The 144,179-nt window shown below is 41.7% G+C and overlaps 2 protein-coding genes and 2 non-coding genes across 6 annotated transcripts; 1 reads left to right on the top strand and 3 right to left on the bottom strand.

Moving 5' to 3' along the window:
• Window positions 1-9,795: 9,795 nt before the first annotated feature.
• Window positions 9,796-38,476, bottom strand: LCA5L (lebercilin LCA5 like). 2 transcript variants are annotated; one of them, XM_040232370.1, is made up of 8 exons: window positions 38,204-38,476; window positions 32,289-32,614; window positions 24,363-24,877; window positions 20,979-21,116; window positions 17,741-17,825; window positions 15,304-15,410; window positions 15,020-15,137; window positions 9,796-11,264 (listed from the first exon to the last, which is right to left on the bottom strand). In XM_040232370.1, exons 2-8 carry the CDS (start codon window positions 32,602-32,604, stop codon window positions 10,534-10,536), a joined length of 2,010 nt encoding a protein of 669 aa, XP_040088304.1. In that variant the 5' UTR covers window positions 32,605-32,614; window positions 38,204-38,476; the 3' UTR covers window positions 9,796-10,533. The 2 variants fall into 2 exon arrangements, with proteins under 2 accessions (XP_040088304.1, XP_040088313.1); XM_040232379.1 differs by having other exon boundaries at window positions 11,177-11,264; window positions 15,020-15,060.
• Window positions 27,726-27,795, bottom strand: LOC120859967. The gene has a single exon (XR_005720208.1). It is a non-coding gene; the product is annotated as a small nucleolar RNA U2-30 (small nucleolar RNA).
• LOC120859975 lies at window positions 27,925-28,004 on the bottom strand. Its single transcript, XR_005720210.1, has one exon. It is a non-coding gene; the product is annotated as a small nucleolar RNA U2-19 (small nucleolar RNA).
• A 28,464-nt stretch (window positions 38,477-66,940) lies between the features above and the next one.
• Window positions 66,941-139,247, top strand: LOC120856901 (SH3 domain-binding glutamic acid-rich protein-like). 2 transcript variants are annotated; one of them, XM_040232388.1, is made up of 8 exons: window positions 66,941-67,226; window positions 75,629-75,814; window positions 87,767-87,847; window positions 114,890-114,964; window positions 115,641-115,733; window positions 129,997-130,026; window positions 134,761-134,907; window positions 138,824-139,247. In XM_040232388.1, exons 1-7 carry the CDS (start codon window positions 67,182-67,184, stop codon window positions 134,872-134,874), a joined length of 624 nt encoding a protein of 207 aa, XP_040088322.1. In that variant the 5' UTR covers window positions 66,941-67,181; the 3' UTR covers window positions 134,875-134,907; window positions 138,824-139,247. The 2 variants fall into 2 exon arrangements, with proteins under 2 accessions (XP_040088322.1, XP_040088329.1); XM_040232395.1 differs by lacking the exon at window positions 87,767-87,847 and having other exon boundaries at window positions 67,015-67,226.
• The last annotated feature ends 4,932 nt before the right edge of the window (window positions 139,248-144,179 follow it).

The following is a 144,179-nucleotide window of genomic DNA, read 5'->3' as shown; positions in this document are numbered from 1 at the left end:
TCTGAATTTTAGAATCAGCTTTTCAGCTTCTTCAGTGACGTTAGCTGGGGTTGTGTTGCCATCTTGACGTTATCTTTCAGTCCTTGTGCACAGGGTGTCTTTCCAGTTATTTTGATCTTTAATTTCCCTCAACAATGTTCTGTAGTTTTCAAATGATAGACATGGCATATCTTTTGTTAAATTTATGCATTAGTATTTTATTCTTTTAATGCCATTATAAATGGAATTGTTTTAAAATTTCAGTTCAGATTTTTTGTTTCAGGTATATAGAAATAGATTTTTGCACATTGATCTTGTTTTATTGCTCCTCCCCTTGCCTCTTTAGAGCAATTCTCTCAGGGCTACTTGAGGTGCTGCCTCCTGGTCTTAAAGTCCTAAAAATTCTCAACGAATAAGACATAACTCTCAACTTTTATGCTGTGAATAATTTTTTAAGTTCACACCCCATAACAAGCAACTCTCTGGGACACCAACTTGGTGTCCAGCAAGTTCACTCAGTTCTGACAACCTTTACCTGGAGCTGGTGTCAGATGCCACGGGTGAAGGTCTCAGTACCCTAACACTGCCCACTCCCCTTTCCCCACTTTAGATGCCAATCCCAAGTTAGGTTGTCACAGGGCTTCTGACTGACCAGTTTAATATCAGAGGTTCCCACAGCCCTCTCCTCAGCAGTTGCAATTTGATTAATTTGCTAGAGCTGCTCATAGAACTCAGGAAAACCACGTACTTAACTGTTTTGCTGTTCAGTTGCTAAGTCATGTCTGACTCTTTGTGACCCCATGGATTGCAGCACACCAGGCTTCCCTGTCCTTCACCATCTCCCAGAGCGTGCTCAAACTCATGTCCATTGAGTCGGTGATGCCATCCAACCATCTCATCCTCTGTCCTCCCCTTCTCCCACCTATCTTTGCAGGGACTTTTCCAGTGAGTCAGCTCTTGGCATCAAGTGGCCAAAGTGCTGGAGCTTCAGCTTCAGCTTCAGCATCAGTCCTTCTAATGAGTATTCAGGGTTGATTTCCTTTAGGATCAACTGCTTAGATCTCCTTGCAGTCCAAGGGACTCTCAAGAGTCTTCTCCAGCACCACAGTTTGAAGGCATCAACTTTTCAGCACTCTGCCTTCTTTATGGTCCAGCTCTGACATCCGTACATGACTACTGGAAAATCTATAACTTTGACTATACAGACCTTTATCTGCAAAATGATGTGCATTTACTAGTTTTATTATAAAGGATGGGATAAAGAACCCCAATGAACATCAAGAGGAAGGAATTCGTAGGGCAGGGGCTTTGTGCCTTCTCCGGGCATGCCAGTCTCCCCAAATCTCCATGGGGTCACCAACCCAGAAGCTCCCCAGCCCTGTACTGTTGGGATTTTATGGAGGCTTCATCATGTAGGCATGATTGTCATTAACTCCATTTCAGCCCCTCCCCACTCAGGACAGTGGAATGCATGGTTGACAGGTCCAAGCTTCCAACTATGGCTTGGTCTTCGTGGCGACCAGCCCCCACCCAGGAGCCATTTAGGAGCCACCCAGAGTCAATTCATAGAACCAAAGACCCTCCCATCACCCAGGAAATGGCAGGGGCTTTTGGAATTCAGTGCCAGGAGCTGGAGTCAAGGACCAAATAACAGAACAAAATATGCCCCTGGTGGTCTCATTATTGGAATCGCCAGGGTTTCAGGAGCCTTGTGCCCAGAACCAGGGGCAGAGATCATTACATGTTCTCTGTTATCTCACGATTACCTTTTGTTTTTCACATCTGTCTCTCCCATATGTTTTGAAGTTGATTTTTGCTTTAGTGCTTACACTAGAAAATTTATCAGTGCTTAAAAGTTAATATTTTACTCTCCTCATCAGCAGTGTAAGACTCACAACACTTTAACTCTAGTCCTTTGCTCCCAGTGTGAATGTTATGCTTGTCTGCCGGGAGCCAGCGTGAGGAATCCCGCCCTGACAAGGTCATGAGGAAGAAAGCCTGACAAAACGCAAGGACGTGATCAGGTTTCAGGGGCTCCCCTTGGTATTTCCCAAGCATGTACCCCCCAAAAGACGAAAATCTGCCAGCTTTTGTACTCTGCTCTTCTGATATTCTCTGGAAAAAGTCAAATCAGGGCTTTAGTCTTCTGCATTTGAAAGGGATGTTTCAGTTAAACCCCTCTGATAGCTCTCTAGCTTGTCTAACAGGTTCCTCGGACCTCTTAGAGCTTGTGAATTGCTTACAGCCCCCCAGCTGCGAGAGGCACAAAGCTTAAAAGCATCTTAAAGATACAGAGCCTTTTCTAAAGAGCTAAAAATCATATTGGTGATGGGTTTTCACTGTTGACTCAATGATTGCCACCAGGCCTCCATATTCTTTATCTTTTAGGCACCTGGGAGGATGTTAATCAATGTAATCAGAATGTAGAAAAAGATATATAGTAGTTTTGATGTTAGCAACACTAGACTTTTGAGTTAATTACTTTTCTTTTGTTATAAATCACTGTACTCCTTTTACTTGTTATAAATTGCTGTATCTTTGCTATGTAAGAATGTAACTTTATTTAGTGCTTTCTGAGAGTGGCACCGGACTTTGGGAAGATCAACACAAATAAGTCTTCTAGTTAACAAACCCTTATCAGAAAAAAGGCTGTAAAATGTTAATTGGCCCTTTTTGGCCAGAAGATGATGTAAATCACCTAAGACTTGTGTATACAATTAGGTATGCAGAGAGAAAAGCCTGGTTTTGATAAAAGTCTGGACTGCTAACGCTACATAACTTTGTGTTACCCATTGATCTCCATGTATCATCAAAAGTATAAAAAGCCTTCTGAACAATAAAGGATGGACCAGTTTCTCGGACTAGTCTCTCGGCCTAGTTTCTTGGGAATCTGGCTCCCCTCGTGTCTCTCTCTCTCTCTTTTTCTCCCTCTCCCTCCCTTTCCTCTCTACTCTAGTTTCAGGCTGAATTCCCATCTGGAGCGGGGTGGCTCACCAAGTCTACTTACTTGTCCTGGCTTTTAAGACCTGCGCAAAAGGTAGCCTAAGGCTGGACACCCTTTGATATTCAAGTGGGCGCCGGTGGCCCAACGTAGATGGTGCAAGCTCCTTGTCTGGAAGTTTATTGGCCTTCCCCGTAAGCCAAGTTATTCAGCCTTCTTTCTCCACTTAATTTTCCTACTACACTATTTCTACCTAATCTAATCTTACATTAATAAACAAGTTTTCCTCGCCTACGCTGTCCACGCTTCGAATTTCCCTGGATCCACCAGGGCTGGACCCCGGCACTTGTCATAAACTTATGTGATACAGGATACTTCAGCTGTATCTTACTTTTTTGCAAGACCATGAGGGATCAAAAACTAAATTCCTTAACTTGTTCATCCTACTGTATAGCACAGGGAACTCTGCTCAGTGTTATGTGGTAACCTGGATGGAGGGGAGTTTGGGGGAGAATGGATATATGTACGGCTGTGTCCCTTTGTGGCCCACCTGAAACTGTCACAACATAGTTAACTGGGTATATCTCAATACAAAATAAAAAGTTAAATATAAAACAGTAATGTCGGGACTTCCCTGGAGGCTTGGTAGTAAAGAATCCATCTACAAATGCAAGAGACTCTGGGAAGAACCCACGTGCTGCAGAGCAACTAAAGCTGTGCCATAACCACTGAGCCTGTGCTCTGGAGCCCGGGAACTGCAACTACTGGGCCCACAGGCCCTGGAACCTGTGCTCAGCAGCAAAAGAAGCCACTGAAGTGAGAAACCCATGAGCCGCAGCTGGAGAGTAGTCCCCGCTCGACGCAACTAGAGAAAGGCCTGTTCAGCAGTGAAGACCCAGCACAGCTGAAAATACAAAATTTTTAAAAGCAGTAAGTCACTTAAAATTACACATTTACTACTCTTGCATATGAGACCTTTTAAACATCTCAAGTCACTTTTCTCCTGCCTGAAGTTTATCAGTTAGGGCAAGGTTCACAAAACACTGTTTGCAAAATCCGGCAGCAGCTGGACTTGGCCTATAGGCTGTGTGTGTTTACTTTATTGGAACGCAGCCATGCCCTGAGATGTCTGGGCTTACTGAAATAATTCCTTTGATATACATGTTTACTCTCCAGGGCCTGTATCCCTGTTTTTCTCTATCCTGAATTTCCCTCTGCCATCAGGGGCAGCTGCAGTGGCTAATGGTTTTCTGGCCCCAGCATCCTTTGTTTACTGAAATGGCAGATGAGATTCTTTGTACACAGTGGTAATAACACTAACATGTTAATAACTTGCAGAGCTGACCCCGGTATCTATTGTTCCTGTTGTGTCTTTCTCTTACCTCTCTTGGGAATTTCTTGAGGCCTGGATCAAAGCTAGCTTCTTCCAGAGAGGGTTTGCATCTCTACTGCCCTGGGGGTACCATTTGCCTCGATCACTTTAAACTTTAGATTATAAATACTGGGTAACCATGTAGTTAAGGCTATGGTCTTTCTGTTAGCCGTGTATGGATGTGACAGTTGAACAATAAAGAAGGCAGAGTGCTGAAGAATTGATGCTTTTGAACTGTGGTGCTGGAGAAGACTCTCGAGAGTCCCTTGGACTGCAAGGAGATCAAACCAGTCAATATTGAAATCAACCCTGAATACCCTTAGGCAGGGCTGATGCTGAAGCTGAAGCGCCAGTACTTTGGCCACCTGGTGGGAAAAGCTGACTCATCAGAAAAGACCCTGATGCTGGGAAAGATTGAAGGCAGAAGGAGAAAAGGGCAACAGGCAATGAGATGGTTGGATGGCATCACCGATTCATTGGACATGAACCTGGGCAAACTCCGGGAGATGGTGAGGGACAGAGAAGCCTGCATGCTCTAGTCCATGGGGTTGCAAAGATTAGGACAGACTTGGTGACTGAACAACAACCATCCAATTCAGGCTCTCCTGAGGATGAATGCTGATTACAGTTACAGAGTTTCAGAGTTTAAGACAATTTGGGAGCTCATGGAGGCTGGATGTCCCCTTATGTGGGAGGGAACTCCTCTGAGGCTCCTACTTGGGCTGGTTTTGTCCTCTGGGTTTTATCCTGGAGGCTTTTTGGATACTCATCAAATGCCCGGTGAACTAGAAATGTCCCAGCCATATCCATTAACAGAGGATGCTGCAGCCGCGGTGTTGCAGCCATGGTGTTGCAGCCTCCCCAAGGTGAGCGCCAGTGGAACAGGATGCCCGCCATCTAGTGGTCAACTGCTGCAGCTGCCCTGACAGTGCACCCTGAGGAGACTCAACATGTGAAAAAACAGGATCCTGGCCTGAGAACAAGTGGGCATCAGAGGAATGATTTCAGTGGGCCCAGACTCTTGCATCTTCCCATATGTAGGTGCACTAAATTCCTTAACTTGAAATGCCTGGTTTTCTCTGTCATCTTTTGATGCTCTGACTACCTGGTCTTTGTTGTGAAAACTATATATCCTGGCTTCCCGCCTTGCTTGCCTCTTCAGAACAATCCCTCAGAGTGACCTGAGATGATGAGTCCCAGGCTTAGGTCCTCAGTTTTATCTGTGGAATAAAGCATAACTCTCAACTTTTATGTTGTGCTTTTTTTTTCAATCGACAACCTGTTAGGCGGAAGCTGACTTCAGAGCCCTCCTTCCAGCCTCCCTGGTGCCCACTTTCCTGAGTGTTTACCCACTCAACAACTGGTCAAGAAACATCTTTATATACTTACTATGGCATTTTTAGCCTTTTTATTGCAGGAGATCCAGAGGACCTTGTATACCAGACTACATGAAATGGCACTCTTGTTTTTATTTTGAAACCTTTTTTCTTCCTGTTTACAAAACTGTGTTCGTTATAGAAAGTCACAGAAAAAAAAAAAAAAAAGCCAAAGAATAAATTTAAAAATTGGCCACAATCTCATTCCTCAGAAATAAAAATTTAGCATTTTATTACTTTAACTTCCTACACCTATAATTTTTAAAATAAGATGACCAGAAGATAACCATCTTAGTTTATATTAGATTATATTTTTAAAATATTCCTACAGAAGCTCTTTTAGATTGCTCTGATTTAATGTTACGATTTGTGCTTCTATTGTGGGCATAAGAAAAGATCCCCCCAAATTCTCCATCTGCTATAAAGCAGGAGTAGGTGTTGGAATATTGTAATATTACTCTGTACACCATTTCATCCAATCCTGTATATTCATTGGAAGGACTGATGCTGAAGCTGAAGCTTGAATACTTTGGCCACTGATTCAGAGAGCTGACTCACTGGAAAAGACCCTGATGCTGGGAAAGATCGAAGGCATGAGGAGAAGGGAATGATAGAGGACGAGTTGGTTGGATGGCATTATCAACTCAATGGACATGAGTTTGAGCAAACTTTGGGAGATGGTGAAGGACAGGGAAGCCTGGTGCTGCAGTCCATTGGGTTGTAGAAAGTTGGATACAACTTAGCGAATGAACACCACCACCACGACCATTTCTAAGAATCCTTTTGGTACATTTCTCCAGAATGTAGAGATGAGCAGTTGTATAATGCCATGTGCATTCGTGTGTCTCCCCCTCTAGAAGCCTCTGAGAATTCTAACTCCTCCCTCCCTCTCTCCCCTTATCTTTTTTTATCCCCCCTATATTTTCATAAAGATCAAAGCTTATGCCAATTCTAGTGTTTATCTCATCTTTGGTTTTAAATATAGTTCTTTTCCAACCATGACTTCTGTTTCCTTTAGAAAATTTATTTGGCTATTCCCAGTTTTCAAAAGGATGCTGCTATTAATGAAAGAAAACTCTTATTTTATGGTGAGACTTTAAACATAAACATTTCCTCTGCCCAATTGGGCCTTCTCTCTCCCCTTTGGTGTCTGCTGTGCGTCTGCATTAACCAGACCCCCTTAGGAGATAACATTCCTTCTTAGTCTCAGGAAGGATCACCACTGCTCAGGAAGATAACCTCCCTTCTTGATGTTACAAGGTCATGGTGATTCACTGTTTGTATGTGTAGATCTGGACTGTGTAAACTAGCAACAGTAGATAATCTTTTGTTAGATAACCCTTTGTCTTAAAAACTTACATAACTTACATAACTGCACAAAACTTACGTAACTGCACTTTGACCTTTAGTGGGCGGAACAGTGCTAGAGCTTTCTGAAACGTTGTCTCCAGGTTTTAATCTTCAGCTTGGCTTAAATGAAGTTTAACATTTCTTAGATCGACTACAGTCTTAGATCAACAATATTACATACCAACCCTTAAACATATTTGAAAACAATATGGTCTAAATTATAAATCAGTTCAGTTCAATTGCTCAGTCGTGTCCCACTCTTTGTGACCCCATGAATCGCAGCACGCCAGGCCTCCCTGTCCATCACCAACTCCCAGAGTTTACCCAAACTCATGTCCATCGAGTCGGTGATGCCATCCAGCCATCTCATCCTCTGTCATCCCCTTTTCCTCCTGCCCCAATCCCTCCCAGCATCAGGGTCTTTTCCAATGAGTCAACTCTTTGCATGAGGTGGCCAAAGTACTGGAGTTTCAGCTTCAGCATCAGTCCTTCCAAAGAATACCCAGGACTAATATCCTTTAGGATGGACTGGTTGGATCTCCTTGCAGTCCAAGGGACACTCAAGAGTCTTCTCCAACACCACAGTTCAGAAGCATCAATTCTTCGGTGCTCAGCTGTCTTCATAGTCCAACTCTCACATCCATACATGACTACTGGAAAAACCATAGCCTTGACTAGACGGACCTTTGTTGGCAAAGTAATGTCTCTGCTTTTGAATATGCTATCTAGGTTGGTCATAAATTTCCTTCCAAGGAGTAAGCATCTTTTAATTTTATGGCTGCAGTCACCATCTGCAGTGATTTTGGAGCCCCAAAAATAAAGTCTGACACTGTTTCCACTGTTTCCCCATCTATTTCTCATGGAGTGATGGGACCAGATGCCATGATCTTAGTTTTCTGAATGTTGAGCTTTAAGCCATCTTTTTCCCTCTCCTCTTTCACTTTCATCAAGAGGCTTTTTAGTTCCTCTTCACTTTCTGCCATAAAGGCAAAAAATAAGTTACCCTTATACATACATTACTTTGCCAACAAAGGTCCTAGGTCTAGTCAAGGTTATGGTGCTGGGAGCCAGTATGGGGAATCCCACCCATGGCAAAAGTCATGAGAAAGGGGGCCTGACAAAACGCAAAGGCGGGGCCTCAGGGCCCCTCCCCCCCAGATTTTCTTGAGTATCTACCCCCAGAACCAAAATCTGTCTGCTTTACTATATTATGCCTTTCACCAACTCCTCTGACATTAACAGGGGGCTATCCCCCACCACCTTTTTCTGGAAAAAGTCAACTTAGAACTCCAGCTAACAGTCTCCTGCATATAAAAGGAGTGTCTCAGATCAAACCCCTCTGGTAGCTTTCTAACTTGCCTGACAGGTCTGTCCAGACCTTTTACGACTGTGCATGTGATTGCTCACAGCCTCCCGAACCGAGAGGCACAGGAAGCTTAAAAAATCCTAGGAATGTAGGGGCTTCTGAGGAGTCAAAATCATTAGAATAGGACAGATTAAGGGTTTCATTGTTGAGCCAAAACTTGCTGCCAAATTTTCATATCTTTTATTTGTTGATATAGTTGGTATATAGAAAAAACAAGTAGCAACATAGATCTTTGAGTTAAGTACCTTCTTTGTTATAACCCACTGCACCTTTGTTCTACAGGGATGTAACTTTATTTGGTGCTTTAAGGGTGATGCAGATTAAAGAAAAACACTTCAGAGGAAATGAGATTAACACTCATTAAGGAAGAGAGCCATAAAATGTTAACAGGCCTCTTGGCCAGAAGATAATGTAAATCACCTGAGACCTTTTGTATTCGGAAAGATATGCAGAAAGAAAGCCTGGTATCCATAAGGGTCAGGACTGCTGCCCCTGCATGACTCTGTATCTTCCATTATGTAAAACTTAGGATGTATAAGCACCTTTTGAAAATAAAGTTATGGGGTTTTTGCACAAGCTTGGCCTCCCCTGTGTTGACTCTCTGTCTCTTTCTCCCTCTCCCTCCTTCTCTTTTTCAGGCTGATCCCTTGGAACACAGAGGCTCTCCATGTCTACTTATTTGCCTGGGCTTCTAAGACCCACGCGAGAGGGAGCCCAAGGCGGGGCACCCTCTGCTATTCAAGCGGGCGCCTGTGGCCTAATGTAGACGGTGCAAGTTTCTTGTCTTGAGACTTTATTAGCTTTCCGTGTAAACCAAGGAATATCAGCCTCTTTTTTCCACTAATTTTCCTACTACACTATTCTTTCCTAATCTCTCCGTATATCTTTAATTAAACAATTAATTCCTCAGATGCCGACGCCTTCCCCTTCAAATTCCCTGGATCCACCGGGGCTGGACCCCGGCACTATGGTTTTTCCAGTAGTCATGTATGGATGTGAGAGTTGGATTATAAAGAAAGCTGCGTGCCAAAGAACTGATGCTTTTGAACTGTGGTGTTGGAGAAGACTCTTGAGAGTCTCTTGGACTGCAAGGAAATCCAACCAGTCCATCCTAAAGGAAATCAGTCCTGACTATTCATTGGAAGGACTGATGTTGAAGCTAAAACTCCAATCCGTTGGACACCTGATGCAAAGAACTGACTCATTGGAAAAGACCCTGATGCTGGGAAAGATTGAAGGCAGAAGGAGAAGGAGATAACAGAGAATGAGATGGTTGGATGGCATCACTGACTCAATGGACATGAGTTTGAGTAAATTCCAGGAGTTGGTGATGGACAGGGAGGCTGGCATGCTGCAGTCCATGGGGTCACAAAGAGTCGAACACGATTGAGCGACTGAATTGAACTGAACTGATACATGAGTGAAGGTAAGTTAATTAACATTGGGAGTACAGTCTCCTCTGTACAGTCCTAATATAAAATATTCTAAGTATAATGAATATATTCATTAGGACTGAGCAGCTAACCCAGTGGACACTAATTATAACAATATACTGTTTTAAACAAGATTGATAGAAAAAGGGTTACGTTACAGGTATTCAACACATGCAAATAAAAAATATGGGTGTACTTGAGGAAAGTGTTAACAACCAGGGCAGGATATTGGATACCCAGTTTACCTGAATAAGAGATGCTCAAAAATAATTTTCGTAAAACCAAGCTTGGTAATCAATATGCTTTTTTTAAAAAAAGAAAAGAGAGACTTCTTATATTCTCTTTCAGAGCTGCTTCCATGTTTTTAAGTTACAATGTAGTCTGATTCCTGATAAGGTTCTGACAGGTATGAGATGTGTATGTTTTGAGTTGACTAACTTAGACTTATTAGCTATGGAGCCCCATGGAATATTGAAATAATACAATGAATTAGTCTTCCAAAAGATAGTGGACATGTTTCAGTTGTAGGAAAAAAAGGTGTAATTTTGTATTTGAAATGTTGTCATTGGCTAATATACAATGGACTTTTAAAATTAGATTAGAAATAAAACAAAACCTTAATTTAAAAAAATCAGTTTAAGTATTGAAAACACACACATTAAAGTTACAAGACTAAAGGCCCATAAAGCCAGAGCGGGTTAGGATACTGATTATATTTAAATAATTATCTTTCTCTTTCCTTCTGTGGGTGAAGATGACTTAATAGAATTTACTACAGTTACTCCTGAATCTCCAAAAGCATTGCTGGTGGACGCCTGGCTAGGGGCTAGATGATATATCTTCGTACTCTGCAAAGTCTCCTCAGGCTCTTTCATAACAGTAGTACTTGTTTGGTTGTTTTTTAAGACAGAGCCTGATCCAAAGAGTTCCTCCACTAGATTGCTTTTCTTCTCTCTGAAAGTTGTGTCTTTTGCCTTTGTTCTGGAAGGTTTAGCGAAGGAGGGTTCGTGGGCGATGGCAGGATGCTCCAGCTTCATTTCTTCCGCGTGACTGTGGTGCTTGCCTGTGCTATGAGCGTGCCTCGTGCTGCCTGCACTGGCCAGCCCACCTGAGGCGGGAAGCCCGTGATGCAGGTTTTCGATCGCTTCTGTGAATGAATAATGCTTTCTTTGTCTGAAGGGTATTTTGAAATTTGGAGCAGCATTTTTATCTGGCATATCACCCATGTCCCTGATTTCTGGACTTCTTTTAAACTTGTCTTTTTCTGTATTGTCTTCCTGACCACCTTCCCCTTCGGGATGGATTACTTCAATTCTTTTTGGTGGTAGTTCCTGTTCTTCTTTCACCAAAGTGGTCTTCTTTTCTTGATTTTCTGTTCTGTCTCTCTGTTGTCCAGTATTCTTCAGAGATGGTTGTGCTTCCAAATATTGTTCTTCCTTGGATAAATCTGTAGTAGAAAAATAGTCAATTTATTGATCTTTAAAATTAATAGATTTCTGTTTCAAGATGGCATGTTGAGCACACTTATTTACACCTCCTGACAAGCACATTAAAATGACAAAAAGGAAATAAAAGTAATGCGTACAACCCTAGAATACAGGGAAAGGTGCTATTAGCAAGTCTGATATGTTATACTTTTGTAGAACATACCAGATAAGTGAAAATCATGAAGCCAAAAGAAAATGATGTTCATAAACTTTGCCAATATATTATTAACAGATGTTCAACATCACCAGCTAGGTTGTGCCAATTAAAAAACAATGAGAGTATTTTTCACTCATCCAATTGGCAAGTAATTTTCAGAACTGGTGAGAATATGGGGAAATGGAAACTTTTGTTCCCCACTGGTGGGTGAGTAAGATGGTAGGTAGTCTGGATGGTGATTTGGAAGTATCTATCAAAATTTTAGGTGAGCATGCCCTTAGACCCAACAATTTCCCTTTTAGAACCAAACTCTACCAAAATATACAAAAGTGTGTCTAAGGATGTTCACTGTAGCCTGATTTAGTAAGAGTGAAACATCCTGAATATCCCTGGAAGGAGTCCTGGTTGAATCAGTTAGAGCAAGTGCATGCATGCTAAGTCTCTTCAGTCATGTCTAACTCTTTAGGACCCAAGAACTGTAGACCCCCAGGCTCCTCCATCCATGGGATTTTCCAGGCAAGAATGCTGAAATGGGTTGCCATTTCCTACTCCAGGTGATGTTCCCGACCCAGAGACCAAACCCAGTCTCTTATGTTTCCTGCATAGACATTGGCAGACAGGTTCTTTACCATTAGTGTCAGCTGGGAAGCCCCCAAGAACGCATGGGGCTGTGCAATCTGGGCAGTAATTATAGAGAATGAGAAGGTAGTGTGTGCTGACAGAAGACACAATCGCAGAACACCACCAGGTGCAGAGATGCTCTTTCCTCTGCTGCTTCTTGCACGGGCACCCAGGAAACCCTGTGTGCAGCCCTCTGCTCGTCCCAGGACCAGTCCTGCGTGGGTTCTGAGGAACAGCATCACTCCCTGCCAGCCACTCAGTGAGGCCATCGTTTGTGAGGGAGAATGGGGACACAGTTGGGTATGCAGAGAGTTGAAACGTTTTCTTATGTGAATAAACTCTTGAATAAAATAATTTACCTACACTCTAGGAAAATGAAAAAAAAATACTAGGAGGAGAAAGTAGTAGGTTTCAGGAATTAATGGTGAGCCTAGAAGCTAGTCAAACATACTAAATAACTGTTAATATTATGCCTTATAACACCTGATGAGAATGTTAACATTTGAGACCATGGGGGGAACGTGTTTGTTTTCCCCTGCCTCCCCTGCCCCTGCCTGGCCTCCCTGGCCCCCGAAGTGGGTCTGCTCCCTCCTCTGCTCCAGCTGGTTCCAGCTCCTGGGGATCTTCCTGGAGGCCACAGCCCTTGTACGACTCCTCCTCTGGCCCTGGCGTCCCTAGGACATTCTGTGCCAGGAGTAGGTCATGTCCTTACTGGTCTCTCCTGAGCTGTCTGGACTCAACCTTGTCCTTCTCTTCACCCCTCCTCCCCACCCACTCCTTAGTCTGGACCCTCTTTTTCATACCCATTGCCCTCCATCACTGCTGATCTCCCCAAGGGCATAGGATCCTGAGGGCATGGCATTTTCCCCCAGTATTTGGAGCAGTCCCAGACACACAGTATATGCTCAGAAAATATTTGTCAAGCAAATGAAGAAACTTTCTAGGACAATATGTGTGAGTGTTAGTTGTTCAGTGGAGTCTGACTCTTTGTAACCCCATGGACTGTAGCCCACCAGGCTCCTCTGTCCATGGGATTCTCCAGGCAAGAATACTGAAGTGGGTTACCATTTCCATCTACAGGGGATCTTCCCAACCCAGAGATTGAACTCAGGTCTCCTGCATTACAGGCGGATACTTCATCTTCTGAGCCATTACCAAAATGGACTAAAAAACAGGTGGAAAACGTAAACAGAACCAGTATTTACTGCATTGGAGCAGTGGTTTTCCAGGTGGTGCAACCTGACCTGGGGTTTGTTTAAACTTCATTCTAAGGCCATTTGGGGACTTCCCTGGTGGTCCAGTGGCTAAAACTTTGCACTCCCAATGCAGGGGGCCTGGGTTTGATTCCTGGTCAGGAAACTAGATCCTACACGTCACAACTAAGACCTGGCCCAGCCAAATAAATAAACATTACAAAAAGAAAATAAAGCTTTCCTGGTGGCTCAGAATATGCTTGCAAAGCAGGAGACTGAGGTTCGATCCTTGGGTCAGAAAGATCCCCTTGAGAAGGAAATGGCAACCCACTGCAGTATTCTTGCTTGGAGAATCAGGCAAGAATCAGGAAAGTATCCTGGGCTACAGTCCATTGGGGTCACAAAGAGTTGGATATACTGCAACTAAGACCTGGCATGGCCAACTAAATAAACATTACAAAAAGAAAGTAAAGCCACTTGGGCCCCACAGCTAAGATGTGGCCTCTCCAGGCCCACTGCCCGAGGCCCCGAGGGCCCCCTGGGAGGTCTTTCCCGTGGCTGCTCTTTCCAGGGGGTTGCCCAGCTGGGTGGAGGGTCACCCAGATGCCCCTATATCAATAATTTAACATGGAAACAATGGGGGAGTGTCTTCAACATTCTGAGGGAAAATGATATTCATACTAGAATTTTCTTTCCAGTCCATTACTAACCAAGTCTAGGGTAGAACCATGACATCCCCAGGGAAAGGTGCACAGAGTTGCCTAATGTGCACCTGTTTCTCAAGAAGCCAGTACAGGTTTTGCTCCTTGTCCAAGATGGCATTCATTACAGGAGGACACAGGAAGAAGGGGGGCAGGAATCAGCAGGAAGGGTGATGGGAGCCCCTGGACCACAGAGGCAAAGGGCACCAGGCCTGAGGCAAAGGGCACCAGGCCTGAGGCCAAGGGCTTAAACCTTAAGGGCTGGCATCACCAAGACTCTGCTAGCTAACCCCCCAGCCTCTAGCGTCCTTGGTCCATCCTGACCAGCCCGTAGCCTGGTGGAGGCATCCCTCCCCCTGTGATGTCTGCAGCCTGGGTGGGCTGAGAATGCTCCAGAGCCCAGTGCACGGGGCCTCTCCCTGCACCAGCAGAGCAACCCTGCCACATGTCTGGCTCTTATGGGTCCCCATCCCCCAGGACTGTGAGTGACCTTGACCCTGGCCAGGCCCTGTGCCCTCAGGGAAGCTGCAGCCAGTTTGTATCCAGCCTGCCTGCTCTGGAATCTTCTTCAGGGGCGGTGCTTCCCTTAATTCAGCTGGGTTTGGGTTTGAGACTCAGTTTTTCAAAAGTGAATATGTTGTTTAGGATACACACAGGTTTGGGAGCTGTGGCAGAAAATGGAATGTCGAGGTTGCTTTTGGTGGTGGTGATGGGGCGGGGGGGGCAAGAGCGTTATGGTTATGAAGGGCCCACAGGGTGTCCCAGGGGATGCTCTTGTTCTGTTTCTTAAACAAGGTAGTGGCTATGCAGGTGTTTATTTTATAACAGTTCTCTCAGCTGAACACATCTGTTTTATGTATACTTTTAAACACACATATAGTGAGTAATTCACAACTTAAAAAAACAGCAGGTGTTTATTTTATAACAGTTCTCTCAACTGAACACATCTGTTTTATGTATATTTTTAAACACACACATAGTGAGTAATTCACAACTTAAAAAAACAAAGTGTGAAGGAGACTTTTACTAGTTGTTAAAATTACCTTCATATTTTCTCTTGGAATCCTCTTGGTTTGGTAGTTTGCTGATACAGGGAGGAATTGCATGGATTATTTCAATAGACTTCTCTTTATGACCATTGTTTCCTGTTGTCTTTTTGCTCTATAATTTAGAAAAGTGGCAAAAAATATTTTTTGGTGGTAGAGATAATTTTAAATTGTGCTTTATTTAATGACTACAACAACTTTTTGTATAGAACAAGTGTGTAAAGCCTATGTTTGCAAAAGTATGTTTAATTAGACACTTCAAGAATTCAAATTTGCTGTACCTTAGTTGTCCAAGATGGAACATCTTCCGATTTTTGGGTTTCCTGGTGTCGCATACTCGTAAATGGAAAACTTTTCTTGTCTGCTTGTACTGACTTTGTTGAAGAAACTACAGAACAGTTACATTCAATATATGTAAGAAGCATAACTTGCATTTGGAAGCAATGTTGATTTTAAATAGAAAATAACAACTGAAGTTGGTAACGTAATCATGAAACAAGGTATACTAGACATTTTCTAAAGATGTTCAGTAAATATGAAACATTTGCCAGTTTCACTTTCTCCTCTACCACGTTAGCACTTTTGTCCTGTTTTGGGCCGCAGAGGTTATGGGTGCCCATACAAGCAGGCATGACGATGGGTGGGCATTGCTCTGGGAGGACACAGCGGCCCCTGCTGGCAGGAGGGGTTCAGAAGCATAGTTCTGCAGTTGCGAGAGGGGTGCCACCATGTCTCCTGCGTCAGAGCTCTTGGTTATCAATGGTTAGATTGCCCATGCTAAAGTTCACGACTTCTAAATCTGGTAGCCACTTTCTTCGGAGGTTTTATCCTATTTAAATAACCCCATGTTTGATTTTATCATCTCTGCTGGCTGTTATTCTGGATTATAAACCAAAAGCAAAGAGATTGTTGCCTTGAAAAGTAAACACATAGTTACTTCTTCTAGCAAAATAAGAGGTAAGTGTTTCTGTTGTTCCTCTTCTTAGCAGAATCTTGCTGGAAGGTCTTGTCTGTTGGGGGTGCGGTGGGGAGTGAGTAAGTACATCCTGTCTTGAAGGAAAAGGTACTACTGATCCCCTGGAGAAAGGAATGGCAACCCACTGCAGTATTCTTGCCTGGGAAATCTCATGGACAGAGGAGCCTGGTGGGCTACATACAGTCCATGGGGTCACAAAGGGTCGGACATGACTGAACGACAAACACAGACACAACACAGCAGTAAAAAGGTACAAACTAATGATAGCACAGCATCGATGAGTCTCAAACACACTATGCTGAACAAGAGAAGACAGATACAAAAGAGGACCTGCTGTATAATCCCACTTGTGAATCTGTAGAACAGGCAAACAGAGCAACTGTGACTGAAGGGAGGTCAGAGGTGGCTTTGGGCTGGGGCTGGAGGATCCCTGACCTGACTGCCAGGGACAAGGGCACCTCCTGAGGAGATGGCCATATTCCACATCTAGACCGAGGTAATGGTTACATGGGTATAAGCACATGTCAAAACCCACTGGGCCGCACACTTAAAATGGGTGCACTGCACTGAGATTTATGCATACTCAGTTGTGTCTGATTCTTAGCGACCCCATGGACTGTAGCTTGCCAGGCTCCTCTGTCCATGGGATTTCCCAGGCAAGAATACTGCAGTGGGTTTGCCATTTCCTCCTCCAGGGAATCTTCCTGACCCAGGGATCGAACCTGCCTCTCCTTTGTCTCCTGCACTGGCAGGTGGGTTTACCACTGAGCAACCCAGGAAAGCCACTGTATTGAGGTGAGAGTGTTAGTTGCTCAGTCATGTCCGACTCTTTGCATCCCAAAGGCTATACTTGCCAGGCTCCTCGGTCCATGAAATTCTCCAGGCAAGAATACTGGAGTGGGTTGCCATTCCCAACCCAGGGATTGAATTCTGGTCTCCTGCATTGCAGGCGGATTCTTTACCATCTGAGCCAAAGGTACCTAAATAAAGGTAACCTTAACAATCTACACAGGGTCCTCTTTGGTGGTCCAGTGAGTGGTTAGGACCTGGTGCTTCTACTGCAGGGGGTGTGAATTCCATTCCTAGGTCTGGGAACTAGGATCTCGCATGCCATGAGGCTCTGCCAAAACAAACAAACAAACAAACCAAACCCAAACAGAAAACAAAACAAAAAATCCACACACTGGATGACAGATCTACCTAGAAAGTTCAGTATTTGGCAGACATGTTGCATCAAACTGAAAGTTATCCCCTCATTCACGTGAGTGAGGACATAAAGGACCGAGCTGACGATGAGGAGAAGGACTGCATCTCTGTTTTCTTCTAGCTGTTTCAACCATGGGGTGGTTTCATTATTCTCTATTATGTTACAGTGCCTAACAAAATGATATTTTTAAAAATAGACTTTTGGACTCTGTGGGAGAAGGCGAGGGTGGGATGATTTATAGATCACCAGTCCAGGTTCGATGCAGGAGACAGGGTGCTCAGGGCTGGTGCACTGGGACGACCCTGAGGGATGGGATGGGGGGGGAGGTGGGAGGGGGGTTCAGGATAGGGAACACATGTACACCCATGGCTGAGTCATGTGAATGTATGGCAAAAACCACTACAATAAGGTAATTAGCCTCCAATTAAAATAAATGTTAATTTTAAAAAATGTCCATTATCTTGATGATATTAGGAAAATTTGACTACATACTTTAAAACAGATTTCAAGCAAAAACAATTGAAACACGCTTTACCTTTTGGATAATCTTCTTTGTCATGTAAATTTCTGAGTATCCGGTTAGTATAGATGTTTCTAATTTCGAGCTCTCGATCCTTCTCCTATAAAGAACCACAATACCAATATTTCTATAAGTGTCTACTTTTATCAACCTTCATTTTCTGTAAAAAACTATTTAATGTGAGGAGCTTGGTAAGCTCTAGCAGGAACAGAAATTGGCCATATCATGGTATATCATTCCTAACATAAAAAAATTAGTTCTTTTTTAAAAAAATATTTATTTATTTTGGCCACGGTGGGTCTTAGTTGTGGCATGTGGGATCTTGTTCCCTGACTGGGGATTGAACCTGGGTCCCTTGCTTTGGGGAGTCTTAGCTGCTGGACCACCAGGGATGTCCCAAAAAAGCACTAGCTTTTAAACAGAGTGATAAACCATTGTGACTCAGACAATATTTTGAAGAGTTTGCAAGCCAAATTCTTTCACAGTGTTTTTTTTTCTGTTCCCTGGGTCTGCGCCAAGAAGTTTACTGTTCTTTGTGGTGCAATTCAGTGGCCACTAATCATGTTGTTCCTTGGATTAAGTAGAATTAAAAATATTTAGTTCTGAGTCACATGACCCGTATTGTAGATGCTCAGTCCTGCATGTGAGTGGTGACCACAGGGTTGGACAGTGAGAGAGAACACTGTCCTCATCACAGAAAGTTTTGTCTGTACAGCCAGTGCAGGGTGGATGGGACCTGGAACAAAAATACTGCTCTTTAGCTTGAGATTTCAGTGCTGACTTTTTAAGTCTTGGCAAAACAAAAGGTTTGACATGCTGGTTTTCTGAGAAAAATTGAAGTATGGTTGATGTATAGTATTATATAAGTTACAGGTATAGTGCAGTGATCACAAGTTTTAAAGGTTATACTCCTTATTGTAAAATATTGGCTGCTGCTACTGCTGCTAAGTCACTTCAGTCATGTCTGACTCTGTGCGACCCCATAGACGGCAACCCACCAGGCTTCCCCGTCCCTGGGATTCTCCAGGCAAGAATACTGGAGTAGGTTGCCATTTCCTTCTCCAATGCATGAAAGTGAAAAGTGAAAGTGAAGTTGCTCAGTCGTGTCCAATTCTTAGTGACCTCATGGACTACAGCCCACCAGGCTCCTCCGTCCATGGGCTTTTCTAGGCAAGAGTACTGGAGTGGGGTGCCATTGCCTTCTCCAGGAAAATATTGGCTATATTCCCTGCATTGTACTGTGTTTCCCTGTAGCTTAGTTTATACCTAATAGTTTGAACCTTTTACTTTCCTACCCCTATAGTACCCCTCCCCCCTCTCCCTCCCCATTGTTAACCACAAGTTTGTTCTGTATACTCATGAGTCTGCTTCTTTTTTGTTATATTCACTAGGTCATTGTATTTTTTAGACTCCACATTTAAGTGATATCATACAGTATTTGTCTTTGTTTAACACATTTCACTTGACACTATTTTGAACTGTGGTGGTGAAGACTCTTGAGAGTCCCTTGGACTGCAAGGAGATCCAACCAGTCCATTCTAAAGGAGATCAGTCCTGGGTGTACTTTGGAAGGACTGATGCTGAAGCTGAAACTCCAATACTTTGGCCACCTCATGTGAAGAGTTGACTCATTGGAAAAGACTGATGCTGGGAGGGATTGGGGGCAGGAGGAGAAGGGGACGACAGAGGATGAGATGGCTGGATGGCATCACTGACTCGACGGACGTTGAGTTTGAGTGAACTCCGGGAGTTGGTGATGGACAGGGAGGCCTGGTGTGCTGCAATTCATGGGGTCGCAAAGAGTCGGACACGACTGAGTGACTGAACTGAACTGAAAATTATTCTAACAATTTTAATGTTATAAGTTAATTCTTTAATCCAAAAATTTATTCTCGGTTCCACTAAAGTGTTGAGAAATGCTGGGCTGGAAGAAGCACAAGCTGGAATCAAGATAGCCAGGAGAAATATCAATAACCCCAGATATGCAGATGACACCACCCTTATGGCAGAAAGTGAAGAGGAACTAAAAAGCCTCTTGATGAAAGTGAAAGAGGAGAGGGAAAAGTTGGCTTAAAGCTCAACATTCAGAAAACGAAGATCATGGCATCTGGTCCCATCACTTCATGGGAAATAGATGGGGAAACAGTGTCAGACTTTATTTTTGGGGGCTCCAAAATCACTGCAGATGGTGATTGCAGCCATGAAATTAAAAGAGGCTTATTCCTTGGAAGGAAAGTTATGACCAACCTAGATAGTATATTCAAAAGCAGAGACATTACTTTGCCAACAAAGGTCCATCTAGTCAAGGCTATGGGTTTTCCAGTAGTCATGTATGGACTGTGAAGACAGCTGAGCACCGAAGAATTGATGCTTTTGAACTGTGGTGTTGGAGTAGACTCTTGAGAGTCCCTTGGACTGCAAGGAGATCCAACCAGTCCATTCTGAAGGAGATCAGCCCTGGGATTTCTTTGGAAGGAATGATGCTAAAGCTGAAACTCCAGTGCTTTGGCCACCTCATGTGAAGAGTTGACTCATTGGAAAAGACTCTGATGCTGGGAGGGATTGTGGGCAGGAGGAGAAAGGGACGATAGAGAATGAGATGGCTGGATGGCATCACCGACTAGATAGACATGAGTTTGAATGAACTCTGGGAGGTGGTGATGGACAGGGAGGCCTGGCATGCTGCAGTCCACAGGGTCACAGAATCAGAGATAACTGAGCGACTGAATTGAACTGAATTTTCCGTATAGTCAAAGCTATGGTTTTTCTGGTAGTCATGTACAGATGGGAGAGTTGTATCATAAAGAAGCCTGAGCACAAAAGAAATGATGCTTTCAAATTGTTGTGTTGGAGAAAACTCTTGAGAATCCCTTGGAGTGCAAGATCAAAGCTGTCAATATTAAAGGAAATCAGTTCTGAATATTCATTGAAAACACTGATGCTGAAGCTGAAACTCCAATACTTTGGCCACCTGATAGGAAGAGCCGCCTCATTGGAAAAGACCCTGATGCTGGAAAGGATGAGGGCAAGAAAAAAATGGGGCAACAGAGGATGAGACTGTGGGTTGGCATCATTGAACCAATGGACATGAGTTTGAGCAAGCTCTGGGAGATAGTGAAGGACAAGGAAGCCCGGTGTGCTGCAGTCCATGGGGGTCACAAAGAGTCGGACATGACTGAACAACAACAGCTCTGATATTTTTGGAAGCTGAATTTCACAAGTTTTGGTACATTTTGCTTAAAAAAAAAAGTACCTTAAGTTTTTGTTGAAGGTGTTTTATTTCCATCTGCAGAGTCTTTGTGGCAGCCTGAGCTGCTAAGGTCTTCTGGTTCTCAAAGGTCAGCTGCCGAGTAAAGGCTTTATTGTTCAGCCTCAATTGTTTCTCCAAGCCCTGAAAACAGTACATATTTCAGCTCTTTGTGACCAGTGTAGTATTATACAAAACTTCAACTGTAATGAAACTAATTACACTTAGGAAAAGTTCAAGATTTTAATATAATTTTAGTGGGGAGAACACATATTAGAACTAAAAATTATCATACATGTACAGAGAGGCACAAAGCCCCAAAATCTCAGATCCCAATGCTAGAGAATAAATACCATGTTTACAGTCTGATGTTTTTTACACTCTGGAATTTGATAAAAAAGAAATTTTTGGGGGGAGAACAGAGCCTGAAAATCAGTAAGTATAATCAGTGTTACACTTTCGGAGAAGGCAATGGCAACCCATTCCAGTGTTATTGCCTGGAGAATCCCAGGGACGGGGGAGCCTGGTGGGCTGCCGTCTCTGGGGTCGCACAGAGTCGGACACGACTGAAGCGACTTAGCAGCAGCAGCAGCAGCAGCAGTATTACAATTTCAAACTAAACCTAAGCAATTGTATTGAAATGAAGTATTATGCTAACTTGGCATAGTGCACTCTGTGAAAATCTTTCAAGCATCTCTTGCTGAAAGCTTTACCAGCATCAGTGCAGATCATGATTCTGTGGGACTGTGATTCTCAGATAACCAAGATGGAAATTATGCTGGGGCCTCGCGGAGCCACACCGTGTGAATGGGTTATATGTGAGACAGTGAAATGACTGACTTATTAGCACAATGGAGTGGAGTGGAGTGGAGTTGCTCAGTCGTGTCTGACTCAGCGACTCTGACTCCCCACGGACTGTAGCTTACCAGGCTCCTCTGTCCATGGGATTTTCGAGGCAATAGTAGTGGAGTGGGTTGCCATTTCCTTCTCCAATAACCTTCTATAAAAATGCAGGATTTACTATTGCATATTCACCTTTCTGGAATGAGACGTGTTTTACTGGAGAAGCTGAATTGGAAGCTGAATTTCACAAGTTTTGGTACATTTTGCTTAAAAAAAAAGAGTAGTACTTTAACAGGAGGTTGGCCTAAAGACTTTTTCTTTCCTTTTTTTACCATAAAGTTTCCCTTTATGGATTCCCTCATTATAACATTAACACTTTCTCATTAAAGTGTAAAAGATGATAAACTAATGGGATTGAAATGAAATAATCTTTAAAATCACACTTTCTAAAATATTAACATTAAAAAAATACCTACATGTTTTGTCCCACAAATGCCCCCCCCCCCAACAAATGCCCTAAAATCAAATGAAATCTTCTATATGACCAAGTGCTCCTGATAAGAAAATAGCTAAGTAGTTCTTGAATTCTTTTTGGTTTTGGTTGTAGTATAGAGACATGAACTACTTAAACATATCTGTAAAAATATGTAGATGAGATACAAATACATGTACTTTCACATGACAGACAGATGCTAAGATGGATTCAGTGCTACCTGAAAGCCAGACATTAGAAACTTGGTACACTATTTACATCAGTAAAAAAGGACGTTCCTCATTATGTCCTGTAGCTCACATATCCATTTTATGTGAGAAAATTCTCTTTGGAAATAGAGGAGGATTTTTACCAAAAAAGAAAGAAATAACTGAGAAATGGCTGAAATGAACTTAATGTCTTATTATTTCAAGTAAATACTTGTCTACTTCATGAATGATTTCTATTTCATAGAAAATACTTGTCTCTCACCATTAAGGAATGAAAGAATAAGTTAATTCCATTTGTGTCCATTCCATTTTGTGTTCATGGAGACCAAAACCACCTAATGTAGACTAGGCAGAATTCTCAGTGTAATCAGTGTTCTCCCAAATCACCCCTTGTAAACCCAAGCTTTTAACCACCATGCACCCTTGAGGAATACCAACCTATTCATTCCTTCAGTGATTTACATTCCTTTCCCCTACCTGTCTCCAGGAATATTACTAGAAAACTTTTCTGTTTCCAGGACATGGGTCTTTGTGGTGAAGACTGGACAGATGGATGAGGGAGAGAACAAGGAAGGGGGTGAGGAGATGCACTTACAGTTTAGAGAAGTGATCTTTTCAGAAGCAGTTTGGAGCAGAGGTTCACTTTCTAAGAAAGGTTTCCCACAACATAGCACAGCACGACACAGCACGACACACCGCCCTCCAGCATGTGAACAGACTCCCCTAACCCTGGCAGCCAGACCGTCTCAGAGGATGGTCATTTCCAGATAAATGAGCCCAACTGTCACCGAGTAGGACACTATGGGGCCTTTTCTGTAACAGGGACCCCTTCCCACCACATGTCCTCCGTCTGCCTCCTGTCTTTAGAAAAACTTTAGCCTCCTATAACTTGCCTGAGTTCCAAAGAGCAATTTTAATCAGAGAAGTGAGAAGATGCAGACAGAAATGAAAATAGTAAAGTAAGACAATTTGTTTCCCTGGTGGCTCAGATGGTAAAGAAGCTGCCTGAAATGCAGGAGACCCAGGTTTGATCCCTAGGTCAGGAAGATACCTTGGAGAAAGGAATGGCTACCCACTCCAGTATTCTTGCCTGGAAAATTCCAAAGACAGAGGAGCCTGGTGGGCTATAGTCCATGGGGTAGCAAAGAGTTAGACATGACTGAGTGACTAAACACAGCACAAGACAAAATAATAATAGTTTAGCTATTAAAGTTAAGAACTTTTAGTTCCTCCTCAAGGGCTATAGGTAATATTCTGAGCCATTTCCTGTGAGCTGTTTTGCAGATACTGAACCCCCACCAGGTAGAAGAAATTTAACTGCATGCTGCCCACAAGCACATAGACCCCAGACTGGCTGGAACCAGAAGGTTGATGATGCTGACTCCTGAATACCTCACCACCAACCAGTCAGAGGAATGTCCATGAACTGATCACATAACACACCACCCCAAACCTTGTCTTTAAAATTTTTTCCTGAAAGCCACTGGGGGAGTTCAGGCATTTTGATCACTAACTACCTGGACTCCTTGCTTGGCATTTGCAATAAATGCTGCGCTTTCCTTTAGCACTTCAGCGCAGTGTCAGTAGACTGGCTTTGCTGCTCGTGGATGAGTGGACCTGAGTTAGGTTGTGTGACACAAACACAGAAGGAGCCCTGGCTCAGTCCACAACAAGAGGGGCTGTTTCTGTTTCTCCTGCGCACCTCCCCTTCCCTGCCCCCACCCCATCCCACCATCCGTGTGCTCAGCCCAGTAGTGCTTCATTCCTCAGGCTAGTATGATGAATGCACACCCTCTCCAGATTGCTTTTGGAACCTTAACGTTTCTAGGCCTCTGAAGTACACACCTGTATCTTTTTGTCGTTTGCCTCCATCTTTGCTGTAAGAATGGACAACCTCTGAGTGAGCTCTTCTCTCTCTGAAAGACTCTTGTCTTCAGAAATCCTCTGCAGTGCCTGCAAGGCATCTTTTGTCCTCAGCAGCTCACTGTCCGTCTCTCTCAGCTTCCTCGACACAGCTCTTTCTTTTCCCTGGGATTTCCTGAGGAGCTGCCTTAAATTTTTCACTTCATTCTGATGTTTGGCCATAATTTGAGGTAGATTATTTTGTGAATTCTCATATTTTCCTATAGCTTTCAAGTGCTTAAGCTGGAGTTGTTTCAGAAATTGGTTTTCTATGACTGTGGCCTCCGCTTTGTGGTGCAGATCAGCTAACTCATTCTTCAGTTCTTTGATCTTATGAAGCCTCGCTGACAGGATGCGGTGGGCCATGGCATCACGTCGCTGGGCAGCCACACGGATCTGAGAGTTGAGAAATGGTACATTCCAGCTGTGCTTTTTTCTAACCGAGATTTCCTTCTGGCCTGTGTAAGAAGATAATCCAGTTTGTTACTATAGCCATATGTATGTGCTTAGTTGCTCAGTCATGTCTGACTCTTTGTGATCCTATGGACTGTAGCCCACCAGGCTCCTCTATCCATGGGGATTCTCCAGGCAAGAAAATTGGAGTGGGTGGCCTATCCCTTCTCCAGAGGCTCTTCCTGACCCAGGAATCAAACCAGGGTCTCCTGCATTGCAGGTGGAGTCTTTACAAGCTGAGTTACCAGGGAAGTCCAGTCATATGCATATATGTAAGTATGTAGGTATCTGTAATACCCATGCCCCCCCTTCCCCCCCACTACCACACACATATACACATACACACACAAGGTAGAAGGGGAAGGAACTAACACTGAATGAATGTCATGCTTTATGCTGGGTACGAGCGATCTCATTTAATGCAATGCTTTTAAGGTCAGTAGTAAAAGTCCATTTTATAGCTAGAGATTATAAGTCATTTGTCCATGGTTCAGTTCAGTTCAGTTCAGTTGCTCAGTCGTGTCCGACTCTTTGCAACCCCATGAATCGCAGCACGCCAGGCCTCCCTGTCCATCACCAACTCCCGGAGTTCACTCAGACTTGTGTCCATCGAGTCAGTGATGCCATCCAGCCATCTCATCCTCTGTTGTCCCCTTCTTCTCCTGCCCCCAATCCCTCCCAGCATCAAAGTCTTTTCCAATGAGTCAACTCTTCGCATGAGGTTACATAACCACAAAGCGACATAAAAGGAATGGAAATCAGGTCTTCTCTGACTCTAAAACCCTCACTTACTTATATTATAAAAGGTAAACTAAAAACCATAAGAATAAATAACATTTACCAAGCATTTCCTATATGTGAAGCATTGAATTAAATGCTTTATGTAATAGATTATCTGATGTAATTCTGCCAACAAAATGTTATGAGGCAATTAGAGGGTAACATTGGAGCCAAGAGTTATATATGAAGGTCTCAGAGATTTAAAAAGACGTTTAAAGAGCCATTAAATTGCTTAGAGAATTCATATATGTATTCTGTCTCTCAATATATCTAACATAGGCAGTTTTTCCTTTGTTGCTTTTGGCTGGGCACTCAATTAACCAGTTAGATAGTTTGTGCTCAGGAAACTATTTTGATCAAAAAGCATCTAAACGATATTACACCAAGCTCATATAACTGAATTTGCATATGTCAACCGTATGTGTAACATCACTGTGTTATTTTCCCATTTTATTTTTTAAATTAATTTTCATTGGAGTATAGTTGTTTAACACTGTTGTGTTAGTTTTTGCTGTACAGCAAAGTGAATCAGCTATATGTGTACATACATCCCTTCTTCCTTGGATTTCCTTATTTAGGTCACCACAGAGCACTGAGTAGAATTCCCTATATATTATGTTCTCATTAGTTATCTATTTTATATATGGTATCAGTAGTGTCTATTATCCCATTTTAATGATGATGCTTATCAATGGGCACACAGCTAGTAAGTGGTGAAACAGACTCAGGTCTGTGTACCTTTGCCACTTCTCCACAGGTATGTGCATTTATATGACATTCATATGTGCATCTGTGTATGTACACATGTATGTGCCTGTATATATATCAGTATACCTATATTCTGAGAAAGAGTGGTTGGAATTGGATTCTAGAATTTAAAAATGTATGACCCTCATCCTGCAGAGAAAGGCTCTTAGTGGCCAGGGTCACTGGGGTCTTAGCCCTGAGCTATTGGCCCAAATGAGGACACATTGTTTGAGACACGGCTCAGTGTGTTTGGTCTAGTGGTGGGAAAGGCAATTCTGCCTGTGATGAAAACAATGAGCCAGCAGAGATAGAGGACACTTTCTGGGGATAAAGCATCTGCATCTTGGGGGTGACAGACCACACAGATTTCAGTGACCACACTATCTGTTTCCCAGGTGGTTCAGTGGTAAAGAATCTGCCTGCCAATGCAAGAGATGCAAGAGACGTGGGTTTGATCACAAGTTTGGGAAGATCCCCTGGAGAAGGAAATGGCAACTCTCTCCAGTATACTTGCCTGGAGAATCCTCATGGACAGAGGAGCCTGGCAGGCTATAGTTCATGGAGCCACAAAGAATCAAACACGACTGAGCGATTAGCACTTTCCTTTTATTTTTTTTAAAAGCTGAATGGTTAAACTACTCTTAAGATACCTAGTTGTTAAACCACTAAGCTAAAACACTTAAATTAATTCACCAAAAACATGCACATCTAGGTCCATAGTCAAAAAGGGACTCTTGTTACTCAAGACTAGTCATGCCTTCCCAGTACAGTGAAATAAGCTCTTTGAACAGACCTAAGCCCAAGCCCCGCTTCACTGGCTCCAACTTTCCTCAGCCGTTTCCCCAGGTGCACCCTCACTCCCACCCTCCTTTTCAAAGCACCTCTGTCCTCCTGTCACACTGCTGTGCCCATCCTCCCAGCCCCGTCTTGGTCCTGTCTCAACGTCCTCTTCCTCTTGTGTCTCAGTCCCATTCTGTTCCTGCTGTCTGTGCCCTCAGTCTGGTTCAGGTCCTCATCCTGAGCCAGGTCCCTGCTGGTGCTGGCGCCACCCTCTGCTGGGTCCTCTCTCTCTTCCAGGTCACCTTAAAGGAGGTGGCCCCTTCTTCCAAAGACCAGGGTAGGAAGAGGTTCAAAGGCAGGCCTTTCCCCTTCCTGTTCTCCACAGCTCCAGCATCAGTTGCAAAGCATACCTGCTCAACCCCACCTTAGGGCTTCCACCCACCTCTGCCCAAAGACAATAGGGCAAAAGGTGTCCTAAGCAAATGAACGCAGTAAAATAACTTTTCTTTTTTTGGTATACCATTTTTTCCCCCTTTTTAAAAATTCTGAGCTCAGAGCAAGCGTAGAAACATTCATAGTTATAAAGGTCCACAGTAAAATCTTTTCATCATTGCTCAGAAATGATCAGTCTTTCATACACATACATCCACAGCCAGCTCTCACTCACCCACCAATAAGTCCTCAGTTATCCACTGTCACCTTTACAAAAACACACACACACCTTATTTTAAATTATTTTCTTGGTTCTCAGAACTACAGAGATCATGCATCAGGTAGACTGGGAGATCTTCTGAGGCTCAGATTTGGCTATTTTCATCATTGATCCACTTCAGTGAGAGTGGATCTCAGAGAAGGTATACCAGTTTTTTGAATGACTATCACAAAACATCTTGGTGGGCTTCCCAGGTGGTACTAGTGGTAAAGAACCTATCTGCCAGTGCAGGAGACATAAGGAATCACAGGTTTGATCCCTGGGTCAGGAAGATCCCCTGGAGTAGGGCATGACAACCCCATCCAGTATTCCACTAATGAACCTTGCCTGGAGAATCCCATGGACAGAGGAACCCGGCAGGCTACAGTCCATGGGGTCACAAAGAGTCAGACATGACTGAGCGACTTAGCATGCACCCACGTGCACACCTGTTTTGGCATTGTATTGACAAATCACAGTAAGGAAGGGTATAATTGAAGGAGTTCTGAAAGTAAATTTTTCTACAAAAGAAAGAACCACATTTTGAAAATCAAATTATAGAAATATTTTGCTTGCTATTTACAGTAATCTAAAGAAAGGCAATGGCAAAGAATGCTCAAACTACCGCAAATTGCACTCATCTCACACGCTAATAAAGTGATGCTTAAAATTCTCAAAGCCAGGCTTCAGCAATACATGAACTGTAAACTTCCAGATGTTCAAGCTGGTTTTAGAAGAGGCAGAGGAACCAGAGATCAAATTGCCAACATTCCCTGGATCATCGAAAAAGCAAGAGAGTTCCAGAAAAACATCTATTTCTGCTTTATTGACTATGCCAAAGCCTGTGACTGTGTGGATCACAATAAATTGTGGAAGATTCTGCAAGAGTTGGGAATACCAGACCACTTGACCTGCCTCTTGAGAAATCTGTATGCAGGTCAGGAAGCAACAGTTCGAACTGGACATGGAACAACAGACTAGTTCCAAATAGCAAAAGGAGTATGTCAAGGCTGTATACTGTCACCCTGCTTACTTAACTTATATGCAGAGTATATCATGAGAAAAGCTGGGCTGGAAGAAGCACAAGCTGGAATCTAGATTGCCAGGAGAAATATCAATAACCTCAGATATGCAGATGACACCACCCTTATGGCAGAAAATGAAGAAGAACTAAAGAGCTTCTTGATGAAAGTGAAAGAGGAGAGTGAAAAAGTTGGCTTAAAGCTCAACATTCAGAAAATGAAGATCATGGCATCTGGTCCCATCACTTCATGGGAAATAGATGGGGAAACAGTGGAAACAGTGGCAGACTTTATTTTGGGGGGCTCCAAAATCACTGTAGATGGTGATTGCAGCCATGAAATTAAAAGACGCTTACTCCTTGGAAGAAAAGTTATGAGCAACCTAGATAGTATATTTAAAAGCAGAGACATTACTTTGCCAACAAAGGTCTGTCTAGTCAAGGCTATGGCTTTTCCAGTAGTCATGTATGGATGTGAGAGTTGGAGTATAAAGAAAGCTGAGCACCAAAAAATTGATGCTTTTGAACTGTGGTGTTGGAGAAGACTCTTGAGAGTCCCTTGGACTGCAAGGAGATCCAACCAGTCCATCCTAAAGGAGATCAGTCCTGGGTGTTCATTGGAAGGACTGATGTTGAAGCTGAAACTCCAATACTTTGGCCACCTGATGCGAAGAGTTGACTCAACTGAAAAGACCTTGATGCTGGGAAAGATTGAGGGCAGGAGGAGAAGGGGACGACAGAGGATGAGATGGTTGGACGGCATCACCGACTCAATGGACATGGGTTTGGGTGGACTCCGGGAGTTGGTGATGGACAGGGAGGCCTGGCGTGCTGGGATTCATGGGGTCGCAAAGAGTCGGACATGACTAAGCGACTGAACTGAACTGAACTGAAGTATATAAATCTCTAGTATCTAACCAGAGCAAAAATCCTATCAAATTGAAGTTCTCATTTTATCCTTATAATTTTTCTCTATGAGATGTTCTTCTGCTATAAAATGTGCTTTTCTAAGATGAGAATTGAAAATAATCTCTGATGCTATTATCTTTGAGTGAATTCTGGGTCTCTATTGGTGGTTCCTGACTCAGTGTTACCAGCTCCTGAGGGTCAGAGGTCTCCTTTTATATATCAGAAAGCTGAACAGAAATTGAACCTTCACTCAAGAAGGGACTGCATTGGCTAGTCATTATGCCTTATTGGTTGAGGTTAGTTACATTTTTGTGTGCCTACTTAGTTGCTAAGTTTTGTCCCACTCTTTGTGACTCTATGGACTGCAGCCTGCCAGGCTCCTCTGTCCATGGAATTCTGCAGGCAAGAATCCTGGAGTGGGTTGCCATTTCCTTCTCCAGGGTATCTTCCTGATCCAGGATTGAACCCCCATCTCCTGCACTGGCAGGCAGATTCTTTACCACAAAGCCACCAGGGAACCCAAGGAATTACATTACCCAAGCATTGATTCTTTAATTACTTGCTGATTGAATTGTTTTGGCAAACACTTACACGACATGGGCTGTGAAGGAAGAAAAGAATAAAAGGATACACCAAGAATATTTTTTTTTATCATTCTGTGACAAAGCTTGATGTTATAAGTGTTTGAAGGTCATTACACATTGGGGTACAGGGATCTTCAGGGGCATAAAATTTGGGTTAAAGAAGCAGCCAAGATTTACTTAAAATAATTCGAGAGTATTCACACACAAAAGAGTACCCAAGGGAGAACAAGTCCTCACTAATAGACTCACTAGTCCTCACTAGGATCATGGAATTTAGGTTCTGCGTGCTCAGTCACTTCAGCAGGGTCCAACTCTTTGTGACCCCATGAACTGTAGCCCTCCAGGCTCCTCTGTGCATTGGATTCTCCAGGCAAGAACACTGGAGTGGGGTGCCATGCCCTCCTCCAGGGGATCTTCCATACCCAAGGATTGAAGTCTTCTGCATTGGCAGCAGATTCTTTGCCACTGTGTCACCTGGGAAACCCTCACTGGGATCATGGAATTTAGGTTCTAGTCCACTGTGAAGTGATAGTTCATTTGGGCTGCTGCCAATTTATGAATAAGTACCTTGCATAAAGGATACAATAAACATTTGTGGAATAAATAAATGAGGAATCAGTTTTTTAAATTTGTATTGTAAGGCTCTTAGAACTCAACATGCAATTTGTTTCTTGTAGAAATAATTTTATAAACACTAACTGCCTTCTTACACAGTTCTGTGAAATTCTAGACTCAGTGTAAGATGTAGTATATTGTTTGATGATTTCTTGTCATAAACGCACAGGGGCCAGACTACTTCTGAATTTGGGGGGTTTATTCTTTGGGATGGGCTTTCCTGGTGGCTCAGCCTTTTCCTGGCAGGGTCTTCTGCCCTGGCCTTGCCAGTGGGTACAGGACTCCCACCTCTCCAGAGAAAGGGCTATGAAACCTTTCTAGAACCTGGAAGAAAACTATGGGTCCTTCTCCCTAGAAAGTTCACAAACACAAATAGACGCACACAGATAGACACTCACACAAAATGCAAAGGATTCCCTAAGGCTCCCAGAGTCAGGTCTTGGATGAAGACTCCCTGCTCTGAGGCTGGGAAGAAGGGCAACTGAAGACTCCAGCTCTTCACAGGGTCCCAGGCAGGCTGGCTGTGGGAGGCAGGCACTGGGTGAATGTGGCGCTGGACGTGCTCCACATTCAACAGGCCCTTAATTGTTTTTCGGCCACTTACTGACACCAGTTCTGATGGTCCCAGCCGGAAAAGAGTGGCAGCGGTTTCTACACAGGGAATATTTATAAGCCCGGCATTGCATGCCTGGGAATAACCACAGTCTAGGCAAGGGGGCAGGAAGTGAGGAGGTCGAGGATGGTGCAGAGCTACTTTCACTTTGGACAGTTAGAAGCTGATGTTTTTGCTACTCTTAAAATCCACAAGGAAATGACATTAACAGCCTTTTGACCAGCCCTGTCCCTAAAGAGCATCTTTGCCAATATGCCTCACCGGACTTGAAGACCATCTTCCTGGGGTGCTGAGACAGATAGTTACATTTCACTGGAGACTGAAACCTTGCCCCTTCAGCTGAGATGAAAGGCAAGAAGCCCGTGAAATCCAAGTACTGTGGTGCGCTGTAACAGGGCCACCTGTTAACTAAAAACGGAACTAACCTCACTCATGGGTTCCAGGAGGGTAAGCTGGGCAAGAGGGCTTTCTGTCATTTTGTGATTATTCTTAATTTCTCTATTTCCTATTCCTTCTATAAAAAAATTCACTTGTAATACTTATAATTTTATAAGTACTGGTACAATCTGGAAAAGCAATAAAACTGAATATGGGCCACTCCAGGTTACCAGTGCATTAAATAATAATGTTATTATAACCCGAAATTTGGTCTTGGTTGGGAGATTTTGCTTCTTACCTTTAGGTTGGGAGATTTTAGAAACATTATACTTCGTCTTCTTTTTTTCTTTTACTGTAGGCTTCTCTAAGTAGTTGTTTCTAGCTGTGGTTTCTGAGCACACAGACAGAAAGTCTTCTGAATAATCGCAGTGGGAGCTTGGGCTTCTGCAGGAACACCGAGATCTGCTGTAATCAACACTCTCGGCAGAGGCGTCGCTCTTCCTGCGAAAACCTGGGCTGCTGCGCTCCCTTTTTGAGGAACTCCCGCCATTTTCGAAGGCTGTGTTGGGGAAATGTCCACCCAGATTTGTTTCTGTTGGACCAGCCAATGACATAGTAAACAACCTAATAGAAGAAAAGTATTTTTAGATTTAGAGCTACAGCCCTTAAAACGAACCTATGCTTTATTACGTGTGCGTGTTCAGTTCTGGCCGACTCTTTGTACCATGGACTGTATCCTGCCAGGCTCCTCTGTCCATGGGATTCTCCAGGCAAGAGTACTGGAGTGGGTTGCCATTTCCTCCTCCAGGGGATCTTCCTGATCCAGGGACTGGACCAGTGCCTCTTACGTCTCCTGCATTGGCAGGTGGGTTCTTTACCACTTGATCCACCTGGGAAGCCCATGCTTTATTATAGTTAACTAACTATAAATGCACAATTAGGGATGCAAAATAACACATTATTTTTGAAGTATGTTCCAGAAAAAAATTTCAATTTGATTTTTATATTTTCTTCTACCTAAAATATAAGACTCCTGAGACTGGACTTTGGGGAGACTATATTGACAGGAATTATAAAGTTCACATCAGATTACAACAACAGGGACAATTTATAAGTTAGTGAATTACATTCTCATTCTCTAAGGCTGGTTGTTTGTTGGGATTTTAAAAAATTGGAATATACTTGATTTACAATCGTGTTAATTTCAGGTGTAAAGCAAAGTGATTGAGTTATACATATACATACATATATATATATATATATATATATATATATATATGTATACACACTAGAACACAGAATGCTTTAAATTCCCAAACCAGTTCTATTTCTGAATCTTTCTCTAAGAACTACTTTGAGCTTCCTTAGACTCAGTCTGAACTGTGTTTGGTTTTGGGAAATGGTGATCAGGCGCTGTCTGGAAGATTACAAGGCCTTCCTGCTGATTATCAAGAGGGATAAATGGCACCTCACTGTTGTCTACTGGATGGTGAGGATCACCTAGCTACATTCATTCATTCACCTGGGAAAACAACCAGGTGATTCCTCCATGTGTAGTCACTGTTCTTCCCCAGAGACTGATCAAGAGGAGAACCACATTTACCCTTCAGACGTTGACTTTGGAATGCACACAGGTGGTGGGCAGTATCTGAGATGGCCTGCACCAATTCCCACTTTCTGGTGTAATCCCCTTAACTTCGGTGTGACTCAGAGGTGGCTTCTAAGGTGAGGTAACTAAAGGACTCTGACTTCCCTCTTTTTTTAAAAAAAGTATTTATCTATCTATTTATTTTTTAATACATTTATTATTTGTAATAAATAAATTAATATTATTTGTTTATAATAAATGCTCTTCCCTGGTGGCTCAGATAGTAAAGAATTTGCTTGCAATGTGGGAGACCTGGGTTCAATCCCTGGGTCAGGAAGATCCCATTCCAGTATTCTTGCCTGGAGAATCCCATGGACAGAGGAGCCTGGTGAGCTACAGTCCGTGGGGTTGCAAAGAGTTAGACATGACTGAGTGACTAACACTTTCACTTGCACTTATAATAAATATATTGTATTTACATTATTTATATAATATTTATATATAATAAATAATTAATGTTATCTATAATAATATATTAATATAATTAATTGCTGGGGTCCAGCCCCGGTGGATCCAGGGTGATTCGAAGGTGGGGACGGAGTCGGCGTCCTTGGAAAAATACATATTTAATTACAGATATAGAGAGAGATTAGAAACGGATAGTGTAGTAGGAAAATTAGTGGAGAAAAAGAGGCTGAATAACTTGGTTTATGTGGAATAGCATCCATGCTCCAGATGGGAATTCAGCCAGAAAAACGAGGAGCAAGAAAGAAACGACATGGGGGAATCAGTCTTTCCGGAAACTGATCCGATTTCTTTATTTTTGGGTTTGCTTATATACCTTTTGTTATACATAGGGATGAATACAGAGTCACTCGGGGGTCAGCAGTCCTGACCTTTATCAAAATCAGGTGCTTCACACAAAAAGGTCTTAGGGGTTTTACATCATCTTCTGGCCATGAGTGAGACCTGCTGACATTTTATGACCCTTTCTTTCTGATAACCAAAAAACTTATTTTTTTCCAAGGGTGTTTTTTCTTAAACCAGGCACCACCCTCCAAATAAAGTTACATTCCTATAGGGTGAGGGTGTAGTGAGTTACAATCAAGAAAGGAATTTATTTAACTCAAGGTTAACATGATTAATCTTAAAGGTTAACACTTATTTCTCCTATATGCTTAAAGGTTAATACTTATTTCTCCTATATGCTAGTTATATTCATTATAAGGGCAAGGAACATGGAGATTTAGCAGCAAACAGCAACCCAACAAATGAAAATCCTTTCACCAATGTTCCCCTTAAGATCTATTTAGTCTTAAGATAGTGATAAAGTTACATTTTTACATAGCAAGGACACAGTGATTTATAACAAAGTACAGTGATCTATTACAAAAGAGAAAATTCATTAACTCAAAAAGTCTAGTATTGCTAATCTTAAAAACTACTATATTTCCTTTTCTATATTCCAAATACATTGATTAATATATTCCCAGGTGCCTAAGGATATGGAGGCCTGCGGCAATCATTGACTCAACAATGAGAAAAGCCCTATGCTAATTAAGACTTTCAAAATACTCCAAAACTCTCTGTGCTGTTTATGGTTGAGAGGTAGTAAACAATCATGTGCTAGTGGCAGGAGTGTGGATAATCCTGTCACACAAGCTAGTCTGTCAGCAGAAAGGTTTGACCTGAGACACCCTTGTCACACCCAGGTCAGGGAATTAGCAGCAATTATTGGCACAACAAATGAAAAAACCCTTCACCAATATAATTCCTAACCAACCAACTATACTGACAATTTCCCAAAAGAATTTGCCTTTAGTAAGTCTAAAACATCTCATGCCTCTCAGGTTGGGAGGCTGTAAACAATCACATGTGGCCGGACGAACCTATACAGGCAGGCTAGATAACCTTCAGAGGAGTCCGTAAGCTGAAACACTCTTGTCATGCCCAGGAATTTTTATTGACTTGGAGCTGCACGTTAACTGTTTCTCCGAGAGAAATGGTGATGGAGGAGAGCCCCCCATAAAGTCAGAGGTGTAGGTGAGAGCATAAAGCAGACTCTGGTTTTGGGGGTAGATGCTCCGGAACAGGGGGTTTCCTGAGGCTTGATCATGCCTTTGCGTATGCCAAGCCTCCTTCCTCATGACCTTTGCCATGGGCGGAGTTCCTCACGCTGGCCCCCGGCAATTAATATAATTTATATTAATGTACATAATATTATATATACACACACAGGTCTCCGTTACTGCCTGTGGGCTTTCTCTGGTTGCAGCCAGCAGGGTCTACTCTCTAGTTCTGGAGTGCGGGCTTCTCATCATAGTAACTTCTGTTGTTGCAGACCATGGGCTCCAGGGGGCAAGGGTTCAGTGGTTGTGACACATGGTCCCATGGCAAGTGTGATCTTCTTGGACCAGCAATTGAACCCATGTTCCCTGCATTGGAACACAGATTCTTAACCTCTGGACCATGGGGAACATACAGCGTGCTAAGTCTTGATATATCCAATCTATGATAGTGTACAGTTCAGATTTTCAGTAGCATTTACATTTTGAACAATCAGTGTTTACAGTATAACGATGCCCGTTTTATTGCACCTGAAGCATGATTTTACTATGTTTTTATTATTATAGAGTTTATAGTATTAGTAGTCTCTTTGCTGTTACGTATGACTCAGGAATTGCAGGTCAAGAAGAAACAGAACCTGACATAAAACAGCTGACTGGTTCAGATTTGGGAAAGGAGAGTGACAAGGCTGTATATTGTCACCCTGCTTATTTAACTTATATGCAGAGTACATCATGTGAAATGCCAGGCTGGATGAAGCACAAGCTGGAATCAAGATTGCTGGGAGAAATATCAATAACCTCAGATATGCAGATGACACCACCCTTATGGCAGAAAATGAAGAGGAACTAAAGAGCCTCTTGATGCAAGTGAAATAGGAGAGTGAAAAAGTTGGCTTAAAACTCAACATTATAAAAACAAAAATCATGGCATCAGGTCCCATCACTTCATGGCAAATAGAAGGGGAAAAAGTGGAAGCAGTGACAGACTTTCTCTTCTTGGTCTCCAAAGTCACTACAAATGGTGACTATAGTCATGAAATTAGAAAACACTTACTTCTTAGAAGGAAGGCTATGACATATGGCGATCTGAGCGTTTTAAAAAGCAAAGACATCAGTTTACCAACAAAGGTCCGTATAGTCAAAGCTATGGTCTTTCCAGTAGTCATGTATGGATGAGAGAGTTGGACCATAAAGAAGGCTGAACACCAAAGAATTGATGCTTTCAAATTGTGGTGCTGGAGAAGACTCTTGAGAGTCCCTTGGAATGCAAGATCAAACCAGCTAATCCTAAGGGAATCAACTCTGAGTACTTATTGGAAATCAACCCTGAATCCTTGTTGGAAGGACTGATGCTGAAACTGAAGTTCCAGTACTTTGGCCACCTGATGTGAAGAGCTGACTCATTGGAAAAGACCCCGATGCTGGGAAAGACTGATGACAAAAGGAGAAGAGAGTGCAGAGGATGAGATGGTTGGATGGCATCATCAATTCAATGGACATGAACTTGGACAAACTCTGGGAGATGGGGAGGGACAGGGAGGCTTCACATGCTGTAGTCCATGGGGTCTCAAAGAGTTGGACACAACTTAGCAATGAGATCCAGCCAGTCCATTCTGAAGATCAGCCCTGGGATTTCTTTTGAAGGAATGATGCTAAAGCTGATACTCCAGGACTTTGGCCACCTCATGCAAAGAGTTGATTCATTGGAAAAGACTCTATCTGATGCTGGGAGGGATTGGGGGCAGGAGGAGAAGGGGACGACAGAGGATGAGATGGTTGGATGGCATCACTGACTCGATGGATGTGAATCTGAGTGAACTCTGGGAGTTGGTGATGGACAGGGAGGCCTGCCATGCTGCGATTCATGGGGTCGCAAAGAGTCGGACACGACTGAGCAACTGAACTGAACTAGCAAGTGAACAACAACATCAATGACTCAGGAGTATAACCCACAATTAAAAAGACTAATGGAAAATTGTGAATCTTTTGATGATATGATTTTTCTGGAATGCACTGTGGTGAAAAGAGGTATCTGCTTATATATACAATAAATTTGTAAATCACATTCATTTAATTATAGAATGAGAAATAAGATTGCTGAAGAGCAAGATTCATATCTGAATAATTCTACAGTGTTGTATAGTTGCTCAATTCTGCTTTTACAACAAGGCCAACCAAAAAATAAACACAAGCAAAAATGTTTTAAAATGAATAAATGTGGACTTCCTTGTGGTGCAGTGGATAAGAATCCGTCTGCCAATGCAGGAGACATGGGTTCAGTCTTTGGTCTGGGAAGATTCCACATGCTGAAGGGCAACTAAGCCCCTGAGTCACAACTACTGAGCCCACGTGTTGCAACTACTGAAGCGCATGCGCCTAGAGCCTCTGCTCCACAAGAGAAGCCGCTCCAGTGAGAAGTCTGTGCAGTGCAACAGAGGATAGCCCCAACTCGCAGCAACTAGAGAAACCCTGCACACAGCAATGTAGACCCAGTGCAGCCAAAAAAAATAAAAATAAATAAAATTTAAAATAAAGATAAAATGAATTGATGCATACCTGGTGTTCTTTACCAGATGTTCCTAAGACGTATGAAAAATCAACTTTCTGTCCTGAGCGGAGGGGTCTTCACACTGTAGTATTTATGAAGTTTTCAGGATAGTGTTTTTTTGACATGTTTTGATTTCTTTTTAAGAAAATAATGTATTTCAAAAAACCTAGAATGATATTACAGAAGGAAAATGTTAAGAGCCCATAAACAAACATTTATAAAGGAAGTTAACCTAGATGTCCATCAGCAGATGGATGGATAAGAAAGCTGTGATACATATACACAATGGAGTATTACTCAGCCATTAAAAAGAATACATTTGAATCAGTTCTAATGAGGTGGATGAAACTGGAGCCTATTATATAGAGTGAAGTAAGCCAGAAAGAAAAACACCAATACAGTATACTAACTCATATATATGGAATTTAGAAAGAAGGTAACAATAACCCTGTATGCAAGACAGCAAAAGAGACACAGATGTATTGAACAGTCTTTTGGACTCTGTGGCAGAGGGTGAGGGCGGGATGTTATGGGAGAATGGCATTGAAACATGTGAAATATATGTGAAACGAATTGCCAGTCCAGGTTTGCTGCATGATACAGGGTGCTTGGGAATGGTGTACCGGGATGACCCAGAGGGATGGGATGGGGAGGGAGTTGGGAGGGGGGTTCAGGATGGGGAACACATATACACTCATGGCGGATTCAACTCAACGTATGACAAAACCAATACAATATTGTAAAGTAAAATAAATAAATTAATTAAATTTAAAGAAGTTTTGAACTAGTATTAATATCATTCATTTGCATATGAATTGCTTTATACTTCACATACTATAAGGCTTTTTCTCTATCAAAGTGATTTGTAAATTATAAGTTTCATGATGTTAGTATTTTTGATGGTTTTGTCTATGCTGTATCCTCTGTGCCTAGAAGAGTTCCTTGGAAATAATGTGTTCGATAAATATTGATTAAATAAATTAATTTCAGGGTGCCTGTATGCTTAATTCCTGTCTCCATATCCATTACTCCTGACAAACTTCTCACTACTGTGACCCGACTCAATGCCCTAAATAAATGCTTCCCAATATAATAAAGAAATACATATCTAAAACTAAAAGCTAACCTCATGCTTAACAGTGAAACATTAATTTACATTGTTGTAAAAATTAAGATAAAGGTGCCAATGATCACTTCTGTTGATTAATAATTGCTTTGTAGGCACTAGCCACTGAAATTGGATATGAGAAAAAAGAGCAGGTATAAATGTTGGGGAAAAAAGGCAAATTATTTATTTGTGTAGATAATATAATTTTAAACTTAGAAAACCTCATAAAACATTATAAAATAATGAGAATTCAATAGAGCTATAGGTTATTAAATGCATATAAAAGCAATGTTTTCTATATGTTAATTAAAATGACTTAGAAAACAGATGAAAAGACCCCACTTACTATATCAGCTAAAAAATCAAAAATATCTGATACAAGTATAATACAAATAATATGAAGAAAATTTTAAAACTACTGAAATAAAAGATTTATGTATGTGGAAACACATACTGTGTCCTTATATAGGAAGGACCTTGGTGATAAAGATGTAAATTCTCCCTGATTTAATTTACATAATCAAAGTACTCCTAGTAAAAATGTTGAGTAATTTTTTAGAAATTTGACAAAATGATACTAAATTCACATAGTTATAAATATGAACAATGAGAACAAAAAGGATTTTGGAAAAAATGATGAGAAAGGACCACATCTATCAGATATTAAGATATAAAACTACAGTTAGTAAAAGAGTTTGATTCTTGTGCTTGAATAGACAGAGCAATATAATGCAATAAAGTCTTCAGAAACAGAAACATATGGAACCTTGGTATAAAATAAAGGTGGAGAAGAGTAGACATTCAAGAAATGATGGGGTGGGGGCAACAGACTAGACTTCCATCTGGAAATCAGACAAAAGTGAATTCTTATTACCTTTCTTACACTGCAATAAACACTAGGTGAATTGAAAATGTAAATGTTAAAAACAAATGTTAAAACATGGAGGGTGGCAAGAAATAAAGCCCACAAACCACAAAGGAAACAATTAGAACAACTGACTGCACAAAAGTTTTAAAAGTTTTTTTATTGAGGTAAAGTTGATCTATAATATTATATCATTCAGGGGTACAACAAAGTGATTCTCACAATTTTAAAATATTATACTCCATTTATAGTTATTATAAAATTCTGGCTATATTCCTTGTGCTGTGCAATATTTCCTTGTAGCTTATTTATTATATACATAATAATTTATACTTCTTAATCCCTTACCCCATCTTGCCCTTTCCCTACTCCCTCTCCTCACTGATAACAATGAGTTTCTTCTCTATACCTGTGAGTCTCTTTTTCTTTTTTGTTATATTCACTAGTTTGTTTTATTTTTCCTTCCTCTGCAATTTTTTGGAATCATTTGAGAAGGACAGATGTTAACTCTCCTCAAAATATTTCGTAGAATTCACCTGTGAAGCCATCTTGTCCTGAACTTTTGTTAGTTGAGAGTTTTTTTTAAATTATTGATTCAATTTAATTACTAGTAATTGGCCTGCTCATTATTTTCTATTTTTTCCTGATTCAGTCTTGGGGGATTTTACATTTCTGATAATTTGTCCGTTTCATCTAGGTTTTACATTTTATTGGCTGTAGTCATCCCATGATCCTTTGTGTTTCTGTGGTATTCATTGTAACTTCTTTTCATTTCTAATTTTATTGATTTGGACCCTCTCTTTTTCTCTTGGTGAGTCTGGTAAAGATTTAACAACTTTGTGTGTCTTTTCACAGAACCAGCTCTTAGTTTAACTGATCTTTTCTATTCTTTAAAAAAAAAAAAATTTTTTTTTTTTTTTAGTCTCTATTTCATTTCTGCTCTGATCTTTTTGATTTCTTTCCTTCTACCAACTTTGGGTTTCCTCTGTTCTTTTCCTTGTTCTTTGGTTGTAGTTAAGGTTTTTTATTTGAGAATTTTGTTGTTTGTTTCCTGAGGTAAGCTTGTACCACGATAAGCTTCCCTCTTACAGCTGCTTTTGCTGCTTTTGGACCCTTGTGTTTTCAATTTCATTTGTCTCCGGGTACTTTTTTATATCCTGATTTCTTTGGTTAGTTAGTAGCAGATAGCCTCCATGTGTTTGTGTTTTTGCCTTTTCTTTTCCTTGTAGGTATTTCTAGTCTCATAGCATTGTGGTCAGAAAAAATGCTTGATACATTTCAATCTTAAATTTACTGAGACTTGTTTCGTAGACTAGCGCTTGATCTATCCTGAAGAGTATTCCATGTTTACTTGAAAAGAACGTGTATTCTGCTGCTTTAGGATCAAATGTTATATAGATATATAAAGTCTATCTGTTCTAAGGGCTTCCTGAAACTCTAGTGATCAAGAGTCTGCTTGCCAGTGCAGGGGACACAGGTTTGATTCCTGGTCTGGGAAGATTCTGCATGCTGCAGAGCAACTAAACCCGTGCACTACAACTACTGAGCCAGTGCTCTAGAGCCTACGAGCTGCAACTACTAAGCCCATGAGCCTAGAGTCCATGCTTCACAGCAAGAGAAGCCACCCATACACTGCAGCTAGAGATTAGCCCCCACTCACTGCAACTAGAGAAAGCAATGAAGACCCAGGACAGCCATAAGTAAATAAATAAATCTTTAAAAAAACAAAAGTCTATCTGTTTTAATGTGTCACTTAAAGCCAGAATTTCTTTATTGATTTCTGCCTTGATGATCTGTCCACTGATGTTCAGTTCAGTTCAGTTCAGTTCAGTCGCTTAGTCTTGTCTGACTCTTTGCTACCCCATGGACTGCAGCACGCCAGGCCTCCCTGTCCATCACCAACTCCTGGAGTTTACTCAGACTCATGTCCATTGAGTCGGTGATGCCATCCAGCCATCTCCTCCTCTGTTAACATCCACCGATGTTAGTGGGGTGTTAAAATCCTCTATTGTTATTGTGTTGCTGTCACCTTCTCCCTTTATGTCTATTAGGTATTTAGGTGGTTCTATGTTGGGTGCATATATAAAAAATTTAAAACTTCTCTATAACAAAAAAAAAAAATCATAAACTTAAAAGGCACATCAGAAACTGGGAAGACGCCTGCCAATGCAGGGGACACAGGTTTGATACCTGGCCCAGGAAGATTCCACAGGCCCCAGAGCAATTGAGCCTGTGTGCACAGCTATGGAAGCTAGTGTGCCTGCAGATTGTGCTCCTCAATACGAGAAGCCACTGCAATGAGCAGTCTGTGCACTGCTGTGATATCCCCATTCATTTTTATGCTGGCTTTGAAGATGGAGGAAGGGGTCATAGGCCAAATACAGTCTTTTCTAGAAACTGTAAGAGGTAAGGGAATGGATTCTTCCCTGAAACCCTGGAAGGAACCAGCCCTGCTATCTTAATTTTTAGCCTCATGAGACACATTTCAGACTGCCGACCTCCAGAACAGATTTGTATTGTTTTAAGTCACTGGGCTTGTGGTATTTGTTAGAGCAATGACAGGAAACTAATAGAGATTGTCTTGAAAATCATTATGAATCAAAATGAGACTAAAATAGGCTATTAAATGTAAAATAAAAAAATAAATTATTATACAGTTTAAAGTCAAAGAAGAGGGTAACTTCAAGTGCTTTGGGGAAGTAACCTAATGTTCTCAAAAGTAGCTTTCTATACCTTGTCCAGACTACATCTAGAAAAAAGATCACCAACGCTGGAGAGCTGGTGGGATTGTTTGCTTTGGAAGAACTAGCTAGAGAAACTAGCCAGCTCTCTCATCAAACACTCTGGTGCAAAGGCATTGGTGGAGTGGTGGCATGGCTGGAGGCTGAGAAAGCTGGGTAGGGAGGAGATGATGTGTGTGTGTGTGTGTGTGTGTGTGCAGGTGGCGGGTGACAAAAGGTGACAACAAGATCAGGAGATTATCTACACAGAGCAAATAAGATCACTGAGGAAATCAAGTTGCTTTCTGCCTGAGAGTTTTACTTACACAGAGAGGGGGAAGGCTCAAAATAACCCCGAAGTGTTAGGTTATATATATATGTACACATTTTATACACACAGGGACAGATATAGAAATACAGATGTGTGTGTGTGTGTGTGTGTGTGTGTGTGTGTATTTTTCCTAACTATGTTGAGGGCCTAGAAGCAATGACACCCCTGTAACAATGAGCACACCGAGCTCCATTCTTCACTAAATACCATTCTTTACAAAAGGAAATCAATCCTGAATATTCATTGGAAGGACTGATGCGGAAGCTAAAGCTCTAATACTTTGGCCACCTGATGCAAAGAGCTGACTCACTGGAAAAGATCCTGATGCTGGGAAGGATTGAGGGCAGGAGAAGGGGGTGACAGAGGATGAGATGGTTGGGTGGCATCACTGACTCAATGAACATGAGTTTGAGCAAACTCCGGGAGATGGTGAAGGACAAGGAAGCCTGGTGTGCTGCAGTCCACAGGGTCACAAAGAATTGGACACCTCAGCGACTGAACAACAACTACTAACTCGAATCAGAATTCCTTGGAGAAACGGATAATTCCAGGCATGGATCAGGTAAAGTTCAAGATAAAGCTAATATGTGTTTAAAGGACACGGAAGCCAACTTGAAGTATTCTCCCATCAAATCTAGGACAATTTGAATATCAAAATAAATAAGGATGAAATAAGATGACAACCTATTAAATAAGATAGGAACCTATGAGTCCATACTAATACAAAGAATAAAGAAATAAATAAACAGAGAAAGGAAGAGAAAGCTCTTCCTTATGGCACAATGACAGCTAATAAATGTAGAAGGAACAGAGGAAAGAAACAATGACTGATTCCTATCAGAGAGTTAGTTGAAACAGGCAGGACCTGCCATTGAACGCTAAGTGCCAGTGAGTGTAAGTCTGGTAAGGAACAGGATTCTGCATAATACTAACCAAAAACATGGAAAGAGGGCGGCTTTGTGCAGAAACCTGGCAGACGCCTTGATCGTCATCTGGTCAGCAAGGCCTGAACCACCAGAGGGACAGGTGGATCTCATATGCCCCCTGGAGACTGCTGAGGGGAAAGGGTCATTCCTGAAGTCTCCCTGCCAGGAACTGGCCTGAGTCAGGTCATGGGGAGACACCAGCTGGACCCAGGTTGAGGGCCTTCCTACAGGAGGAAAAGCCTGAACTCTTTGACACAAAGTTCAGCAGAATGTAAAATGAATACAGAAGCTCTTCCTTTAGCTTACAAAACCAGTGTTACGTACGTAAGATGATCACGTATTTTAGGGTTTTGAACACTGTATCCACCTTTAAGATGATGTGTCCCCAGTAGGGGAAGGAGAGGGCGGGACAAATTGGCAGAGTAGCATTGAATATGCATTGCCATGGGTAAAACAGTCAGCGGGAAGTTGCTGTATAACCCAGGGAGTTCAACCCAGTGGTCTGCAATGACATGGAGGGGTGGGATGGGGTGGCAGGTGGGAGGGAGGTTCAAGAGGGAGGGGATGTATGTATACATATGTCTGATTCATGTTGCTGTATGACAGAAACCAGAACTTCCAGGTGGCTCAGTGGTGAAGAATCTGCCTGCTAATGCAGGAGACCTGGTTCCATCTCTGGGTCAAGAAGATCCCCTGGAGCAGGAAATGGCAACCCACTCCAGTATTCTTGGAAAATCCTATGGAGAGAGGAGCCCGGTGGGCTACAGTCTATGGGGTTGCAAGAGTCAGACATGACTTAGTGACTGAACAACAGTAATGGCAGAAACCAACACAATATTGTAAAGCAATTATCCTCCAATTAAAAATAAATAAATAAGACGATGTGTCCCAACTTTTGGCTTCAGAAATGTGATCTCCCTAATAGTGAAGAAAAGCAGTTTAAGAATGAACACAGGGTTGAGAAGAAAGAGAGCATGCTATAGAAGGGAAAAAGGCGTGTGTGGCATGGCATCTGAGTTGCAACATCAGCTCTTGCCAGTATATCTAGCTCTCTAGTCTCAGTGACTTAATGTATGAAAATTTCTGCTTTCAATGATGTCTAAGGTTTAGTCCAGCACAAAAATCCATACATTAAATATATCTATATACATCAGAAGTTGTAAGCTTTCTTGCATAACATGGAATTGTGCCATGTTCAAGGTTTGGCTGGTTATAGACGAGTTATGTAGGTTTTGGGTATTTAACAATTTTATGTATTTTATTTATTTTTGACAAAAAGTTCAAATCCATTACCAGATCGGGCCTCCCAAAGAAATACCTTCAGGGTTAGAAGCTCTACTCCCACCAAGCAGTGGCAAATGCAACTACTGCCCTTGTCTGTGCTCACTCTTGCTCAGTCACGTGGGACTCTTTTCCACCCCATGGACTGTAGCCCACCAAGCTCCTCTGTCCATGGGATTCTCCAGGCAAGTATACTGGAGTGGGTAGCCATTTCCTTCTGGAGGGGATTTTCCTGACCCTGGGTCTACTGCATTGTAGGCAGGTTCTTTACTGTCTGAGGCAGGAGGGAAGCCCAACTGCTGCACAGGCTACAGAAAAATTCAACATTCTAGGGCTAAATTTATAGATGTGTAAACTTTTAGCTCTTCTTCCCAGCCACTGCCACATATCTTTATAATTTCCAGTGTTGACCTGACTCTTTTTCATTATAATGTTTATTTTAATAAAATTCCATGAAAATATCCCAAATTTGATCTTACACATTTGGTTGTTCATTCATTCACTCTTTCAACACACAGTTGAGTGCTTATCATGTGCCAGGAGCTGTGTGAGGTGTGGAGGGTATAGTGAACACAGAAATGTGTCTGTTTTTGTGGAGCTAGTATGTCAGTAATAAAATAATCACAGTAGTGACTGTTCTATGTGTTTTAAAGCAAAGAGCTACAAGTCTGTGAGGACACACGACAAAAAAACCTGATCCAGACAGTGACCTGGGAAGCTTCTCTAGAGCAGTGGCAGCTGACAGAGATACAGGGGGTCAGTGGGAACTGCCTGGGCAGAGAGGAATGTGGGGTAGGAGGGAAGAACGGTGTGGACAGAGGAGGCAGCACCAGGGCCAGTCGGTGGAGGAGGGCCCCATGTTTGGGGCCCAGTGAGAAACTCCAGTGGGTGCAGATGGGTCTCCAGAGGCCCAAGAGGTGAGCAAGCTGCAGGGTCATCAGAAGGCACATTTATGATATGGCTCATTCATCCAAGAGGAACAGACAGCTAGCAGTAAGAAGAGAGAGGCTGGGGAACGGGGATATGATGAGCGCTGCCTTCTGAACAGGTGACTCTGGCTGCATTCTCCATCCCTCCGCAGGATGGAAAACAGAAGAGGGAAATGTCCGAGAGTAGCGGATGCAGAAGGCGGGACTAAGGAAGGCAGGAGCTTGGACCGAGGTGCCTGCGATGATCTGAAGGATCATGCATGGGGCATGGAGGCCCACTGGATGCCGGCGGGAGGGAAAGTGTCAAGGAGGAATCCTGGTTTCCAGTGCAGGGGTCCCAGTGGGGTGGGTGGGGGAGACTGTCAGGGCTTGTGTGTGCTAAGTTGCAGGGGTCTGAGAGGTATTAAGTTGTGTTGCCACCCAACAGCTGGACCTATGGGTTGAATTCAGAAGATGCCAAGTGGAGAGATCAAGTTGGGGGGCCAAGAGCATAGAGATGGTGGGCGTGGATTTGTGCCTAGTGTTGGAATCTGGGAGCCTGAGGGGAGGACACTGCGCTCTGAGGAACTGCAGTGCTAAGGAGCCAGGAGAGGACAACAGCTGGGATGGGAGCAGGAAGTGTGGAGGCTGAGGGCACAGGGGCCGAGGGAAGGCAGCCCTTTGCTGCGGTGTCAGACTTAAATGCTGCTGGGAGACTGAGCAAGACTGAGTGGCCAGAGATGTCTGATTAGCAGTTCTTGTTTTAGTGCAGAGGTGAGAGGGGAGGGCAGACTGGAGAGGGCTGAGGAATGAGAGGTGAGGAATGGATACACTGAATACCGCGATTTTTTACCAAAGTTTGCCTGTCGAAGGGGATGAGAAATCGGGCATGTCAACTACAAACTGGCACTTGCCAAGAGTATTTGGCAGCAACTGAACAACAACAGGCGGTGCTAGTGGTGGAGAATCTGCCTGCCAATGCAGGAGATGTAAGAGATGTGAGTTCAAGTCCTAGGTCGGGAAGATCCCTTGGAGGAGGGAATGGCAACCCACTCCAGTATTCTTGCCTGAGAATCCCATGAACAGAGGAGCCTGGTGGGCTACAGTCCATGGGGCTGCAAAGAGTTGGACATGACTGAAGTGATTTAGCACACACACATGAAACAACAAGAACAAGAAGGATATTTGCCATCTGCCTGTGCTGCTGCAGCTGCTGACTTTCAACACTCCCTGAAGGGAATATGGGGTGGAGAGTGAGGCACTCTGTGCTCCAAGAAAACGTGGGACAAGTCTTTAGATAGATATTTTCAGTAACTGACTGCATGATCTCAATCTTTGCATCTCCTCATATCTAGAAAAGCACTAAATCCCTTCAAAGTGACATCAGCTCCTCACGACTAGCAGAAAACCTTTTTAAAGTTAGTACTTCATTGCTTTGGCTCCCTCTTCACCAAAATCTTATATATTGATCTTCTCCTACTGCCTCTTCGGGCTTCCCTGGTGGCTCAGGTGGTAAAGAATCCACCTGTGATGCAGGAGACCTGGATTCTATCCCTGAGTCAGGAAACTCCCCTGGAGAAGGGAATGGCTACCAACTCCAGCATTCTTGCCTGGGAAATTTCCTGGCCAGAGGAGCCTGACGAGCTGCAATCCACATGGTCACAAAGAGTTGGACACGACTGGGTGACTAAGCACAGCACTGCCTCTTTAGAGCAGTCTCTCGGAGCTATCTGAGGTTCTGCCTTCCCTGGCTGCAGTCCTCATTTTGCCCCACATAAAACTTAACTTGCAGCTCTCACGTTGAGCATGTTTTTTTTTAGTCGACAGTTAGTAACTAGAAAATGAAGAGGAGCGCGGGTCAGGGAGCTTGTTTCTCTTTCTTTTCTAATGGAGGTCTTCAGTTCAGTTCAGTTCAGTCGCTCAGTCGTGCCCGACTCTTTGCGACCCCATGAATCGCAGCACGCCATGCCTCCCTGTCCATCACCAACTCCCGGAGTTCACTCAAACTCATGTCCATCGAGTCGGTGATGCCATCTAGCCATCTCATCCTCTGTCGTCCCCTTCTCCTCTTGCCCCTAATCCCTCCCAGCATCAGAGTCTTTTCCAATGAGTCAACTCTTCGCATGAGGTGGCCAAAGTACTGGAGTTTCAGCTTTAGCATCAGTCCTTCCAAAGAACACCCAGGACTGATCTCCTTGCAGTCCAAGGGACTCTCAAGAGTCTTCTCCAACACCACAGTTCAAAAGCACCAATTCTTTGGCACTCAGCTTTCTTCACAGTCCAACTCTCACATCCATACATAACCACTGGAAAAACCATAGCCTTGACTAGACGGACCTTTGTTGGCAAAGTAATGTCTCTGCTTTTCAATATGCTATCTAGGTTGGTCATAACTTTCCTTCCAAGGAGCAAGCGTCTTTTAATTTCATGGCTGCAATCACCATCTACAGTGATTTTGGAGCCCCCCAAAATAAAGTCTGCCACTGTTTCCACTGTTTCCCCATCTATTTCCCATGAAGTGATGGGACCAGATGCCATGATCTTCATTTTCTGAATGTTGAGCTTTAAGCCAACTTTTTCACTCTCCTCTTTCGCTTGCATCAAGAGGCTTTTTAGTTCCTCTTCACTTTCTGCCATAAGGGTGGTGTCATCTGCATATCTGAGGTTATTGATATTTCTCCCGGCAATCTTGATTCCAGCTTGTGTTTCTTCCAACCCATCGTTTCTCATGATGTACTCTGCATATAAGTTAAAGAAGCAGGGTGACAGTATACAGCCTTGATGTACTCCTTTTCCTATTTGGGACCAGTCTGTTGTTCCATGACCAGTTCTCACTGTTGTTTCCTGACCTGCATACAGATTTCTCAAGAGGCAGGTCAGGTGGTCTGGTATTCCCATCTCTTTCAGAATGTTCCACAGTTTATTGTGATCCACACAGTCAAAGGCTTTGGCATAGTCAATAAAGCAGAAATAGATGTTTTTCTGGAACTCTCTTGCTTTTTCGATGATCCAGGGGATGTTGGTAATTTGATCTCTGGTTCCTCTGCCTTTCCTAAAACCAGCTTGAACATCTGGAAGTTCACTGTTCACGTATTGCTGAAGCCTGGCTTGGAGAATTTTGAGCATTACTTTACTAGCGTGTGAGATAAGTGTAATTGTGTGGTAGTTTGAGCATTCTTTGGCATTGCCTTTCTTTGGGATTGGAATGGGAGATCTTAAGCATGTTTAAAAGCCAAGGGAAAGAGCCAGCAGAGATGGGGGGAGGTTATGATACGGGTGAAAGAATGGGCAGCCAAGAGTAACAGCAAGCAGGAGGGGGTAAGGCCCAACGCGCAGGGGAGCTTGCTGTGGTGGTGGCTGGAGCTAGAGGAGAGTCCCCTAGTGTGGCTTTAAGAGGCTCTGGGAAGTGAAAGCACGGGGGATGATGAAGAGGAGCCGCGGGAGACTGGAACATCCCACAAACTCTCTGCAAATCTTAATTGTTCTATTGTTCCTTTCCTCAGTCAGGGTTTCACGGGATGTAAAAAAAAGAAAACGGAGGCCGGCGTTTGCGATTGGCCACGGGACAGGTGGGCGGGGCCATCCTCTCCCAGAGAGGCGCGGACCAGTCTTGTCAATCGTTGCATCACTCTGTGACTGACAGGACTATCAGCACCCAGGTACTTGCTATCAAAGGGATCAGCACAGGAATGCTCCTGTGTCCCCATTTCAATTTACCTCTCTTGGTGCTTCTCTAAAACACCAAACAAGAAAGACTACTCAACAGATAAACTGTAAATTCCTCCACGACTTCTTTTTCTCACTGGGAAGAAGTCTACAGATTCTTTCATTCTTCCCTAAAGTCAGTTAGTTTTAATGTTCTTGCCATAGCTCTATCCAGAGACACTGTCCTATACCTCAAAAAGCTAAAGGGCATCTTTTGATTTTTAGCTTAATAGTAAGGCACTTATGGAGCTTTGTCTACTTGGTTTAAAGGTCACAATTCTCAAAATACATACTAAAAATGTTGTATTGTTATCTATAAACTATAAAATTAAAATCCTTAAAAAAATAACTCCAGCTAACTCACAGGAAAGAACAGAGAAAGGGAAAATAGCATAAGACTGTCTCTACTCAATGCAGAGAGACCAATTAGGAGGCTTCTGACATAATCCAGGACTGGACCAGGGTGGTGACAGTGGGGGATGGGAGAAATGGTAGGACTGTACATCTATTCTGGGTACATTCTGAAGGATGTGTTGACAGACTGAAGGTGCAGATGCAGGAAGAAAGGGAGTCCATGAGAACCCCCAAGGCCCAGACAACTGACAATGGCTTCTAGTCACTGGGATAGGTAAAAGCTGGGGAGGAGCAGGTTTGGGAGAAACGTTCTGGACTTGCTGTGTAGGAGATGGTTAGTCATCTATGGAGAGATGTGGGCAGAAGACACGAGTCTGTAGCTCAGAAGAGGCTCAGGACAGGAGAAACGCAGTTGGGGTTCATCGGCATTGAGATCGGTTTTGAGCCTATGACACTGGATGAATTCATTAAGAAAGTGAGTGTAGATTAAAAAAAAAAAAAAAGATTCAAGGTCATGTTCCGCAGTGAAAATCTGGTCTGAAAAAAGTTACTGTTGGCACAAGTGTGGCAAGGAAATGTTAAAGCGCCACCGGGAAACTGCGGACAGAGAGCTCCGAGCCTGAGTTCAGCGGGGGAGGGGCAAACATACAGATGCTGTTGCAAAGAGTTCAGACTTCCAAGGGATGGGGATTAAGGGGCCGTCAGCGCTGAGATTAGAAAACAAAGCAAAGCAAAAGTAAGCAGGTAGATGCATAAATGAAGGTGTCAGATTTCAAAGGGAAATAGTGAAAGCGAGTCAATTGGGGAAGGGGTGAAATTTGCCCCAGCGTGATGGGGCAGGAGGGTGGGGGTGGGGTGATTGGGGCCGGCCGTCCCCTGCCCGTCAGCCTCTGGCGGCCAGTCCACGTGCGGGCGGGTCCGCGGCCCGTCACCTCCCCCGGGACAGCGTGGGCTTGTGAGTGCGCTGTGTGGGCTCAGTCAGAGTGTCTGAACCAGGAAAGAGGACGCCGAGGGCCGCTCCTCACCAGACCGCGTTTGCCGAAGGAAGCGGCCTGACCACCCGGCTACGTTACCAATTCCAGAGCCAGGCAGCGAAGCCCGAATTGGGCAGGGGCAGGACTGAGTGATCGGGAGACACCAGAGGGCTCAGAAAGGTTAGCAGGAGGCTCGGCTGGGGCGCGGCGGCGGCTGGGCCGTTATCTGCTCAGCGCTACTCGCGCGGCAACGCCTACCGCGCGGCAGCGCCAACCCCGCGGCCTCCGGCTCGGACGCGTCGCCCTGGAAACCGGCGCGCGGAGCCTCCTGGGACTGACCCGCCAACCGGAAGGGGCTAGGGAACGGCCCGCGAGGCCTGCGCGCACGCGCACTCGAGAGCGCGTCCGTGTGGCCTGGGCGGGGACATGAGTTCCGTCCCACTTGACTGTGAGGGTGAAGTCAGCTGGCTGCGAGGACGTTCGCAAACAAGCCTCCCACCGCTCCTCCTCGGCGCCTAGGACCACGCCTGCGTCCTGGCACGCCCGTGGCGAGGGAGACGGCCCCTCGGCGTCCCTGTGGGCGCGGAATTCCCGCGGATCCTTCCCGCGTCGGGTCCCTCGCGTCCGCGCGCTGGTTGTGTTGAATACAAGTCCGATGTGTATGTCCGCTCCCCAGCCTGGTAGGGCCGTGGACATGGAGCAGAGCACCCGTGTTAAACTCTATAAAGATGGATTTCTCGGTAGCAGAAAATCTGATCCCAAAGCAATGCTTGTTTAGTGAAGACAAGTTACCATGTAGAGAAAATAACAAGGAAAAGTTAAAAAAAAAAAAATGAGTGATTGATTAGGAGTTTTTAGTGATACAATAGAGCTTCCCTGGTGGGTGATACAATAAATGTCTCCAAACCTTAATCCACATTGAGGGTAATCGTATTTCTTTAAAAAAAAGTATGCCCAAGTTATTGTCGCAAAGTGACACCTTGGAACTTCTCTGGTGGTCCAGTGATTAAGATTATACTCCCAGTGCAGGGCCCTGGGTTTGATCTCTAGTTTGGGAACCAGAATGAAAGAATGCAAACCACAATCACAGAAAACTAATCAAACTGAAAGAAAGTGAAGAAGAACTAAAGAACCACTTGATGAAAGTGAGAGGATAGTGAAATAGTTGGCTTAAAGCTCAACATTCAGAAAACTAAGATCATGGCATCCGGTCCCATCACTTCATGGCAAATAGATTGGGAAACAGTGGAAACAGTGGCAGACTTTATTTTGGGGGGCTCCAAATTCACTGCAGATGGTGATTGCAGCCATGAAATTAAAAGAAGCTAACTTCTTGGAAGGAAAGTTATGACCAACCTAGACAGCATATTGAAAAGCAGACACATTATTTTGTCAACAAAGGTCCATCTAGTCAAGGCTATGATTTTTCCAGTAGTCATGTATGGATGTGAGAGTTGGATTGTGAAGAAAGCTGAGCACTGAAGAATTGATGCTTTTGAACTGTCGTGTTGGAGAAGACTCCTGAGAGACTCTTGGACTGCAAGGAGATCCAACCAATCCATCCTAAAGGATATCAGTCCTGGGTGTTCTTTGCAAGGACTGATGTTGAAGCTGAAACTCCAGTACTTTGGCCACTTAATGTGAAAAGCTGACTCATTTGAAAAGACTTCCCTGGTGGCTCAGAGGTTAAAGCATCTGCCTCCAATCCAGGAGACCCAGGTTCGATCCCTGGCTCAGGAAGATCCCTTGGAGAAGGAAATGGTAACCCATTCCAGTATTCTTGCCTGGAGAATCCCATGGATGGAGAAACCTGGTAGGCTATAGTCCACGGGGTCACAAAGAGTCGGACACGACTGAGCGACTTCACTATACTATACACTATAATGCTGGGAAAGATTGAGGGCAGGAAAAGAAGGGAACAACAGAGGATGAGATGGTTGGATGGCATCACTGACTCAAAGGGCATGAGTTTGAGTAAACTCCAGGAGTTGGTGATGGACAGGGAGGCCTGGCATACTGTGGTTCATGGGGTTGCAAAGAGTCAGACATGATTGAGCGAACTGAATGAATCAACATGAACTGAACTGAACTGAATCAAACTAATCACATGGACCACAGCCTTGTCTAACTCAGTGAAACTATGAGCCATACCGTGCAGGGCCACCCAAGACTGATGGTCATGGTAGAGAGTTCTGACAAAACATGCTCCGCTGGAGAAGGGAATGTCAAACCGCTTCAGTATTCTTGCCTTGAGAACCCCATGAACAGTATGAAGAGGCAAAAAGATAGGACACTGAAAGATGAACTCCCCAGGTCGGTAGGTGCCCAATATGCTACTGGAGAACAGTGGAGAAATAACTCCAGAAAGAATGAAGAGATGGAGCCAAAGCAAAAACAACATGCAGTTGTGGTTGTAACTGGTGATGGAAGTAAAGTCCGATGCTGTAAAGAACAATATTTCATAGGAACCTGGAATGGTCCATGAATCAAGGTAAATTGAAAGTGGTCAAATAGGAGATGGCAAGAGTGAATATCCACATTTTAGGAATCAGTGAATTAAAATGGACCGGAATGGGTGAATTTAACTCAGATGACCATTATATCTACTACTGTGGGCAGGAATCCCTCAGAAGAAATGGGGTAGCCCTCCTAGTCAACAAAAGAGTCCAAAATGCAGTACTTGGATGCATTCTCAAAATGACAGAATGATCTCTGTTTCCAAGGCAAACGCATTCAATATCACAGTATTCCAAGTCTATGCCCCAACCAGTAATGCTGAAGAAGCTGAAGTTGAATGGTTCTATGAAGATCTATAAGACTTTCTAGAACTAACACCCCCAAGACATGTCCTTTTCATTATAGGGAACTGGAATGTAAAAGCAGGAAGTCAAGAGATACTTGGAGTAACAGGCAAATTTGGCCTTGGAGTACAAAATGAAGCAGGGCAAAGGCTAGCAGAATTTTGCCAAGAGAATGCACTGGTCATAGCAAACACCCTCTTCCAACAACACAAGAGAAGATTCTACGCGTGGACATCACCAGATGGTCAATACCAAAAGCAGATTGATTACATTCTTTGCAGCCAAAGATGGAGAAGCTCTATACAGTCAGCAAAAACAAGACTGGGAGCTGATGGCTCAGATCATGAACCTCTTATTGCCAAATTCAGACTTAAATTGAAGAAATTAGGGAAAACCATGGGACTATTCGGCCAAAGTACTGAAAATTCAGCTTCAGCACCAGTCCTTCCAATATTGAGGGTTGATATCCTTATAAACCAGTAAATATTAGGGCTGTTTTTCCAGTTGGCAAAAGCAAGACTGGGAGCTGACTGAGGCTCAGATCATGAACTCCTTATTGCCAATTCAGACTTAAATTGAAGAAATTAGGGAAAACCATTGGACTATTTGGATGTGCTCTAAATCAAATCCCTTATGATTATACAGTGGAAATGACAAATAGATTCAAGGGATTAGATCTGATGGACAGAGTGCCTGAAGAACTATAGATGGAGGTTTGTGACATTGGTCAGGAGGCAGTGGTCAAGACCATCCCAAAGAAAAAGAAATGCAAAAGTGCAAAATATTTGTCTGAGGAGGCCTTACAAATAGCCTAGAAAAGAAGAGAAGTGAAAGGTAAAGGAGAAAAGGAAAGATATACCCATTTGAAGGCAGAGTTCCAAAGAATAGCAAGGTGAGATAAGGAAGCCTTCCTCAGTGACCATTGAGTAGGTGATGACATCCAACCATCTCATCCTCTGTCCTCCCCTTCTCTTCCTGCCTTCAGTTTTTCCCAGCATCAGGGTCTTTTCCAATGAGTCAGTTCTTCACATCAGGTGGCCAAAGTATTAGAGTTTCAGCTTCAACATCAGTCCTTCCAATGAATATTCTGGACTGATTTCCTTTAGGATGGATTGATTGGATCTCCTTGCAATCCAAGGGACTCTCAAGAGTCTTCTCCAACACCACAGTTCAAAAGCATCAATTCTTTGGCGCTCAGCTTTCTTTATAGTCCAACTCTCACATCCATACATGACTACTGGAAAAACCATCGCCTTGACTAGATGGACCTTTGTTGACAAAGTAATGTCTCTGCTTTTTAATATGCTGTCTAGGTTGGTCATAAATTTTCTTCCAAGGAGTAAGCGTCTTTTAATTTCATGTCTCCAATCACCATCTGCAGTGATTTTGGAGCACCCCCAAAATAAATCTGCCACTGTTTCCACTGTTTCCCCATCTATTTGCCATGAAGTGATGGGACCAGATGCTACAATTTTAGTTCTGAATGTTGAGCTTTAAGCCAACTTTGTCACTCTCCTCTTTCACTTTCATCAAGAGGCTCTTTTGTTCTTCTTTGCTTTCTGCCATAAGGGTGGTATCATCTGTATATCTGAGGTTATTGATGTTTCTCCTGGCAATCTTGATTCCAGCTTGTGCTTCATCCAACCCAGCATTTCTCATGATGTACTCTGCATATAAGTTAAATAAGCAGGGTGACAATATACAGCCTATACAGTCAGCAAAAATGAGACTGGGAGCTGACTGTGGCACAAATCCTGAACTCCTTATTGCAAAATTCAGACTTAAATTGAAGAAAGTAGGGAAAACCACTAGACCATTCAAGTATGACCTAAATCAAATATCTTACAATTATACAGTGGGAGTGACAGATTCAAGGGTTTAGATCTGATAGACAGAGTGCCTGAAGAACTATGGATGGAGGTTCATGATATTGTACAGGCAGCAGTGATCAAGACCTTCCCCAAGAATAAGAAATGCAAGAAGGCAAAATGGTTGTCTTAGGAGGCCTTAAAAATAGCTGAGAAAGGAAGAGAAGCGAAAGGTAAAGGGGAAAAGAGAAGATATACCCATCTGAATGCAGAGTTTCAAAGAATAACGAGACATGAGAAAGCCTTCCTCAGTGATCAATGCAAAGAAACAGAGGAAAACAACAGAATGGGAAAGACTAGATCTCTTCAAGAAAATTGGAGATACGACGGGAACATTTCATGCAAAGATAGAGACAATAAAGGACAGTAATGATATGGACCTAACAGAAGCAGAAGATATTCAGAAGAGGTGGCAAGAATACACAGAAAAACTATAGAGATACCAAGGGAACATTTCATGCAAAGATGGGCACAAAAAGCACAGAAATGGTATGGACTTAACAGAATCTGGAGATATTAAGAAGAGGTGGCAAGAATACACAGAAGAACTATACAAAAAAGATCTTCATGACCCAGATAACCACAATGGTGTGATCACTCACCTAGAGCCAGACATTCTGGAATGCGAAGTCAAGTGGGCCTTAGGAAGCATCACTATGAAGAAAGCTAGTGGAGGTGATGGAATTCCAGTTGAACTATTTCAAATCCTGAAAGATGATGCTGTGAAATTGCTGCACTCAAAATGCCAGCAAATTTAGAAAACTCAGCAGTGGCCACAGGACTGGTAAAGGTCAATTTTCATGCCAATCCTGAAGAAAGGCAATGCCAAGGAATGTTCAAACTACCACACAATTGCATTCATTCACACACTGGCAAAGTAATGCTCAAAATTCTCCAAGCCAGGCTTCAATGGTATGTGAATCATGAACTTCCAGATGTTCAAGCTGGATTTAGAAAAAGCAGAGGAACCAGAGATCAAATTGCCAACAGCTGTTGGATCATTGAAAAAGCAAGAGAGTTCCACAAAAACATCTACTTCTGCTTTATTGACTGCCAAAGCCTTTGACTGTGTGGATCACAACAAACTGGAAAATTCTTAAAGAGATGCAAATACCAGACTACCTGACTTGCCTCCTGAGAAATCTGTATATGGGTCAAGAAGCAACAGTTAGAACTGGACATGGAACAACAGATTGGTTCCAAATTGTTGAAAGGAGTCCATCAAGGCTGAATATTTTCACCCTGCTTATTTAACTTATATACAGAGTACATCATGTGAAATGCCAGGCTGGATGAAGCACAGGCTAGAATCAAGATTGCCTGGAGAAATATCAACAACCTCAGATATGCAGATGAGGAACTAAAGAGCCTCCTGATGAAAGTGAAAGAGGATAGTGTAAAGTTGGCTTAAAATTCAATATTCATAAAACTAAGATCATGGCATCTGGTCCCATCACTTCATGACAGATAGATGGGGAAACAATGGAAACAGTGAAAGACTTTTTTTTTTTGTACTCCAGAATTACTGCAGCTGGTGACAGCAGCCGTGAAATGAAAAGACACTTGCTCCTTGGAAGAAAAGCTATGACCAACGTAGACAGTATATTAGAAAGCAGAGACCTTACTTTGCCAACAACGGTCCATCCAGTCAAAGCTATGGTTTTTCTAGTAGTCATGCATGGATGTGAGAGTTGGACTATAAAGAAAGCTGAGCACTGAAGAATTGATGCTTTTGAGCAGTGGTGTTCGAGAAGACTCTTGAGATTCCCTTGGATGGCAAGGAGATCAAACCAGTCAATCCTAAAGGAAATCAGTCTGGAATATTCACTGGAAGGACTGATGTTGAAGCTCAAACTCCAATCCTTTGACCACCTGATATGAAGAACTGACTCATTGGAATAGAGCCTATGCTGGAAAGGATTGAAGACAGGAGGAAAAGGAGTCGACAAGAGTATGAGATGGTTGGATGGCATCACTGACTCAGTGGACATGAGTTTGAGTAAGCGCTGGGAGTTGGTGATGGACAGGGAGGCCTGCCATGCTGCAGTCCATGGGGTCTCGAAAGTCAAACACGATAGAGCAACTGAACTGGGAACTAGATCCACAGAGCAAGCAGTACACAGAACGGTCAAATAAATAAAAATAAACAACAACTACATATATATATATATATATATTAAAGTGACACTTTACTTTGATTTTATTCACAACTTTGGTTACTAGGAAGGATAGGCATTTTTGCTGTATTTTTAGTGACTATTGTACTTATTTTGTGATTTGCCTTTTTCTTCCTTTTGCCAACTTTTTCACTTGGTGTTAATCTTTGTAAAAATAGATTTGTTAGAACTTTTGATTATAGTATATGTTGCAAATATCTCCTTTAATTTGTCAGTAACCTTTTAATTTTGTTTACGGTGTATTTTGTGTTTGTGTAGTTTAGTTCAGTTCGGTTGATATTTGTGTTCTATTCAATTATTTTCTGTTCAGTTCAGTTGATATATGACATATTGATTTTTTTTCATCTGAGGTTATTGATATTGTGTACTTTAAATCTATCCATTTCCCTTTTGTTTTTTTTTTTTGGTGTTTGGTTTTGTATAATAGGGGCAGTGGTCATTTCCAAGCAGACTCTTTTTTTTAATTTTAATTTTATTCTTGTTGTTACTGTTCAGTTGCTAAGTCGTGTCTGACTCTTTGTGACATCATGGACTGCAGTACGGCCAGGATTCTCTGTCCTTCATTATGTCCTGGAGCTTGATCAGACTCATGTCCATTGAGTCAGTGATGCTATCCAACCATCTTGTCCTCTGTTGCCCCTTTCTCCTCCTGCCCTCAGTCTTTCCCAGCATCAGGGTCTTTTCTAATGAGTCAGCTCTTCACATCAGGTGCTGGAGTTTCAGCTTCAATAGTTTTATTGAAATATAGTTGATGGTTTGATGGAATAACTCACTCAATGGACATGAGTTTGAACAAGCTCTGGGAGTTGGAAACGGACAGGGAAGCCTGGTGTGCTGCAGTCCATGGGGTCGCAAAGAGTAAGATATGACTAAGCAACTGACCTAAACTGATTAAATATAGTTCCCTGTGCTATACAGTAGGTCACTATGTGTTTCTACAATCTTGGATGATGAGTTATTCATATAGAGTGGGTGGTGGTTTTTGTTATGGGTCAGCTGGGCACCATCTCCAGACAGACATATATTAGACAAGTATTGCCCACAGATGGTGACTGCAGCCATGAAATTAAAAGACACTCCTTGGAAGAAAAGTTATGACCAACCTAGATAGTATATTCAAAAGCAGAGACATTACTCTGCCGACTAAGGTCCGTCTAGTCAAGGCTATGGTTTTCCCTGTGGTCATGTATGGATGTGAGAGTTGGACTGTGAAGAAGGCTGAGCGGTGAGGAATTGATGCTTTTGAACTGTGGTGTTGGAGAAGACTCTTGAGAGTCCCTTGGACTGCAAGGAGATCCAACCAGTCCATTCTGAAGGAGATCAACCCTGGGATTTCTTTGGAAGGAATGATGCTAAAGCTGAAGCTCCAGTACTTTGGCCACCTCATGCAAAGAGTTGACTCATTGGAAAAGACTCTGATGCTGAGAGGGATTGGGGGCAGGAGGAGAAGGGGACGACGGAGGATGAGATGGCTGGATGGCATCACGGACTTGATGGACATGAGTCTGAGTGAATTCCAGGAGATGGTGATGGACAGGGAGGCCTGGCATGCTGCAATTCATGGGGTCACAAAGAGTTGGACACGACTGAGCGACTGAACTGAACTGAACTGTTCATGGAAAGACGGCTGGTTCATGGCTGGTGGCACCCCCAAGACAGCAACAAAAGTGACTGCTTATTATTAAGGGAACATTCCAATTACTTGCTTCTCAGGATTGGAGGGCCCTGAAAGATGGAGGATCCTCAGAATGTCCTTTCCCATCTGAATGGTCTTTATCTCTCTTTTTTTGCTAGCTCTTTGCAGTCTATAGTCTTTGCCTTTGCCTTGGAAAGAGGTGCTCCTTTTCTGTTTGTGTGTTATGGAAGTGGGATAAGCCCTTAGTAATTATGGTGATCACCTCCATCATTATTAACCTAGGCCTTCATTGCTCTAAAGGTTGCTCTAACAAATTACTACAGAGCTGGTAGGTTAAAACAGCAGAGTTTTTTTCTCTCATGGGTTTGGAGGTCAAAAATACAAAATCAAGGTGTCAGCAGGGCCGTGCCCCCTCTGAAGTCTGGGGAGAATCCTCCCAGCCTCTTCCACCTCCTGGTGGCTCCTGGTGCTCTTTCCCTATGGCCACATTACTCCAATCTCTGCCTCTGCTTTTGTGTCTCACTATGTTTTCTCCTCTTCTTATAAGGACATCATTTATTGGATTTAGGGCCCACCTGAAATCGTGGATGATTTCATCTCAAGATCCTTATCTGGGCTTACCTGGTGGCTCAGTGGTAAAGAATCCACCTGCCAATGCAGCAGACACAGGTTCCATTCCTGGTCTGGGAAGATCCCACATGCCGAGCAGCAACTGAGCCTGTGCACCACGACTACTGAGTCTGTGCTTTAAAGCCTGGGAGCCACAAATACTGAAGCCCACATGCCCTAGAACTTGTGCTCTGCAACAAGAGAAGTCACCACAATGAGAAGCCTGTGCACCACAGCTAGAGAGTAGCCCCAGTTGCTGCAACTAGAGAAAAGCATAAAGACTCAGCACAGCCATAAATAAATAAATAAAGTTTTTATTAAAAAAAAAAAAAAAAGGTCCTTAACCAACTTCATCTGCAAAGACTCTGCTTCCAAATAAGGTCATATTCTGAGGTTTTGGGGGAACACGATTTTTTTTTTTTTTTTTTTTTTTTTTTGGGGCGGGGGGGGGGGGGGGGACAATATTCCACCCACTACTTTTGCTATTACCAACCTAGACAGCATATGAAAAAGCAGAGACATTATTTGCCAACAAAGGTCCATCTAGTCAAAGCTATGGTTTCTCCAGTAGTCATGTATGGACTATAAAGTTGGACTATAAAGAAAGCTGAGTGCTGAAGAATTGATGCTTTTGAACTGTGGTGTTGGAGAAGACTCTAGAGAGTCCCTTGGACTGCAAGGAGATCCAACCAGTCCATCCTAAAGATCAGTCCTGACTATTCATTGGAAGAACTGATGCTGAAGCTGAAACTCCGATCGTTTGGCCACCTGATGTGAAGAACTGACTCATCGGAAAAGACCCTGATGCTGGGAAAGAATGAAGGCAGGAGGAGAAGGGGACGACAGAGGATGAGATGGTTGGATGGCATCACCAGCTTGATGGACAATGAGTTTGAGTAAGCTCTGGGAGTTGGTGAAGGACAGAGAAACCTGGTGTTTTGCAGTCCATGGGGTTGCAAAGAGTTGGACATGACTGAGCGACTGAACTGAACTGAACTAAACTATTACCAGGGTAGTCACCACTGTTATTCTGCATAATAAAAATCAGCCTTTACTTTTCATTTTATTTTGCCTGTAAAGTTATATAATTAAACTAAGCATAGCAACTGGTATCATTTATTGTAAGATCATCTGAGAAGTTCTGCTAAGTTTGGAGCCAGTATATCATACTTCTATAATTAAAATTATACGAAATTGTCTTTTCACAGTGTATACATCTATCAATCATCATGATTTACACTTTAAATATCTTACAATTTTATTTGTGAACGGTAACTCAATAAAGCTTGAAAAAAGAGAAAATTCTGTTAAAAATTAGGTCAGATCTAAAACTATTGTTATTTGACTTTAACATCAAGAACTACAGATCTGAAATAATTAGGCTCTTGCATCTTCACTCGATCATGCAACTTATTTCTGAAGTGAAACTTCAAAGTCAGAGATTCATTGAGCTTTCTTTTAAGACTCATTTGGAATGTTTGGTATTTGTATTAATTATCTGGAAGCTCAGGAGTGTCATTGTAAGAAAAGTTCTTTCAGTTAGAGTTTTCAAATTTCTGATTTATACCTCTGCATGGCCATTATTAAAAGGATAAGCTTCGAAGGATAATTCATAGTGAAGTAAAGGAGCACTAGAAATCTGAAGGTAGGAAATCGGAGTTTTCCTGGTGTGGTATGGACGTAAATGCGGTTGAGTTCAATTCCTGGATACACCTTTCCCATCATCTCCCATTCTTTCTTTTTTTTTTTTTTTTTTGCCATGCCTCAAAGTTTCTGGGATCTTAATTCCCTAATTAAGAATTGACCCTGGGCCCTTGGCAGTGAAAATACTGAGCCCTAACCACTGGACAGCCAGAGAATTCCCCCATCTCCCATTCTAAGTCCTCATCCCTAAGGATGGATAGTAATAGAACCCAGTTTTAGAGCTGTTGTTCGGATCACGGGAGTGGTTTGTGCAAAGTCCTTAGACGAGGTCTGGCATGGCACACTGCTCAAAATTGTTAGCTATTATTTTAAGTAGGAAATTTGTTTATCCCTGTGGCAAGCAGCTCAAGGGGATGTCAAGACTGAAGTCAGTTTTATCCTACTGTTACCAAACCAAACTTGGGTTCTCTGGCTTTGTGCACAATAAGGCCAATCTACTGACATGGAGTTGTGAAGGAAAGCACAGGGTTTGTTGTAGGTGCCAAAACAAGGAGTGTGGGCAGCTAATGGTAAAAAAAAACCTTGAGCTTCCTGATGGGCTTTAGGGAAGTGTTTTTATGGGTAAAGTGAGGGACAGGGAGGCTGCAGGGTGGGTGATCAGCTTGTGCACAATATCTGATTGGTTACCAGTTATCAGGGTGATGTCACAGGAATTAACATCATCAGGCTCCAGTCAGTCTGAGGGCTATGTGCTCATGGACATCATGCAGTTAGCCTCTTCCATTGGTGAGGGCTTTAGTATCTGTAAAACAACTCAGGAATGTGCATGAGATACAGTATCCATGTACTTCAGGGAGGAACTAAAGATTCTGTGACTGCCACATGGCTGGTTTACTGTTTAAATTGTTACCAGTTCTCTTGGCTCAACTGCTACTTTTCTCACTACATGGTCACATACCCTTAATCAATAATTCTTTTTAAAGAAATAGTTTAATTTTTTATTCTTGGCTGTGTTACCTCCTAAGGTTTTTTCTAGTTGCAGTGAGCAGGGACAACTGCTGTGCATGGGATTCTCACTGTGGTGGTTTCTCACGTTTGCAGAGCACAGGCTCTGGGGCAAGAGGGCTTCAGTAGTTGTGGCGTGTGGGCCCAGTAGTTTTGGCTCTCAGGCCCTAGAGCTCAGGCTCAATAGTTTGGGCATACAGGCTTAGTTGCTTTGTGGCATATGGGATTTTCCCAGGCCAGGGACTGAACCCATGTCTCCTGCATTGGCAGGCAGATTCTTACCACTGAGCCACGAGGCAAGCCCAATCAATAATTCTTGAGCCAGGCCTTTGTGACTCAGGGAAGGCCTGGGAGACTATAGCTTTTCTACAAAGGAAAGGCAAGCAGAGGATATGGAGGGAGAGGTTTGTCCCAGGAAGCCCCCATAGGGGCTCCATAGACTTAGGTCCTATACATAATGAAAAATAGAGTCATATTTAACCTTTCTAGAATTTGACCCAATTTTATGTCTGAAGTTTCTTGCCAGACTTTTATAATTTAATAAGACAGAATAAGCTGTGGCTATGGTTTTCCAGTAGTGATGTATGGATGTGAGAGTTGGACTGTGAAGAAAGCTGAGCACCGAAGAATCGATGCTTTTGAACTGTGGTGTTGGAGAAGACTCTTGAGAGTCCCTTGAACTGCAAGGAGATCCAAACAGTCCATTCTGAAGGAGATCAGCCCTGGGTGTTCATTCGAAGGACTGATGCTAAAGCTGAAACTCCAGTACTTTGGCCACCTCATGAGAAGAGTTGACTCATTGGAAAAGACTCTGATGCTGGGAGGGATTGGGGGCAGGAGTAGAAGGGGACGACAGAGGATGAGATGGCTGGATGGCATTACCGACTCGATGGACGTGAGTCTGAGTGAACTCCGGGAGATGGTGATGGACAGGGAGGCCTGGCGTGCGGCAATTCATGGGGTCGCAAAGAGTCGGACATGACTGAGCGACTGAACTGAACTGAACTGAAGCTGTAGCTATGCAGAATCAGTATATATACATGATCAGTAAATGTATATTTTTTAGGCACATGAGCCATAGTGTATATTATGATTTACAAAGACATTAAGAAATATTCAGAGCTTATTATTCTTAATATTTGGAGCAAAATAATATGCTTATGTGGTGGACTTAGGACTAAAGTGTTGAAAAAATGTTTTGTATGGCAAAATAGTATATACTCACTGTAGAATTTTTAAAATCTATTTATTTATTTTGGTTGTGTGGCTTGGGTTGGCTCAACCCCAACTCAAACCACCAGGGAATTCCCTGTAGGAATTTTGAAAATACAGAAAAGAAGAAAAGCCAAAACGACTTATAATCTTCAGTTAGTGTTAGTTGCTCAGTCATGTCCAACTCTTTGCAACACCATGGACTGTAGCCTGCCAGTCTTCTCTGCCCATGGAATTCTCTAAGCAAGACTACTGGAGTGAGTTGCTATTCCCTTCTCAGGGGATCTTCCTGATCCAGGGATTGAACCCTGGTCTCCTGCATTGCAGGCAGACTCTTTGCCATCTGAACCACCAGGTACAATGAGTTGGTGGGGTTTAAAACAAAAAGCTTGTGACTTAAATTTGGGGAAGCATTAATCATCTTCACCTAATTTGGGGAGTAAACTTTGCATGTTGAGGCTGTAAGTTAAATTATGGTGGCTTCATCTTGACCATTCATTCTGATGTAAATGAACTGAGCTACCTTCTGGGCTCAGGGTAGCCTTCTCTTGCAAGGAACTTACGTGAGGGGGAGAGGAGGAGGCCTCTGAACCTCCTGGCTCTGGTGAAGGGGCTGGATGCAAAAACCTGACAGGTTCTTCCCTTCTCTGGGATCCCACAGCCATGTCCCCCATGAGTAGCAAGGGATTGAAAATCAGAGAGTGACTTGATTATTTCTCTCATTTTTTTAAAAAAGAGGAGAACTTTGTTTACATAAATGCTCCATCACTATATTTTCATATTCTGGCCATGCCATAGGGCATGTGGGATCTAACCCTCATTCCCTGCAGTGGGAGTGAACGCAGAGCCTTAACCAACTGAACCACCAGGGAAGTCCTAAGACTATTAAGAAGACTAAATATAGCCTTCCATCTTTGCCCCAAACGCCCTTGATCTTGACTTTGAAACCCATCAGGAGAGTTGGGTGGCTACTATCTGGGCTTCTTACTAGAATTTTAATGCTAATGTTTAACAGAATTCAAATTATCTATACAAATAAGACACACAGAGAGAGCCTGTTACAAACAGATCCCCCTTCCCCCAACGGCTCCAAAATAGTGGAGACAATTTGCTTGTTGATGTCACTGGTGCTGACAAGCAGGCCGCCACCTCCCTGCCTGCTCTAGGGTGTCAGTGAAACCTGACACGGTCCTCGGCTTGTCAGCTTCTGTTCTTTAGGAGAAACAGGTGGTAAAGGGAGAAAACTGGAGACAGGCCACTCCTAAAGGAATCTATTGTGTGGCAGCTCATTGCATTTTTTTTTTTCTCAATGAAAAAAAAACCACATCATTAGTTTTACTTTTTAACTGTATCCATTGAAATTGTATTGGAAGGTTTCATTAAGGTATTCCTCAGAGTAGACTTGAATGTGGGAAAGATGAGTATTCATAAATGATAATGAACAACGACTAAGTATTAATTAGCAAATACATGTTTTAGGGACTTCTCTGGCAACCCACTCCAGTGTTCTTGCCTGGAGAATCCCAGGGACGGTGGAGCTTGATGGGCTGCCGTCTATGGGGTCGCACAGAGTCGGACACAACTGAAGCGACTTAGCAGCAGCAGCAGCAGCAGCAGCAGCAGGAATAATTTAGGAGAGGGCAGTGGCACCCCATTCCAGTACTCTTGCCTGGAAAATCCCACGGATGGAGGAGCCTGGTGGACTGCAGTCCATGGGGTCGCTAAGAGTATGACATGACTGAGTGACTTCACTTTCACTTTTCAGTTTCATGCACTGGAGAAGGAAATGGCAACCCATTCCAGTGTTTTTGTCTGGAGAATCCCAGGGACGGGGGAGCCTGGTGACTACGGTCTATGGGGTCGCACAGAGTCGACACAACTGAAGCGACTTAGCAGTAGCAGCTGGCACAACAGTGGTTGAAATACCTCTCTGCTAACGCTGGGAGCGCTGGTTCCAGCCCTGGTTGGGGAAGCAAGATCACACGTGCCATGCGGTGTGGTCAAAAGATTAAAAAAAACACCAAACATACTTTGTACACTAGGTGCCACTACTGAATGGCTTAATAATAAAAATCACGCACCCTTTAAAAACATTATTTAATAACCAACCGCTACTGCTGATCCAGAAGGGATACTCTTTCTTATTAATGACAAACGTACTTTCTTGAGTAAACTTTCATCACTTGTTCCTTTTTTTTTTTCCACTCAGCGAAATTTATCTGACGCAAAAATATAATAAAGCAAGATCTATGTAATGCAGAATTAAAGTGGAGATTCATTAAAGCGGACTCCAGTTGAAGGTCATTTAATTTTTTAATCTGTCATAAAATTTTAAATTAAGGAAGCCCGTCTTTATTTATTTAAAGGCTTCTGTGGCTGTTCTGACCCTTCCTTGTGCGTTTGCCAAAAGCCCTGTAAACAAAGCCTCCTCTGGGACAGAGGTGGTTATCTGGGCTTCTCCAGCTCCTTCCCTTCTCTCCGCCACCCTCCGCCCCGGGCCCTGCCTTCCTCCGCCCCGGGCATCTCCGCGCAGGCCTCTGATTGGTGCAGAGCGCAGCCTTGCCTTTTAGGGACAGTTGTCGGGCTTTTAAAGTGGTAAGGGAAAGGGTGCAGTGGCTGCTTTTATCAACCAATCAACTGTTTTATTGCCAGATCCCCAAATATTCCCGGGCCAATGGAGGGGAGAGCCCAGGATGCCCGGGAGAGGCCGGGCTTAAGTTGAGCCGAGAGGCAGGCGCTCAGACAGCCCTGGGGCCCCGCCAGCCCCCATCTGGCACTTGTCTCTGTCGCTGTCAGAATCTGTCTAGCTCCGCGTTCCCTCGCAGGGGTGTGTTGGGGGGAGTCCTCATTCCGACTCTCAAAATGGTTATCAAAGTGTTTGTTGCCACATCATCTGGGTCCATAGCGGTAGGTGTCTGATGGAATTCGGGGGCTTTCTTCTCGTCCTCTTTTCTGAAAAACTCAGACTTGGAAGTAGAAGCAGCGCGTATGGCCCAGCGCTGGGCTTACATTTCTTTTTGAGGCGTGTGTGAGTAAGCCTGCGAACCCTTTGCTCTCTGCCTTGACCTGAATGGTGTAGCAGTGTGTAAAATGTGTGATCTGGGGCAGCTGTGTGTGGAAGGGAATTCGAGGAAGGGGGGGTGTGCTGGATGCTAAGACTTTTAATGTGTGATTTGTCTCTATTGTGTCACATCTTTGATAGAATCAGAGGCGTGTTTTTTTTTTTTTTGGAATGTTTCTGCCATTCATCTGTGAGACTTAGACAAATCTAATATTGCAAGTAAATGACACTTTATGTAACAACATTTTTAGCGTATGATGGGCCAGATTACTAAAATGACCCCTGGCTGCAATGACTTGTGTATGTGGTGCAATCCTAAGGAAAGTGTAAATTTAGCATGTGTAATACTATTATTTGAGGGTAATGATGTCACAGTGAAAAAAACAAACATCTCTGAGGCTACAGATTTAAATGCTCTAGGAACCCAAACAGACCAAAAATAGGTGCTTTATCTGATTTCCTTGGGACAAGGCTGGGAGTCACCCAGCCATCTCTTTAAGTCCAGCCTTCGTTTTGTGCTTTAAGAAATAGGGGTAAGGGAGGGACTCATTTTATCCTTGGAAATGATTCAGGCTTTGATATTAGACTTGAACCTGCAGTGTCTGTCTGGGACTGATATTTGGACCAGCATTTTAGCATCTGTAAGGCTGTGGAGAGAAAACAGTTTTATTAGTCCTGAGAGGTGAAGAACAGCACAGGGGCTGTTTCCTTTTATATCTGATTCCTGGAACTTCTCGGGTTGCAGCTTGGATTTCAGCGGTCCCTCAGCCAGGATGACACCCTAGGTGAGTGACTGGTCCAGGGAACAATCCTAACAGCAGCTACTGAATGCCTTCCCCCCTCCCCTACCACCCACCTCCAGCCCTGAAAGTTCACACCGTTTCTAGAGAGGACAAGAGGAAAACCTGAGAAAAGAGCCTGGTCCTTCCTTCTGACTCAACTGTCTAATGATCTGCTGAGCATCTTTCATGATGTTCCAATTTTATGAAAAAATTCCAAATGTAAAACTGCAAAGTCTTTTACGGCTGTTGATGACCTCATAAACTTTGATCTACAAAAAGCACATTTTTGGATTGCTTAGATTAAAAAAAATTATTTTTTTTAAAGAAAATGGCTTTCATCGTGGAAAAATGGCTTTCATCGTGGGCTTCACATAAGCTGTTGACACACTCATTGCTGGAAACTTTTACTGCTAACCTGTCAATCTTCTATATATTCCATAGATCAGGTCTGAGTGACCCTAGACATCCTTACGGAGAAGGCAATGGCAGCCTACTCCAGTACTCTTGCCTGGAAAATCCCATGGACGGAGGAGCCTGGTGGGCTGCAGTCCATGGGGTCACTAAGAGTCGGACACGACTGAGCGACTTCCCTTTCACTTTTCACTATCATGCATTGGAGAAGGGAATGGCAACCCACTCCAGTGTTCTTGCCTGGAGAATCCCAGGGATGGGGGAGCCTGGTGGGCTGCCGTCTCTGGGGTTGCACAGAGTCGGACACGACTGAAGTGACTTGGCAGCAGCAGATATCCTTAACAAAGACAATGAACAAACAGATCCTTTCTTAGGATTTTCTGATTTCCTACGTTCTTGAAATTTGGGAACATGATTTATTTAGCCTGGGAGGATCTGGAGGGGTACTGTTTATTCCAGGATCTTGAAAAATCCAAGTTCATTTTGCTGCTGTAAGCAAATGTTTTGGTGCCACGTGGGACGATGTGACCTTGAGAAAGTTATTTCACCTTGCTAAGCCTCAATTTCCTTGTCTGTAAAAGGAGGATAAGAATAGAACTCAACTTACTTAGGAAGTAAGTTAAGAGTGAGGGTCAGTAAGGGTCAGTAAGCAAGGGTCAGTAAGTAAGGGTCAGTAAGCCAAGAGTGCCCAGCATGGTGTCAAGTGCTTAATAAATATTATCATTTTTAGTTAATGCTATAATTATCAGCTATTAATATTATAATTGTTATAGCTATTGGATATTATAATTATTAGTTAATGTTAAATGTTAATAATATTATTAGTAATTGTTAATCAATATTATTGTCACTGTTACAATTATTAGTTAATATTTAAAGATCTTCATCTATGATGATGTTCAGAATAATTATCTCAAGTCACATAAATTGAAGAATTTCTGTCTTATCATAAAGAATAAGAACAGATTATTCCTACGGTGTCTGTGCTAATGATTTTTCCTGGTTGAGGGAATTTCACCTGGAAGTTTCTTTGCAGGACAACCCAGAGCAGCTGCCAGCACTTATGCTGTGTGGATGGTGGTTGGTCTACAAAACTTTTACTCCTTATTTCTTCAGTCTATATGCTTTAAAAATAGGTTCTTGCCTGTGACATCATCAGAGAGCAATATGACTTCTGTTGGATGAATGAAATAAATGAAAAAGGAAAATACTGATTGTAATCTCTTGATGAAGATTACATATGCAGTTGTATATTACGTCTCTGTTTTAACAGTTGATGCCAAACTGTGGTTCCATGTTTTACTACTTTAGAGATAGATGTGGGTGAAGAGACCCTGGGAGCAGGAAAATGTTGTGTCTTCATGTCTAACCATCCCTTCATCCTGAAGGCCATTGCTGCAAGGATCTGAAGACAAAAGGAGAGAGATCAGTCCTCTCTGTTTTCAAGATGCACAGCCCCTGAGCCACCATCATTAAGGACAGACTAATGGTGGCTCCTGGATTTCTTAGTCCTTTTTCCAGTCTTGGGCTTTCCTGGTGGCTCAGATAGTAAAGAATCTGCCCACAAGCAGGAGACCTAGATTCTCTCCCTGGGTTGGAAGATCCCCTGGAGAAGGGAATGGCTATCCATTCCAGTATTCTTGCCTGGAGAATTTCATGGACAGAGGAGCCTGGTGGGCTACAGTCCATGGGGTCGCAAAGGAGTAAGGCAGTTGAGTGACTAAACTTATCACTTCATAGAGGGAAAAACATAGCTCTTGAATTGATGACTCTGGGTGTGACCCTTGGAAAATTCTTTAATTCACTGCACCTCAGTTTTGTTACTTAAAATGGTGATCAGAATTCTTGCCTGGTGTGGCAGTCAGGATGAGACAATGAGGTAACAGTGTGCTGGGTGCCTGACTGTGCAGTTACTTGAATTGTGGTGCAAAATGCTTTTCCATGCATTCTGCAGTTCTCACCAGCCCTGGGAGGAAGGCAGCGTTCTGTCCATTTTGCAGATGAGGTGATGGACAAGCAGAGCTTCTGCTCAGATAACAACCTTCCCGGCCAGGATGGACTTGCAGGTCACCTGTCACTTAGATGCGGCCTGCTTTATATTACAGTGCTGCTGCTGCTGCTAAGTCGCTTCAGCTGTGTCTGACTCTGTGTGACCCCATAGACGGCAGCCCACCAGGCTCCACCATCTCTGGGATTCTCCAGGCAAGAACACTGGAGTGGGTTGCCATTTCCTTCTCCAATGCATGAAAAGTGAAAGTGAAGTCACTGAGTCATGTCCAACTCTCAGCAACCCCATGGACTGCAGACCACCAGGCTCCTCCATCCATGGGATTTTCTAGGCAAGAGTACTGGAGAGGGGTGCCACTGCCTTCTCCAGTCACCTCTTTTGGAGAGGTTTCTAACTGTACAAGACAATAAGTGGGAGGTGCCAATCGAGTGACCCAAAGATCCCTCTGATGCATCACAGTCGCCAACAGTGGCTGGTGACTTCAGGACCCTGAATGACACTTTCTTATTATTTTTTGATTTATTTTATTGAGGTATAGTTGATTTACCATGTTGTGTTAATTTTTGCTGTATAGCAAAGTGATTCAGTTATATATTCATATATGTTCTTTTTCAGATCCGTTTCCATTATGATTTATCACAGGATATTGACTATGGTTTTCTGTGCTATATAGTCGGGCCTTGTTTATCCGTTCTATATACAGTCGTTTGCATCTGCTAATCCCAAATTCCCACGCCATCTCTCCCACACCCTTCTCCCCTTTGGCAACCACAAAACTGTTCGCTTTGAGAATGACGCTTTCTTATGAGTCAGTGTAACAGAATAAGGAAACAGAGCTTTCTGAGCTTGCACCGAGGTCCCGAAGGCTCCAGGTGACACAGACCCTGAGGACCCCAGGCCCTCCAGAGGGGCTGCTCAGAAGGATGAGGCAGCCTTGGCCATGGCACCCTGGAGAGGGGAGAAAGGGCGAGGCGTGCAAGAAGTGTGTCTGTGGCGAGGACTGTTGGGGGGCTCTGCACCACCCCTCCCCTTGAAGCCATGAACGGGAGGTCCCCTCTGGGGGCTGATGTTGTGTCCCTGGAGTCAGCTTGGGAGGCCATGTGGAGAAAAGCTGTACATCGACTGCAACGAGTGGGGAGTGTGTAGTGGGGTTCCTTGAACAAGGGTCCACCAAGGGGGTGTTGCAGGAGAGTGCACCCACACTCAAATGGGTATCAGAGTGTGGGCAAAGGTCACATGCCAGCCAGGTGAAGTCACGTGCTCACCCCTCCCTCTGGGCTCATCCTAAGACCCTTCTCCAGCCCCCAGCAGAAGTCAAGTGCTCCAGACAGCTAGGAGAGCAACGCTTTTGACCCATTTTAAGTGATTGGTGTTTGGGAAGTCCAGGATGGCAGATTTTATTTTTCTTCTCTTTTTTTGAATGAGGTGCTGAGAGAGAAACTTTAACGCAATATCAAGCTTCCAACAGTCAGTCAACTTTCTGTAGATGTAATTGCTTGTCTTGAGAGGGATAATAGTCAACAGATCGTCCCCTCCTGTTTTCTCCATTTTTCTTTGACTTTCCAGAAGAGAAAAAATAAGTCAGGACTTGGGAAAATGTTCTCCATCTATTTAGAAATTGTGGAATAAAATGAAATCCTTTTCCATCCCACCTCAAGTCCTGAGGCATGATTTTTTAAGTTCTTCTTTTTTATAATTGACATGTAGTTAATTTATAATGTTGTATTAGTTTTAAGTGTGTTGTACAGTGATTCAGTTAAGTCCTGAGGCATTGTTAATAGAGATGGGACTCTCGTCCGTGGGGAAGTGGACTTCAGCCAGGCTGAAGGTATTTGAGGAGCAAGGAAGAGAAGGGTTTGAACAGAATAGGAATGTTGCCTTCTGAGTATTTAACTAAAAGAAAAGCTACCTGAAGTAAGGATGTCTCTACTCTTTGAAACAGCAAAGTTATCTCTGAAAATAACTAAAGGAGTAAGTAATTCATAAAGTGACATAAGTAATGAACAGGTTGGAGAGTATGTAGAGAAAACATGATTAATTAATTTAGTTCAACAACCTGTTGTCATGTCTAGTGGGATTTTCTGATATTCAGAAACTCCGCCGTGAAGCCCGGAATACGGAGTCCAGTTTCCAGTAGAAAGACCAGGAGGTTTGGGATTCCCCTAGCGTAGCCTTGGGGAAGCTCACCCTGGCGGGGAGGTAAGCAGTCTGTCCATTGGTTCTGAGAGATGTGACACTCAGGAATGTGCCCAAGTGCTTATGCCAGATTCTTAAGGGACCTTCCATCATTCTATTCCTTTCTGTATGACTTCTGTTTTTATTTTTTGTCTATGCTTGCCCCAAACTGAAATAGATCCCTTGGCCTGAGTCTTATGGATTAAATGTTATATTGTAGCTAAGAGCAGCCTTTAATTTATTGACCTAATGCTTTTAGTTGCTTTATCTTTGTTATGTTGATGGTACAAATGTTAGTTAAGAAAATGTATGATTACCATTTATATATGGGTATATGTAATTTATATACAAAAATTTATATATAATTTATATTTAGGTAAGTATTACATGCTCAGTCATGTCCAGCTCTTTGTAACTCCATGGACTGTAGCCTGCCAGGCTCCTCTGCCCTTGGGATTCTCTGGGCAAGAATACTAGAGTGGGTCACCATTCCCTTCTCCAGAGGACCTTCCTGACCCAGGGATGTAACCCAGGTCTCCTGCATTGCAGTCAGATTCTTTACCATCTAAGCCACTAGGGAAGCCCATGATTTATATTCACTGTGCATTAATTAAAATTATAAAACAGTAATTTATATTAATTAAATTATTAAACAGTAACATTATACTTATAATTAATATGCTATGTGAGTGAGTGAAGTCGCTCAGTCGTGTCTGACTCTTTGCCACCCCATGGTCTCTAGCCTGCCAGGCTCCTCAGTCCATGGGATTTTCCACGCAAGAACAGTGGAGTGGGTTGCCATTTCCTTTTCCAGGGGATCTTCTCGACCCAGGGATCGAACCCAGGTCTCCCACATTGTAGACAGACGCTTTACTGTCTGAGCTTATATCTATATATAATCAAGTCACCACCCAAACCAAATTCCATAGGATTTGTTTTTGGTGGTGATTTGATTCTAGGGCATAAGCATCCATGTGTATCTTTTTTTACCTTACCTTAGGAAAGAACCTCTACACAAAAGACATTGCTATAATCAATCATTTTGGCAAAAATGAATAAAATAAGAATTTTGGGGAGGTGTATAAATCTCTGAAAGCTCAGTTGGTAAAGAATCTGCCTGCAGTGCAGGAGACCCTGGTTCGATTCCTGGGTTGGGAAGATCCCCTGGAGAAGGGAAAGGCTACCTATTCCAGTATTATGCTACCCATTCCAGTATTCCTGGGCTTCCCTGGTGGCTCAGCTGGTAAAGAATCCACCTGCAATGTGGGAGACCTGGGTTCGATCCCTGGGTTGGGAAGATCCCCTGGAGAAGGGAAAGGCTACCTATTCCAGGATTCTGGCCTGGAGAATTCCATGGACTATACAGTCCATGGGCTTGCAAAAAGTTGGACATGACTGAGTGACTTTCAGTGACTTTTATAAATCGATAAAGATTTATATCGAATGAATTGGGTTTAAACAAAAGAGGATTTGAATCTAGATGTTGGGTTTAGGATTGGCATGTACCTTTTCAGCGTTTGGAATCCTCAGCATCTAGTCCTTCTGCTGATAAACAAGTTACATGAAAATGACAAGGGGACTCATCCTAGAAAACATTCCTAATGACTATTTTCATTGTGAGGCAATATTCCATTCAGAGGACTTAAAATTAAGACATTGGATATTTTTATGTCAAAGAAGATACTAATGTAAACTTTCAGTTTTAAGAAAGGACCATATTGTACCTCTTTATCATCTGTACAAATTTTTTTTTTACCCAAATAACATCTTATGAATCTATTAATGTGAAGAGCTTGGCACCATGTCTTGTGCAGAGTAGGGAATCAATAAGTGAGTATTGATTGGTTTATGCTATTGATCATTCTGAAGTTTCTCCCGGAGTTCTTACAATGTGGTCCACAGTCTGCTGTAAGTTGTTTACCAGTGTTTATAAAAAAAGACTGGTGGTCCAGTGGGTAAGATTCCATGCTTCCAAGGCAGCAGGTGCAGGTTTGATCTCTAGTCGGGGAACTAAGATCCCACATGCCCTCAGTCAAAAAAAAAAAAAAAAAAAAAAAGGCCTCATGCATTCTGGGAGTGAATTCCTTGACTGAAGAGAGAAAAATTCTGACTGAAGAGAGAAAATTGTAATTGTTTCTGGGGAAGGAGTGCTAAGATTTCAAGATGGCCACAAAGAAATGACATTGGTAGAATACAGTCCCTACTTGTGAACCACGTGTAGAAAAAAGGGCACCTGGGTTTTCTCTTAGGTGTGGCTGCACGTTGATTTTACTTAGAGTTGGATGTGAGTAGAAAAAAGTTATTTCACTGCATTACTCTTTCACGTTCCAGGAGAAATATCCACCAGCTCTTCTAGTTTTTTTTTCTGCTCTTCCTTTTCCAATAATCTCCATGTGGACTTCTCAGTTTCCTGTGTTATTTCTAAAGCTACTTTTGTTCAGCATGACTCATGTTCCCATTTTCATAACTGTGAATAGTGCCTTTTAGTGTGGGTGTACTTGGTATTTAAGTTTCATAGTAAATTGTGTTTTTTGCCTTCTTTCTATCCTCTTGTTCTTTGTAACCAATCCCTATTTAATTTTTGGCTTTAAAGCTTAGCATAGAATTAAACGTATTTTGAAGACCTCAAATAAAAGCTATGATGATTGCATCTCTATTCCTATTCGGTTGAATATATCATGATTTAAACATTGATGAGATTAAAATTTCAGAATTTAAATGATTGCCCTGTTGATCCTATGGAATGAAGAAGTGTGATTTTATGATTTTTCTTGTTTAAATACTTAGCAAAGTTATTGGTATTGTATGGTATAGTTGGAGAACGGGTTTTTACAAAACAGTCTAACGGTAATCTTTTTCTTCTCATGACTAGATTAGGAAGAAACAGCAAGAAGTTGTGGGCTTTTTGGAAGCTAATAAAATTGATTTTAAGGAGTTCGATATTGCTGGAGATGAAGACAACAGGAAGTGGATGAGAGAAAATGTTCCTGGAGAGAAGAAACCTCAGAATGGGATTCCGCTGCCTCCTCAGATCTTTAACGAGGAGCAGTATTGTGGGGTGAGATTTAGTTTCTCTGAAAATTCTTCTGCAAGTGTGTTTATCAGAGATTGTTTAAGCAGATAAGCTTTGAGGTAGCGTTTACATTTGTTGACATTTTTCTGCTTGTGATCTATTTCTACCATTTGATACCTGGATGGTTAGATCCATGGTGAAGAATAAATAGTTAAGATTTAAAAAATGATAGAAACGATAAAATGATGATTCAGAAGTTCTTGGGATTCCTTTAGGTTTTTTATTTTATTTTGAAGAGAAGAGGCCACTTGTTCAGGCAAAATAAGCGTTTAGTTGAAAAGACATTCTGTTCAACCTGGTAGGATACACATACCTGCATCCACGGGTACACTTTCACCTTTGTAAAGAATGATTTGCAGAAGTAAAGTTTTGTGTGAAAGTGAAAGCGTTAGTCCCTCAGTCATGTTCAACTCTTTGTGATTCTGTGGCCTGTAGCCTGCCAGGCTCCTTTGTCCATGAAATTCTCCAGGCAAGAATACCGGAGTGGGTTTCCATTTCCTTCTCCAGGGGGTCTTCCCAACCTAAGATCGAACCTGGGTCTCCTGAGTTGCAGGCAGAAAGTTTTGTGTAAATGCATCTAAATAGCTAAAAAACTGTTCTGGACACCCTTCCTCCTTGTGAGGACACAATAAGAAGATGGCCATTTATGAACCAGAGGGGGCTTACTCACCAGACGATGAATCTGCTGACACCCTCATCTTGGACTTCCAGCCTCCAGATCTGTGAGAAATAAATGTCTGTTATTTGTAAACCACCCAAAACAAAACAAAACCAACAAAAACTCTTCTGGGCATTTAATTATAATAGCAATTTTATTTTGTACATTTAGGCTTTCATTTTACCATAAAATCATTTTTTCCTCAGGGTTTGTAGATTCTGCTTGGTAAACCAAATTGTTGAAAAGAAACATTTAAAAGCTCAAAGGACTTTGGAGCACGAGAACTGGAGTTAGCTTTGGGGGATCATCTAAGTCTTCCAGGCCATTTTTCAGACTTGGCCATCATGCTTCTGGAAGGCAGAGGGAACTAATTACCCAGAGCTGTGCTGTTTCTGGAGGTTGGAGCCTGGCATAGGATTTTTTCACTCATTTCTTCTCTTTTATAAAAAATTAATTATTTATTAAAAATTATAAGCAATTTTTATTTTGTTTAGCTTCACCACATGGCACGTGGGATCATAATTCCTCGACCAGGAATCAAACCTTTGCTCTTTGCCTTGGAAGCATGGAGTCTTAACCACTAGACTGCCAGGGAAGTCACCACCTTTCTCCTTGCTATACAAAACTGCTGGCCCTTTAGCTTAGCTTCTCTTTGTTACTATGTTTCTCACCTAAAGCAAGTGTCATCAAACTACAGCCCGAGTGCCACGGCTGCAGCTATCTGTTTTGGTGAAATTTTATTGGACATGCCTGCACTAATTCACCACCTAGTGCCTATGGCTAATTTTGCATGATGGCAGGTAGTAAAGTAATGCTCAAAATTCTCCAAGCCAGGCTTCAGCAATACGTGAACCGTGAACTTCCAGATGTTCAAGCTGGTTTTAGAAAAGACAGAGGGACCAGAGATCAAATTGCCAACATCCGCTGGATCATCGAAAAAGCAAGAGAGTTCCAGAAGAAAATCTATTTCTGCTTTATTGACTATGCCAAAGCCTTTGACTGTGTGGATCACAATAAACTGTGGAAAATTCTGAAAGAGATGGGAATACCAGACCACCTGAACTGCCTCTTGAGAAACCTATATGCAGGTCAGGAACCAACAGTTAGAACTGGACACAGAACAACAGACTGGTTCCAAATAGGAAAAGGAGTCCGTCAAGGCTGTATATTGTCACCCTGCTTATTTAACTTCTATGCAGAGTACATCATGAGAAATGCTGGGCTGGAAGAAGCACAAGCTGGAATCATGATTGCCAGGAGAAATATCAATAACCCCAGATATGCAGATGATACCACCCTTATGGCAGAAAGTGAAGAGGAGCTAAAAAGCCTCTTGATGAAAGTGAAAGAGGAGAGGGAAAAGTTGGCTTAAAGCTCAACATTCAGAAAACGAAGATCATGGCATCTGGTCCCATCACTTCATGGGAAATAGATGGGGAAACAGTGAAAACAGTGTCAGACTTTATTTTTTTGGGCTCCAAAATCACTGCAGATGATGACTGCAGCCATGAAATTAAAAGACGCTTACTCCTTGGAAGGAAAGTTATGACCAACATAGATAGCATATTGAAAAGCAGAGACATTACTTTGCCAACTAAGGTCTGTCTAGTCAAGGCTATGGTTTTTCCTGTGGTCATGTATGGATGTGAGAGTTGGACTGTGAAGAAAGCCGAGTGCTGAAGAATTGATGCGTTTGAACTGTGGTGTTGGAGAAGACTCTTGAGAGTCCCTTGGACTGCAAGGAGATCCAACCAGTCCATCTTAAAGGAGATCAGTCCTGGGTGTTCATTGGAAGGACTGAAGCTGAAGCTGAAACTCCAGTACTTTGGCCACCTCATGTGAAGAGTTGACTCATTGGAAAAGACTCTGTTGCTGGGAGGCACTGGGGGCAGGAGGAGAAGGGGACGACAGAGGATGAGATGGCTGGATGGCATCACTGACTCAATGGACATGAGTCTGAGTGAACTCCGGGAGTTGGTGATGGACAGGGAGGCCTGGCGTGCTGTGATTCATGGATTCAAAGAGTTGGACACGACTGAGAGACTGAACTGAACTGAACTGGGAGCTGAGCAGTTGCAACAGAGACCATCTGACCCACAAAGCAAGAAACATTGAGATTTACTATCTTCGCTGGTGGTTCAGATAGTAAAGAATCTGCCTGCAAAGGAGGAGATCCAGGTTTGATCCCTGAGTCAGAAAGATCCCCTGGAGAAGTAACTGGCAACCCACTACAGTAGTCTTGCCTGGAGAATCCCATGGACAGGGGAGCCTGGCAGGCTATAGTCCATGTGGTCTCAGAGTCAGACATGACTGAGTGACTAGATGACATGACGTGACATTTACAGAAAAGCTTTCAGACTTCTCATCTGAAGCATGAATTGTTCTGCTGTTGGGGGTTCATATTACTTTCTTAGGCTGATATAACAAAATACCACAAACCTGGTGATTCTTATGGACTGTATGTTTGTGTCCCCCTAAATTTGTATGTTGAACTTCTAAGGCCCAGGGTGATGGTATTTGAAGAAGGGATCTTTGGGAGGTGATTAGGATCAGATGAAGTCCTGTGGGTGGGGCCTTCATGGTGGGATTAGTTTCCTTATGGGAGGAGGAAGAGAAAGAGACCCCTTTCTCTTCACCCTGTGATCACACAGCCAGAGGCAACTGTCTATGAGCCAGGAAGAGAGCAGCACTCAATGACGCTGCACCCAGAATACATTTTTGTTAGTAAGCCACTCAGCATATGATATTTTGTTATGGCATCCCCAGCTGATGGCTACAGTGCTTTAAAACAACAGAAATTCTTTCACAGTTCTAGAGGCTAGAAGTTTTAAATCAAGGTGTCAGTAGGGTTGGTTTGTGCTGCAGGCTCTAAGCAAAAATCTGTTTGATGTGTCTCTCCTGGCTTCTGGTGGCCGCCAGCCATCTCTGACATTCCTCCACTTGTTGACACATCCTGTCCATCTCTGCCTCCATCTTTACATGGCCTTCTTCTTGGGGTCTCTCTGTGTCTTCACATGGCTTTTGTATAAGGACAAAAGTCATTGGAATAGGGTCCACCCTAGTCCAGCATGGCCTCATCATAAGTAAGTACATCTGTGAATGTAAAAAGAGAAAGTGTTAGTTGCTCAGTCATGCCTGACTCTTTTTGACCCCAGGGATTATAGCCCACCAGGCTTCTCTGTCCATGGGATTCTCCAGGCAAGAATACAGAGTGGGTAGTCATTCCCTTCTCCGTGGGATCTTCCTGACCCAGGGATTGAACCCATGTCTCCTGCATTGCAAGTGGGTTCTTTACCATCTGAGCCACCATGGAAGCCAATATCCCAATTTCCAAATAAGGTCATTTTCTGAGATTTTGGGTGGACATGGCTTTTGACGGGGAAGTACAGGCTGTGTGAATTTACATGGTTGTGTTCGGCTTCTTCAGAGGCTTAACTTAAAGTCCTATGGATGTGAGAGTGTTTTCAAACAGGTTTAAGGTGTTGAGCAATTATTTAGTGGAACTTACGGCCAGTCCCTTGGACTGCAAGGATATCAAACCAGTCAATCCTAAAGGAAATTAACCCTAAATATTCATTGGGAAGACTGATGCTGAAGCTGAAGCTCCAATACTTTGGCCACCTGATGCAAAGAGCTGACTCATTGGAAAAGACCCTAACGCTGGGAGAGACTGAAGGCAATAGGAATAGGGGGTGGCAGAGGATGAGAGGTTAGATAGCATCACTGACTCTGTGGACATGAATTTGAGCAAACTCCAGGAGATAGTGGAGAACAGAGGAGCCTGGTGTGCTGCAGTTCATGTGGTCACAAGGAGTTGGACATGTTTTGGTGACTAAACAAGGAACAATGGTCCAGTCCAACTCTCTTGTGATTGAAGCTGGGGCTTCCCAGAGTGAGGAAAGTATTTCCTTGGTAAGGGAGGGTCCCTCCCCTATACACCACACTCCTCTCCCCACACCCTCCAGACTGCTTGGCTTCCGGACATCTCTCCAACCTGACCTGAATTTCTAAGAATTGTGGCTTTTATTAGATAAGGAAAGGGAGAAAAAGGCTTCTTGGGGTGGGGGGCAATGGTGATGGTCAATTTTTATTTTTTAGAAATTAAAATTTTATTTATTTATTTGTCTGCACTGGGTCTTAGTTGCAGCATGGGGGACCTTTGTTGAGTCATGAGGGATCTTCCATTTTGGTGCATGGGCTCTCTAGTTGTGGTGTGAGGGCTGAGTAGTTGAAGTGTGTGAGCTCAGTTGCCTCATGGCATGTGGGATCTTAATTCCCCAACCAGGGGTCCAACCCACAGTTCCTGCATTGCAAGGTGGATTCTTAACTACTGGGCCACCAGAAAAGTTCGTATAAATTTTTTTTAACAATTGAAAAATGAGTCCGTGCACAAAGAAAAATTAAAATGGTTCCAGAGTTGTCCACAGTGGAGATGATTCTTCCTCCTATTTTAGACCCCTCTAATTCCTTTTTCTGAAGTGGGCCAACATTATGAGCCCACCACCTGGGAAGTTACACCTGGCCCCACTCAAGAGAGCACTCTGCTTGTTTTAAGACACTACTGTTGCTGTCTTGAAATTCATAATGATTTTTGAAAAAGGGTTGCCTTGTTTTTGTCAGTTTATTTTTATCACTTTATTTGCACTGGGCCCTGCAAATTATGTAGCTGTCCTGCTTTGACCCACCAATGTTGGCAATTTCTTGCTTGGCCTTCCATGAATTTTGTATGTGTGTTAACCATTGTTAATCACTTAAAAAAATGGGAATAAACTCTATACACTTTGTTCTTTTCACTTAATAACTGTATCTCAGAGCTGCACATATTCTTTTTAAAAAGCTTTTTAAAATTTTATATTGGAACATATATTGTGTTAGTTGCTCAGTTGTGCCTGACTCTTTGTGACCTCATGGCCTCTAGCCAGCCAGGCTCCTTTGTCCATGGGATTCTCCAGGCAAGGATACTAGAACGGGTTGCCATTTCCTTCTCCAGGGGATCTGCCTGACCCAGGAATTGAACCCATGTCTCCTGCTCTGCAGGCAGATTTTTTTTTTTTTTAAGCCACTGAGCCACCATGGAAGCTCAGGAGTGGGATTGGTGGGTCATATATTCTTTATTTCAATGGTTGCAAAACGTTCCATTGGATATGACATAATTAATTGGCACAGTTCTCTAACGGGAAACATTCAGGTTGTTTTCAGTTTCCCTCTGGCTCAGCCTGCAATGGAGGAGACCTGCATTCGACTCCTGGGTTGGGAAGATCCCCTGGAGAAGGAAATGGTAACCCACTCCACTATACTTGCCTGGAAAATCCCGTGGACAGAGGAACCTGGCAGGCTACAGTTTGTGGGATTGCAAAGAATCGGATATGACAGAGCGACTTCAAGTCTCTTCTAAGCTACAGACGATGCTGCAGAAGTCTCTTTACACATACAGAACTTTGTGTTCAGTCTGGGTGTATATATAGGATAAATTCCTAGAAGATGTGCTGAGTTACAGCATATATGCATCTCATATTTCAATAGATATAAAATATGGACTGTAGTTGCACCAGTTTATATTTGGGTGTGGCTGGTTTCCAGTGACTTTGACAATACTCTATATGCAAACTTAATCAATTTGTTAGATGAAAAATGTGTTCTCACTGCTTTGACTTGGATTTCTGTCTTTATTGCAGAAGCTGAATATCTTTTCCTGTTTATAAGCTTTCTGTTTTTTTTTTTTAATGACTTTCTACTTTTTCTCTTTGGTTCCAGGTAATGTTCATTGGCTTGTGAGAATCTTTACTTGTGATGGAAAGTAGCCCTTTCACTACTATAGATGTTGCAAATATTTCCCTATGTTTCTTATTTGTCTTTTGACTTTTTGAAGTGGTTTTTTTTTGGAATGCAGGGCTTAACATTATTTTCTGTAGACAGTTTATTAATATATTTTATAGTTCCTGCACTCTATGTCTTGTTTAGAAAATCATTCAGCACTTTAATATCATTAAAGGAATCATCTCGTTTTCTTCTAGTACTTTTCTAGTGAAAGTAGAATTTTAAATCTCTTACTTTTTGTTATTTTCACTGTCCTTTTCATTAAGACTAGTTACAGTGGAGATGATACTGAAGTCTTTTCTTTCAACCTATGTTTATCCCAGAATAAAAATTCTGCAGTTATTTTCTGCTATAGAAATAGAACTTCAAAGGCATTTCTTCTTTCATTTTACTGTCATCTAGCAATGCTTTCTGTATTAACTGTGGAAGAAGAAAAGATTTCTCAACTAAGAAAAAAGACTTCTATTTTTAAGATGTGTTTTCCTGTTATAAATACGGCTCTAATGAGATAAGCATACAAATGATTTTGTTTAGCTGTTTTGAATTCTTTCTGCATTCAGAGAGGTATTTGTAGTTTTGCTAAACTTGCTTTTCTGCAATCTGTGGATATTCCCAACAAAAGGGCATTAATGAGGCAGAGGACTTTGTTTTCAGAAAGTAGGTAAAATGACTATTTGTATTGCAGATTCCAATTTTAAAAAGAGACTCAAAGTTCTGAAAGACGTGTCAGGTTTAAAATGGCATAGTTGTTCAGTTGCTAAGTCCTCTCCGACTCTTTGCATGCAACCCCATGGACTGCAGCACACCAAGCTTCCCTGTCCTTCACTATCTCCCGGAATTTGCTCAAACTCATGTCCATTGGGTCAAGGATGCCAGCATAAATCTACTCAATATTCTGTAATAGCCTATATGAAAAAAGAATCTGAAAAAGAATGGATATATGTCTATGTATAACTGAATCCCTTTGCTATGCACCTAAAACTAACACAGCATTGTGAATCAACTAACCTCCAATATAAAATGAAAATTAAAAAAATAAAGTAATAAACGCTTAAAAAAATAAAATGGCATAAATATGAATGGTTAACATATCTTTCCACATGATAGAAATGTGGACCATCAGAATAAGGGTATCATTTAAGCTGACTCAATGGCCTCTGTAAATTCTCAAATGATGATGGCAGCAGCCAGAGGGGACCTCAAGGGCAAGCAGTGGCTTTCTCTGCACCAGGTCAGTGCAAGGCTGGTGTCGTGGGTGGTTCTGTGTACCATCGTGTCCCTGCCAGCCTGAACTCCTGCTGCTCTGGGCAGAACAGATGAAGATGTTATCTCGAGGGCATGGCAGACAACCTCTAGCTACAGAAAGGGGACACCAGGAAGCCAGGCCCAGTGGAGGCCAGGTCACCCGCCTGGCAGGAAAATACTAACAGGAAGTAGCAGACTTGTCTGCTGATGCCAAGTTGGAGTCTGTGCATTTTCACCAATGTGAGTGCTGGGGTGCCTGCCTGGTCCTGAGCACAGCTAAAAGGGTCTTCGACCATGCAGCAGAAAGGCAAATATGTCTGGGGACTCAGGGCAAGAGGGGACAGGATGCCTGCCTGATTAGGGCAGGGGGAGGGTGTTTTCAACACACTGATGTTACTGAACATACTGTTTTATTTTTTAATTTTTTTCAATATGATGGCAATTTTATTATATCTTACATATAACTTTGATAGTGTACATATCAACATGTTAATAAAAATTATCTTTTGTTTTGCCATTATGGTCAAGTTTTCTTTGCTTTTTATTTTTTAAAATTTTATTTTTACTTTACTTTACTTTACAATACTGTATTGGTTTTGCCATACATTGACATGAATCCACCTTGGGTGTATACAAGCTCGCAATCCTGAATCCCCCTCCCACCTCCCACTCCATATCATCTCTCTGGATCATCCCCATGCAGATCGTTTCTTACATGATAGTATACATGTTTCAAAGCCATTCTCCCAAATCATCCCACCCTCTCCCTCTCCCTCAGAGTCCAAAAGTCCATTCTATACAAATTAATTAATTTGTCTATTTTTGGCCAAGCTCAGTCTTCATTGCTGTGCACGGGCTTTCTCTAGTTGTGGCAAGCAGGGGCTACCGTCTAGTTGTGGTTCATGGGCTTCTCACTGCGGTAGCTTCTCTCATTTCTGAGCACAGACTCTAGGCATGTGGGCTTCAGCAGTTGGTGACACATGGGCTTAGTGGCTCTGCGGCATGTGGGATCTTCCCAACTAGGAACAGGGATCCAACTGGTGTTCCTTGATTGGCAGGCAGATTTTCAAATACTGGACAACCAGGGAAGTCCTTTGTTTTTTTTAAAAATTTTATTGAAGTGTAGTTGAGTTACAATGTTGTGTTAGTGTCTGGTATATAACAAAGTGATTCAGTTATACATATATTTGTTTTCATATTCCTTTCCATTATGGTTTATCACAGGATATTGAATACAGTTCCCTGTGCTATAACTACTACCTGACTACTTGTTAGTTGCTCAGTCATCTCCAATTCTTTGCGACCCTATGGACTGTAGCCCACCAGGCTCCTCTGTCCATGAGATTCTCCAGGCAAGAATACTGGAGTGGGTTGCTATTCCCTTCTCCAGGGGATCATCCCGACTGAGGGATCAAACCCAGGTCTCCTGTACTGCAGGGGAATTCTTAACCACTGTGTCACCAGGGAAGCCTGAGAGAAGATAGCATCATGGATATTTGAAGCACTGGGTGACGTCACCCCCATATCTCTGGTCCCTCTAAGAAGGTTTTAATATTTCTTTTTATCTGACCTCCCTCAAGGGCCTGGGAGTCAGGGCTGGGGTCAAGTGAAATGGAACCTTTGTGAGTTATAAACTCTTGTCATTTTTATATTGGTAACATATATTTTTAAATTTTATGAAAAAAAATGATGACCACAGCAGACAATTAAAAATTTTTTCCTGCTTAACGAAATAAACCACCAACTCTATTTCAACCCCTCTGGTACTTAAAAATTGTTCTAAACCATCCACCCTGACTCCCTGTGGCAGTTCCATGAAGACACACAGAAAGCATCCTTTGACTGTGGCCATTAGTAAAGAGATTGTCTAGCTCTTTATGTTTGTATGTCTTATTCTGTATATCTTTTGAATATTCTTCTATTGAGTTTTTGCCTTTTCCTTATTTTGGAAGAGGGAAAAGCATAATATGTTATATATACTAGTATTATACATTAGTTTAATATATATAAATATATATGTTATATATATACATGTATATATATATATATACATATATATGTTATATATATACATGTATATATGTGTATATATATATACATATATATGTTATATATATACATGTATATATGTATATATATATATATATACATATACATATATGTTGTTAAGAAGAGCAAAAAATTGTGAAATCCATCCAAAATTTAGCAAGAGATGTCTGGAGAAAATTTGCATGTTAGTGAGATACTTTATTTTCTTGGGCTCCAAAATCACTGTGGATAGTGAGTGACTACAGCCATGAAATTAAAAGACACTTGCTCCTTGGAAGAAAAGGTATGACAAACCTATACAGAGTATTAAAAAGCAGAGACATTACTTTGCAACAAAGGTCCATCTAGTCAAAGCTATGGTATTTCCAGTAGTCATGTACAGGTGTGAGAGCTGGACCATAAAGAAAGCTGAGTGCTGAAAAATTCATATTTTTGAACTGTGGTGTTGGAGAAGACTTTGGAAAGTCCCTTGGACTGCAAGGAGATCAAACCAGTCCATCCTAAAGGAAATCAGTCCTGGATATTCATTGGTAGGACTGATGCTGAAGCTGAAGCTCCAATACTTTGGCCTCCTGATGTGAAGAGCTGACTCACTGGAAAAGACCCTGATGCTGGGAAAGATTGAAGGCAAAAGGAAAAGGGAGTTGGCAGAGGATGGGATGGTTGAATAGCATCACTGACTCAATGGACATGAATTTGAGCAAATTCAAAGAGATAGTGTAGGACAGAGGAGCCTGGCATGCTGCAGTCCATGGGGTCACAGACAGGCAGACATGACTTAGTGACTGAACAACAACAACTTACTAGTACTACTACTACTAATGCATCCTATCATGTAATCTTTAGCAACAACTAGTAAGTGTGTATTCTGGGAATCAATGAGTATTTCTAATATCAAAGACTCACTCACAGTATGTGATATTTCCCTTAAGATATGAAGCAGCTTACAAAAATACATTTAGTACAAAAGAGGAAAGTAATTACAGAGAATCAGGGTGACAGGTAGGAAAAAAGCAAAGCTTTGGATAAGATGAACACACAGGAATTACATAAGATTATCTTCTTAACATAGGTGGCCTGTCTTTGGTTTTAAGCTCTTAACACACGTCAAAGGAGGGTAGGCAGTAGCAAGACCACATGTTTGCGAGTTCTTTTCAGTTCAGGCCAGACTAACCGTGTACCGGTTGAGCCTATGGCAACACTGTTGAAACTGCATTATAGCCCCAGTAATAAAGACTGGCAACAGGAAAGTGGACTGGAGGAAGATCTTTTATGTTTTAATGATAAAAAATGAAACTCTTCCTAGCTATTGGCTAACACACTGCTGGAGAGTTGGCTTAGGGCAGGACCCACCTGGTGAAGGACTGACTTGAGTGTGGCCTGGCCCGGGTGGGGATGGCGGGAAGGGCAGATCTTTACTGAGCTTCAGATTTCCATCTGCTGCCAGGTTTCTAATCATTCTACAGTTTTTCCCCTTTGGGCAAAATGAGCATGTTTCTAAACCCTCTATAATCTTGCAGCTCCTGGTATTGGAAGAGCCTTAGACAAGTCTAGTCCCTTGGTGGTGATTTAGTCACTAAGTTGTATCTGACTCTTTGCAACTCTATGTACTGTAGCCCACCAGGCTCCTCTGTCGTTGGGATTTCCCAGGCAGGGATACTGGGGTGGGTCACCATTTCCTCGTCCAGGGGATCTTCCTGACCCAGGGATAGAACCTGGATCTCCTTCATTGCAGGTGGCTTCTTTATTGACTAGAAGCTACTATAATAACAGCACAGAAATCTTGTTTTAGTCCTGTGTTGTTTGGACCCTAATCAGGGTCTGAACCCATAGGACCAAATTATAAAGAAACCAGCTAAAGATGTGAAACTTTTAGAGAAGACTTTCCCTATGTATGTTTGAGTCTTGTCAGTAATTCCTGAGCCGGAATACTCCATGTGTGTGTATTCTCACTATACTATAACAGGCACAATAAAGGTGTGTAAAAACAAATGTAAACTTCATGGTTCAATTTCCCAAATTTGGGGATTTATCATCTTTGGCAAAGCGAATAAACTTTTGTGTTAGCTCCTCACTTTATGACTAATAAATAAGAAAGATTAACTTAGGTAAATGTACTGGCTCACACGTGTGCATTGGGTTTAATCATTCTTTTTCTTTGCTTCAAGGATTTTGACTCTTTCTTTTCTGCAAAAGAAGAGAATATTATTTATTCCTTCCTTGGCTTGGCTCCCCCTCCAGGCTCAAAGGTAAGCTTGAGCACCCCCATGGGGTTCGATATAGGTCATAAGTGAGGATAAGATCAGCATCTGAGACTGTTAAATAAGTAATGATCTTTAAATTAACATGATTGTAATATACTTCTTTTTCTTATGCAGAGATATCATGCATGGGTTCTACTAAAACATATTTCAGAACTATACTTTTATTATTTTTGAGGTTTACACCCTGTTATAATAAGTTTTCGGAGGAGGCAATGGCACCTCACTCCAGTACTCTTTCACTTTTCACTTTCATGCATTGGAGAAGGAAATGGCAACCCACTTCAGTGTTCTTGCCTGGAGAATCCCAGGGATGGGGGAGCCTGAAGGGCTTCCATCTATGGGGTCGCACAGAGTTGGACATGACTGAAGCGACTTAGCAGCAGCAACAGTATAATAAATTTTACATACCTAAGTTAAGAAATACTGCATTCAATAATTTTAAGTGTGTTAATTGAATATGTAAAAATATAAATTCTCAGGTTATATCTATGAAATTATTTTGTTATGAATTTTTCATAACAGCTTATGTTAGTTAATTTTACAGTGATATATACTCCTCTATTATTTCTGTTTAAAATAAATTGAATTTTGCCTTTTTGCATCTGGTAAGGAGGGAAAAAGTATGATCTAGACTCATAAATAAATTTCATAAGGTTTTTTTCCCCCTCTGGTGTTGTTTCATCTTTAATTATGTATTATATGTCATTGAAATAAAGAATTATGCTAATAACACAAGTACCATGAATTTGAATGTTTGATGGAGATCATCGGGCTTTATTCTTTACTTTTATTGAAATCCTTACCTCTACCAAGCATCTCATACATGACTCTCCATAGACACAAGACAAGCACACATTTATCTAATTCATTTATTTCTTAGTTGATTTGTTTGTGCCCTGCTTCATTTAAAAGAGATTTTTGTGAAAGTTAATTCTCACACAATTAAATTCTGAGTTCCCCCCAAAGGCTTCCCTTACAGAGATGGGTGTGTCTCAGAGGCGTGTGGTGTGCTGTCTTCCATGTGTCTACATTCTTCAGGTGATAATGCCTGAGGTCTCTTTTATGAAGTTTAACAGATTCTGTCTCCAAATGGTAATGTAGATTTGCCAGGTGACTAATGGTTCTATAGGAGGATAAAGCCTCCTATTAAGATAATGAAACCCCTTTCTGGCTTTGGTCAACTTAAATGCAACATATTTCGTACATTTTATTAACAGCTTAAAAAAGTGCTAAAAGTTATTACACACAATTCAATCTTTTTTATTTGATGAAAAAGTTTGTTAACTGAGTCACATTAGTTTAGCTAGTATGTTTAAGAGATGGTACCTTAGTGTTAGGATATATTTCTTGGTGGGGACACTCAGGTCCCTGGAATCTTGAAAAGGAAAGGAAGGGTGGAGGGAAGAGTGTTTCAGGGAAAGGTAAGAGCAAGTGCAAAGGCCCTGAGGCAGCATAGAGCTTGGAGAAGACCTGCTTGATGGCCATGAGGCCTGAGTCCCTGGAGTGAGGGGAACAGATACATGGGATGCAGGGGTGGCAAGTGGGCAGCCTGTGGCTTACAGGGGTGCTCTGGAATCTATCTTAGGTGTATGAAGACATAAGGGTTTTTAAGCAGAGGAATAAAGTGATCTTATTTCCTTCTTAGAATTCTTTTGACTACGATAGGATGAATGGATTGAAGTGGGGTGAACAACTATAGATGTCATGGTGGCTTGGATTAGGGTGGTGGGGATAGAATGGTACAGAAGTGGATGACTTTAGTGCCTGTTCTGAAGGAAGAATGCTGGTAAGAGTTGCTGATGGACTGAATCAGCGATGAGCATGTTGGACAGCAAAGAGATGTATTGCAGGCAGATTCTTTACCATCTGAGCCACCACAAAGGTACCCCACTATTAGCAGTGCAGTCTGGGCTAGAACCTTCGTTGCTGTCACTATTGCTCAGTGTTTATGTGTGTGCACTCTGGCAAAGTCCTTCAAGTCTCCTTTGGGAAGACAGACACCTGATGATTTATGGAAACGATATTATTTGTCACAGTATCATTTTGTAGTAAACAACATCGTGGAGAAGTGTCAGCAAGGAAATCAATCTTGCTCAGGCTAAAAATAGACATTCTTGACTATTGTGGAGAAAATGTATACTTATAAAATGATATTCAGCATTATAAGCAGAACTGGTTTTTTGTCTTAGGCAGGCTGTTCCAGGCCAAGTACCGGGCTGATTTTCCTAAGAGAGCTTTGTGAGTAAGCACTGTCCCTGTAAAGTCAACCTTAGTTCTTCACAGGCATCTGGTCATATCTGATTCAATGAACATCATTCTTCTATTTTTAATTGAAGTATAGTCGATTTACAGTGTTGTGCCAATCTCTGCTGCAAAGTGACCTAGGTATATACATATCTACATTCTTTTAAAATGTTCCTTTCCATTATGGTTTATCCCCAGAGATTGGATATAGTTCCCTGTGTTATACAGTAGGACCTTGTTGCTTCTCCATTCTAAATGTAATAGTTTGCATTAACCAGCCCCAAACTCCCAGTCCATCCCTTTTCCCCCTACCCCTGTCTCTGCCTTGGCAACCACAGCCCTGATCTCTAGGTCTGTGAGTCTATTCCTGTTTTGTAGGTAGGTTCATTCTTTTTAATGGCCGAGTAGTATTCCACTGTATATATGCACCACATCATTATCCATTCATCTATCGAGGGACATTTAGGTTGTCTCCATGTCTTGACTTGTGAATAGTGCTGTTATAAACATAGGGGTGCATGCATCTTTTTGAATTGTAGTTTTGTCCGGGTATATGCCCAGAAGTGGGATCATATGATAATTCTATTTTTAGTTTTCTGAGGAACCTCCATACTGTTTTCTGTAGTGGCCACACTAACTGCATTCCCACCAACAGTGTAGGAGAGTTCCCTTTTCTCCAGACCATCTCCAGCATTTGTAATTTTTAGTGGTGCCATTTTGACCCCTGTGAGGTGGTACCTTGCAGTTTTGATTTGCATCTCTCTGATAATTAGTAATGTTGAGCATCTTTTCATGTGCCTATTGGTCATCTGTACATGTTCTTTTGAGAGTGTCTATTAAGGTTTTCTACCCATTTTTCAATTAAGTTGTCTGTATATCTTGGAGATTAAGCCCTTGTCAACTGTGTCATTTGCAAATATTTTCTCCCATTTTGTAGGTTGTCTTTTTTTTTTTTTTTTAAATTTCCTTTCCTGAGAAAAAGCTTGTGAGTTTGGTTAGGTTCCATTTGTTTATTTTTGTTTTTATTTCTATTGCCTTGGGAGACCAACCTAAGACATTTATATGATTTATGTCAGAGAATGTTTTGCCTATGCTCAGTGAGCCTCATTCTTAATAGCACAGATGCAAGGCTTTGGTTGCATAACCAGTTTCCAATTATGCCTTGGTAACAAGGAATATACATTCTTACTGAACCTAGGCAAATAACTATAGTGTCATAAAAAGTAAAAAGTTTCAATTAGAAGTTTTGAATTCTGGAGGAATCAGATAGAGAGAATGTTATTTACAAATGTTTGATTTCAATGTACAAAAGTAGCATCTACTACAATGTCAAAATTTATTAAATACTTAAGAGAAAAAACAGGGCTTTCTTACATATCCAGAAAATAAAGCATTAAAAAAATCAACCATATTCCAAACAAAAACTACAGTCACACCTCATTGATTCATTCTGTTCAATGTAATTAGCTCTTAATTCCACTGGATCTGAGTTTAGAAGTCTCAGGAATCCATCTACATCTCAACTAGAATTTTGGAAATTCTGACTCAGTCCAATCATATGGTCTCTAACTGATGCTACCAGAAGCCTATACTCCACAGCACTCGACATATAACCCTTTTCTGTGGCAATCTGAGCAGTCATTCTACATAGTAGATTAAGCATGATGGCTTGTAGCTGATTACAAAGGCTTTCAGGGAAGCTAAGGAAAATATCTGTGTGTGACAAAAGACTTAAAATGACTGTGGTTAATTCACTACTGTTAATTTTCAAATTTGAAAGACTTGATGAGAATTATGACAATAATAATTTACCTGGCAAGAAATTTGGTTATATATGCTAACAAAGAGCTAGCAGAAAAAGAAATTAAGAAAATAATTCCATTGCAATTACAGCAAAAAGTAAGATATCTAAGAATTCATTTGACCAAAGAGGTGAAATACCTACGTACTGAGAACAGTAAGACATTGTTGGAAGAAATCGAATAAGATACAAATAAATGGAAAGATATTCTGTGATCGTGGTGGTGAAGATGGTGAAGTCGCCCAGTCATGTCCGACTCTTTGCGACCCCGTGGACTGTAACCTACTAGGCTTCTCCGTCCATGGGATTCTCCAGGCAAGAATACTGGAGTGGATTGCCATTTCTTTCTCCAGGGGATCTTCCCAACCCAAGGATCGAACCCAGGTCTCCTGTATTGCAGGCAGACGCTTTAACCTCTGAGCCACCAGGAAAGCTATTGGAAGAATTAATAGGGAATCTATAAATTATTTTTTTTGACCAAATTTAGGAAGTTTTTTTTTTTTTCGGTGCTTCCCTGGTGGCTCAGAGGATAAAGCATCTGCCTGCAATACAGGAGGCCCCGGGTTCGATCCCTGGGTTGGGAAGATCCCCTGGAGAAGGAAATGGCAACCCACTCCAGTATTCTGGCCTGGAGAATTCCATGGACAGAGGAGCCTGGAGGGCTACAGTCCACGGGGTCGCAGAGTCGGACAGGACTGAGCTACTTTACTTCCTTACTTAGGAAGTTTTTAGCCATTATAGTTTCTGCCCCATTTTTTCTCATCTCCCCTTCTGACAGTCGAACTCCATATATGTTGTCTTTGGTCATTATCCTATATTTCCTTTATTTCCCTGAAGCTTTCTTTTAAAACCTTGTTTCTCTCTAGTCTTCAAATTGTATAATTTGTTTGTCTATCTTTAAGTTTACTTACTTTTTCCTCTGTCATCTTTATTTTGCATTCAGTCTAGTGACACTTGAATTTCAGATATTGTACTTTTTTTTTTTATATTCTAGAATGTCCCATTTGTTTGCTGTTTACAGTTTTTATTTCTCTGCTGATATTTCCAATTGTGTCATCATTGTAGGAGTAGTTTTCTTTACATATTTGAGTATAGTCTTATTAGCTGCTTTTAAAATTCCTTGTCTGCTAATTCCAACATCTGGCTTCTTCCTGGATTCAGTCTCTATTCTTTTTTCATTCTGGGGATGGGCCAGATTTTCCTTGTTCTTTATACTTCAAGGGTTTTGGATACTTAGGCATAGTGAATATTGTGTTGTGCAGACTGTATTTTGTTACATTCCTCTGAAAAATGTTGATTTTTTTTTTTTTTTTGGTTCAGTAGGGCATTTACTTTGTTGTGCTCAGACTGCAAACACTATGTTTCTAGTAGCAGCTTAAATCTGAGTTATTTTTTCTTTAGCTGAAACCAGTCATATGCAAACATTGTTCTGGGCTCAGTTGAAGATTTTGGCAGAGTTTATAAACAGAATTTGGGGCTCTCTCCATTTGCCTCTCTCCTGTCCAAGATTCTATCTTGATTTTCCAGGGGCTGTGGTTGCCCCAAATTCAGGTTTTTTGATTTTTCAGACAAGAAAAAAAACCCCTGTTGAATTTGCTGTTGTGGTTTTATGTTTCTCACAAGATTTGCTTACTTTCAGGTTTAAGCCCTGAGAATGGCAACTTACTCGGTGCTATTCCTACTTTCTTAACAAATTACTGCTCAGTAGTGTTGACTATATTTACACTGCAGTGCAAAAGATCTCCAGCACTTTTCATTTTGTAAGACTGAAAGTCTTATATTCATAATACTCCCCATTTCTCCTTATTCTCAGTCCCTAGTAACCACCATTTTTCTTTTTGTTTCTATGAATTTTTCCCTTTTAGATTCCTCATATGAGTGAAATCAAATGGTAGTTGTCTTTTTGTGACAGGCTTGTGTCAGGATTTCCTTTCCTTCTTTTTTTTTTAAGGCTGAATAACATTCCGTTATATATTCCATTCACCCATTGATGGTATTTGGATTGTCTCCAGTTCTTAGCTTTTGTTAATAATGTGGCTGTGAGCTTGAGGGTATAAATCATTCTCATCTTTCAAATGTCAACTTCCTCTTGAATCATTTAGCTTTGGTTCGTTCTCTTATTTTTCCTTTACTTATGTCTTATAGAAAATTTATTTTTAAAATTTCACCTAGAGTTTATAATCATTGTCTGTTTGAATGTCAGTAGAAGATTACTTTCCTATACCAGAATTAGAGTTGTCAGTGAAATTAGATTTTAGTGAAGATTGAGATATGTTATTTATAACAATAAAAAAATAATTCAAAGAAAACTTGAAACGAAGGGCATAAACAAAAAGAAAGCTGGAATATTGGCTTTCAGAGGAATTAAAGACCAAAAGCGATAATGAAGTAAAAGAGGTATATAAAGAAAAATGGTAAAAATATATGAAGAAAATATAGTAGTCATGGCTTTTTGTGGATCACAGTACATGGCAGTCAAATACATAAACCAGAAACCCCTAGAGAAAACTTGTTAAAAACATACCTTTCAATACATACATTGCATTTCTTACATATTGGCTACTCTTTTAAGCATACAAACAAATACAATTAGCAAAATTAATTTTCAAAAATCTTAAAATTAAAACAAAATTTCTTCCAGTTTCATTGGGATATAATTGACATATAGCCCTAGAATTTAATGTATACAGCATAATCATTTACATGCATCATGAAATGAACCACAGTAAGTTTAGTGAACATCCATTATCTTGTATAGATACCAAATTGAAGAACTAGAAAATAAATTGTTTTCCTTGTGTGAGAATTCTTAAGATTTACTCCTTTAACATTTTACATATATAACATAAATCTATGTTAATTATATTATCATGTATAGTACATCTATAGTTCTTATTTATCTTGTCACTGGAAATTTATATGTTTTGTCCATCATCATCCAGTTCACTTCTCCCCACCCCCTGCCTCTGGTAAACACATTTTTTTCCCTATGAGTTTGTTTATTTGTTTTTGAAATATAATTAACCAACAACACTATGTTAGTTTCCATTGTACAACATAGTGATTCATTATTTCAAAATGATCACCATAATAAATCTAGTTACAGTACAAAGATATTACATAATTGTTGACTGTATTCCCTATATTGTATGTTTCATAACAGTGATTCATTTATTTTGTAATCTCTCTCAGTTATTTATTTCCTCTCTCCATCCTTCTCCACTCTGGCAACCACTATGTATTTATGATTCTGTTTCTGTTTGGTTATGTTTATTCATTTGTTTTGCTTTTTAGATTCCATATATGAATGATACCATACAGTACTTGTCTTTTTCTGTCTGACTTATTTCAGTTAGCATAATACCCTCTAGGTCCATCCATGCACTTGCAAATTCCATTCTTTTATATGTGTGTGTTGTGTGTTAGTTGCTCAGTCATGTCCAACTCTTTGCGACCCCATGGACTGTAGCCCGCTGGGCTTCTGTGTCCATGGGATTCTCCAGGCAAGAATACTGGAGTGGATCACCATGCCTTTCTCCAGAGGATCTTCCCGACCCAAGGATCAAACCTGGTCTCCTGCATAGAAGACAAATTCTTTACCATTTGGGCTACAGGGAAGTCCTAATTCTTTTTATATGACTGTGTAATATTCCACATATATATGGAATATATATATATATATAATATCTTCTTTATTTACTCATCTCTTTAAGGACACTTAGGTTGCTTTGATATCTTGGCTATTGTAAATAATGCTGCAATGAACAATGAAGTGCATATATTTTTTTTCAGATTAGTGTTTTCACGTTCTTCAGATAAATATTCAGGAGTACCACTGATGGGTAGTATGGCAGTTCTATCTTTAAGTTTTTGAGGACTTTCCATACTTTCTTCCTTAGTAGCTGTAACAATTTGCATTTTTTATCAATAGTGCATGAGGCTTCTCTTTTCTCCATATTTTCACCAATACTTGTTATATGTTATATGTTATCTTTTTTTTTTTTTTTTTTACTTTGGAATGTTGTGGTGTTTTTTTGCCATACATTCACATGAATCAGCCATGGGTGTACATGTGTTCCCCATCCTCCCTTGCACCTCCCTCGCATGAAAATCTTCCTCGCACCTCCCTCCCCATCCCATTCCTCAGGGTTATCCCCGTGCACCAGCCCTGAGCAGTCTGTTTCATGCATCAGACCTGGACTGGCACCTATTGCACGTATGATAATATACATGTTTCAATGTTATTCTCTCAAATCATCCCACCCTCACTTTCTCCCACAGAGTCCAAAAGTGTTCTTTACATCTGTGTCTCTTTTGCTGTCTTACATATACGGTCATTGTTACCATCTTTTTAAATTCCATATATATGTGTTATTATACTGTATTGGTGTTTTTCTTTCTGACTTACTTCACTATGTATAATAGGCTCCAGTTTCATCCACCTCATTAGATCTGATTCAAATGCATTCTTTTTAATAGCTGAGTAATATTCCATTGTGTATATGTACCACAGTTTTCTTATCCATTCGTCTGCTGATGGACATCTAGGTTGCTTCCATGTCTGAGCTATTGTAAACAGTGCTGCGATGAACATTGGGGGTACATGTGTCTCTTTCAATTCTGGTTTCCTTGGTGTGTATGCCCAGTAGTGGGATTGCTGGGTCATATGGTAGTTCTATTTCCAGTTTTTTAAGGAATCTCCACGCTGTTCTCCATAGTGGCTATACTAGTTTGCATTCCCACCAACAGTGTTAGAGGGTTCCTTTTTCTCCACACCCTCTCCAGTATTTATTGTTTGTAGACTTTTTGATAGCAGCCATTCTGACCAGTGTGAGATGGTACCTCATTGTGGTTTTGATTTGCATTTCTCTGATAATGAGTGATGTTGAGCATCTTTAATGTGTTTGTTAGCTATCTGTATGTCTTCTTTGGAGAAATGTCTGTTTAGGTTTTTGGCTCATTTTTTGATTGGATCATTTATTTTTCTGGAATTGAGCTGCATGAGTTGCTTGTATATTTTTGAGATCAGTTGTTTTTCAGTTGCTTCATTTGCTATTATTTTCTCCCATTCTGAAGGCTGTCTTTTCACCTTGCTTATAGCTTCCTTTGTTGTGCAGAAGCTTTTAAATTTAATTAGGTCCCATTTGTTTATTTTTGCTTTTATTTCCAATATTCTGGGAGGTGGGTCATAGAGGATCCTGCTATGATTTATGTCAGAGTGTTTTGCCTATGTTTTCCTCTAGGAGTTTAATAGTTTCTAGTCTTACATTTAGATCTTTAATCCATTTTGAGTTTATTTTTGTGTATGGTGTTAGAAAGTGTTCTAGTTCCATTCTTTTACAAGTGGTTGACCAGTTTTCCCAGCACCACCTGTTAAAGAGATTGTCTTTTCTCCATTGTATATTCTTGCCTCCTTTGTCAAAGATAAGGTGACCATAGGTGCATGGATTTATCTCTGGGCTTTCTATTTTGTTCCACTGATCTATATTTCTGTCTTTGTGCCAGTACAATACTGTCCTGATGATTGTAGCTTTGTAGTATAGTCTGAAGTCAGGCAGGTTGATTCCTCCAGTTCCATTCTTCTTTCTCAGGATTGCTTCGGCTATTCGAGGTTTTTTGCATTTCCATACAAATTGTGAAATTATTTGTTCTAGTTCTGTGAAAACTACCCCTCAGTTTCAGTTCAGTTAAGTTTAGTCGCTCAGTCGTGTCTGACTCTTTGCGACCCCATGAATCGCAGCACGCCAGGCCTCCCTGTCCATCACCATCTCCTGGAGTTCACTCAGACTCATGTCCATCGAGTCCGTGATGCCATCCAGCCATCTCATCCTCGGTCGTCCCCTTCTCCTCCTGTCCCCAAATCCCTCCCAGCATCAGAGTCTTTTCCAGTGAGTCAACTCTTCTCATGAGGTGGCCAAAGTACTGGAGTTCCAGCTTTAGCAGCTTGATAAGGATTGCATTGAATCTGTAGATTGTTTTGGGGTATATACTCATTTTCACTATATTGATTTTTCTGATTCATGAACATGGTGTATTTCTCTATCTATTTGTGTCACCTTTGATTTCTTTCATCAGTGTTTTATATTTTTCTATATCTAGGTCTTTTGTTTTTTTAGATAGATTTATTCCTAGGTATTTTATTCTTTTCATTGCAATGGTGAATGAAATTGTCTCCTTAATTTCTCTTTCTGTTTTCTCATTGTTAGTGTATAGGAATGCAAGGGATTTCTCTGTGTTAGTTTTATATCCTGCAACTTTATGATATTCATTGATTAGCTCTAGTAATTTTCTGGTAGAGTCTTTAGGATTTTCTATGCAGAGGATCATGTCATTTGCAAACAGTGAGAGTTTTACTTCTTCTTTTCCAATCTGGATTCCTTTTATTATTTTTCTTCTCTGATTGTTGTGGCTAAAACTTCCAAAACTATGTTGAATAATAGTGGGCACCCTTGTCTTGTTCCTGACTTTAGGGGAAATGCTTTCAATTTTTCATCTTTTTTTTTTTTTTCTCTACTGAGGATAATGTTTGCTGTGGGTTTATCATATATGGCTTTTATTATGTTGAGGTATATTCCTTCTATGTCTGCTTTCTGGAGAGTTTTTAAAGCTCATAATTGGATGTTGAATTTTGTCAAAGGCTTTCTCTGCATCTATTGAGATAATCATATGGTTTTTATTTTTCAATTTGTGAATGTGCTGTATCACATTGATTGATTTGCAAATATTGAAGAATCCATGCATCCCTGGGATAAAGCCCACCTGGTCATGATGTATGATCTTTTTAATATGTTGTTGGATTCTGTTTGCTGGAATTTTGTGAAGGATTTTTGCATCTATGTTCATCAGTGATATTGGCCTGTAGTTTTCTTTTTTTGTGGCATCTTTGTCTGGTTTTGGTTTAGGGTGATGGTCACCTCATAGAATGAGTTTGGAAGTTTATCTTCCTCTGCAGTTTTCTGGAAGAGTTTGAATAGGATGGGTGTTAGCTCTTCTCTAAATTTTTGGTAGAACTCAGCTGTGAAGCCGTCTGGTCCTGGGTTTTTGTTTGTTGGAAGTTTTCTGATTAGTTTCAATTTCTGTGCTTGTGATGGGTCTGTTAAAATTTTCTATATTTTCCTGGTTCAGTTTTGGAAAGTTGTACTTTTCTAAGAATTTGTTCATTTTTCCAAGTTGTCCATTTTATTGGCATATAGCTGCTGATAGTAGTCTCTTATGATCCTTTGTATTTCTGTGCTGTCTGTTGTGATTTCTCCATTTTCATTTCTAGTTTTGTTGATTTGATTCTTCTCCCTTTTTTTCTTGATGAGTCTAGCTAATGGTTTTTCTATTTATCTTCTCAAAGAACCAGCTTTTAGCATTGTTGATTTTTGCCATGGTCTCTTGTTTCTTTTTCATTTATTTCTGCCCTAATTTTTATGATTTCTTTCCTTCTACTAACCATGGGGTTCTTTGTTTCTTCTTTTTCTAGTTGCTTTAGGTGTAGAGTTAGGTTATTTATTTGATTTTTCTCCTGTTTCTTGAGGTATTGCTATGAACCTTCCTCTTAGCACTGCTTTTGCTGAATCTCATAGGTTTTGGGTTGTTGTGTTTTCATTTTCATTCGTTTCTATGCATATTTTGATTTCCTTTTTGATTTCTTCTGTGATTTGTTGGTTGTTCAGAAATGTGTTTTTAAGCCTCCATATGTTTGTATTTGTAATAGTTTTTTTTTTGTTGTTGTTTGTTTGTTTTCCGGTAGTTGATATCTAATCTTACTGCATTGTGATCAGAAAAGATACTTGAGATGATTTCAATTTTTTAAAATTTACCAAAGCTAGATTTATGGCCCAGGGTATGATCTATCCTGGAGAAGGTTCTGTGTGCATTTGAGAAAAAGTTGAAATTCATTGTTTTGGGGTGAAATGTCCTATAGATATCAATTAGGTCTAACCGGTCCATTGTATCATTTAAAGTTTGTGTTTCCTTGTTAATTTTCCATTTAGTTGATCTATCCATAGGTGTGAGTGGGGTATTAAAGTCTCCCACTATTATTGTGTTACTGTTAATTTCCCCTTTCATACTTGTTAGCATTTGCCTTACATATTGCAGTGCTCCTATATATTTATAGGTGCCTATATATTTATAATTGTTATATCTTCTTCTTGGATTGATCCTTTGATCATTATGTAGTGTCCTTCTTTGTCTCTTTTCATGGCCTTTATTTCAAAGTCTATTTTATCTGATATGAGTAATGCTACTCCTGCTTTCTTTTGGTCTCCATTTGCATGAAATATCTTTTTCCAGCCCTTCATTTTCAGTCTGTATGTGTCCCTTGTTTTGAGATGGGTCTCTTGTAGACAGCATGTATAGGAGTCTTGTTTTTGTATCCATTCAGCCAGTCTCTGTCTTTTGGTTGGGACATTCAACACATTTATACTTAAGGTAATTATTGATAAGTATGATCCCATTGTCATTTACTTTGTTGTTTTGGGTTCGAGTTTATAAACCTTTTCTGTGTTTCCTGTCTAGAGAAGATTCTTTAGCATTTGTTGAAGAGCTGATTTGGTGGTGTTGAATTCTCAGATTTTGCTTGTCTGTAAAGCTTTTGGTTTCTCCTTCATATTTGAATGAGATCCTTTCTGGGTACAGTAATCTGGGTTGTAGGTTTTTCTCTTTCATCACTTTAAGTATGTCCTGCCATTCCCTTCTGGCCTGAAGAGTTTCTTGAAAGATCAGCTGTTATCCGTATGGGAATCCCCTTGCGTGTTTTTTGTTGGTTTTCCCTTGCTGCTTTTAGTATTTGTTCTTTGTGTATTTTGTTAATTTGATTAATTTGTGTCTTGGGGTGTTTCGCCTTGGGCTTATCCTATTTGGGACTCTCTGGGATTCTTGGACTTGGATGGCTATTTTCTTCCCCATTTTAGGGAAGTTTTCAACTGTTATCTCCTCAAGTATTTTCTCATGGTCTTTCTTTTTGTCTTCTTCTTCTGGGACTCCTATGATTCGAATGTTGAGGCATTTAACATTGTCCCAGAGGTCTCTGAGGTTGTCCTGATTTTTTTAAATTCTTTTTTTCCCCCTCTCTGCTTCATTTACTTCCACCATTCTATCTTCCACCTCACTTATCTTATCTTCTGCCTCTGTTATTCTACTGTTGGTTCCCTCCAGAGTGTTTTTGATTTCACTTACTGCATTATTCATTATTGATTAACTTTTAAAAAATTTCTTCTAAGTTCTTGTTAAACTTTTCTTGCATCTTCTCTATCCTTGTCTCCAGATTATTTATTTGTAACTCCAGTTTGTTTTCAAGATTTGGATCATTATTACTATCATTATTCTGAATTCTTTTTCAGGTAGACTTCCTATCTATTCCTCTTTTGTTTGGTTTGGTGGGCATTTATCATGTTCCTTTACCTGCTGAATATTTCTCTGCCTTTTCATTGCACTTAGATTGCTGTGTTTGGGGTGGACTGTCTGTATGCTGGAAGTTTGTGGTTCCTCTTTATTGTGGAGGTTCCTCACTGTGTGTGGGATTGGACGAGTGGCTTGTCAGGGTTTCCTGGTTAGGGAAGCTTGTGTCGGTGTTCTGGTGGGTGGAGCTGGATCTCTTCTCTCTGGAGTGCAATGAAGTGTCCAGTAGAGTTTTGAGGTATTGGTGAGTTTGGTGTGACTTTTGGCCTCCTGTATTTTAATGCTCAGGGTGTGTTACTGCATTGCTGGAGAATTAGCTTTGTATATCTTGCCCTAAAACTTGTTGGCTCTTGGGTGGAGCTTGGTTTCAGTGTAGGTATGGAGGCTTTTGGATGAGCTCTTGTCAATTAATGTTCCCTGGAGTCAGGAGATTTCTGGTGTTTTCCAGTTTTGGATTTAAGCCTTCTGCCTCTGGCTTTCAATCTTATTCTTACAGTAGCCTCAAGACTTCTCCATCTATACAGCACTGGTGATAAAACATCTAGGTTAATGGTGAAAAGATTCTCCACAGTGAGGGACACACAGAGAGGTTCACAGAGTTATATGGAGAAGAGAAGAGGGAGGGGGGCAGATAGAGGTGACCAGGAGGAGAGGAGGGGCAGTCAAAGGCGAGAGACGAGTCTAGCCAGTGATCAGTTCCCTAAGTGTTCTCCACAGCCCAGAACCCCCAAAGAGATTCACAGAGTTAAGTAGAGAAGAGAAGAGGGAGGGAGAAGATAGAGCTGACCTGGGGGAGAAACTGTACAAAAAAGAACTGCACAAAAGAACTGTACAGAAGAACTGTACAAAAAAGATCTTCACAACCCGGATAATCACGATGGTGTGATCACTCATCTACAGCCAGACATCCTGGAATGTGAAGTCAAGTGGGCCTTAGAAAGCATCACTACGAACAAAGCTAGTGGAGGTGATGGAATTCCAGTTGAGCTCTTTCAAATCCTGAAAGATGATGCTGTGAAGGTGCTGCACTCAATATGCCAGCAAATTTGGAAAACTCAGCAGTGGCCACAGGACTGGAAAAGGTCAGTTTTCATTCCAATTCCAAAGAAAGGCAATGCCAAAGAATGCTCAAACTACCGCACAATTGCACTCATCTCACATGCTATTAAAGTCATGCTCAAAATTCTCCAAGCCAGTCTTCAGCAATATGTGAACTGTGAACTTCCTGACGTTCAAGCTGGTTTTAGAAAAGGCAGAGGAACCAGAGATCAAATTGTCAACATCCGCTTGATCATGGAAAAAGCAAGAGAGTTCCAGAAAAACATCTATTTCTGTTTTATTGACTATGCCAAAGCCTTTGACTGTGTGGATCACAAGAAACTGTGGAAAATTCTGAAAGAGATGGGAATACCAGACCACCTGACCTGCCTCTTGAGAAATCTGTATGCAGGTCAGGAAGCAACAGTTAGAACTGGACATGGAACAACAGACTGGTTCCAAATAGGAAAAGGAGTACATCAAGGCTGTATATTGTCACCCTGCTTATTTAACTTCTATGCAGAGTACATCATGAGAAACGCTGGACTGGAAGAAACACAAGCTGGAATCAAGATTGCTGGGAGAAATATCAATAACCTCAGATATGCAGATGACACCACTCTTATGGCAGAAAGTGAAGAGGAACTAAAAAGCCTCTTGATGAAAGTGAAAGAAGAGAGTGAAAAAGTTGGCTTAAAGCTCAACATTCAGAAAACGAAGATCATGGCATCCAGTCCCATCACTTCATGGGAAATAGATGGGGAAACAGTAGAAACAGTGTCAGACTTTATTTTTTTGGGCTCCCAAGTCACTGCAGATGGTGACTGCAGCCATGAAATTAAAAGACGCTTACTCCTCGGAAGAAAAGTTATGACAAATCTGGATAGCATATTCAAAAGCAGAGACATTACTTTGCCCACTAAGGCCCATCTAGTCAAGGCTATGGTTTTTCCTGTGGTCATGTATGGATATGAGAGTTGGATTGTGAAGAAAGCTGAGCACTGAAGAATTGATGCTTTTGAACTGTGGTGTTGGAGAAGACTCTTGAGAATCCCTTGGACTGCAAGGAGATCCAACCAGTCCATTCTGAAGGAGATCAACCCTGGGATTTCTTTGGAAGGACTGATGCTAAAGCTGAAACTCCAGTACTTTGGCCACCTCATGTGAAGAGTTGACTCATTGGAAAAGACTCTGATGCTGGGAGGGATTGGGGGCAGGAGAAGAAGGGGACGACAGAGGATGAGATGGCTGGATGGCATCACTGACTCAATGAATGTAAATCTGAGTGAACTCTGGGAGTTGGTGATGGACAGGGAGGCCTGGCGTGCTGTGATTCATGGGGTCGCAAAGAGTCGGACACGACTAAGTGACTGAACTGAACTGAACTGGTGGAGATAAAAGAGAATCAAAAGGGGGGAGAGAAATCAAGCCAGTAATCACACTCCTAAGTAAGAATGGGTACTGAAGATTGGATTCTTAAAGGTACAAAATTGATAACAAGTACCAAAAAGCCAAGGTTAAAAATCTAGAGTAGAAGTTACACTCTCAAAAATACAATATTAAAAAAAGAAACAAAATTGCAAAAATTATAAAAAATATATATATGAAATTTGCTTCAAAAATATGAGTTTTTTTTTGCAAGGTAATAGAAGGTTTTTTAAAATGAAAATTAAAGGAGTAATAAAGAACGTTAAAAATACTAAAAATGATAATAGTAAAATATATCTAGGAATTTCTCTGGAGTTGTTGAGGGCAGTGTGGGTTGAGTTCAGTTTCAGATAGTTCCTTGTTCCAGGTTATACTTCTCAAGGTCTATAGGCCCCTTCCAATGTAGCCAGTGCTAACTACAGGGTTTTAATCTGTTGCACCTGTCACTTCCAAAGCAGTTCCCTCTTACTCCCTTATACTGCTTCCCTTATACTGCTCAGGCTTCAGGTTGCTCTGCAGGGGAACTGTCTAAAGCCGGCCCTGGGTTTTGTGCACTTCCCAGGTCTAAGCTGCTCAGGTTCAGGTTCTCGGGTACTCCACAAAGGCACAGATTCAGTTGGGCCTGTGTTTTGTGCCCTTCCCAGGTCCGAGCAGCTCAGGTGACCAGGTGCTTGGCAAGCGCACTCTCCCCAGGTGGGTGGTGCGTCATATTACCTCCTCAGTCCCAGCCGCTCAGTTTCCTGGGTGCACCACAGAGCGCCATCTCAGGTGTGCTGTGTCTCTTCTGGGGAGCTGATCTCTTACTGCGACCCTCCCGGTGGATGTCAACCATCCAGGATCCCAGGAAGTCTTGGTTAACAACTGGGGGCCTGCTCACAGTTTGGTGGAGGATGCCGTCTCTGGGGCCGAGATTGCCTCTCGTGTTCTGGCTCTGGCTGTCGCCCACCTGCCTCTCTGCCTCCAGCGGGTGGAGGGGCCAGTCCACAGCTGGCTAGCTCTCCTCTGGTATTCATTCAATCCTTTGTTCTGAGTGGGCCAGGTTGTGCGTTAGAGCTTTTTGAGGGGAAGTTCTCTCTCTCTCTGTCTCTGACTATCCCACAGTTTGGGTTGCTATCTCATGTTAGCTCCCTCAGATGGTCCTCAGGGCATTCAGGCCCAGTCCTTGCCCTAAGCATGAAGCCCGGGCCTCCCTGTTCAGCCCCCATTCGCTGCTGACAGATGGGAGCATCTGGGCTGCTACTTCACTGGGAGTTGCGGTTAGGTGCATAATCTGTGTCTTTTTTTTCCTCCGAGTTATGTTGCTCTCTGAGATTCCAAAACTCCCCACAGACCCACCAGCGAGAGGGTTTCCTGGTGTTTGGAAACTTCTCCTCCCTCAGGGCTCCCGCCTGGATGGGTCTCTGTCCCTAACTCTTTTGTCTCTCTTTTTATCTTTTATATTTTGTTCTATCTCCTTTTGAAGAGAATGGGCTGTCTTTGTGGGTGCCTGGTGTCCTCTGCCAGCATCCAGAAGTTGTTTTGTGGAATTTGTTCAACGTTCAAATGATCTTTTGATGAGTTTGTGGGGTAGAAAGTGGTCTCCCCATCCTATTCCTCACCATCTTAGGACCACCCTCTATGCTGTCTTTTTGATAATGGCCATTCTGACAGGTATGAGGTGATAACTCATTGTGTTTTGACTTTCATTTCCTTGATGATTAGTGATGTCGAGCATCTTTCATTTGACTATTGGCCATCTGTATATCTTCTTTGGCAAAGTGACCATTAAAATTTTTGTGTGTGTTGAGTTATGTGAGTTCTTTGTATATTTTGGATATTAATCCCTCAAAATGTATTGTATACAAATATCTTCTTCCATTCAGTAGGCAGTCTTTTTGTTTTTGGATACTTTCTTTCATTGTGCAAAAGCCTTTTAGTTTGATGTAGTTATTTTATTTTTGCTTTTGTTTCTCTTCTCTGTGGAAACATCCAAAAATACATCGCTAAGACTGATGTTAAAGAGTGTACTGCTTATGGCTTTCTGCTAGAAGTTTTATGGTTTCAAGTCTTACATTTAAATGTCTAATCTATTTTGAGTTCATTTTTGTATGTGGTTTGAGAAAGTAGTCCAGTTTGATTCTTTAGCATGTAGCTGTCCAGTTTCCCCAACTCCATTTATTGAAGAGATTGTCTTCTCCTTATTGTATATTCTTGCCTACTTTGTCATAAATTAAATGACCATAAATGTGTGGGCTTATTTCCGGGCTCCCTATTCTATTCCATCAATCAGTATGTCTGTTTTTGTGCCAATACCATACTGGTTTCATTTTGTAGCTTTGTAGCATAATTTGAAATCAGGGAACATAATACCTCCAGTTTTATCTTTCTTAAGATTATTTTGGTACCTTGGGATCTTCTGTGACAGCAAACAATTTAATAGATATGTGTAGACACATGTGTGCATGAAATGTTCCTTTGGTATCTCTAATTTTCTTGAAGAGATCTCTAGTCTTTCCCATTCTGTTGTTTTCCTCTATTTCTTTGCATTGGTCGCTGAAGAAGGCTTTCTTATCTCTTCTTGCTATTCTTTGGAACTCTGCATTCAGATGCTTATATCTTTCCTTTTCTCCTTTGCTTTTCGCCTCTCTTCTTTTCACAGCTATTTGTAAGGCCTCCCCAGACAGCCATTTTGCTTTTTTGCGTTTCTTTTCCATGGGGATGGTCTTGATCCCTTTCTCCTGTACAATGTCACGAACCTCATTCCATAGTTCATCAGGCACTTTATCTATCAGATCTAGGCCCTTAAATCTATTTCTCACTTCCACTGTATAATCATAAGGGATTTGATTTAGTTCATACCTGAATGGTCCAGCGGTTTTCCCTACTTTCTTCAATTTAAGTCTGAATTTGGTAATAATGAGTTCATGATCTGAGCCACAGTCAGCTCCTGGTCTTGTTTTTGTTGACTGTATAGAGCTTCTCCATCTTCGGCTGCAAAGAATATAATCAATCTCATTTCGGTGTTGACCATCTGGTGATGTCCATGTGTAGAATCTTCTCTTGTGTTGTTAGAAGAGGGTATTTGCTATGACCAGTGCATTTTCTTGGCAAAACTCTATTAGTCTTTGCCCTAGTTCATTCCACATTCCAAGGCCAAATTTGCCTGTTACTCCAGGTGTTTCTTGACTTTCTACTTTTGCATTCTAGTCCCCTATAATGAAAAGGACATTTTTTTAAGGTGTTAGTTCTAAAAGGTCTTGTATGTCTTCATAAAACCGTTCAACTTCAGCTTCTTCAGCGTTACTGGTTGGGGCATAGACTTGGATAACTGTGATATTGAATGGTTTGCCTTGGAGATGAACAGAGATCATTCTGTCATTTTTGAGATTGCATCCAAGTACTGTATTTCGGACTCTTCTGTTGCACATGATGGCTACTCCATTTCTTCTGAGGGATTCCTGCCTGCAGTAGTAGATATAATGGTCATCTGAGTTAAATTCACCCATTCCAGTCCATTTTAGTTCACTGATTCCTAGAATGTCAATGTTCACCCTTGCCATCTCTTGTTTGACCACTTCCAATTTGCCTTGATTCATGGACCTGACATTCCAGGTTCCTATGCAATATTGCTCTTTACAGCATCAGATCTTGCTTCTATCACCAGTCACATGCACAACTGGGTATTGTTTTTGCTTTGGCTCCATCCCTTCATTCTTTCTGGAGTTATTTCTCCTCTGATCTCCAGTAGCATATGGTGCACCTAATGACCTGGGGAGTTCCTCTTTTGGTATCCTATCATTTGCCTTTTCATACTGTACATGGAGTTCTCAAGGCAAGAATACTGAAGTGGCTTGTCATTCCCTTCTCCAGTGGGCCACATTTCATGCAAAGATGGGCTTGATAAAGGACAGAAATGGTCTGGACCTAACAGAAGCAGAAGATATTAAGAAGAGGTGGCAAGAATACACGGAAGAACTGTACAAAAAAGATCTTCATGACCCAGAAAATCATGATGATGTGATCACTAATCTAGAGCCAGACATCTTGGAATGTGAAGTCAAGTGGGCCTTAGAAAGCATCACTACAAACAAAGCTAGTGGAGGTGATGGAATTCCAGTTGAGCTCTTTCAAATCCTGAAAGATGATGCTGTGAAAGTGCTGCACTCAATATGCCAGCAAATTTGGAAAACAGCAATGGCCACCGGACTGGAAAAGGTCAGTTTTCATTCCAATTCCAAAGAAAGGCAATGCCAAAGAATGCTCAAACTACCACACAATTGCACTCATCTCACATGCTAGTAAAGTAATGCTCAAAATTCTCCAAGCCAGGCTTCAGCAATACGTGAACTGTGAAATCCTTGACGTTCAAGCTGGTTTTAGAAAAGGCAGAGGAACCAGAGATCAAATTGCCAACATCTGCTGGATCATGGAAAAAGCAAGAGAGTTCCAGAAAAACATCTATTTCTGCTTTATTGACTATGCCAAAGCCTTTGACTGTGTGGATCACAAGAAACTGTGGAAAATTCTTCAAGAGATGGGAATACCAGACCACCTGACCTGCCTCTTGAGAAATCTGTATGCAGGTCAGGAAGCAACAGTTCGAACTGGACACGGAACAACAGACTGGTTCCAAATAGGAAAAGGAGTACGTCAAGGCTGTATATTGTCACCCTGCTTATTTAACTTCTATGCAGAGTACATCATGAGAAACGCTGGACTGGAAGAAACACAAGCTGAAATCAAGATTGCCGGGAGAAATATCAATAACCTCAGATATGCAGATGACACCACCCTTATGGCAGAAAGTGAAGAGGAACTAAAAAGCCTCTTGATGAAAGTGAAAGAGGAGAGCAAAAAAGTTGGCTTAAAGCTCAACATTCAGAAAACGAAGATCATGGCATCTGGTCCCATCACTTCATGGGAAATAGATGGGGAAACAGTAGAAACAGTGTCAGACTTTATTTTTTTGGGCTCCCAAGTCACTGCAGATGGTGACTGCAGCCATGAAATTAAAAGATGCTTACTCCTTGGAAGAAAAGTTATGACAAACCTAGATAGTATATTCAAAAGCAGAGACGTTACTTTGCCGACTAAGGTCCATCTACTCAAGGCTATGGTTTTTTCCTGTGGTCATGTATGGATGTGAGTGTTGGACTGTGAAGAAGGCTGAGCACTGAAGAATTGATGCTTTTGAACCGTGGTGTTGGAGAAGACTCTTGAGAGTCCCTTGGACTGCAAGGAGATCCAACCAGTCCATTCTGAAGGAGATCAACCCTGGGATTTCTTTGGAAGGAATGATGCTAAAGCTGAAGCTCCAGTACTTTGGCCACCTCATGCGAAGAGTTGACTCATTGGAAAAGACTCTGATGCTGGGAGGGATTGGAGGCAGGAGGAGAAGGGGATGACAGAGGATGAGATGGCTGGATGGCATCACAGACTCGACGGACGTGAGTCTGAGTGATTTCCAGGAGATGGTGATGGACAGGGAGGCCTGGTGTGCTGTGATTCATGGGGTTGCAAAGAGTCGGACACGACTGAGTGACTGAACTGAACTGAACGTGTGTGCAAATACAAGAATAAGAATATATTGGCTAGAAATAGAGTGTATTTTTCTTGTATACTTATTACACAATTTCTAAATCTATTATAGTCTTGGTCATAAAGGAAACCTTTACAAACTTCTAAAAGGGATGATTTTATAGGATACATTTTTACTCCAAGTGTAGAATTATCATGTGAAATGGAAATAACATAAAAATTAAGAAATAAATATATTTCAAATAACTCCATATCCAAAGGAAAGCAAAACTGATATTACAAATCATGAAATAATAAGCAAAAGATATTACTGCATATACAAATCACAATATATGGCCAAATTTCTATACAGAGGAAAATTGTTAGCTTTAAATATTTTGGAGCTTCCCTCATGGCTCAGTGGTAGGGAATCCATCTGCCAATGCAGGAGATATAGGTTTGATCCCTGGTCCAGGAAGATCCCCTGGAAAAGGAAATGACAACCCACTCCAGCATCTTTCCCTGGGAAATCTCATGGACAGAAGACCCTTGTGGGCTATGAGTCCAGAGGTTGCAAGGAGCCAGACACAACTTAGCAAATAAACAACAACAAAAAATAACAGAAAAATAAAAACCTAGTAAAATGAATACTCAACTTTTAAAATTAGGAAAATAGCAAAACAGAATAATTCATATGCAGTGAATGAATAAAAGGAAAAACCAAGATTAATACAAAATAGAAAGTGTGTATGTTTATGTATGTGTGTGTATATATATATATATATATATTCAATTTATATATCACTTGAATACAAATCGATGGGGAAACAATGGAAACAGTGAGAGACTTTATTTTCTTGGGCTCCCAAATCACTGCAAGTGGTGACTGCAGCCATGAAATGTAAAGACGCTTGCTCCTTCAGAGAAAAGCTATGACCCACCTAGACAGCATATTAAAAAGCAAAGACATTATTTTGCCAACAAAGGTCTGTTGAGTCAAAGCTATGGTTTTTCCAGTAGTCATGTGGATGTGAGAGTTGGACCATAAAGGAAGCTGAGCGTCAAAGAATTGATGCTTTTGAATTGTGGTGTTGGAGAAGACTCTTGAGAGTTCCTTGGACTGCAAGGAAATTAAACCAGTCAACCCTAAACGAAATTAGTCCTGAATATTCATTGGAAGGACTAATGCTGAAGCTGAAGCTCCAATCCTTTGGCCACCTAATGTGAAGAACTGAGAAACTGGAAAAGACCCTGATGCTGGGAAAGATTGCAGGCAGGAGGAGAAAGGGAGGACAGAGGATGCAATGGTTGGTTGTTATCACCAACTCCATGGACATGAGTTTGGGCAAACTCTGGGAGTTGGTGATGGATAGGAAAGCCTGGCATGCTGCAGTCCACGGTGTTGCAAAGAGTCAGACACAACTGAGTGACTGAACTTGAATACATTTATATGAATTAAAAATATTTATTTGTTTTATTATTATTTTCTTGGCTGCTTGGGGTCTTAGTTTCATCATACAGGATCTTTTGCTCTGGTGCGTGGACTCTAGTTGTGGAGCATGGGCTCTGTGGTACGTGGGCTCAGTAGTTGCTCCACAGCATGTGGGATCTTAGTTCTTGACCAGGAATCAAACTTGCATTCCCAGCATTGCAAGGCAGATTCTTAACCATTGGACCACCAGGGAAGTCTCTTGTTTATACATAATTTGGCTATATATAATTTGAGCAGACAGATAAAATAGATAAAATCCCTGATCAGTTGAGGCATTACTTAGAAAACTTTCAGTTATACCTAGATCAATTTCTGTTATGAATTTGGATGAGAAAAGCCTAAATAATGTATTAATGAACTGTATCTAGCAGTGGGTTACAGGTAACTAATTAAAGCAGAATTTTTTCTATTGACATAGTTCATTACATGAACTTATTAATGGAGAAAACTGTAAGATTCTGCCTATAAGTACCAAGAAGATATTTGATATAATTAATCAGATATTCTTGGTTAAAAATAAACATGGATTAAAATATAAGCAGAAGGAAACTGATTAAATGTGATAAAAACCAGTTGTCAAGAGGAAACTATCATAATGAACCATGAAATACTGAAGCATTTCTATTAAAATCAAGAGACAATAGGCATGCCCGTCATCACCATGTTATTAAACGTTTTAGAAACTGTGGCTATTGGGCTTCCCTGATAGCTCAGATGGTAAAGAATCTGCTTGTAATGCAGGAGACCCTGGTTTTAATTCCTGGGTTGGTAAGATCCCCTGGAGGAAAGATAGGCTACTCACTCCAGTATTCTTGGGTTTCACTGGTGGCTCAGATGCTAAAGATTCCGCCTGCACTGTGGGAGACCTCGGTTTGATCCCTTGGTTGGGAAGATCTCCTGGAGAAGGGAACAGATACCCACTCTAGTATTCTTGCCTGGAGAATCCCATGGACAGAGGAGCCATGGACATATTATTAAACATTGTTTTAGAAGCTGTAGTTATTACAATAAAGTAAGAAAATGAAATATCTCATATATATGTAATGTATGATATATAAAAAAATATCTTCATTTGTGTATGATGTAAATGTATACTTATAAATTTCAACAGACTCCAGTAAAATTCATTAGAATTAATAACATAGAGTTTCTGGATTAAAGTATGAAAAAATTAGTAGCTTTTACTTGTATCAATTATAATGGATGAGAAGTTAAAATGTAAAAAACAAATCCAGTTCACAATGTTGATAAAAATCTTTAAAATTTTTAGGAGTAAATTTATCTGAAGGACACCAACGAGTACTAAAGTTATTGGGAGAGTATGATGCCCTAGGTGAGATGACTTAACAATAAGAAGTGAAAATTTCTAAACTAAGAAATACATTTAGTGGTATTTCAAAGAAAAGCCTATTTAAAAATTGTTGACACTGGGAAAAATGATCTTAAAATGTACTGGAATAATACAGGTCTGAGAAGAGCCAAAAAATTTTGAAAAAGACTTTGTAGCAGCTTGCCTTTCTGAATATTAAAATTCATGTTAAAACTACAGTGATAAAAGCTATGTATTGGCTTGGGAACAGATAAATACATCCAAGGGAGAAAATAAATACATCCATGGATATGTTTATATATTTATATATAGACTAGTGTGTTAACAGATCCAAATGTATATATAGAATTTTATAAATGACAAACATAACATCTTAATTGAAAGGACAATGGTGGTATATAAATGTTACAGGCTTTCTTTGTCATCTATCTGGAAGAAAACAGAGCCCTAATTTATATTATACACAAAATTAGACTTCACACTGATTAAATCACTAGATGTTAATAATTAATATAAAATAACTACATGTCATAAAATAAAAGTTAGATGTGTGCGTTTTAAGTTGCTTCAGTCGTGTCTGACTCTTTGCAACCCCATGGTCTATAGCTTGCCAGGCTCCTCTGTCCATGGGATTCTCCAGGCAAGAATACTGGAGTTAGTTGCCATGCCCTCCTCCAGGGAATCTTCCTGACCCAGGGATCAAATCCCGTCTCTTAGGTCTCCTGTATTTGCAGGCAGGTTCTTTACTACTCTCCTGGAGAAGGAAATGGCAACCCACTCCCGTACTCTTACTTGGAAAATTCCATGGATGGAGGAGCCTAGTAGGCCACAGTCCATGGGGTTGCAAAGAGTTGGATATGACTGAGTGACTTCACTCTCTCTCTCTCTTTACCACTAGTGCCACCTGCTGCTGCTGCTGCTAAGTTGCTTCAGTCGTGTCCGACTCTGTGCGACCCCAGAGATGGCAGCCCACCAGGCTCCCCCATCCCTGGGATTCTCCAGGCAAGAACACTGGAGTGGGTTGCCATTTCCTTCTCCAATGCATGAAAGTGAAAAGTGAAAGTGCAGTCGCTCAGTCGTTCAGACTCTTAGCGACCCCATGGACTGCAGCCTTCCAGGCTCCTCCTTCCATGGGATTTTCTAGGCAAGAGCACTGGAGTGGGGTGCCATTGCCTTCTCCGACTAGTGCCACCTAGGAAGCCCCAAAAGTTAGATAAATTTGTGTATATAAAAGGCTAGAAAACAAAAAATTTCTTTTTTAAAAAAGTGATTTATCATGCATTTATTTAGTTTAGTATAGTGTTGTTTGTAGACACACAAACGTGGACTTTCTGAAGAGCCATCAGTTGGGAAATATATGAATAAGTTATTATATTTTTAACATTAAGCAAATGTTAATAGGAATGAGTTACAACCATATGAATTAATCTGGACAAATGCCTATGATATACTAAGCAAATGAATCAAGTTGTGTGTAGTATGTACCTATTTATTGTTTTTAAAAAACACAAAAATGAAACAAAAATAGCCTATGTATATGTTAACATAGAGTTGAATACATATAAAGATTTTAATATTGAGTACTGTAGGAGTGTGGGATTGGAGGCTGTGTTTATGGCCCAATTAGTTCCCATGAACTTGAAGTGCCTTTGGAATAAAAATCACCAAATCTTTATGCACTATTATATATTTGTTTCTCTCTTTCTGACTTATGTTACTCTGTATGTCAGTCTCTAGGTCCATCCACATCTTGCATGTGGATGTGGAATCTAGGAAAATGATATAGAAGAACCTATTTGCGAAGCAGAACTAGAGACAGATGTAGAGAACAAATACATGGACACCAAAGGAGAAAGGGGAGTGGAATGAATTGGGAGATTGGAACTGACCCATACACACGCAGGCTATGTGTAAAATAGATAGCTAATGAGAACCTGGGCTTCCCTGGGGGCTCAGATGGTAAAGAATCTGCCTGCAAAGCAGGAAACCTGGGTTCAGTCTCTAGGTTGGGAAGATCCCCTGGAGAAGGGAATGGCTACCCACTCCAGTATTCTCACCTGGAGATTCCATGGACAGAGAATCCTGGTGGCAGGCTACAGTCCATGGGATCATAAAGAGTCGGACATGACTGAGTGACTAACACACACTCAGACGTGCACAATGAGAACCTACTGTATAGCACAGGAAACTCTGCTCAATGTTATGTGGCAGCCTGGATGGGAGGGGAGTTTGGGAGAGAATGGATACTGTACACATATGGCTGAGTCACTCTGCTGTGCACTGGAAACTTTCCCAACATTGTTAATTGGCTGTACTCCAATGTAAACTGAAAAGTTTAAAAAAGTCACCGAATTCTACCCTCACCTCACTTTACTAAGATATAATTGAAATATAACATTGTATGAATTTAAGGAGTACAACACAATGATTTGATATATGTAGGTATGTGAAATAATCACCACAGTAAGTTTATTTAACATCTGTTACCTGACATAGTTACAGTTCACTTCTGATGAGGAAAATAAACTAGCACTTTAAAAGTCTGGAAACCACTGGATAGGTCAGGAAAACATAAAGTAGAAGGTGTATCCTAGCCCTGCCCCTAACTTGCAGTATGACAATTTTTGCCTTATTTTCTTGTTTCTTAGGTGTGAGTGGTGGTGACTATCTGTTGACTTAGGTTACAGCATCATAGTAAAGATAAAATGAGGGGTGAAGATAAACATAGTTTGGAGACTTAAAAGGTGTTGAAATGCAAGCCATTATCCTCAAGAAAACTCTCAAACAGTCTCAATTTCTGTGATACAGGTGACAAAGTCGCCTGAGGAAGCGTCTTCCCTTCCTGATGGTGAAGTGGCAGGAGAGGCTCAGAGCACCACAGAGGTAAGAGTTGGTGTCTTGAACCATCTTCTGGGAAACCTGTTTTACATAGCATGTCTACTGGGTTCTAGTTTTTCCATATCTGTTTGTCTGTCTAGCTCTTCCATCCATCCCTCTATCTATCCATCCATCCATCCATCTATCTATCCATCCATCCATCTATCTATCCATCCATCCATCCATCTATCACATCTGTCTATTTATCCATCCATCACACCTATTTAGCTACCCATCCAACTATCTATCCATCCATCCATCACATCTATCATTTCTCTATGTATCTATCAATCATCCATCATTTATCTCTATCATCTTTTTTAATCTCTAAAATTATAATGCCTCTCTCCACATAAGCAATAGAAAACAAATACCCCCTAAATATGGAATCCTTTGACGTTCTCTTCACAAGCCTTAAGTGGATGAATTAGCTCCTATTAGGGTCTTTATGATTCTACCATGCATGTGAGTCGGGTCTGTTCACTGACACTGATAGATCCAATTAGCAACGTTGGGGGTTGGTGATCCTATACTCTAGGAGTTAAGTGACTAGTAAATAGGGGTCTACCTTTGCTTCAGTTATATACTGTATCTAAATAAGGAAACCGTAGCAGTTATGGCCTGGTGTTGTCTTGGAAGCTTATCCAAGGTTGGTGATACCATGGGTTTCCTTTGTGACTAGGGAACAGAGAAGGCTGAAGAAAGTGGAGAACACAAGGCACAAGAAGAGGGTGATGAAGATGTGGGCGACCCTGCTGGACCCCAAGAGAAGGATGTGAGTGTTTGCTTTTCTCACTGTAGTTTCACTGGATTCAGTTCTATTCAATAACCATTTATGGAGCTCTGACCAGATGCTGGGAATCTTTCTGGGCATGCAATAGTGAGCTCAAAAGTGAGGAACTGAGGGATTAGCCAGGAGACAGCAGGTAATTTTCACTTAACGTGTTAACTGCTCTGTGTGAGGTGGGTGAGGGCTGAAAGGAAGCCAGAGGAAGGGCCTGACATCAGGCCTGGAGTGACAGGCTACACAAGGCTTGTCATTGTGTTGTGAGGGTCAGGTTGGGTTCATGTTCTTTCAGAAACAAGGGACCTTATGCCTTGTTTACAAGTATTGATGAACTCCTATCATACTTGTTGACTTAAAAAAAAAAGCACAATGTGAGAGTTGTGAATTAAGCTTTATTTGGGCAAAATGAGGACTATAGCCTGGGAGACAGCATTTCAGTTAGCTCTGAGAAACCGCTTCAAAGAGGTAGGGAGAAGGTCAGTATATATGGTCTTTGTGAAGGAGGGGTACATGCAATCAAGCTTATATATTTTGCAGAAGGTTTCTGGTAGTCTTGAGGAGCAGTCATCACCATGAAGGATTTTGGTGCTTTTCTAGATATGAGGAGGTGCAAGAATTGGGCTCATAAAATCTAGTCCTGAAAATATCTATCTGAGGACTTATTCTGCCACTTCCTCCCAGGGCACAGAGGGCTTTGTTCCTGATCTCCACCCTGAACTCCTTTCTGGGGGTGTTGAAGGTCAGCAGCTGCAGTGGCTCATGGTTTAATCCTTGTAGAGGTAGATGGCAAGTGACGATTTATAGTTGACATACTCCACCAAGAGGATTTGTGGGAAGCCAACAGGAGCTGAGGATAAGAGGGGCTGCGGGGGAGGGATTTGAGGCCTCCAATTTGAGGCCAATCAGAGGAACTGCAGGACCCAGCTAATGCAAGGCTACTTCTAAAAGGTTCCAATGCAGGGGCTGCAGGGTAAAGGGCCAAGTGGAGATTGTGGTTCTGGAAGTGTCAAGCTAAGATAATGGGGGATCAGATGGGCTACTTATTCAAGAAATTCTGAAAATGTGGCTGGGAAGCCAGACAAAGGAGAGACCCTGGCACCAAGGGAGCCTGAATGGGCAGGGTGGAAATCAGGAGGATTTCAGTGGGTTTCTGTTTTGGGCCAATTGTAGAAAAGATTATTTACCAAAGCCCAGTGGTTTGCATTTGTTCCTATTTATTGATTCCAGGAGAGTTGTGAACATCTCTTGATTGTTGGACCCTTGTTCCCAGCAGAGAGACTGTGACTGGGAAAGGGGCCAAGACTGATGCCTTGCTATGGAAAATGTGAGATGGCATCCATGTATCTTTATCTCAAGGAATTTAAATTTGGGAGGAACCAGGGCAGTAAATTCCCTTATGTTTGAACACTGCTATTTCAGTGTTGCTAATTTAAGACCCTTTGACATTTCTGTTTCGAAGAAAGACCAAATCTTCTTCAGTCTTTGCTTAGAAGTTAGGTGGGGTTTCATGGCTGCCTGTATAATTCAGAAATAATCAACTTAACATGAAATGGAGTGACCATTTAATTATCTTGGAGATTATAAAAATCTTTAAAAGCATTTTATAATCTGACTTTGCATGGATTGCCTAAAACACTGGTACAGAATTATTGATTTATACATTGAAATTCAGTTTGCTCTTTTTAAGGCAGAGAAACAAAGGAAAGAAATGTTACACACCATCCCCTTTCTCTCATGAGACCTAAGAGGAAGACAGCATCTTAAGGCCAGAGCCTGCTGGCTTCAGCTTCCCAGCTTCTCAGTTGCTGGGCCGGTTAGTTCAGTGAAGTGATAAGCCATTCAGCCTGGGGATTCTCTTGTTAATATTTTCTAAAATTGTGAGCACTTTGCAAAATAAATTACAAACTTGTGGATCCCCATAGGAATTAAAAACATTGTTTTGGTATTTTTGCGTGGGCTGTGGTGAAGGAATGACTAAGTTTAGAAGACATTTTTATTTTAGATGAATTAATGTTAATAATTAATTAACATCAATGTTAATTATCAATTCTTTAATAATATTTATTCTACCCTAGTGGCTCAGATTGGAGAAGGCAATGGCACCCCACTCCAGTACTCTTGCCTGGAAAATCCCATGGATGGAGGAGCCTGGTAGGCCGCAGTCCATGGGGTCACAAAGAGTTGGACATGATTGCGTGACTAACAATTTTTCATTCTACATAAAGAAAGATTTTGACTTTTTCTCATTTAACAAGTGATGCATGCCCTATGACTTACTGTAATTCAGTTAAATAAGGGAGAAAACCATGATCTGTCAGAGAACATTAAAAATGACATAATAACATGATTAGCTTTGTGATTGAATACATAGAAAACTTGATTAAAATTTTAAACAGAGACAAAAGCGATCTGATATTTAGAATGATTGCATTTTGTGCTTCAAGAACCTTCTGTCTGCTTTTCTGGTTTGGGGTTGTTTTTCAAGGTTGAGATGGCTGTCTCAGCTCTTTGTCATCATGTCTTTGCCAGCTGTGCACCCAGGCTTACACAGGCTTATCTGTGATGAGCAGAAAGGCCAATTAGATCACTGTGTTCTACCTTTGTAACATGGATTTTTAAAGTACAAGTCACATGTAGTAGGTTCTTCTAGATATCACAATTCAGATAAATCCAAGGCTTTTAGCTACAAACCCTGGCTCTGTTGAAACCATCTTGGGGAGATCTCATGGATTCTTAGTTTTCGCTGCTCCAGTCTGTTGTAACTAAACAGTGGCTCCCTGCACTTCCTTTTCTAACCAACACTCCATGAGGGATTTAAATAACACTGGATTTGTGGGCTGCTGCTGCTGCTGCTGCTAAATCTAGGTTTAGTTTTTAAAACTTGTGGTTGTGGACCATCAGTTTCATTGATTTCTCTAGACATCGTATTATCTGCTTCATGTCTCCACTTCTGGGAGGCAGGAAATTCAATCTAGGTGAAGCATTTCAGAGACCCACTCTTCTCCAGCGACTTAAAAGTCATCCTGGGGTCTTCAGGGGTGACTGGAGGCCAGAGGGCCCTGGTTCTTTATGGTGGTCCTCTGTGATGTGGGTTTCCTGATGCCCATTGGAAACTCTTAGTGCTGGTCCCTCAGCATGGGTTAGGCCCTCTGCCCTGGCTGGATGTGGCCATGCCTCTCACAGTGACCAGCCCTCTAACCACAGTCGATGCTTCCCCGAGCATCATGTCCAGGTGCTGCCCTGATGCCCCAGGGGTCCCTGGCTCAGCTTTTGCATCAGGCACCACCTGGAACATCCACCTCCTTCTCTCTCTTGAATCTCGCTGCTTCCATCTTCTCAGCTCCAAGCCCTAAACTCCAAGGACTTTTTTTTTGCAGGGATCATCTAGCCTCCTAACCTCTCTCAGCCCAGGGTTTTGAAAAGCACAGTCAGTAACTTCTTCCCAGCAGGTGGGGAACCAGAACAAGTATGTGGCTGTCTCCTTGGAGTTTGTGTATGGAGAAGACAGTAACTCTTATTTTGGGTAGCAGGGAGAACAAAATGAGAATTTGTATTCTGGTATATACCATTGCTTCCTAGGTAGCGCAGTGGTAAAGAATCCACCTGTAATTCAGGAGATGAGGATTTGAGCCTGGGGTGGGGAAGATCCCTGGAGAAGGAAATGGCAACCCACTCCAGTATTCTTGCATGGAAAACTCCACAGACAGAGGAGCCTCACGGGCTACAGTTCATGGTGTTGGAAAGAGTTGGACATGACTGAGCGACTGAGCACATGTATACAGCCACATGTTCGTGACAAGGCATACAAACATAGTTTAACCTGTTATTCTGAAAGAATTACAGACTCACAGGGATCTAGTACTGAGTCCTGTGTTCTCTGCTCCTGGCTTCCCCTAGTGGTGACATCTCAGCTGGCTGCAGTAGGAGGTAGAAACCAAGAGTATGACCCTGGTGCATCTCTGTTAAGTAGACTTATAGACCGTATTCAGGGTTGACCATTTTCCCCAAACCTTTCATTTGTGTGTTAAACACCATTCTTGTGTGTCCAGTAGTCATGTATGGATGTGAGAGTTGGACTGTAAAGAAAGTTGAGTGTAGAAGAATTGATGCTTTTGAACTGTGGTGTTAAAGAAGACTCTTGAGAGTTCCTTGGACTGAAGGAGATCCAACCAGTCCATTCAGGACTAAAGGAAATCAGTCCTGAATATTCACTGAAAGGGCTGATGTTGAAGCTGAAACTCCAAAACTTTGGCCACCTGATGCGAAGAACTGACTCATTGGAAAAGACCCTGATGCTGGGAAAGATTGAAGGCAGGAGGTGAAGGGGACAACAGGGATTGAGATGGTTGGATGGCATCACTGACTCAATGGACATGAGTTTTTCTAAACTCCAGGAGATGGTGAAGGACAGGGAGGCCTGGCGTGCTGCAGTCCATGGGGTCGTAAAGAGTCAGACATGACTGAGCAACTGAACAGAACTGTGTGTTCAGAACCATTTCCAAGTGAGCAGTGGTAATAGCTCCCTCCAGTGGCTGGGAGTGTTAAAACCAGTGATAGACCAGCTGAGTGTCTAAGCTCACCTGATTTCAACTACTGCACATGCTTATTCAGTACACACTTCTAAGTGCTCAGATGATGCCAGTTTCTTGGGGAAGATATTTATTGAAGAATATCATGTTGATTTAAAAAATCATAATTATTTCCTCTAATGATGTGGACTTTTCCTGACCACCAATCCATACCTTGGGGGTTCTTACACATAAGATGCCAAAGTGTATGTTACCTACTTGCTGACAGGTCAGGGCAGTGTTTGGGAGGCAAAATGGTGCACCATGAAAAGGGCTTTCATTCCTGTCTAAGATGAAATCACCTGCAGCTTCAGATCTACAGAGAGGGAACTTCATGGTTCCCTTCCCTGATGACCAGGGAGGGATGAGGGGCTAAGGAGGAGAGGGGAGGTTTGTGAATACTACCAGAGGGGGAAAGAAGGCAAGCAGGTCACCTCAGCTTCTGAGAACACTGAGAGGGGGACTGCAGACTGCGGATGTCATGAGAACTTTATGAAACCCTGGAAATAAAAGATGCAATTTGTTCATCTTTGTGTTTGGTTTTCTCTGAGGCCAAAATATTTCACATTGTGTTCTTTGCCAATTCAGTGATCCTCTCCAAAAGCTTCTGACACCTTGGCTTGACTGACTACATGATTATGGTCTATACATATTCCCCACTCTGCTTCCTCTGAAATTAGTCTTGAGGATAGTTTCTACATCAAGGGGCAGGTGTTGGTTTAGGTCCACCTAACTCGTGAGTCTAAGGCTGAGCCCCCATACTGTCTGACGATGGAGAGAACCCTGCTCTTATTCCTGACCTCCAGCCTGGTCACCCTCTTCAGATCCCTCTGGGTTGGCCCTGCCTTCCTTCCACACTGGTCACTTGTCCTAACCAGCCACTGCCTGACACTCACCACAGCTGACACCTGTCCTTAGTCCTGGCCACATGCCATGTCAGCAGCCTGCCTCCCTGGCCAACTTCCCAAGAGAAACAGCTGCTATGAAATTCTAAGACTTCTCACTTTGGAGGCTTCCTCTGACTAGATTTCTTTTTTAAAAAGTTTATTTACTTATTTTTAATTGAAGGATAATTGCTCTACAATATTTTGTTGGTTTCTGCTAAATATGTCCCCTCCCTCTTGAACCTCCCCCCCACCTCCCTCCCCATCCCACCCCACTAGGTTGTTACAGAGCCCTGGTTTGAGTACGCTGTCACACAGCAAATCCCTATTGGCTATCTATTTTACATATGGTAGTGTATGTTTCTATGTTACCTTCTTCATGCATTCCACCCTCTCCTTCTTCCCCATCCATCTTTTCTTAAGTGTATTCTCTATGTCTGTGTCTCCACTGATGGACTAGCTTTCTTAGAAGAACAACAAGGTAAAATAATTTTAAGTTGTAGCTTAGTCCAGTGCATGATTCAAACCTATCCTGTTGTTGTTGTTTACTTGCTCAGTCATGTCTGACTCTTTGTGACTCCATGGAACTGTAGTCCACCAAGCTCTTCTATCCATGGGATTTCCCAGGCAAGAATACTGGAGCGGTAGCCATTTCCTCCTCCAGGGGATGTTCCCGACTCATGGATTGAACCCATGTTTCCTGCATTGCAGGCAGATTCTTTACCATCTGAGCCTCCAGAGGACATTTAAGGATCTGCGTAATTCTGATGCTTTAAAATTTCGTGAGCTAAGTGACCATTCGGAGAAGGCAATGGCACCCCACTCCAGTACTCTTGCCTGGAAAATCCCATGGGCAGAGGAGCCTGGTAGGCTGCAGTCCATGGGGTCGCTAAGAGTCGGACATGACTGAGCGACTTCACTTTCACTTTTCACTTTCATGCATTGGAGAAGGAAATGGCAACCCACTCCAGTGTTCTTGCCTGGAGAATCCCAGGGATGGGGGAGCCTGGTGGGCTGCCATCTCTGGGGTTGCACAGAGTCGGACACGACTGAAGCGACTTAGCAGTAGCAGTAGGAAATGACCATTATATCTAATACTGTGGGCAAGAATCCCTTAGAAGAAATGGAGTAGCCCTCATAGTCAACAAAAGAGTCCAAAATGCAGTACTTGGATGCAATCTCAAAAATTACAGAATGATCTCTGTTCGTTTCCAAGGCAAACCATTCAATATCACAATAATCCAAGTCTATGCCCCGACCAGTAATGCAGAAGAAGCTGAAGTTGAATGGTTCTGTGAAGACCTACAAGACTTTCTAGAAGTAACACCCCCAAAAGATGTCCTTTTCATTATAGGGGACTGGAATGCAAAAGTAGGAAATCAAGAGATACCTGGAGTAACAGGCAAGTTTGGCCTTGGAGTACAAAATGAAGCAGGGCAAAACTTACAGAGTTTTGCCAAGAGAATGCACTGGTCATAGCAAACACCTTCTTCCAACAACACAAGAGAAGACTCTACATGTGGACATCACCAGATGGTCAATACTGAAATCAGATTGATTATATTCTTCACAGTCGAAGATGGAGAAGCTCTATACAGTCAGCAAAAAAAAGACCAAGTGCTGACTGTGGCTCAGATAATGAACTCCTTATTGCAAAATTCAGGCAAATTGAAGAAAGTAGGGAAAACCACTAAACCATTCAGGTATGACCTAAATCAAATCCCTTAAGATTATACAGTAGAAGTGACAAATAGACTCAAGGGATTAGATCTAATAGACAGAGTGCCTGAAGAACTATGGATGGAGGTTCATGACATTGTTCAGGAGGCAGTGATCAAGACCATCCCCAAGAAAAAGAAATGCACAAAGGTAAAATGGTTGTCTGAAGAGGCTTTACATATGGCTGAGAAAAGAAGAGAAGCAAAAGGTAAAGGAGAAAAGGAAAGATATACCCATCTGAATGCAGAGTTCCAAAGAATAGCAAGGTGAGATCAGAAAGCCTTTTTTAGTGATTGATGCAAAGAAACAGAGGAAAACAATGGAATGGGAAAGACTAGAGATCTCTTCAAAAAAATTAGAAATACCGAGGGAACATTTCATGCAAAGATGGGCTCGATAAAGGACAGAAATGGTATGGACTTAACAGAATCAGAAGATATTCAGAAGAAGTGGCAAGAATACACAGAAGAACTATACAAAAAAGATCTTCATGACCCAGATAACCATAATGGTGTGATTACTTACCTAGAGCCAGACATCCTGTAATGAAAGGTCAAGTGGACCTTAGGAAGCATCACTATGAACAAAGCTAGTGGAGGTAATGGAATTCAGCCGAGCTATTTCAAGTCCTAAAAGATGATGCTGTGAAAGTGCTGCACTCAATAGGTCAGCAAGTTTGGAAAACTCAGCAGTGGCCACAGGACTAGAAAAGGTCAGTTTTCATTCCAATCCCAAAGAAGGACAATGCCAAAGAATGTTCAAACTACTACATAATTGTACTAATCTCACATGCTAACAAAGTAATGCTCAAAATTCTCCATGTGAGGCTTCAAAAGTATATGAACCAAGAACTTCCAGGTGTTCAAGCTGGATTTAGAAAAGGCAGAGGAACCAGAGATCAAATGGCCAACATCTGTTGGATCATAGAAAGAGCAAGAGAGTTCCACAAAAACATCGACTTCTACTTTATTGATTGCCAAAGCCTTCAACTGTGTGGATCTCAATAAACTGTGGAAAATTCTTAAAGAGATGAGAATACCAGACCACCTGACCTGCCTCCTGAGAAATCTGTATGCAGGTCAAGAAGCAACAGTTAGAACTGGACATGGAACAACAGACTGGTTTTAAATAGGAAAAGGAGTATGTCGAGGCTATATACTGTCACCCTGCTTATTTAACTTATATACAGAGTACATTATGCGAAATGCCGGGCTGGATGAAGCACACGCTGGAATCAAGATTGCTGGGAGAAATATCAACATCATCTCAGATATGCAGATGACACCATCCTTATGGTAGAAAGCAAAGAGGAACTGAAGAGCTTCTTGATGAAAGTGAAAGACGAGAGTGAAAAACCTGGCTTAAAACTCAACATTCAAAAAAAAACCAATATCATGGCATCCAGTCCCAACACTTCAAGGCAAGGGGAAACAATGGAAACAGTGACAGACTTTATTTTGGGGGGCTCCAAAATCACTGCAGATGGTGACTGCAGCCATGAAATGAAAAGACACTTGCTCCTTGGAAGAAAAGCTATGACCAACCTAGATAGCATATTAAAAAACAGAGACATTACTCTTCCAACAAATGTCCATCTAATCAAAGCTATGGTTTTTCCAGTAGTCATGTATGGATGTGAGAGTTGGATCATAAAGGAAGTTGAGTGTCTAAGAATTGATGCTTTTGAACTGTGGTGTTGGAGAAGACTCTTGAGAGTCCCTTGGACTGCAAGGAGATCAACCCAGTCAAACCTAAAGGAAATCAGTCCTGAACACTCATTGAAAGGACTGATGCTGAAGGTGAAACTCCAGTTCTTGGCCACCTGATACAAAGAACTGACTCATTGGAAAAGACCCTGATCCTGGAAAAGATTGAAGGCAGGAGGAAAAGGGGATGACAGAGGATGAAATGGTTGGATGGCATCACTGACATGATGGACATGAGTTTCAGCAAGCTCTGGGAGTTGGTGATGGACAGGGAAGCCTGGCATGCTGCATTCCTTGGGGTTGCAAAGAGTCAGACATGAATGAGCAATTGAACTGTAGGATGGGTATTGAAGTTTTTATTTAATTACTATCCCATCTCCTCCTAAGAAAGATTTGAGGCAGGAATGGCATACATAAATACCTTACTTCAACATTTTATTGACAGACTGAATGCTGCCTCATGCCAGGCAGTCCAGGGATTGGGGATGGAGTTGTGAAAATGAGCTTCTGTTCTGGTAGAGCTGATGATGGTCTTAGCCAAGTTTCTTCAAAGCTTACATGACCTTTAAAACTTTTTTTTTATTTGAGTATAGTTACTTTACAATATGTGTTAGTTGCTACGTTACAGCAAAGTAAATCAGCTATATGTATACATATATCCTCTCCCTTCTGGACTTCCTTCCCATGCAGGTCACCATAGAGCATGGAGTAGAGTTCCTTGTCCTATACAATAGGTTTTAATTAGTTACCTATTTTATACACAGAAGTGTATATACGTCATTTCCTGTCTCCCAATTCATCCCACCCCTCCTTCCTCTCTTGGTCTCCATACATTTGTTCTCTATGTCAATGTCTACTTCCGATTTGCAAATAGATTCACCTGTACCATTTGTCTACATCCCACATATATGTGTTAATATACAGTATTTGTTTTTCTTTACTTGACCTTTTGAGGCTAAGTATCTCTAGAAATTCTCTGAGCAATTACTTTTTCTATTTAATGTTTCTTTCAAGAAATCAAGGTCAATTCAGATATTGATAAAAGCCCTAGGTTCCTTGGTAATTGCTGCTTCTGCTAAGTCACTTCAGTCGTGTCTGTCTCTTAGCTACCCCATGGACTGCAGCCCACCAGGCTCCCCCGTCCCTGGGGTTCTCCAGGCAAGAATATTGGAGTGGGTTGCCATTTCCTTCTCCAGTGCATGAAAGTGAAAAGTGAAAGTGAAGTCGCTCAGTCGTGTCCGACTCTTAGCGACCCCATGGACTACAGCCCACCAGGGTCCTCCATCCATGGTATTTTCCAGACAAGAGTACTGGAGTAGAGTGCCGTTGCCTTCTCCCAGTAATTGCTGCTAGCTAACCTCTAAAAGTTGAGATGGCCATTAATTCCTATAAGAACTCAGTGTCCTCCAGCCTAGCTCTAAGGATAAGTCCATTTTTAATAGTGTGTTTTTTTTTAAATTCATTTGCTTCAACTGTACACAATTAATAAAAATAATTGGATTTAGAAAAGTGTAAAGCTCTACATAGCTGATAGTTCTGTATTGTGTAGTGTGAATTCTAATTTGATTGTATGTAGATAAGAAGAAAATGAATGTTCTTTGAGATCTAATGAGTTAATAGATCTAAAAGAGTTACAGGTTCATTTATTTAGTCACTTAACACATTTATTGAATTTATTCCAGACAGTAGCTGGGTCCTGGAAATCCAAAAATGAACAAGGGCACATGTTGTGTCCCCAAGAGCACACAGACTAGTCAGGGAGGCCAATAAATGATGATTGTGGGAGCAAATAAGGAGATTCTTTAACTCAGCCCTTGTTGTTGTTGTTGGTTAATCACTAAGTTGAGCTTGACTCTGCCGCCCCATGAACTGTAACCTGCCAGGCTCCTCTGTCCATGGGATTTCCCAGGCAAGAAAACTGGAATGGGCTGCCATTTCCTTCTCCAGGGGATCTTCCCCACTTAGGGATCAAACTTGATTCTGCTGCCTTGGCAGGCAAATTCTTCACTACTTGAGCCACCAGGGAAGCCCCTTTAGTTCAGTTCAGTTCAGCAGCTCAGTTGTGTCAGACTCTTTGCAACCCCATGAATCGCAGCACGCCAGGCCTCCCTGTCCATCACCATCTCCTGGAGTTCACTCAGACTCACATCCATTGAGTCAGTGATGCCATCCAGCCATCTCATCCTCGGTCGTCCCCTTCTCCTCCTGCCCCCAATCCCTCGCAGCATCAGGGTCTTTTCCAGTGAGTCAACTCTTCACATGAGGTGGCCAAAGTACTGGAGTTTCAGCTTTAGCATCATTCCTTCCAAAGAACACCCAGGGCTGATCTTCTTTAGAATGGACTGGTTGGATCTCCTTGCAGTCCAAGGGGCTCTCAAGAGTCTTCTCCAACACCACAGTTCAAAAGCATCAATTCTTCGGCACTCAGCTTTCTTCACCATCCAACTCTCACATCTATACATGACCACTGGAAAAACCATAGCCTTGACTAGATGGACCTTTGTTGGCAAAGTAATGTCTCTGCTTTTCAATATGCTATCTATGTTGGTCATAACTTTTCTTCCAAGGAGTAAGCGTCTTTTAATTTTATGGCTGCAATCACCATCTGCAGTGATTTTGGAGCCCCGAAAGATAAACTCTGACACTGTTTTCACTGTTTCCTCATCTATTTCCCATGAAGTGATGGGACCAGATGCCATGATCTTCGTTTTCTGAATGTTAAGCTTTAAGCCAACTTTTTCACTCTCCTCTTTCACTTTCATCAAGAGGCTTTTTAGTTCCTCTTCACTTTCTGCCATAAGGGTGGTATCATCTGCTTATCTGAGGTTATTGATATTTCTCCTGGAAGCCCCTAGGGGTCAGGAAAGTCTTCCTTGAAAATATCATTGTATGCAGTGTCCTGGAATGATCAGTGCAGCTGATCATTAGCTGAAGTAAAACATGATGTGACTAGAAAGGTGAGCAGGAGCCAGATCATGACGGCCTCTCAACCATTCTAAAGATTATGGATTTATCATGAGAAGATTGAGGGTTTTAGACACGAGGTGGATTGTCTTTTTTTAAATTAATTAATTATTTTTTGACTGCACTACATCTTCTTGCTGGGTGTGGGCTCTCTCTAGTTTTAGTTAGCAGGGGCTACTCTCTAATTGCAGTGCACAGGATTCTCATTGTAGTGACTTCTCCTGTTGCTCAGCACAGGCTCTAGAGCTCAGGCTCAGCAGATGTGGTACATGCGTTTAGTTGCTCTGAAGCATGTGGGAGCTTCCAGAACCAGGGATGGAACCTGTGTCCCCTGCTTTAGCAGGCAGATTCCCAACCATTGGACCACCAGGGAAGTCCCTGGGATGTCTTTTAGAATGATATCTCTAGCTATAGTGTGGAGAGTTACTTGGAGATAAGGAAGCCTAGAGGTGATGTAATCTTGGTGAGAGAAGATGGCAGTCATGGTGAAGGAAAGACAAGGCATTGGCAGAGGTAGACAATATCAAAGACATTTAATATTCAACTCATTGCTGAAAAACCAACACTCAGATTCTGCAACAAGTACAGGACTCTCTTTTCCTGAATTTTATAAGACTTGCTGTGTTACCAGCTTCAGTTTAGAGATTCCCCATACTGGGACACCTCTTGGGTTGACTCAGCTTAAGCCAGCTGGATCAGGCTTTCTGTATTTTCTTTGCCAGCATCAGAAATCTGAGAATATTGTTCTGGAGCTGGCCAAGAACTTGAGGTTGGGCCGGAGAAGGTGGCCATATGGCAGGCCCTCCATGCCTTGCCTTCTGTGATAATCTTGAGAGGTAGCCTGGTGGAGTAGGAAGAACATTAAGTTAGGAAACAGGAGAAGGGGGCGACAAAGGATGAGATGGTTGGAAGGCATCACTGACTCAATGGACGTGAGTTTGAGCAAACTCTGGGAGATAGTGAAGGACAGGGAAGCCTGGTGTGCTGCAGTCCACTGGGCCACAGAGAGTTGGACACGCTTAGCAACTAAACAACAACAACAACAAAGAGTCTCAGAGTAAGTCCTGATTGTGTTACTTGGCTTCTGATTTTTGTCTAATTACTTAACTCTGTGGTCTTTGTGTCCTCATTTGTCCAAAGAAGAGACTGAGTAAGAGGATATAGGTAATTATAAGGTTGCTTTCAACTCCTTTGGTCCAGAATTCCATGAGCTCACTGCGTGCTTTGAAAGGCATTAGGAATGTTTAGCGGAGAAGGCAATGGCACCCCACTCCAGTACTCTTGTCTGTAAAATACCTTGGACAGAGGAGCCTGGTAGGCTGCATTCCATGGGGTCGCTAAGAGTCAGACACGACTGAGCAACTTCACTTTCACTTTTCACTTTCATGCATTGGAGAAGGAAATGGCAACCCACTCCAGTGTTCTTGCCTAGAGAATCCCAAGGACGGGGGAGCTTGGTGGGCTGCCATCTATGGGGTCACACAGAGTCGGACACGACTGAAGTGACTTAGCAGCAGCAGCAGGAATGTTTAGGGACTACTCTTTAGAACAAGATCTTCCTGCCCAATTAAAGCCATTGTAATACTCTGGCCCCAGAAAGGCTCATCAGAGGGCCATTCTGGGAAAGGATGTGAAGGTTCTTATTTCTTTGCAATTTTAGGAGGTATTGCCTGGTTTCCTACTTTGATCCCAGGGAAATAGAAACTTCCATGCATTGGCAGAGTGGAGACCTGTTTGAGCCTGGAAATGGCTTTATCATTTCTTAACTTTAAGTTTCTTTCTTTAGCCAGGATTCAGTGTTTAAATGGTTTATAAATGTTATTTGTTCTGATGGAGGAAAAATTTTTGATCTACTTTTATTAATTGGTTCAGAACTGAAGTAAGGCATACTTAAAAGGCCATAAAAGCAGAAAAGACATAATTTTGTTCAAATTTTCTAGTTGCTTACATATATAGTCTGAATTTTCCTTGATAGCTCTATAGGTCTGCAATATGCTTTGGATATAGAACAGTATTAAACTTATAATTAAGCAGTATTACTAATTAGTTGTATTTTCTTAGGAGTAAGAATGATGAAAATATGTCTTTGATTTTATAATATTCCAAGGACTCAAAATAAAATGCATGAAATAAGTAGGCATTGCTCAGTTATCATATCTTTGCTATTGATGTTTCTCAATAAATTGATATTCTTTGTTTTGGTAAACATGCATTTATTATAGATTGCTTAATTTCTATTTATTTTTTAACTGAAATTTTTTATAGTTTTAAATTTTTATGCAATTTTAAAAGTTGCTTTCTATTTACAGTTATTACCAAGTATTGGCTATATAGTTTGCTTAATTTTTAGATTCAACTTAAAACTTATGTGAATTTATGTTTTTATTTAATTTCTGTTTGTGGATTTAAGGAAGAAGAGGGAGAGACGGCAGTGGAAGAGGTACAGTAGTATATTTCACAGTTGTGTTGTGCTTAACAGAAGCATCTTTTAGGTGAGAGAATTGCAGCTTTCCCAATATTTCTCCATGTTCATGATACAGAGAAGCTGACTCAACCCACATTCCCAGAAAGTGAATGTGGGTCTCCTTTAGCCTGCCAAGAAAAGAAATAAAATAAGTTGGAGACACATTTGGAGGTGAATGGAGAAACAGGGGCTCTGAAGCCTTCACCTCTTGTGGTGAAGGTGTCATCAGTGAAGTCAGACCAGGCTGGACCAGATCCTTCAGTGGTGATGTCTTCTCCCTTCTTCCTTCCCACCCCATTGAATAGCACACCACTTATGCTGCTTGTGTGGTTCTCACTGGTGTTACTTGATGGCCTCCTATTTACCTTGTTGGTGAGTGAGGAATTCCCTCCCTCTGGTTATGGGAATGGCAGACACACAACTGGACACACTCACTGGACAAGTGAGATGGACAGGGCTTATTTTATTTTCTTAATTAATTAATTAATTTTAACTGGAGGATAATGACTTTACAATATTGTGGTGGTGTTTGCCATACATGGACATAAAATAGCCACAGGTATGGACAGGGTTTCCATTCACATGTTCTCCAAGCCCAGGGGATGAGGTCATTCACACAGTGCAGGGCCACACGGGGTAGGGTCACTTGGGAACAGTGTGAACAACCAGGGCTCTGGGAGGCAGGTTGTGTAGAATCAAGAGGGTGGGGTGTCCCCGAGTCCACACGGGGGACGTGGTTGGCCTGATTGAGTAATTCTGGGGTGAAAGCAGGCACTGCATCTGGTCCCTTGATACCGAGGGCTGCTTGGGTGAGAGACCTAATCTGTGCGAGCAGAGGGGGAGGGGAGCCAGTGGTCAGGCCATTGTAAGTCTTCCCAATTTTACCAATGTTAAGGCAGTGGATAATACTGAGTCTTAATTGTAGTCTTGCACCATGGTATGTACCTTAGACACCAGGAGGTTTAAACATGCAGCTCACCATTTAGTGTCTGGAAGACCTGTGACATAGGTAAGTAACCACGTGGTTCCAGGATTTCTAGTGCGGATCTATCCAGGGGGAGCATTACTATTTGTGTGTATGTGGTTTTTTTGGGGGGGAACATAATTGATTTATGGTGTTATGTTAGTTTCAGATGTGTAACAAAGTGATTCATGTGTGATTCTTTCAAGCCCTTACATGTTATTATAAAATATTGAGTAGAATTCCCTATGCTATGCAATAATTACTGAGCCGGGGCATGACAACTAAGAGCCAGAGTAGGCAAATAAAATAATAATAATAATAATAAAAGAGTTGCACAAAGTAAGAAAATAATTGAGTACTGAGGATACAAGTACATTTAAAACAAAGAAAAGTTATAAAACAATATTAGTCATATTAAGGATAAAATTTAAAGGAATAAAATATATCCTCTGTAACATATAATTTTAACTACTATTGGGCTGGCCAACATGTTTGTTTACAGGATCTATGCTCAAATAATAACCAACATTCCTAGGGAGACCTCACATCCTCACATCTCATATTTGGAGCTGGGAGTTATTTGAACAAATGAAGAATTTAATTAAAATGTTAAATCACAAAAATGTAGAGACCTTAAACATTTATTTTAACTTGAAATATACAAATATGTATTTATATACAGATATTTATATACACATACAAATATACAGATGTGCCAAATTTTTGGATGCAGGACAAAAATTGCTTCTTTGAAAAATAGTCCAATGACTAGATTTACCCACTGACTTTCTAACATAATCAGTAGTCTGTCTAGAAATTCCAGCTTTTGTTTCTTTCCCTTTGGGTTTCATGAGTCCTCCTTACCACCCAAGCTTTTCGACACTTCATTTGGTGACAGACATATGTTGGTCTTTTCAAAGTATTCCATTAACTTTACATGGGAAAAAAGTTCTTTTCATGTCCAATGGTGCTTATTTTTTTAAAAGATTTTTTGATGTGTACCATTTTTAAAGTCTTTACTGAATTTTTTACAATATTGCTTTTGTCTTATGTTTTGGTTTTTTGGCCTCAAGGCACGTGTGATCTTAGCTTCTCGACTAGGAATTGAACCCGTACCCCCAGAATTGGAAGGCAAAGTCTTAACCACTGTACCCCAGGGAAGTCCCTATGATATTTATTCAAGTTGTGTAATTACAATAAGACTGACTTGCATGGGAACAAACATAACCCACCCTGGTAAATGAAGACTTTGGCGAGTGGTGATACCAAACCTACTTGTAAGCACTCACCATGCCTTCATCAGCCAGTGTTATTTGAGAGAGAACACAGGCTTCTGCGTTGCAAGCAGACTCTTTACCATCTGAGCCACCAGGGAAGTCCAGGCTTCAGCAGAGGTTCTCAAAGCGGGTTTCCAGAGCAGAAGCAGCTGCCTCACCTGGGAACCTCTACAAATACACGTTTTCAGGCCTGGCCCCAGATCTCTAAGGTCAGAAGCGCTGAGTTGGAGCCCAGTAGATTGTTTTGAGAAGCTCTTCAGGTGATTCTGATGCTCTATCAAGGCTGAGAACACAGGTTCTAAGTGACCCAAGGGTTGCCAAGTGGAGGTCAAGGGCAAGAACTCCTACTGTTTTGATGCTCGTAATTGATGTTGTTGTTCAGTTGCTTAGTTGTGTCCGGCTGTTTTCGACCCCAGGGACTGTAGCAAGCCAGGCTTTCCTGTCCTTCATTATCTCCCAGAGTTTGCTCAGATTCGTGTCCATTGAGTCGATAATGCATCTTCATTGTGGGGATTCAGGATTGAAAGGAATGAGGGATCACTCAGAGGTAAAAACAGCTGATCAGCACCTCCAACTGTTTGGGGCAGAGCCTTTCTCTCTGCTGTCCTTCCTGTACCCATAAAGGAAAACACCAACCATGGGAAAGGAAAAGAAATAGCAGCTATATTCCAATAAAAATTAATTAAAAAGTATAAATGCTAATCAGAGAGCTAAATTAAAATTGAAAACTCAAGGACAGAATATTTACCAAAAGTCAAATGTATTGTCTAAGTATTTCAGTGGAAGGTCATTCACATTAAAGAAGGTCCCCTGTCATAAGAAACTCCTCCTCAAAACTTTTGCTGATTTTTAAAATTGCAAATAATTCATGACATTTATAGAAAGTTTAGATAATACAGAGAAAAACAGAAATGAAAAAGTTTATAACCCCATTACCCAGAGAGACCCACTAGTTACACACTCATACACATACACACACATATTTATCAAGCTTTCATGGATACTCTTCTGTAATCTACTTTTATTCATGTAATTAAGCTATATATTTTATGGGGATGGTAAATATAGATCTGTTTCATTATTTTAATATTATTTTATCAAACTCATCCCTATTATCAGACCTAAAAGTTATTTTTAGCCTATTCTGTACAGTGACTTTTTATTACCTGTATATTATATCTTTCCAATAATAAATTTTCATTTCTCTCTTGCTAGGCAAGCTTCCATTTAAAAAAAATCCCATTTTTATGTATAAAAATAAGACAAAAAGATTATTAATTTGTAAGTAGTTTCAGATTATATACGTAGGCTGCTGATAACTTTGGATTCAAGAAATTACTTAGCATAACAAAATATAGCCAGCTTCCACATTTAAAACCTTCATCAAAATTCTGACATGTATACTATCATCTAAGAAATGAATCGCCAGTCTATGTTCAATACAGGATACAGGATGTTTGGGGCTGGTGCACGGGGAAGATCCAGAGAGATGATATGGGGTGGGAGGTAGGAGGGGGGTTCAGGATTGGGAACTCATGTACACCCGTGGTGGATTCATGTCAATGTATGACAAAACCAATACAGTATTGTAAAGCAAAATAAAGTAAAAATAAAAATAAAAAAAAATTCTGACAAAATTCTATTTGCTGAGATTCTTTTTGTATTTTATTCTTCCAACTGCTTTCTGAATTTTTAAAGGTAATTGTGTTAGAACAATCTGTTAATACAAGTAAAGACTATATGCTTAAGAGGAATCATGAAACTCATTAGAATTAATGTGTTACCAGCAGAACCATCCCAGGGTGAAGTGTCCCTGTTTGGGAAGATGATGTCTGTGTGTGTGTGTATGTGGTGGATGTATGTGTGGGGTGTGTGTGTGTGTTGGGCATGTTTGTGTGTGTGTGGTGGGTGTATGTGTTTGGTGAGTGTGTGTGTGAGGTGTGTACGTGGGAGGTATGTGTGTTCTGTGTGTGTGTTGGGTGTGTGGGTGTGTGTGGTAGGTGTATGTGCAGGGAGTGTGTGGGAGAATATGTGTGTGGTGTGTGTGGGATATGTATGTGATGTGTGTGTGGGGTGTGTGTGTGGTGTGTGTATGTGTTGGGCTTGTATATGTGTGTGGTGGGTGTATATGTGGGGTGTGTATGTGTGGCGGGTGTCTGTGTTGTGTGTGTGGTGGGTGTATATGTGGGGTGTGTGTGTGTGGCGGGTGTCTGTGTGTGTGTGGTGGGTGTATATGTGGGGTGTGTGTGTGTGGCGGGTGTCTGTGTTGTGTGTGTGGTGGGTGTATATGTGGGGTGTGTATGTGTGGCGGGTGTTTGTGTGTGTTGTGTGTGTGGTGTGGGTGTGTTGTGTGTGTGTGTGTTGGATGGGGTGTGGGAGGCCCTGACCTCTAGTCTTATATTTTACACTCTTCCTCATTGTATCTGTTGACCCTTACACTTCTCCATAATGGTGTAATTTTTGTTAAAGACAAAAGAAGTAACCGCAGAGGGAGCAGAAGGGGAAGCAGAGGGAGAGGAAGCTGAAGAAGAAGAGGAACCAGGAGAAGAAGAAGGAGAAGGAGACGAGGAAGAAGAGTCTTAAGCCTTTTCATGCTCTACTTTTCCACTTGTCCAGGTAGCCACATCATTCTGGGGTTGAAGGCTTGTTTATTACTGTCTGCCATCTAGACCACATTTCACCTAGTGATGGAGGTGGATTCCAATTCGATCTGTTTGTCTGTCTTCTCAGGGCCCTGGGCTGCCCCTTCTTGGAGCCGCCAGGCTGGTTAACTGTCTTGGACCCATTTCTCGGGCACCAGGGCAAGGAAGGCTGTGGTTGATACAATTTCTAGTAAAAAGTGTGGCTTTCAGGCGAGGAAGTTTGTGTTGCACCTGCTGCTGCTTCTTCCTCTTTATTTAAGTGAAAGCACAGGGAGTATTCTGTTCTCAGCATCTATCACGTGAACTCCTTTACACATCTGTGGGGGAATTTACAATTGATGTTCATAACAATGGCAATAAATTATCAATACAACCTAAAAAACCCCACAAAGCTGGCTGCCCGTGGAAAAAAAAATATTGCCAGATTCAATGATAAGTACTTGATATTACTATTCACTGATTTATATCAAAACATCCATTTATTCAATATTAGCCAGAGCACTCATGTAGAAACAGTTTGGAATATGGTGAAGTCACTTTAGGTATCTTTGACAAGTATGTTTACTACCTTGTAATTTTAAACTTCTATTGACAATGAAAAAGAATTATGTGGTTCTTAACAGTTCGGTAAGTTAACTCTTTTGTTGTTGTTCAGTCGCTCAGTTGTGTCTGACTGTTTGCGACCCCATGGACTGCAGCATGCCAGGCCTCCCTGTCCATCACCAACGGCCAGAGCTTGCTCAAACTCATCTCCATCGAGTCAGTGTTGCCATCCAACCATCTCATCCTCTGTTGTCCCCTTCTCCTCCTGCCCTCAATATTTCCCAGCATCAGGGTCTTTTCCAGTGAGTTGACTCTTGGCATCAGGTGGTTAAAGTATTGGAGCTTTGGCTTCAGCAGGTAACCCTAAATGTATTATATTAGTAAGATACTGAAAGTGGATATTGAGGACACAGAGAAAATACTCATGTTGTGGCCTATACAGAAAAGATGATAAGGTCGTTAAGAGCTATAAAAGTATCCGGTATAACAGACTTTTAGCAAATACCCATGTGAACGTTTCTATTGACATGATTTGACCTTGCCAACAGATTTGAGGGTAACTATTTATTCTCTAGGGCAGTGAGGCTCACAATTTGCTCTAGTAGTACCCTAAGGGTTCTTGTTCATTAAAAAAAAAATTGTATTCTCCTTTCTGTCTTTACCATGCCTCCACTGAAGCAGGTAAGACCGATTTGGTGGCTATTGATATCAGGGCGTGCTGCAATTCGTCGCAAAGAGTCGGACACAACTGAGCGACTGAACTGAACTGAACTGATATCAGGGGAGCAGGAAGAAATAGAGGATGAGAGAGTGAACACTGGACACACAACAAGTCTTCAGTTAAGGTCTGCAGTCACTCTTGGAGCCTGTCTAGTGAAGGGCAGACAAAGACGCTGCAGACAGGAAAAGAAGCTCTAGTGCTTATAAACATCAGTTAACAGAAGGCTCCGCTCTGTGCACCAAAGACTGATTTGAATAGTATATATCTCCCCTTTTAATATACTTACACTTAAACATAAAATGCTGATATTAAAAAAAATGGATGTATCTTTAAGAAATCTTGGAGCTGGTGGGAGCAGCCATCACACTGTATTATTGGGACTATGGAAGTTTCATTACTCCTTTATTCAAATTACAAAGCAAATCTGAAAGTGAAAGTGTTAGTCACTCAGTTCAGTTCAGTTCAGTTACTCAGTCGTGTCCGACTCTTCGTGACCCCATGAACCGCAGCACGCCAGGCCTCCCTGTCCATCCCCAACTCCCGGAGTCCACCCAAAGCCATGTCCATTGAGTTGGTGATGCCATCCAACCATCTCATCCTCTGTCGTCCCCTTCTCCTCCTGCCCTCAATCTTTACCAGCATCAGGGTCTTTTCCAATGAGTCAGCTCTTCGCATCAGGTGGTCAAAGTATTGTCCAACTCTTTACAACCCCATAGACTGTAGCCCTCCAGGCTCCTCTGTCCATGGGATTATCCAGGCAAGAATGCTGGAGTGGGTTGCCATTCCCCTCTCCAGGGGATATTCCTGACCCAAGGATTGAATCCAGGTTTCCCGCATTGCAGACAGATTCTTTACTGTCTGAGCCCCAGGGAAGCAAATCTAGCCCATCATTTGATGCTTTCCCAGGTGCTTTCTTTCATTTTGTGACCACACAGATCTCCACTTTAGGGCCAAATGATGATCAATTTGGAAGCGATCCCATTTCTTTATTTTTAATTTTCTTCTAAATAGAAGAAAAAAGTTACAATTGAGAAGTCTGTTGTGAGTCTGATTAATGTCCCTAATCCCATTTCTTAGGAATGGATTGGGACTCAATTTTGAAAAAAATGAAGACTGGCAAGTTTAGTTTTAGAATTCTATCTGAAGAATGATAGAAAAGGAAAATATGCTGATATGTATTGCAACCTTGCCCCCCCCAACAGTAAAAGACTCATAAATACAGTTAAATTCATTTCTATTCACTCTGATTGTAAAGTCTTTTAAAATTATGCAATTTAATGTGATAATTATAAAAAATATTGAATATGAAATGACACAGCTGAGAGAGAATCCTTCAGTAGCCAGATGGCTCTATAGACTGATTAAAAAAAGAAAACCTATGGCAAGGCCATTTTACCTGTTTCTCTGATGATGAGATGGTTGGATGGCATCACCAACTCAATGGACATGAGTCTGAGCAAGCTTTGGGAGTTGGTGAAGGACAGGGAAGCCTGGCGTGCTGCAGTCCATGGAGTTGCAAACAGCTGGACATGACTTAGTGACTGAACAACAGCAACCGATGACTTCTAGTTTGGAATTTAATTCATAGAGGTTTGTCGTGAGGTCAAAATGCCTGGCAGCAAAGGCATGAATCGCTTTCCTAAATCGCATCCCTGACCCCCAGAGAGATCCTATGTCCTTGAAAATGCAACATGAAATGGGCAAACCATTTGGTGTCTAAAAACACACCATCTCATAGCTCATGGATATGCCAGGCATTTTGCTTGAAGAAATGGTCCTAGGGAGAATATGGCCGTGAATGGAACTATGAAAGATTTCTCATTTCTTATATTTGAAATTGATGCTAAATTGAGGCCCAGGAGAAACAGTCTGTAGTCTGAGACTGAGTTCTGTCTCCTAACGGGGTGCTACTTCATACTGTCTCTAGTCTAGCTGTAGGTCATTTCAATTACCCCTGCTTGCTCCTCCCCTGCTTCCCCCCCACCCCCAGGACTAAGCTGTAAATTCAGTCTCTCCATTTTGGTGGCTCAGAGGTTAAAGCGTCTGCCTCCGATGTGGGAGACCCGGGTTAGATCCCTGGGTCGGGAAGATCCCTTGGAGAAGGAAATGGCAATCCACTCCAGTATTCTTGCCTGGAGAATCCCATGGATGGAGAAGCCTAGTAGGTTACAGTCCACGGGGTCGCAAAGAGTTGGACACGACTGAGCAACTTCACCTTACCTCACCTTACCTATTTTTCATGAAAATGGAATGGGGAAACTGTAATGGAAGATACCAGCTTCCTTCTGATGTTTGATAGGTTAGTATGGAGAAACGATACAAACCTCGGCTAGTTTTCCACAAGAAAAATTTAATTTCCTTTCTTTGCCCTTGATGAGTAGTAGTTTCTAGAATAACAGGCAGTTCAACTCTTGATTGGAGAAGGAAATGGCAACTCATTCCAGTATTCTGGCCTGGAGAATTCCATGGACAGAGAGGAGCCTGGCAGGCTGCAGTCCATGGGGTTGCAAAGAGTTAGACATGACCGAGCAACTTTCACTTCACTTCTCTTGATAAATAATTAAGTTTGTGGTAAACATTCTCTCTCTTTAATTTTCATTTCCCTAATATCTTCCCTTTCTTTTAGGAAACCCAAACCACGAAGCACCATTTCATCTGTCTCCCCACAAACTGAATTCAACGAAACGCTTTGGCCTGAAGCTAGCACACCTCTGTCAGGATGTCCAGGGTTCACCGGGGAATTGTATGACTTGATGCAATTAGATCTCCATACATGTATTTACTTAATCATATCGACATGAAATCAAATGTGAAGACAGCACTCACATACCTTCACCGGCCTGACATTTGTGGCCTTTGCTTAAATTTTTTTTTTTTTTTTGCTTTGCATGAATAGTCCTTCTCATTAATACTCTGAAAAAAAAAATTACAAAATATAGAACTTCTCTGTGATAAGACAAAAGTGCCTTACGCTACTTTTCTCAGAATTCGCTTTGAAGATGAAGAACTTTCCAGAGAACAACCATACAAATAAAGTTGAATAAGAAATATCTTGTCCCAAGGAGTGGATTTCTTCATTTCTAGTCTCTCCATGTACAGGCTGGCTCAGTCTGTCTGTAGCGGGGGCAGGGTGTAGTCCTGGAGCCTCCGCAGAACTTTTCTGTGCCCGCTGGGATAGATGCTTTTTGTTGCATCGATTGTTTTGGTCCATGTTTTCCAGTGACACTGACTGCCTCGTTATGCCCTATTTTGTATTATTCGCGCCACTGTGTGTACCTTGTCTCCCAAGCCTTGTTTAAATGTCGCTGCTGTCCACGTGTGTAGGGATCTCGAGGTAGATAAATAAATTCGCCACCCCAGTGCCCTCTGCACGTTTCCACGCTGGAGGGAGTGGCTGCCTCTGCTTCTCCTGTACTGATTGATTCGCAGCAATGACTGCTACGTGCAAAGCCTGTGACTGTAATCTTGCCTCCTGATGCGGAGTGTCTGTTCTCCAAGAGCTGGTCCAGCCCCTTGACGTGTTCACCAGGTAGGTTTGAAGCGTTTCTCTGCTCACCTGCCCCATCTCAGTGTCCGATAGCAATTTTTTCCCTTTCTCGTAAGGTTTGGCCGGCGTCTCGCCCCTCTGTATGTGTGTGCTTCTCTGTGTGCTTTCCTTGCAGCCAGTATTGCTCCTGTGCCACCAGAAGGGCCCTTCTCTGCGCTGTTTTCTTAATTAAGGACAATGCTGGCTGTCAACTTGGAGTAGCCCTTAACTTTTCCTCCTCCTAAGTCTGCCTATTGATTTTGCGGCTAAGCCTGTTGGTGTCACTGGGGAATGTAGTCTCTGGTGGCAGAAGTCGTGTGGCTCACGGGAACTCTGGCAGACAGCTCTTTTCTGGTTACCCTGGTAACAAAAAGAGGCATTTTGAAGAGAATTAACATTATTTTGTTCCAAAATGTTGAAGTAGACTCCTCTGAGGAAATTTCTCTCCTTGTTAAAAATAAGGTGAGAGACTGCAGTGGGATGGAAATCCGTATGCTTAAAATTTAGTTTCTACCTTGTACTCTCTTTCATTAGATTATGTCCTATGTAAAAAGCGTCACAATTTTATAGCTGCTCCACACCCAAATAGGCCTTAAGCATTTGCTGTTGCTGGGGCTGACTTATAGCTCTTGTGGTAGAGCAGGCTGGAGACAGATTTATTCATCTAGATGCCAATTTTCCTCCTTTTTTTTTTTTGTATTTTCGAATGAGAATAAATATTTGTGCTAATAATAAGCAGAGTAAATCACTTATTTAAATTAATTAATAAATCACTTTAATTATTTTTTATTATGTTGTCTTTTGTAGTCAAGAAATTAATATTTTAATATATATTATTTATTCACTCACATTTCACTTTGTACAAGGTATTATTAAAATGCAAAAATAATTTTGATCAATAATACCATGTAATTAGTATAAGTTCTCATCCAGATTTGACTTCACCCATCAGTCTAACTCCCAATGGTTAGTGGCTCCAGGGGCATGATGACAAATGTAGACTATAAGATATCAAAGTATAGCTTAAAAATCCACATGCTTTGTCAATATATGAAGTTTCTAGAAACTAAACAGCATTACAAATACGTAAAAAAAAGAAACTCAAAAGAAACACTCAGGTTAATAAGCAAAATCCTGCAAAAAAAAAAAAAAAAAGAGAGAGAGAGAGAGAAAGACCAGAGACATGGAATAATTCTATAATTCTATGATGATCTCAACTAACAGAGGTTCAAATAGTTGATTTTGATTAGTTCATACAGAGCCTGAACATTCAAAGTAAATGTTCCTTTTAATTTTTTTTTTTTTTTTTAAGTTGAGTTTTAGGCTACACTGGGTCTTTGTTGCTGCAGTCTCTTTCTAAGTTGCAGGGAGTCAGGGCTTCCCTCTAGTGGTGGTGGGCAGGCTTCTCACTGCAGTGGGCTCTCTTGTGGAGCGCAGGCCCTAGGGCACAGGCTCAGTAGTTGTGGTGCATGGGCTTAGTTACCCTGCAGCATGCGGAATCCTCCTGGACCAGGGATCGAACCTGTGTTCCCTGCAGGTTGGCAGGCAGGTTCTTAACCACTGGACTGCCAGGGAAGTCCTCCTTTTATATTTTTTAACTTGAAAAGCAGGTACACAAAAATTCAAATGCATTTTTCTAACCACAGAATAGTAAATGCTTCCTCTTGCACTTTTTACTTTTGGGGTTTTTTGCATTTCTTTGGTTTGAAATCTTCCTCTGGTGCAAGGATCCAAGATAAGAGATAAAGAGGGTTTATTTTTGTCATCAAGTTTTCTAGATTAAATGCGAGACGTGTAGAAAGGGAATGGACTGTATTGCCTACAAAGTTCCTTGAGGGATTTTAGAAATGCTGCTTTAAAAAACAGTGTCAAACCTGTGCAAAGGTAGTGAGTGTAGGGTGACCGTTTTGCTGTCCTGTCCGACTCTTTTGAGACGCCATGGATTGGGATTCTCCAGGCAAGAATACTGGAGCGGGTTGCCATTTCCTTCTCCGGGGGATCTTCCCTACCCAGGGATGGAACCAACATCTCCTACATTGCACGTGGATTCGTTACCGCTGGGCCATTGAGAGAGCAGGTGAGGTGTAGTAATAGAGAAGGGCCACTAGATGGCGATAAAACACAAGCTTCTTGATAACAGCATCGCTGTCCCCGGAGCCCCCCTGGCTATGTGAAGGAAATGGCAACCCATTCCAGTACTCTTGCCTGGAAAATCCCATAGACAGAAGAGCCTGGTAGATTACGGTCCATGGGGTCGCAAAGAGTCGGACACGACTGAGCGACTTCACTTCACTTCACTTCACTTCTCTTCACTGTGGAGATCAAAAGGTGAGCATAAAGCATTTGTCCACCAAACAGAGGAAAAGCAAACAAACCCTCTTCCACACCCAATGGTCAATTAATTAGTATATTGTTTATAATGCTTTTCAGTTCAGTTAAGTTCAGTCGCTAAGTGGTGTCCAACTCTCTGCAACCCCATGGACTGCAGCACGCCAGCCTCCCTGTCCATCACCAACTGCCAGAGCTTACTCAAACTCATGTCCATTGAGTTGGTGATGCCATTCAACCATCTCACCCTCTGTCGTCCCCTTCTTTGGGATTGGAATGGAGACTGACATTTACCAGTCCTGTGACCACTGCTGAGTTTTCCAAACTTGCTGGCATATTGAGTACAGCACTTTCACAGCATCATCTTTTAGGATTTGAAATAGCTCAGCTGGAATTCCATCACCTCCACTAGCTTTGTTTGTAGTGATGCTTCCTAAGGCCCACTTGACTTCGCATTCCAGGATGTCTGGCTCTAGGTGAGTGATCACACCATGATGGTTATCTGGGTCATGAAGATCTTTTTTGTATAGTTTTTCTGTGTATTCTTGCCACCTCTTCTGAATATCTTCTGCTTTTGTTAGGTTCATACCATTACTGTCCTTTATTGTGTCCATCTTTGCATGAAATGATCCCTTGGTATCTCTGATTTTCTTGAAGAGATCTCTAGTCTTTCCTATTCCATTGTTTTCCTCTATTTCTTTGCATTGATCACTGAGGAAGGCTTTCTTATCTCACCTTGCTATTCTTTGGAACTCTGCATTCAAATGAGTATAGCTTTCCTTTTCTCCTTTGCCTTTAGCTTCTCTTTTGTCAGCTATTTGTAAGCCCTCCTCAGACAACCATTTTGCCTTTTAGCATTTCTTTTTCTTGGAGATGGTATTGATCACTGCCTCCTGTACAATGTCATGATCTCTGTCCATAGTTCTTCAGGCACTCTATCAGATCGAATCCCTTGAACCTATTTTTCACTTCCACTGTATAATCATAAGGGATTTGATTTAGGGCATGCCTGAATGGTTTAGTGGTTTTCCCCACTTTCTTCAATTTAAGTCTGAATTTGGCAATAAGGAGTTCATGATCTGAGCCAAAGTCATCTCCCAGTCTTATTTTTGCTGACTTTATAGAGCTTTTCCATCTTTGGCTGCAAAGAATGTAATCAATCTGCTTTTGGTATTCACCATCCAGGGATATCCATGCGTAGAGTCTTCTCTTGTGTTATTGGAAGAGAGTGTTTGCTATGAGCAGTGCGTTCGCTTGGCAAAACTGTTAGCTTTTGACCTGCTTCGTTTTGTACTCCAAGGCCAAATTTGCCTGTTACTCAAAGTATGTCTTGACTTTCTACTTTTGCATTCTAGTCCCCTATATGAAAAGGAAATCTTTTTTAGGTCTTAGTTCTAGAAGGTCTTGTAGGTCTTCATGAACCGTTCAACTTCAGTTTCTTCAGCATTACTGGTTGGAGCATAGGCTTGGATTACTGTGATAATGAATAGTTTCCCTTGGAAATGAACAGAGGTCATTCTCTCATTTTTAAGATTGCATCCAGATACTGCATTTCAGAATCTTTTGTTGACTATGAGGGCTACTCCATTTCTTCTAAGGGATTCTTGCCCACAGTAGTGGATATAATGGTCATCTGAGTTAAATACACCCATTCCAGTCCATTTTAGTTCACTGATTCCTAAAATGTCAGTGTTCACTCTTGCCATCTCCTGTTTGATCACTTCCAATTTGCCTTAATTCATGGACCTAACATTCCAGGTTCCTATGCGATATTGCTCTTTACAGCATCAGACTTTACTTCTATCACCAGTGACATCCACAACTGGGTGTTGTTTTCTCCTTGGCTCCACCTCTTCATTCTTTCTGGAGTTGTTTCTCCACTGATGTCCAGTAGCTTACTGGGCACCTACCGACCTGGGGAGTTCATCTTTCAGTGTCATATCTCTTCCCCTTTTCATACTGTTCATGGGGTTCTCAAGGCAAGAATACTGAAGTGGTTTGCCATTCCCTTCTCCAGGGGACCACATTTTGTCAGAACTCTCCACCATGACCCATGTTGGGTGGCCCTACATGTCATGGCTCATAGTTTCACTGAGTTAGACAAAGCTGTGGTCAATGTGATCAGTGT

Source organism: Oryx dammah, unplaced genomic scaffold (genome assembly GCF_014754425.2).
Source record: "Oryx dammah isolate SB20612 unplaced genomic scaffold, SCBI_Odam_1.1 HiC_scaffold_2, whole genome shotgun sequence".
NCBI classification, from domain to species: domain Eukaryota; kingdom Metazoa; phylum Chordata; class Mammalia; order Artiodactyla; family Bovidae; genus Oryx; species Oryx dammah.
This window is presented reverse-complemented; position numbering and strand designations above follow the sequence as displayed.

What these genes read in the sequence shown, in the direction of transcription:
- LCA5L (XM_040232370.1), bottom strand. Translation starts at nt 32,604, where the DNA reads ATGTCATTGGCTGGTCCAACAGAAACAAATCTGGGTGGACATTTCCCC. An exon ending in TTCCATCTTGGACAACTAAG is followed by an intron (nt 15,138 to 15,303) that starts GTACAGCAAATT and finishes TCTAAATTATAG; the next exon opens with AGCAAAAAGACAACAGGAAA. An exon ending in TTCCAAGAGAAAATATGAAG is followed by an intron (nt 11,265 to 15,019) that starts GTAATTTTAACA and finishes TTTCTACTACAG; the next exon opens with ATTTATCCAAGGAAGAACAA.
- LOC120856901 (XM_040232388.1), top strand. Translation starts at nt 67,182, where the DNA reads ATGGTTATCAAAGTGTTTGTTGCCACATCATCTGGGTCCATAGCG. An exon ending in ACGAGGAGCAGTATTGTGGG is followed by an intron (nt 75,815 to 87,766) that starts GTGAGATTTAGT and finishes CTTTGCTTCAAG; the next exon opens with GATTTTGACTCTTTCTTTTC. An exon ending in CTGGACCCCAAGAGAAGGAT is followed by an intron (nt 115,734 to 129,996) that starts GTGAGTGTTTGC and finishes TGTGGATTTAAG; the next exon opens with GAAGAAGAGGGAGAGACGGC.